The 144179-nt window shown below is 39.9% G+C and overlaps 5 protein-coding genes across 11 annotated transcripts; 2 read left to right on the top strand and 3 right to left on the bottom strand.

Annotated features, from left to right (window-relative positions):
- Positions 1-31858: 31858 nt before the first annotated feature.
- Positions 31859-36034, bottom strand: S1PR1 (sphingosine-1-phosphate receptor 1). The gene is made up of 2 exons (XM_084211001.1): positions 35902-36034; positions 31859-34662 (listed from the first exon to the last, which is right to left on the bottom strand). Exon 2 carries the CDS (start codon positions 34528-34530, stop codon positions 33391-33393), a length of 1140 nt encoding a protein of 379 aa, XP_084067127.1. The 5' UTR covers positions 34531-34662; positions 35902-36034; the 3' UTR covers positions 31859-33390.
- A 4287-nt stretch (positions 36035-40321) lies between these two features.
- On the bottom strand, positions 40322-85032 carry LOC311156777 (putative oxidoreductase ZK1290.5). 4 transcript variants are annotated; one of them, XM_084211005.1, is made up of 9 exons: positions 84944-85032; positions 71930-72178; positions 65378-65479; positions 53376-53467; positions 48788-48922; positions 48108-48290; positions 47517-47576; positions 45240-45341; positions 40322-40444 (listed from the first exon to the last, which is right to left on the bottom strand). In XM_084211005.1, exons 1-8 carry the CDS (start codon positions 85026-85028, stop codon positions 45246-45248), a joined length of 1002 nt encoding a protein of 333 aa, XP_084067131.1. In that variant the 5' UTR covers positions 85029-85032; the 3' UTR covers positions 40322-40444; positions 45240-45245. The 4 variants fall into 4 exon arrangements, with proteins under 4 accessions (XP_084067131.1, XP_084067133.1, XP_084067134.1 ...); XM_084211006.1 differs by lacking the exon at positions 40322-40444 and adding an exon at positions 44534-44567; XM_084211007.1 differs by lacking the exon at positions 48788-48922.
- Positions 85033-85098: 66 nt separating this feature from the next.
- DPH5 (diphthamide biosynthesis 5) lies at positions 85099-104287 on the top strand (the record flags this gene model as incomplete). The annotated part of the gene is made up of 7 exons (XM_084211009.1): positions 85099-85432; positions 88442-88566; positions 91485-91593; positions 100918-101038; positions 101968-102007; positions 103079-103182; positions 104064-104287. Exons 1-7 carry the CDS (start codon positions 85298-85300, stop codon positions 104285-104287), a joined length of 858 nt encoding a protein of 285 aa, XP_084067135.1. The 5' UTR covers positions 85099-85297.
- Positions 104288-105161: 874 nt separating this feature from the next.
- SLC30A7 (solute carrier family 30 member 7) lies at positions 105162-132366 on the bottom strand. Of its 2 annotated transcripts, XR_014616384.1 has the most exons (12): positions 132244-132366; positions 131975-132076; positions 127771-127884; positions 126246-126333; positions 124485-124611; positions 123455-123598; positions 121842-121892; positions 119818-119953; positions 111965-112055; positions 110858-111007; positions 109859-110056; positions 105162-108178 (listed from the first exon to the last, which is right to left on the bottom strand). XR_014616384.1 is itself a non-coding variant. In XM_084211424.1 (11 exons), the coding sequence occupies exons 1-11, from the start codon at positions 132321-132323 to the stop codon at positions 110009-110011; spliced, it is 1131 nt and encodes a 376-aa protein (XP_084067550.1). In that variant the 5' UTR covers positions 132324-132366; the 3' UTR covers positions 105162-110008. The 2 variants fall into 2 exon arrangements, 1 of the variants encoding a protein (XP_084067550.1); XM_084211424.1 differs by having other exon boundaries at positions 105162-110056.
- Positions 132367-132767: 401 nt separating this feature from the next.
- EXTL2 (exostosin like glycosyltransferase 2) lies at positions 132768-141636 on the top strand. Of its 3 annotated transcripts, none has more exons than XM_084211075.1 (5): positions 132768-132957; positions 134636-134707; positions 136639-137066; positions 138375-138445; positions 139022-141636. In XM_084211075.1, the coding sequence occupies exons 2-5, from the start codon at positions 134703-134705 to the stop codon at positions 139511-139513; spliced, it is 996 nt and encodes a 331-aa protein (XP_084067201.1). In that variant the 5' UTR covers positions 132768-132957; positions 134636-134702; the 3' UTR covers positions 139514-141636. The 3 variants fall into 3 exon arrangements, with proteins under 3 accessions (XP_084067201.1, XP_084067200.1, XP_084067199.1); XM_084211074.1 differs by having other exon boundaries at positions 132768-132969; positions 134639-134707; XM_084211073.1 differs by having other exon boundaries at positions 132768-132969.
- Positions 141637-144179: the final 2543 nt, after the last annotated feature.

The following is a 144179-nucleotide window of genomic DNA, read 5'->3' as shown; positions in this document are numbered from 1 at the left end:
CCTTCTCGGTGCCAAGCTCTCCTGAACACACACACAAGCATATGAATGCACAGCGTATAAAGACACAAGGGGCAAAATCTCTTTCAATTACAGGCTGTAAGAGAAGAGGTATTAAAAACCAAAATCTTTAGTCTCAATACTGGAAAAAGGCCAAAGGGGTGGTAGTTCAAATAAAATACTTTTTTCTTAATCTGTGCTGGAAATTGGAAAGAATAACAACCATCTGCTACTTTCAGTTCTCTTGTGGACACTGTATTGAATGATGCAGTGTTTTGCCTTTCAGTGCTTAAAAACTGTGCAAGGATCTGCAGGGGAAGCTGAGAGGAGAGGAAAAATGAGACTGAAGATGGCCCCAATGTCTGAGGTCCAGACAGCTCAGCAAGAGAGCTCGGAGCTGCCAGGAAGGCGGTGAAGCAAAGCAGCAGGACCGACCAGAGCCACAGAGCCAACAGCCTGAGTGCTCAACAGCTCACTGCAGAGAGCCTTCCTCTGAGCCAGGGCTCAGTGGAAAATAACAGCAAGAAGGAGCCCAGGAACAAAAAGAGCACTGAGCTTGAGACTAAGCTGCAGGCAGAGGGACTGTGCTTCTCCAAGAGCAGCTTGCAGCAGCCCCTCAGTGCTGGAAGCAGCTGGCCCCAGCCAGTTCCTGCCCCCACCAGCCCCTGGCACTGCTCAGAGCCCTCCAGTGCCTCCAGCTATGCACTGGTGCCCCTGCCACAGCTGGCCCGCATTCCTGCAGCGGGCCAAGCTGAAGGCAACTTGCACAGCAGAAACCTTTTTCTGCACCTTCTTTTTCCAAGCACTGGTATATTCCTGTACTAACTACCTCAATGTGAACTCCCCTACTATTTTTTTCCAACTTCCAGCATTTTAACTGCTGTTAATTTGACTCAAACATTTGGGCGTGTGCCTCAAAGCAACCACAAAAGTTGTAGTAATTCCATTCAGTAAAGCTAAAGAACAAATGCTAATAACTTTAGTGAATTGTACATATACATATGTATCTGTATTTATGAAGAGGTGCCAATGTTTCATTCATGTTCCAAAACCAGCTGAAGGTATCAAACAAAAAAAAAAAATCCATGTAAGCTTATTAAATAATATTTTAAAATGCCAAAGTATTATTCTTGACACTTCATAAACTAGGTCCAATATTCTGTGGAAACACTGAAGAAAAATGCTCAAATAAATATTAAAACTCACTTTAAAATACTACTAAACAAATAAGTTTGTTTTATTTTAAAATTTCATTAGTTTTTCAAAAAATGTTCATTAAGAACTCACCAGACTACATTCATACCTTTTCAACTTTAGTAATATTTTATTACAATATAAATGGAGCATAAAGAGTCAAAGGCAAAATTCTAGTAAACACACACACAAGCTTTTCATAAAGAAGATATTGTAGAAAATATCTCACATACCAAACACAAAAATACAGTCTTAATCTGCAACAAAACCAATTATGGTTTCATAAAAGTACTCAAGAAATAATACTCCAAAATGCTTTTGTGAAACATTCCTGTTTACATCAGACAGCTTCATAAAGCACTGAAAATTACATACCATAGCCACAACTCCACAAGTCATCAAAATCAGTTCCGTACTCATGGCAAGCGTCCTCAAGGCTATCTCAACATCTTACAGAACCCCTACCCCTCCGGCACTTAAATCCTCTCACAAGCCAAAACCATCCTGCACCCATCACACTACTCTTCTGCAGCTGTTCAGAAACCCACCCAATTTGTTTGTGATTGAAATCAGCTGCAAGCAATTAAGACTAATGATGATCAGGTGATCAGAGTCTCCCAGAATAACAAGGGCCATGACCAACATTCTCACCCATGGCAACTGGGGAAAACAAAAAAAAAAAAAAACCAAGACCATATTGGACCCCAGCATCATAAGCATTTCTTCATGAAGGACTGAGCTTTTGATCATTGAGGACTTTACTTTTGTTGCTCAGAAGTTGAAGCTTCACTGACTTTCACAGGGCAGCATAAACTAGCTCATGAAGCCCCCCCCAGGAGTCCCCAGCCAGATGCTGCACGAGGCAGCAGGGCTCCCACAGGACACTGACCTCAGGGGCTGCCAGCTGTGGGCTGGGCAGGTCCCTGTGCTCCAAGGTGCCCTGTCAGACACCTTAGCTGATTCCATCTGGCTCCTCAACAGCCCCACAGCTGGGCACTTCAGAGCTCTCACAGAAAGCTGATTGTGCCTCTCTGAGGGTGAGGGGGCAGGGAAGGGAAGAAAAAAAATATTATGAAAGGGTAAAACTCCGCCAGGCAGCAAGCAAAAGGTGTAAGAAAAAGGTCTGCAACCACCAAGATTAGAGAAGGAGGGAAACACCAGAAGGTTCTCCAGGCATCTCAAGGGCACAGAGCTCAGAGAGTAGCCCACACTGGAGGTGCCCTGAAGGAAAGCACAGCCTGTAGAGAGCCCATGCAGGAGCAGGGAGGAGTGAGGAGAAAGAAGCAACAGACAGGAGCTGTTGTGAAGTGACCACAACCCCCTATCTCCTCTACATCACTCACTGTTTATTTCATTTCATTCATTTTTGTGACCATCCAAATTTAATTTAATTGGCAATAGATTAATTTCCCCCTACCTGAATCTATTTTTCCCTTGATGGCAGTTGGTAAGTGATCTGTTTTTCATCTCAACCTACAAAATTTTCATTTTGTCCTCTCACCCTGCCCTGTTGACAAGGAGAGTGAGTGGGCAGCTAGGTGGGCATTGCCTGCAGTACACAGTCAACCCACCACACATCCCCAGCCAGCAATCTTGATGGCCTGACCTTCCACAGCCACCACCAGCTCACAGTAGTTCTGCAAAGCTGAACATTTGCTGAAAACCCCTCTAATGCTGTGTGAGGGTTATTTCATGGATCCAGGTGCAACACCATGGTGAGGAGGACAGATGGATTACACTGTCTCTTCCCCCCCATCTGAACCTCCTGCGGGGGCGGTAGGGCAACTAGCGGGGTTGCTGTCAAAATGGTTGTGTAGAGCTAACAAAGGGCTTGCCTTACAAAATCCTGGCCATCTCCCAGTGGAGTTTCAAGTACACATCCACGAGCCTCCGTATGTGCCTGCATTTGCCTCAGTCTTGCATCACATTGTTTCAATCATGCAGAAAGCAGGACCAGTCAGTCAATAAAAATCCCACAGCCATGGTTCAAGGCATAACAAAGGAGAAGTAACATGAATTTGTGAGATTCCAGCATATGCAACAACAACAGCTTGCAGGTGGTTTGGTGGTTTCTAGTGGATGTGGGGAGCAATAACATAATGCACAAATATCAGAAGAGTATGACACCAATTAAGAATACCAAACACTTACTATGGGAAGCCTTACAGTCTAAACAGAAATATTGACTCTAGTATGCCTGGGGTTTGTTTCTTTCTGTCCACATGTATTGTCATCTGTCTCCACAAGCCACAGGAATTCAGCACAAAACAGACTGCCAATTTCCAGGAGCTTTGGAAACCCCCACTTCTCTTTCCTTTTACATGGACAATGCATAGAGCTGCACTCAGGATGCTGAGCCAAATTCAGTGTGGCCAGGGGGCAACTGGTTGAAATGACTACTCAAATTCAAATGTTATCAAAACAAGGATTCTAAAGAAGTTATACATTTAATTAAAAAATGTATCCATAACTCTAACTTCAAATATATCTAGAATCAAAGAGGACATGAAGAAATACTCAACTATACCTTAGTCATTCCTCACAAATACCTGTGTAATCCTAAAAATACTTTCAAGAAAGAAGTTACACCACCTGGGTGATAAGTTTCCTCTCTGCTTAGAAAGAAATGGTGTTTGGATAGAAGAGGTGTGAGTCAATTAGAAAATGATAACAGAAAAACAGTGAACACTCATACTCATTGTACAAGAAAATTATAATGGAGTGTTCACTGAAAACCCTACACAGGGGAAATCATCCTGACACAAAGATACTTTACTACTTAGTGCAACTATGCCTTGAACCCAAATTATACTTACCCTTGTTCCCGTGGTATTTATTGATATTCTGCACACTGACCCTTTCCTGAACTTTAACCTTTCCTTGCAAGTACTAGTAGCTCTTATTCAACCCAGTTATCTCCATCTCAGCCATGGGCAAAGGCAGTTTGCTTCACTTGATGTCATCCTCATTTATCTTTGCATTCCCATCAGCCCTCAGAAAGGCTCATGGGGCAACCCCTGGCAAATTGCTCAATCCTTCCTCTTCCTTATGCCAACATTTTAAAGGTTCCCTTTGATCTTAGCTGTAAGTCTAGGATGAATAAACCTCACCAGACCAGCAGAGGCTACAAAAACAAATCACAAGTTTTATCATTGCTCCATTGTCCTCAAGGACCCTTGGCATTTTGTGGAGTCTATCTTCTCACAAGCACTCTTTCAGCTCCAGTTAGTTTATATTTCTAGACCTGTTCAGTATAACCCTGAATTCTGGCAGAAAGTCACATAAAAGTAGTACACTTGTTAAAAAGAAATATATATTTATGCACACACAACTTGCTCTCATTCTTTAGTTATAAATAACATGTCATGTCTTCCCTGACTAAAGTAACACACCTTTCAATATCTTTATAACAATCCAAATTACAGCCCTGGCCCAAATGCCCTCTTTTTTATAGCCAAATTCTATTTCTGTTGTGAATGTTTGCTTAGGTGAAATTACCTTCAATTTAGCTTGCACTATACTTACAAAGTCATGCAGTGGTATTTTTGCCTTCTGCTTCTCCAGATATTGAAGCAAGGAGATTAGATGGATAAAGGCATATTTCAGCCTCTAGTGATCTGATTTATACTTGGATACATTATTATTTTTAGCTATACAGACTCATAAGTATTCTGAAAAATCAAATTAGAAATAGATACTAGGGTTAGGAGAAACTAGAAGAAACTTAGTGCACCAATATGAGAAATAAAATACCCTAAATCCAACAGAGCTACCAAAGGAGCATAGGCTATTAAAGATGTTGGATATATAGAACTTCTTACTGCTAGCATTTTATGTAAAAAATTTGTAAAATGTAAAAAAATTTGTTTATCTTTGTCATCAATATTCTGCAACTGTCTTCTGCAATTTATATATACTAAATGCTTGTGTTCCTAAATTTAGAAGAGCTTAAGGACAATTTTTCTGAGATCTTGATTTCCAGTATATGTGGGATTATATATAACAAAGCAGAAGAAGATACAAGGTTGGAAGATAGAGGTGTGAGCCCAGACAAGGTGAAGAGGGGAGCGGGGGTGGCAGCAGGGCCCATCCCACAGCACCAGACACAGAGCAGGGCAGCTCTGCTGCTGGCAGCCAGCTTTAACCAGGATATCCATCCATCAGGTGGGTTCAAGGTAATGGGGCGAGTCTGAGGCCAGGCTCGCTGGTCAATGGGTCAGACACAGCCTGGAGATTTGCAGACAGACCCACAGGGACAGGACAGCTCCACCACCAAGCCAGGAACCACGTGCCACAAATGGAAGAACTATAATTTTAGTTGGATGTGTAAATCAGTTTGATTTCTGCAAATTTATAGCATTTGTATAATATATTTAGAAGTTATGCATAGCACTTTTTAATAGACTGCATTTATTAGCAGCACACTTCTGAGTGAAATGGCATTTATTCCTGTTTCAATTTCACACTTCTTTTTTGCCAGTTGTATTTTAGCCTGTCCATACTCATATCTTGAGTTAGCATGATACAACCAAACTGTCTGCATGCAAATTTCAGTGCAATGTTGTCCTAGTTTTAACACGGAGGACAGATATAACAAATGACTCAGGGATATTCTGAGTAGTGGTAAACAGAAGATAACTGCTAGTGCATGAACAAAGCCATTGTTCCCCAATAACTTAAAAATTTAAATTGGATAATTACTATATGAGTCTTTTATCAATGTCATGAGACATGGTGTTACAACAATAGCAGGTATTTCTCAAAAACCATGCTAAGACTATTTTTTTCTTGTCAGTTATGTTCAAAACAACTATATGCTTGAGTTCTCAGTTGTGGAGTTTGTGAATGTCTATGGAACAGTGCTTGTTTCCATGGGTAAAGGGGCCACAAAGCCCATACCTCTGTCTTTTAGAGCATTCCCTGTAAAGTACTTATCCCCTTTAACACCCGTGTGTGAAGAGATGTTGAGGCTCTGTTATAAATGGGTTGGTGAACAATGCAGACCTGTGATATGCCTTAAACAGCCACATCTTTTGAAGGGATTAAAATCACCCTTCAGCAGCAGTCACATAATATTTAGCTGTGAAATGCTGAGTAGCCTCTGAGATGTTGAAAAATGAAGTAGTGGTACTTGTGAGACAGTGGGGTTTGAGTTGCTGTGAGTGTTGCCCAGCCCTAAATTAGGAGCTGATACAACTTTCAAAAAAGGGGTTATGGCCATATTCTACTTTTATTCCCCAAGGCAAGGGTTCTATTGGAACATTTAACTCGCATATTGGAGCAGAGGAGAAAAGATTGTCAGAGCTCTGGGTCTGACCTTCTAGCATGTCAAGTTGAAGAATAGATACAAGAAAACAGGAAAAACACTTAAAAGCAACTGTTAAATGATATAAGTTTTAAAAAATCTTATTGACCTGGATAAAAATGCAGTCTTTGCCCATTAGGCTTGTGCCTTCAGATTAACCTAACAGAGCTAGGGAAGCAAAGTTACAAGGAAGAGATGTGCTAATAGGCGTGGCCCTACAAGAGTAATGATGGATTAAATTCAGCACGTAATTTACCTGGTTTCAAGTTACCATACAAATCCCAAGTGTGAAGGATTTCCCTGGGATATTATCTTGGGCTCACAAACTTTTCAAGAGGCTGGAGGATCTGTTGCCATGGATTGTTACTTCAGCACTCCAGAATTAACTAGCTGTGTGTAATTCTTCCTTTCAAACTGGGCATTACCTCTGCTATTTGGCTCTTTGCTGCTGCCAGAGCCCTAGAAAGCAAGAGCTGGCCACATGGACGAGAGGAGCAGCTTTGGTACCTTTGTTTTCATCACTTTTTTTCTCTTGGTTGCTATGTTAGTGTGTAAGCATAACAGATAAGATTTTGACATGCAATCTCATGGAGAGAGAAGCTTAAAATTCAATTGTAGTTAAAGTCTACCTTTCATTCAGAAGCCCTGAAATTTACATCAGTCTCAATCAATACTTGGAAAAGCACCTGATGAAGAAACTATGACATGTGTCCATTCTCATCAAAACTTAGAGATAAGGCAGGGAGAAAAAAAGACTTTCCTACAAAACTCCACAGAGTAAAAGAGCATCTAAAAGTTTATACAAGTCTTTTGTTCTTTATGTAGCTAGTACTAACCCAAAATTATTCTGAGTCCTAGGAATGACCCAGATAGGCAGTGAGATGTAGTCAGAAAGAGACCAGTCCATCAACCAAAAGAGAAAGCAGAGGTTTGCACAACTACTGAGACTTTCACTTTGTGGCAAATTCTTCCTTTGTCTAAAGAATCAGGGCTCTGTTTATCTTCATCACAGCACGCATTACAGGCCTTTACATTGGACAGAAGGCCCCCATCACTCATTCTTGCTGTTGCTGCAATTCTGTTTCAAAAGGCTCATACCAACAGGAATACAGGGAGCTCATCTCAGGCTTACAGTGCAGCCAAGGCTTGCTTTACTCTGTGTCATATCACAGCAGGCTCTGAGGGATCACTCCACCAGAGACAGGCTGAATGAGTGGGATGCAGTCTTCTCCATGCCCTTCCTCCTCTCTGATCATGAGCTGAGCTGCAAACCCCAAAGGTACTCCTGGAATCTGGCAGTGACTTTGACAAACTGACTCAAATCCTAAGAGGCCAGTGCAGATCTGACTGGGTCATTATTAATTTATTAAGTCATAGAGAATATGTCAAAAGTGTTGGTGGGTGCTGAAGCAGGGCTCCACGTCCTGCTGTTACTGTTGACACCCGCCCTGGCAGTGAAACTCTGACAGAAATTAGCAGCATTTGCCCTGTCCCCACTGACCTGCTGAGTATTTGTGTCATGCACTAGGTATTAGCAGGGAATATTTTTAAAAGGAGAGTTAGATTACTTACATATTAAACAACAACAACTCACATTTTCTCTAGCTGCTAGCAATTTTGTTTAGGAAAAATATCTGACCCTCTTACTCCTTGCATAATTAAAGAATCATGCTGTTCTTCCTGTGGTTTCTCTTGCTTATGATTTTCCATGGCAATTCATTAAGTGGTACAGTATTAACAGGGACCTAAAACACCAAATTTAATCAACACTACTTCTCACATATGAACACTTGTGCTCAGCAAACTGTACATTAAATGGTGGCTCTACTGAATTATCTGACCTTTCCCTCTCAAGTCTGCACCTCCTAATGGCAACTTTCCTTCTTTTGGTATAGAATATTGGCAAGGCCAAACCCTGCCATATCACCTGCAAATCTCCTCAAATGACTCACAGAACTAGCCCATCTACTTGTAAAACCATGACTGCAAATGTGTTTGGATTATCTATATATTTGGTATTCATGAGGTTTACAGTTCTAGCTTGTAGCCAAGAAAATTGCTTTGTTTTTTTTAAGTCTCAGAGCAGAAAGCAAATAAAAATATAGTGTGTTTACTACCATGCACAGTTTGTTAAACTCCCGCTACAATTCCCCTGACAATTCCTTTTTCATCAATCTTCCTGCTCTTGGATATCTCCCTGACATTTTCTGCCATGGCAGCAAAGGACATCTTCTGGTTGACATAATTTAAAATTCCACTAAAGAACATTTGTTTCTTCTCTTACACTTAGAAGCAACTGGACTTTGTTCCTGAGTCTGAGAGAAACAAACAACATTAATAAATCATCTTCATATTCAACACATATTTATTTTGTGGCACAATGGGTAGGTGTGTCTAACTGGAATACCTCCAAGTGCCCATCCCATTCTGCAGCAATTAGAGAATATATAGAAGGTCTGTAACATTGCTGGTTTGCTCCTGGATTTTGCGCATAACTAAAGTCTTTGGAAACAACAACAGCCCTGCCAAGGGATCTGACCAGTCTTCGAGAGTGTAAACAACCACTGGCATCCTCAGCATGTATAAATACTCTTTGTCTCCTTCTCTGAAAATTGTCTGAGAGGCAGAGATAAAAAGCAAACTGCAATCTCATTGACTGGTGCAGTACTCACTGCACCTGACATCTGTGGCATAGCCTGTCCTCATCTGCCCTCTGCAGTCCCAGCCCATGGGGACACTTCTCTCCAGGAAAGTAGCAAAATCTCACTGGAGGTTTTGAAAGTTTTCCTTCTTATACTACATTACGTGTCTCTCATCTCATTTCCAGGTAGTTTGGTTCTGGCTGGACAATGGTTTTTCAAACATAAATTCTACCACAGAAGCCTGTAATACTCCTTTTCTTCCTAAAAAAAGCCCTGCATAGACTGTTTCATCTAGGGGAAGATTCATTTACTTTGATTAGGAATATTGAAATCCCCCTTTTTTTTTTTCTCTCCTTCATTTTCTGCCTTCATACCATATTTTAAATACCTGATCTGAATTTCAGTAGGATGCTGGCATGACTCTGGGGCTCCCTGAGGAACAAGGGGGTATTTCAACCTGGCCCATCACAGCTTCTGGAATACTAATATATTTTGCTGCATGTATTCCAGTCCATTTGGTAATTATATCCACATTATGAGGTGGAAAATGCAGGACATAATGCAGAGTACAGCTGGAAATCTGCACTTAAGAAAATATCATTTATGCTAGAGTCAAACTCACTCCCTGCTGGAATTTTAGCTTTTCCTTCATGAAAGGATTTTTTAAAGCTTTTTTTCTATTGGTTCATTTTGTCTCTCTGGTACATGTGAGTAAAGAAATTATGTTTTAATAAATTAGAGTGCTGGTTTAAAAGACAGTAGGGGAAAGGTGTTGTCTTGATTTAGTTTACAATTTGGAAAGTCTTCAACAAATACAGTACAGCAAATGCAGAAGCAAAACAGATTAAAGAGGAGGTCTTTTCTCCACAGAGCACAGAATGACATTTACAGATGTATGTTCACATCACACAGTACCAACAACTGATACAGGTCTGCTCAGTACCACCCCTGATAAAATTTGATCTCTCTAAATTTAAAAATCTCAACAGTTGATACAGAAGAAAGATTGTCTCCTGTGGACAAGTATCAGTATTTTGGTCAGGTCAGGCAGCAAAGGAAGCTCCTCTGAAGCTGTAAGAACAGATGGGTGAGAAGTGTGTTTGTGCAGGATGCAGAGTGAAAAGTGCAGGTAGATGTAGTCGTGTTCACGCTCTCATTGCCACCAGAGAAGGGAAGCCGAGAGCAGCCTGTGGTTTCTCCTCTAAACAGATTCAAGGAATCTGCATCAGAAAGAGTCACAAAGGTCTGCTACCCTGACAGCTCCAGGAAGCAGACTCAGAGGACATGCCTGGAGGGCAGCAAGCCCATGCTATCAGCACTGCCCCTGCCTGGTGCAAAGGACAGCCAGGAATTCCCCACAAACTGACACAGCTTTGGTATTCTGAGCAGACACAGCCAGAGAAGCGTCTGAGAAGCAGCCGCCAGGGATAAGCTGTATTTTGAAAGTTAAGGGAGAAAGAAACAGTGAGGATCAAGGGTAGGAGAAGGCATTGAAAGGACAACACAACCTGAAACTTGACCATTAAATAAATAATTAATTGTTAAAAGAAGGGAGACTGCAAAAACCTGTTCAGTGAAGATTCAGGAAGAGCAGAGGTATGGGCTGTAAAAAGCATTCCCAGAAATGTGGAAGCAAAAGCATGGGATGACCTGAGAAAAACTTGAAAATTTTTCCTAGTCTGAAGTAATTTCTTTTGATGTGACATGTGACACCACTGAATGCTGAAAGGACAGAGACAATCGAACAGCTTTTTTTAAATAACAGCTCCCTTCTGTACTACAGCTTCCTTGCAGTGGGAAGCATTTGGACAAGACAAACCAACATGCCCAAGTCGCTTCTCAGCAGGGCAGTTGAACTCACAGTGCCCTGCTCACCGCAGGCTGCTGTGAGCACCCGAGCTCCCCAGCCCAGAGCTCACTCAGGCACCTCCCTGCTGCACCGCTTTTTGCTGCTGCAGCATTAGCATAACCCAGCTCTGGGGGATATGAGCCTTTAGAGGTACCTGTACACCTTCAAATCCAGAAGGCTTGTCATCTTCCCACTGATCTGATGTACAGGCTACTAACTGTACTTCGGAGAACTGATCTGGGGGAGCTGAAAAAGCCATTTGTTGTCATAGAAACAGCAGGACTTTGTACTACTGTGCAGGCTGATATGTGAAAGTATTATTGTTTGGCCTTTTTCCAGGTAACCAGATTGAGAATTGCTAAAAAGCTTTTAAAAAAAGCTGCTGAAATTTTGCCAAATAATCAGACCTACAGTTCTCACAAACACATTCAAATATTTACTGATTGTTGTGGGAAAATCTGAAAATTTCTGGGTATGGCAAACACTGTTGAAAAAAATATGTTCTTGACCCCAGAAAACAAACAAGCATTGGTCATCTTGTAAGGCTGCGGGGAAATGTCTAAGAATCTGAAACCAGTTATGAAGAAGCAATTAAAACTGCAGCCATTGTCTTCAGTCCCCCCTACTTGCTGAGGCTGATATTTTGAATATAGTTAGAATGGTAATTTAGGACAATCCTGCAAAAGCAGCTATCCCAAGGGCTTAGCAGCTGCCAGAGAGCATCACTCACTGATCCCACTGACAGGGCAGGTAAGGGGTTTGTGACCTTTCCTTTATTTTCTGCTCTTTGCTGCTGGAGAGTAACAGTGCTAAAATCACTGAATGAATGCTGGGAGTGACCAAACCTCCTGGCACTGCAGGCAAACAGCTGTGTTCCCCTCGTGGCTGCAGAAAAGACAGGTTTACAGCCAACTTACAGCCACAGGAGCATTTAGGTTGGAAAAGACCTCTAAGGCCATCAGATCCAAACCCTGACCAGTGACCAACTTGTCAGCTAAACCATAGCCCTAAGTGTCACATCCAGTGGTTTCTTGAATTCCTCTGGGGACAGTGACTTCCCCACCTCCCTGAGCTCCCTGTTCCAATAATTAACTCACCCTTCCCACAAAGTTCTTCCTAATTCACTGGCCACAGAAATACAAGGCATGTGTCTTAGATATAATTTACTTTTGACAAAGTCCTTTAACCAGAATACCTTTTTTTTTGTTTTCTTGCGTTTTTTCTTAAAACATCTTTATCCTCCACTTGCAGAACAGTACTTCTTGGTTATGACTGAATGGAAAGATAAATAGCAGGGTGCAGCTAGTTCATAGAAAAGGTGGCATTTTTAACTATTTGGCTTGGCAAATGAGTGCATATGACTAGGATACGTAATGCAAATATTTACCTGTATGCTGGGCACAGGTGGGAGATAGAAAAAGCAGTTTAGATTATAAAGGTCTAATCCATCTGCATAGAAACTTCTCATTCTTACCTCAACAGTCCAATGTTCTCTCCATCTGTTACAAATAGTTCAAAACCCTGTTCCATTTAGCACAGAAATCACCACCCCCTTGCTGTAAGCCATAAAAAATGATCCAAATGGCCTTACATGTCCTGTGTGGAAGAAAAAAATAGCCCTGTGACTTGCAAACAGCCTGTCTCTGTCATGCAGGTATGACTTCATCTGACATCTCTGAGCTAACATCCAGCTGGTCTATTGCCCCATAAAAATATTCTCCATTTTTCTTACTGAAGTAATCTGCTGCTATTACAGAATACATCTTACTCTTCTCCCATTGCCACAGAAACAGTCAGAATGCCTTAGGAATTACAAGTATGCAATTACTAAACTTTCAGCTCTCTCAGACTGTGAAAATGGATGGATGCGACACTAAATCGAGCCATGAAAAAAATAAAGGAAAATGGCTGGAGAAGCAATTTGTGTGGGAGTGCTTGCCTTAGATTTAATTTCTAATTTTTTGTTGGACAACAGCCTAGGGCTGCAGCCAGCCAAACAGCCTCCTCCTATGCCAGATCCAGCATCCATCCACTATTCCAGCTTCCTTTTACAGGTTTAGTCCCTTTATATTCAACTCAGTCGCCAGCTACAGGAGCAATCTAACGTGATGCAGAAGGGCATACGCCTTTGGGAACAGACAAGCACGTGAGAGACAAAATTGACAGTAAAGGCCTACTAATTTACACTGTAAACACAAACAGAACAGCAAGGTAAATGAAAAAAACCAACCCTGCTATTTTCTAGATTCTCCATACTTCATTGGCTATTCAGACTGCTGCCACTTGTTAGAGCTCAACAAAAGAGAGGACTGAGAAGCCTGTGGTGAGTCTATTTCTGACCTAACCATGGAAGAGAGAGACTTTTAGCCTAGACTCCTTTTCAACAGCAACCTGCATGACCATCAACTGAGGAAAATCCAGCCCAAGTGCTTTTCCTTTCCCTCCACATGCTGAATAACTACTTGTAAGGGCAAAGTGAGTGTGACCAGATATGTAAGTTTTTTCCAAGAGAGGAGAGGTCATGACTCTCAAAGCCCATGAGTCTGGGTCATATACTTGATCATCAAAATAATCCCCTTGTTGCCAAAGCCTGGGATTATGCAGGCAGAGGAGTGTTGCATGTTCTGCTGCATCTGTATTTACTCACATAGGCTGCAGCTCGTCACTGGGTGGCACCACAGCACAGACGCCTGTCACTGGGATTTGTAGACATTCTGGTGATATAAATAGTAACAACAGCATGCAGACAAACACAGCAAAGTCCACTTGGTTTTGGAATTATCCCTCATTTAGCAATATTTATAACAACAGCTATTAACTGACATGATACACTTTTGCTTACAGAAAGTCACAGAAGTATTTTACTGTGATGAAATATATGTATCTGGAGTGCCTGGACATCACCTGGAGACATGGACTGCAATGAAAATACAACCATACTGCATATAAGCATTTAATAAGCTGCAAGTCAAGTATCTTCTTTTTGTGATACACTTAACTTAGCTAAAACCAATCAGAAAATTCAAGTCTACTTCAAATACAGGAAATAATCACCTGGGCATTCTGATACTAACTTAGGTCCCAGAAATTATAGGACCTGTTCCCTGCAGGACATATGAAGCAAACTAGAATGACATAGTAAAAGTCATAGTGTTCCCATTATATGCATTTGTGCCTCACATGAATATGAGAAAATAGCAAATTTGTGCATATGAACACTACTTCAGAATATTTTCTCAAGGCTAAAAGCAAACTCTTGGCATTTGCATGACAAGAAAATGAAGGTTGTCGGGATAGGAGACATGGAGTCAGAGAGAGACATAAGCACCAGGTATCACTGGCTGAAGTGAACTTCTGAAATTCCTCTGCATGACAATTGCAGGCTTGTGAAATTCCTGCAGCTACAAATTTTCCTTCTGTCATGTCCTTTCCCTAGCTGGGGAATCAGTTTTCTGCAGGAAGCAAATTAATTTCACATCAAGAGTGACATCCTTCCACTCTCCCAGAAGGCACAGGTTCTGTGTGAGAAGACACCAGGGTCACTCTGGTGAGATGTTGAGAAGGCAGGTCAGGTAAGCTGCTTGTAACTCACCAAACTGAACTCTGCAGATCCAGAGATTGCTCAGATTGTGCTTCAGGAAAGAAGTAATGGGTGTCCAAGGGAGAAGCATATGCTGGGTCATGAGATGAGTGCTGCAGTACCAGCTGGGAGAAATCTGGCAGGAAATTTGAGGATAATCAGAATCTGCAGCTAAGGAAAAATAAAGAGTGGACGTTGCACAATAGAGAACACTGACAGTAGATGTAATTTCCCCATCCTTATGTATCATTTATATAATGCTAGAAAATTACTAACCAAAGAGGGGAAAACTGCAAAGAAAAGCTGATGTAATGAGATTAATGTTAAAAAAAGTAAGAAAAATAATTATGCTAAAGCATCAACTGAAAAGCTGATGTTGCAAAATTTTGCTCCTTTGTCCTTACTTTTATATGAAAAGCTTGTTTTGATTTTATTTCATCTTCTTTTCACAGATTCATAGGCTATATCTGCAATATCTAAAACTTGCTGTTCCTGTTTTCAGGGTGGAACTTTCCTTTGCAAACATCAGAGATGCTGGAAAAGGAGTGCCTATGTGCCCTCTGCTGGAAATACAGCACTGACAAAAAAATGGTTCCCTTCCACATAGAGACCAGCCTCATTATGGATTCAGCAGGTACACACCATACAGGCTGGATTTTGTTTAATGAACCAAGTCAAAATAAACTTTGTCTTAGTTATTCAGCATTGACTTACTCTTCTATGTAAATGCTGGGATCCAAAAACTGAAGCAAATAAAAAGTATCTCTTTGGAAATCAAGGAAACTATGATTTAGAAAACTGTTTAAGTGAAAGCTGAATTATACTGTTAGAAATAGAACTAGTGAAATTTGCATTGCTACATTTATAGAGGCACTGTGTATACCAGCCACCCCCAGGACAGTGAGGAAGCAAAGGACTTACCAAAAACACATATCCCGCCCCAGTACTACACTCACTCTTCTTCTGAAGGCATTCCTCCCCATAATTGGCATTACCAGAAAATGTTACTTGTCCTTAAAAACTTACTTCAATCCCTTGACTACAGTCCATAATTTTGGGGTTTTTTTTTTGAGGGAAGACTCCCACAGGGATTCATTGATCTGACTGAAACATATATTTTTCCAGCAGTTTTGCAATAACTTACTAGTTAAAATAAAAGCAGTCATAAGAGAGAAGATTTTCTTGCAGTCTTGCAGCGCTACTATTTTTTTTAACCCAGGTCCAGCTGTGCTATTAGGCCAGCATCTCAACCCAAAATTCTAGCTAGCATAGGAAAAAGCATGATTAGTTAAAGCTGAAAGAAACAACCTGCTAATTAACATACAGATTGTATTCTAAAATCGTGCCACTTCTTTTGCCTGCTCTGCATTTAGTTTATCACTTTCTATAAGCTGATTCAGACCAGCCAAACCTCAAAGATCCCAGATGTTTTTCCAAAAACAATCTTTGGGATTATGAGGCATATATGCAGCATTGCTCTTTGTGCTGCACTCTGTATGCATTGGACATTAATTCACATAGTCTGGGTGGTAATGAATCTTCAGCATTCAGATGGTGTGGCTTGTCATCATGAAAAATGGAGAAATACTGCACTGGCCATAGTGCAGCATTTCTGGGCTTGGCTTCACCTAGTGAGAGACTTCACCCTTTGTGGTTTTTTTCTGACTAAATGAAAACTACATCATATTCAAAACTAACACAACTGTCTCCTAATTATCTTCTCTACATGATGCTTTGATCTTGCTAGTCTTATATCTATAAAAGAAATTTTTTTATCATTTTTTCTCAAAGTAAAATTTCACACACACAACCCCAAAGGAAGCTGTGACTGAATTGCATCCTACGTGCTTCACTTTCACAACAAAATTTATACTGCAGAAACATGGGTTGGTAAAGACATTTAAATAAAACATTAGCCTGCCCTCTTCTACCTTTCATGCTGTTATTGTAAATTAATTTTTAATCAGTTCCTTCCCCAGATACATCCCCCCTTTAAACATACACTTATCACATACTGTAAAAAGCATTTCTAAAATGGCAATTTAAACAGTGTGCCAAAGCTGCCCCTTAGCAGCCCTCCAATTCACATTTATCTCTGGTATCAGCTTCAACCATGATGCTCTTCCTTTTTACAAGGTGCTAGAGGGGTATTTGAGCTGTGCTTTGGATTACAGTCCATCTCTGCCTTCTGAGCTTGCAGAAAGGGATTCTCTGTTAAACAGGAGGCTTACAGAACTGCAAAGAGCAGCTGGGGATCCATCTACTGCACATATATTAGAAAGTTTCTCCCAATATTTTATGTGTATCAAAACATACAAGTATTTTAAAAAGCCAGCTTGCTACACTGCTACAAAGTTGGTTCCTGCTCTGTAAGACTGAAGCTCTCTCTTACAGAAATGGAGAGGAAGAGGTCAATGATTCCTAATACATAAAAAGGACAAAAGAACAGCTAACACTGCTTAGCAACTGTCTTTCCATTCTAAACTCTCCTGTTGCTTCTCATTGCCAGATTTTAGACATTTTGCCTTCATTTAACACTGAGTTGTCTGCATCAGACTAAGGATTTGGCTTTAGGTTTTTGTTAGGGTTTTTTGCAGGGAAGAGGGATGAAGAAAAAAAAAAAAGAAAAACCTAACCAACCAAAAAGACAAAATAAAAAACCACAAGGGATCTCAAAATCACCTTCTCATCTCAGCCAATTTATCTCCTTCACTGGGAAGTTCTAACATCTCTACCTTTGAAATAGGTCCAGCTGAGAAGTATACCTTTGTTGGACCTGGTCACCACCAAAACCTGACTAAATCCTTCCAAAACCTTTACCAGTGCTAATTAATAAAAAATTCAATGGACTTTAGTGGTTGAATTTTTGGAGGAGTCTCTCCCAGACAGCACTTTCTACCAGGCAATGAAACCATAAAAACACCAGCTGCAGACAAGGCTGCAACACCCAGGATGGGACTTCCCAGAAATCACCTGTCAAAGTGAAGGCTCCCCTGGGGTGCCAGGGGTACTCAGGGCTTTCTGACTTCTGCAGTGTTTGGCTTTACAACGTTGACATTACATCCAGGTAGCCTTCATGAAGTGATTGCATGATAACAGTGGAAGATGCATGGAAATCGGAAACATTTTGTATTGTTATTATATTCTCTACCAGCCAACTTCCACTGCAAATCCTCAGAGTCTTGCCATTAAAATGAACACTAACAAAATTAAATATTTCAGGTTCACAGCTGTTTCAAATCATCTAGGGGGAGGCTCAGCAAAGGATTTGGGGTCCAGTGCAGATTTATTCTTTAGAACAAATATGTGAAATACTTACTGTATTTATTATAGCAGTATATTTCTAAGCTACTGCCAAGAATGTCTGGGCCAATGAAATTAAACACGTAGCAACAGGCATCCAATTCTGACCTGATTATTTTTGGACCAAGGTGATCATATGGGTTTTTACATGCTGATTGTGTCCAGGAGGGGACAGAAGAAAAGTGTTAAGTAATTGTAACTGAGGCAGAAGTTGTTCCCTTTCAATTCATGATCAGCTGACAAAAACTGATGGCACAGCACAGAACCAAGCATCATTAATCCCACCTAGTTACTTACCTCCAGTGTATACCCTGTACTTTAACTGTTACTGCTGTTCTAAAAGGAAACAAAATAAGCCCCAGAGGGACATGGATTTCTGTAATGACTTATGCAGCTCCAGTTGACACAAGCTGTGTGCAGGCTATTTCTAGAGACTTAACATCTTACTGACAAAACCATAGAGGTTATGGATGGATGATATCTGCTAAGCCATCTGTTCTGTTTCACTGCCAAGGCAAAACTCTTCCACTGCATATTTATTTGACTTTTACAGTAGTTTTAAATACTCAAGTGAATGGAACTTCCCCTGTTCCCCAGGGGAGGTTGGGTTCACTATAGAATACTTTTCATTGGCAGGATTTTTTTCTGGTGTTAAGCCTAAGCTCCCCTTTTTAATTGCATCCCAAGACCTTCCCTGACCTTCATGCATGTGCCAATCTCCGTGTTACAGCACACAGGGAAGAGAAGCCATGCACATTTGATTGATACATAAAAGTCTTTTTTAAAGACCACAAATGCAGAGGGTCTCAGACAAAATATCATCTACTCTCTTCCCAGAGAATGTCAGGACAGTGGAGCCTCAAATTTCTCAGGTGTGGGCTATAATTATTGCAATTTTATTCAACAGTTCTAGTAGGTGGAGACAGACTACAGTTTCAGGGTACCTCCTTCATCCCTATGAAGGCAGCTGTAGCTTATTTCTAGGCCAGAAGCTCTGCAAATAAAAATTTGGTAACAGCATCCTCTCTTCTGTTCACATCTCCATCTTTTTCTGACTAAATCAGAATAGTCAGAACAACAGAAATGTTAAATACCATTGAGTCTAAAACGTTCTCCTATGAACAACGACATTTCATGACCTACTTCAGATTATTTTAAATCCTTTCCCTGCATACATTTGATTTTGTATCACACTCCTGCCTTTACCAAAACATCGCGCGGGACCACGTCGTTCCTCTGGGTAATTCCTTGCCTGCAGCGCGGGCAGCCCCGGATTCCAGGGAGCGGGAGGAGGAGCAGCGTCCGTCCCGCCGCCAGGTGTCGGTCGCGCCGCGCCCGAGGAGCGATCGGCGGCCCCGGGATCCATCCCGATCCATCCCAACCACTCACAGAGGGCGAGGGCCGCTGGGATGCATCCAGGGACACTTCAGCTCCCGCCCGGGGTCCCTCCACTCCCGCAGCGCGGCTGAAAGCCAAGCTCAGAGTCACGGCGAGGGTTTGTTTGAGCCACTCTGGCTGAAGCACCAAAGGCCTGGAAGCGATATTAGCTCGGAAGTGAACTAATTAAGCACTTGCTACCTGATTACACATTACCCAATCACAGGCTCAACAGCTGACTCCTCTTTTTTGCCTGGGTATGTCAACTGGCATCTCTAAGTAAGGTCAAGGTAAACACTGCTTGTAGACTGAACACAGGAGGAATGGGAGGATAAACCAGGAATGCAACAGAAATGAGGCAAGGTCTGCTGACAGCTGTTTCAGAGCATGGCAAAATGATCAGCTGGGGAAGGACCATTTTCCCCCCTCCAGGACAGCAACACACTTCCCTCTATTTACCCCCAAATCAATGCTGTAAGCATCCCCTCCTGCCAGCTCCCTTCTGCCCTGCAAAGTGAGTGGGTTTTAATGGAAAAGGAGAAGCAGATCAGACTAAAAGAAGTAGGGGGTGAACACAGGCAGGTGGTGAAGGTGGGAGGAACAGGAAGATGCTGGAGCAATGGGATTTCCTGGGCTGTCACTATTGCTGAATCCTGGAGAAGCCCTCTCCAGAGCCAAGCTGCTGCTGGAACACATAAGAGAAGTCAGAAGACTGTAACAAAGATAAGGGTGGTAGAAAGGATTGCATCGGGCAGGCACACAACACACATCCATAGGAAAACACATTCCATTGCCCCCAACAGTCACAGAGGAACCTAGGTTTAAATTAGATTTTGGGGCAGAAAAAAATGAAAATAGTAAAAGCTCCTGTTTGCTAAGTTGTCATAGGCTGAGTTGATTGAAGAAATTCTCTGCAATTTTTACAGATGACAGGCTGCAAGCAAAGTACCAAACAAGAGAGACAATTCATTTCTAGTAGCACAGAATTCTGTCAGTTTTCACTAGCAAGTACCAAGAAGGACCAAGCAATGATTTCAGAGAGCATCTGTAGACAAATCCAAATGCAGGCAGGAACACTTCTCCTGCTTTTATTAGAAAACTAGTAACCAGTCCTACTCATTCATCTGAGCTGACACAATTGCTTTTGGTAGATGACACAATCTGCTTGCAGTTGAAACAGTCCTGTGCACTTGCTTCCCTAGTGTTTGTTAAAAGGGAGCATTTTCATTATTTTTAAAAGACATTTTTAAAACTAGTGATGTGATGTATTCACATAGACATTGTTATCTGCTGTGCATGATGCTTTCTGTTCAAAGCTCTAAGACCATTATAAACATGCTCACATCAACTATTATTCAATTAAAGAGAGTCCAGAGGGAAAAAAATAAAAATCACTGGAGGTATAGAAAAAAAATTACCTTTGAGGAATGATTACCTTCATAAGTTAGTCTAAAGACTAAGAGAATGAGGTGGCAGCCTGCCAGATTTTAAATACATAAAAATTTTCACAGCTGCAAATGGAAGAGTAACTTCTGTTGGCAAAGTAGATTGAATAACATGGGCTTCAACTGTAAAAAGAGAATTATAGGAATTTTAGTGGTAATGATAGCAAAGGTCTAGGACTGATGGCCTAAAGAACTTGCAAATCTTCACCCACAAAGATAATAAATACAAGTTAAAAATGTCTCTAGGATGACCTTCTATACTTATTAAGATTAAAGGTACAAAAACATATTAGATTATTTTTCTATCATTTTTTCTGTTACGTGAATTTATGCAACACTAAGATTTTTGTGATATTGCAAGTCTTATAACTTAAAAGTTTGTAGATCATGTTGACTGATCTCTAATGGAACATACACCAGTGTTTTCCCTGTGTTCAGTCATACTATAACCCATGGGAATGCTCATTTTTCATGGACTTTTGCTATTTCTCCTTCCATGTCTGGCAGAATCAGGAAAGGCAGAGGAAGGTTCCAAAACCTGAAAGAAAAACAGAAGTCAGGTTCCAGGAATCACCTAAGTTTAAGAATGAGCAAAATCACAACAGAAGGGGCTCATCTCCCCACAACCTCAGTTTCAAACAAAGATGCACATTCTGAGAGATTAAAGAAAAATAAAATGTATTTAAGTGGACAATCCTATTGTTCTTATCATGTGTGAAGGCTTGAGATAGAAAAGCTCTATCTGGCATAAATGGGTGCTGACATCCTTGGCCCACAGAAAAACCTTCAACTTCACCTCCCAAACTATTGGTTAACTGTTTAATCTCCCACAGGGTAGCTGTTGTGAGCAACCTGGACTTACCTTTTTTTGTTTTGTGGTTTTTTTTATTTAGTGCAAGTTAACTGAGACAGCAGAGACTGAGCCAGCTCTCAACTCAATTGTTAAGTACCAGCCTTTGAGAGAAACGACCCCACCATTTGCAGTGCTCATTTTTACCTTAAATTGGGACAAATAATATTCCACAAAATACTTCTGTGCCTATGCTGTGAATCCCATTTCATGCAAAGAAACAGACCCTCACACAGCTGCCATTCACTTGTTTTTCTCTATTATGGATTCTCAAGAATGAGTAAAAAACCACTTATTTTCTTGCTGATGCAGGCTGTCTGAGTTTGCTCAACCACATATTCGACTGTGCCTGTCAGGGTGGGGCTGAAGTTTGGTTTTTCTAAACATCTCAGACTGTCATTCTGAAACTCACAGACATGATCAGCTTTCCGGATTCCCTTTCATGCTGAAGAGCAAAAATGCAGACGGCATCCAAGGAGCAGCAGAGGGAAAAGTAATAGCTGCAACAATCATTGATTTTTCACAACACTTCTCTCCAAACACATGGTAAATCTTTCACTGACATCAAGAGTTCACAGTCTGACCCAGAGCCAGTGCCAGTGCAGTCTTGTCAGATGCAGGTCTTGTTTAAGTGGCCTGAACTTTAATCAGCTTTGGTGGAACTTCCACAATTTCCATTTGTTCCAAGAACAAAATCAGTCTGAGTGTAGGATCTACATTAAATGAGTATTGTTCTTGCACTACTCGTGCAGTCTCCTTTTTGCTTTATGATGCTTTCCATTCATAATCCCATTGCTAATTAATTCTTAAATAATGACAAAGACTAAGCAAAAGTGCCTTTTGGAGACCAATCCGCAGAGTCTAGTGACAGACCACTGAACAAGGTGGGGTAACACCTGAGCTGCTTTAAAAAACCAAACCAACAAAATAAAACCCTTATGAAAAGCAAGACAAAAAATGCAAACTTTCATCCTTCTCCAGAAAACACAAGTAAACACTCTAATTTCAACTTCCCTTGAACTTTACATATAAAAGCTTGCTTTTGAAACTCACAGAGAAACCACAAACGGAACTGTAGTAATGCCTCTGCAATCAAAACAGCTTTGGGTACATCTGTATGCCTGGGGGCAGATAAATTAGAATATCTAGGGCTGGAGGGATGAAAGAGAAATCAAGTCCAGACAGCAGCTAGCCATGTTAGTGCTGCTGAAACTTGTAAGCCACACAAAATGTGGTACATTAGTTTAGGTTGCCTTGTGGTTACTCAGCTTTACAGCGTTCAGGCTCAGCTGACCAGGTCAAAGCACAGGAAGACATGTCTGCACTTGATGTACCTTCCATGTGAAAGGTAAATTAAATTCAAACACAAACCTCCAGAAACGTGTAGCTACAAACAGAAAGAAGAAGGGCAGCCTGTTCTTCTGGTCTTCTTTTGCTTTTCATCTAACTTACTCTTCAAACATCACCTTTGCAAGCTAATAAATTCACCAGATACTGCAGCAGCGTTTTAGAGATTGCTGGGACCAAGGCAGACAAAAGTCCAAGCCTCTTTCCTAAATCACTCTCCAGATCAAGCTTGTTGAACTGAAATGCAAAGACACACACAGCCACTCAGAACGAGGAGCCAAAGGCAAATGACAGTGTTTACACTCTCCTCTCATATATCATCAGCGACAGAAACTGCTGTACCTCAACCACAACTAGTCAAACAGGCCAGACATTTCTTTGTAATGGACACAGCAGTAACACACACTCTGTGTGAGAGTGGCTGCACCCCTGAATATCATCCTGACAGCATGGAAATTCATGAACCCCTTATGAATTATGTTTGTGACCATCTCTGTTAGACCAAAATTTTATTTAATTTGCAGGACTTATTTATTTATCCTCCACAACCTCCTCTTTTTGCTAAAATTCCAAGTCTAAGAGCAGGGCTAATGGCAGAGAAATAACCTCTAGAGGCAGTCAATTTACATAGTATTTCCAGGTCAGCACGCCATGAGCATGCAAGACAGTCACAATCAGAACCAAAGCCAGTTCAACAGCCAGCCACACTAGAAGAGAACTAAGCAGAAACCTAAGACATGTTTGTTTCTCTCTTCACGTAAGGAGTTCATTTTTTGACAACCTTTCCACACCTATAATCCAACAAAATGTAAGGATTACAGTGTTGCCTGAATGTGCAAGTTTTTCAAGATTTAAAGGCCATAAAGACTCACAACGTGGTAAAGTCATAACTATATTACTTCCAAAACCCTGGCACGTGCGGACCAGCTTGATGTACCCAAGCAATGCTCACAGGGGACAAGCTTTTTTCAGTTTCCTGACTCCAAATAGGAGGTCTCATGCATGCAATTATATCAGTGAAAATCCTACTTCTGATTTGTGGGAACTCTTCCACTTTCAGTTTCATTAAATTATTGCCAGATTCTGATCACAATGAGGAAACTCAGTTAAGGCTTTCCAGCTGATTGATGGAAGGAGGGGGAACTCACGCTGGTGAGTTCTGACTGCCATTATTTTGAAGTTAATATTGTTTCTTTCCTGACTCATTGTATTATAACAATGACATTCACTTAGAAGGGAAGGAGCAGTTTCATTACGTTGATTTCCCATAACAGAAAGAGAGTAGAGGCCACACAAAAGGCTGAGGCTGCAAGAGGCACATATCAAAATGCCTTTAAATACAGCTAAAAAGCCTTTGCTACTTGTTCAACTTCGCTCTGAAGGCAAGTGAAGATCAGAGCCATATTAGCCTCATTTCATACAGGGACACAGTCAAATAGGACAGAAAGCATGACCTCTAGGAATACTTACACTTTTTCCAGTGTACCTGCGTGACTCTGTGTTTGAAGTCCTTTCTATCCCTACAAATAAATGCTTTGATTAAAGGAACTAGTCCCAAGGAAACTTCTTCAAGAAGGAAGATCAAAACAATGGTTATTTTATCAAGAAACTATCTGCATAAATGCACACAAGATCAACAAAGGCTAGTGTGAAGGTTGCTTGATAACCTTCGTGAGAAATCTGGGTCTTCTCCCCAAGCAAGCATTAATTTGAGTCATAATTCCCAAGGTGTCAGGCTGGGGTGGTGCCAGCCTGTTCCATGTCTTGTGTCTTCAGTAACCTGCTCCCAGAAGGCTGCCCACAGGTGGATTAGAGATAACACTCAGATAAGTTTGAAGGGCCACAGTAAAGGCAAGACTGAAATAAACACTTTGTCTATGAACTGTGCCTCAGCTTTTGCACGTGTGCTCAATGAATTTTTTAATTAAACTCCAGCTACAACGACTTCATTACTCTGGGCGTTAATTTCAAATAGCAGCATCTACTCTGCCTGCACTTCAGCAGGGGCATTGTCTTGTATCCACAAATACACGAGAACACAAACACACCACTACTGCTGTAAATCTACACCGTTCCCATACAAACATCACAGCCCCTGCATAGTGCGAGGAAACAAATCAAGCTAGACCAGAGGTCTTCCTTCCTCTGGGACACAGCGTCCGAGAGACCCTTCCCCGCCTCGCCCAGGCTCCCTGCGCTGGGCCTCAGCCCAGCCCCAGCCGCCCGCGGGTTTCCCCCGGCTGCCCCGTCGGGGAAGGGAGCAGCGCCCACGCGGAGCTGCACCCGAGCTGCCGGGGCTGGGGCCTCCCGGGCACGGCCTCGGCCCCACCACCTCCTACAGCAGGCGGCTGAGCGGGTGCTGCTTCAGCCAAGTGAAAACAAAAACCGAGCTTTCAACAACCAGTCCTAGACCTGCAATGCAAAGAAAAAGAGAAAAAGACGAGTCGAGACTTCTGGTTGTTTTCACATTGCCACAAAGCTGCCCCTGGCCGGCAGGACAGGCTGCCCGTGCTCGGGGCAGGGGCTGCCTCGCTCTGCCTGAGGGGCGCGGGCTCGGCCCGGCCGCTCACCGCCGCCTCCAAGGCTGCTCTGAAGGGGGTGATTTGGTGCTCCTGTGAGACTCTCTGCAGTAAATAAGACTTGTTTAAGGAACTTAACACCAAGGAGAACACTCTCTGTGAAAGCCTGGCCAGCTTTGCACTTGCCACTCTTGGCTTCTCACCTTTTGGGCTCGGGCTTAACACCCGCTGCCTGAGCCGGCCCTGGCGGAGCCGGGCGGCGTTTCACGCTCTCTGGGAGCTGAGAGCTTGCGGGGGCTGCAGCTGCAGCAGCGCCCGCAGCCCGGGACTGCATTTAACTCCTGCCAGACCCTTTGAACTTCTCCCAGTCACAGCACACGCTTTTTTCTGTGTGCTTATCACCAAGAGAAAAGCTATTTTCAGTGCTTTCTCTGTCAGCTCGGGTTGGTTTGTCCTGTCGGTTCGGGGGGGCTGCAGTTCCCCCGCCGTGGCTCGGGGCTCCCCGCGGCCGCGGCCCCAGAGAGCGCCGGGAAGCGCCGGGAAGGGAAAGGCGGCGCAGGAAGCGCCGGGCCGGGCCGGCAGGAAAACCGTGGGGAGCGCAGGGACGGCACGCAGGAAGGGGCCGGGGGCAGGGCAGGGGTGGCCGTCTCGGTGGCCTCGAAAAGGCTCGCAGAGGAAGGGAAGGTCGCGTTCACCTCCAAGCGTGCCCCTGGAGCCGCTGCTGACCCTTCTGAGGGCTGGGAGCCGCCGTTCCCTGCCCGGGCCGTGCGTTCGGAGCTGGGGCCGGCGGGGCTGTGACCGCGGGTGCCGCAGGAAAGAGCCCGTGCTCAAGTGCAGTCGTGCTTCTTAAAAGAAATAAAATAACAATAAAAACCAACCACGCTTAATTATATTCTGAAATACTAAGGTACTTTGAATCTTCAAACATCAAAATACTTTGAAAATACTCTGAAATACTTTACATGTTTTAACTGGTTCTGGTTTATACAGACAGACTCTGCCTTTTGTCTGGAGCTTTAAAACGTTTTCTTTCTGTACCACCCAGCATACTTCCATAGCGTAGCTCCTGGGCTGAGTATTGTGTTTCGCCATTCTCGCCGATGTGGTGGGAAAAGGCTTTGCTCACTGAGCCTTTTATGTTAGTTCATCCTATTAAAGCGCCTTGCTTTGTTGTCCTCTGAACCCTCTTTAATGCCTCTGCATTTTTCAGCAAGTTTGGTGAAAAGAAAAACTTCACCGTGTATCATTAGAGTCCTGACTAGAGCCACATTCACTGATGAACTATTTCAAGTTGAAAGATTCACTGCTCCTTCACCTTAGTTGTGCAGACAAGTTCTCTCTCTCACACTGACGTTATTTATTAGAAGAATAAAATTCAAATATTTTTGCTTGGGAAATGGACAGTGTCTGAGATGAAGGTTAATCTGGAAGGTTTCCTCAAACAATATTTATGATATGACATATAAAAACAGTAAGAGAGCTAATAAAATGCAAAATTTATTGAATTTCTGAGAACAGCAGGGAAAAAAAGTTGTTATACTTTTTGGAATAGAGTTGTAGGCTGCTTTGAAGCAATGTCTCTGTGCCAACATAGAGGATTTGTTCAAAAGGTGCATGGATCATATAACCCAGATGAGAAAGAAACACACACTAGCTACAAACAATTTCTTATCTTGTGCCTAAACCAGCAGTAGAAGTGGGAGTTGTGATGGAAATAAAAAACATGTAAAAGTGCCTGGTGTTTGGGAAATGGCTCACATGGATTCTTTGTGCAACAGGCGTCATAGTGGTCACCAGATTAGCAGAAATCGTTAGACCATAGTTGTGTCTTGCCTGAAAGCAAGAAAGATAACAATGCCGGCTGTGGTGAGTTGTTTTTCAGCACTTCATCCGACCATGTTTTCCAGCTAACATCTTGATCCTTCTTCCAAACATGAGGATAGGGTTGCACATGTTGATAGAATTTTTTTTTTCCTTCCACCTTAGAGTAACTGATACAGCAGCATCCACCTCATCAAAGCACAAGGAAATACTGCAAGTAGCTGGGTAATAATCGACCTGGCAGACTCTCCCCCTTATTCAAAATGACACAGATACCAGCTCTTTGAATAGTACCACAAAATTCAAAGTATTCACTTGTAAACATCCCTGTGTGTTTATTACACATATCTCTGTGTGGGAGGGTTCATGAGACCTTGCCCAGAGCTGCTCAGGAAAGAATTACAGATCTAAGGATAGAGTTCACAAGTGAGAATTCTCAAAATCCTCAGCTTTGTGTCTGCCTTACCACAAAGGATTCCTTCATTTCAAGCGAAAAATATCATGGTGTAGTCCAACTCCCTCCCCCAGCAGTCCAAAATTATCCCTGAAACCTGTTCTCCCATATACTCTCAATCACAATCTTGTGCCAAATACAATTTTTACATCATGAAAATTGTTATTACACATGCTGTGTCACCATATAAATTCTATTTCTGTTGCTTAAAGTAATTCACACCCTCACCTTCACATTATTCAGCTCTGGCTGCTCAGTGTGGGCAAGAATTTGTCTGAGACAGTATTCCAGCAATTTATACCACTATCCTGCTAAGTCAAGAAATCTTGGCTTATGCCAAGTGTTTCTGTGTTTAAGAGAGCAAAACTACCTTTAGCAGACAGCTCAGGACCCATAAATGTCAGCTGTCAGATGTGGTTCACACCAGATTTTCCCCCAGTAGTGAAACAGTTTTCATCCAGGATTTCATAAAGCCCAGCAGATAATTTTAACCCAGTATTTATTTGGTGATTTCCCTCTAGCCTGCGTTTTCCAAATGTCCATTTGTTTTCATAGCTGTGCATTTGGTATTTTTATCCCATTTTTAGCTGAGTAGAGTGAAGTGATTCTGAATAAACACTTCAATTGCTACAGACACATCTTAATATTTAATGGGGTTTGTGTCCCACACGTTTCTGACAGGCTGGTTTTTTGTACCATGCACCTAAAAATGGGTCTTCTCCAAGCGATCGTTCACAAAAGCTCAAAATAAATATTGCCCTTTGTATCAGGCTTCCATGATGCGGCTGCCACCCCAGGCTCGGTGGAAGGTTCACAGAGGGTTGACAGAGCTTTGTCAGCTCTGCTTTATTAGGACTTTTCCAAGCCGGAGCATTGCTGGGTGTGGCTGATGGGATTTCCTGCCTTTTTGTCTTGTGGAGGTAGCACGGAAACTCCAAGTGCAAGGAAACACTTCCCGCTCAGCTGCCGTGCGGGGTTTTTCAGCAGAGGAAGGGCTCGGGCAGTACCGAGGGCTCGGGGAGCTCCCATACAGAGTTGCTTTGTAGATGCACAAGTGTCTTCTGCTGCTGCTTTGATACGTTTCAAACTGTGACACACAAGGATTGAGTCACCCTGGTGCTGCAGGGGATGTGGTCCTTAACATTGTCATTCTCTTCAGTGGATCACCTAAGTCGACAGCTAATTATGTTCCAAACTTACAAAAGAACTCAAACCAAACCAACCAACCAAACCAACAAAGCCCCCCAAACACACCCAAACAATCTTTTGGATAATACTGTAAATTATACAGGCTGCTTGGCTTCCAGATTCCTCTAAATTCTTATTTAATCAGAAAATTTGTACAAGTTACTGTGCCACATGCTCTTATAGCTCATGTGTGCAGAGTGGTTCTAATTAATGTTAATTACCATGGAAAATCCTCTGCACAGAGTAATGGTTGAAGGGAGATTTCGTGGCCCTATGCAATTCTAGCTGACTGTGTAAAATGAAATAAGGTTCTATGAGAATAAATCAGATGATAGCTAATGAGCAAACTCTTTCCATCTGTAAATAGAAAGATTGTATTAGAAAAGTGTGTAAAAGAAAATTATAGGAACTTAATTTAGGTGGATTTTGTTTAGGGTTTCCTTGTTTGTTTCTTAAATCTTGACACTTTTGTTCTATTGAATTAACCTCATTTTCAAAAGACAAAAAAAACCCAAATAAACATATGGGGAATTATTGAAATACAATAGATGTTTTCTGGCAAACTTCAGAAGCCTGGGGAATTTCCAGGTTTCAGAGCTGAACAGGTTACATAACTCTCATTTGCGTACCCATGTTTTTGAATGCTTTGTCAGTTTGACCCTTTTTACAACATCTGATGATGCCTGGTCCCATACAAAATGCAATCAGTATTGAGATCTTCTGGGACAGATTAGGAATTAAGGAATGTTACAGTTGGGCAATTCCTGTATTTCTTAGGTGACAGGATAAAATAAGGATGGATAACAGTATTTTTACACATTTCTGTTCCCTATTTTAGTCCTGGCAGCCTGTGGTGTGCAGCAAGACCAAGGTTAGTTCCAGCTGAGTGGTCCATGGGGCATTCCAGCTGCAGCTCCACTCTTGCTCAAAATGCACCCTTCTATACCTGGCTCTCACACAGGAATACCTGGGCAGGGAGTTGCCAGGGAAGTAACAGACAGATTTTATGATAATTTTCTATCCCTGTTCTATTCCTTGCACTAGAAGAACAGCTAGGAAAAAGAGTAAACATCAAAGGACCAGGTTGCTCTGAATAATTCAGGCTATTCTATTTCATGTAGGTGTTGGGTATAATGCACCTTTTCAGTTCTGAGTTAATTTTCTCTGCCTGTTTGTCACATGGCCATCACCAGGACAAAGCTGCATGCCCTTTCCAGGCACACAGAAGGCAGGCCAGGGCTGGGAAGGGTGCTTTCTACACTGCAGCCTGTGTGGTACCTCTGGCCTAACCTGCTGATGTGTGGGAAGGCATGGCCATGGCTGAGGAGCTGCAGGACAAAATGACCTTTTCATTTTTTTCACCTTACTGTTATTAATGCTATTATTTTATTATAGCTATTATTGCCTGTCCAGATCTTGTCTACTTGTACGTGGAGTGTCTATGGAGGAAGCAGATTTCAGTCACCATGACCAGGAGTGTAGGAAATGCTTCCCATGGCCCAGTGCCACACTCTAGGGTGTGCACATCTTTTACTGCGTGAATTACGTAGGGCTTTGAGCTCACTCCCAGTACTGGGCTCCTATCACACAGTCACCTCCACAGGGGAAACTGTCATTTTCCACAAAGGCCCACAGTGCTTAGATGAGATAAGCAAGGGATACAGAAACACCAGGAAGGGGAGGGAAATGACTCACCTGTGGCTATTAGCTCCTAGTACAGAAATGGGGTGGTAGTCACAAGGGGTCAGTGGCACTGTGCTGTGATGACACAGCTCAGCCCTTGTCACAGGATCTCGGATGTCTGGGACAAACAACCTTAATGCCTGCAAGGCTTCAGGAGCAAAAGAGTCCCAGTCCCTCAGATGAAAACACCCCTACAAATTCAGATGTCCCTGTGCATTGCCTCATCACTGTACATTGCATTTATTTACTCACTAGTAGCACAAGGGTTTAACTTGGACTTCCATGGTTTATACATTTTTGGTGCTCTGCACAGAAGTGACTTTATCGCTGGGACAAAGCAGTGCTTTCCCTCATGACTGTCAGCTCCCAGGGTAAACCATCCTTGCCCAAATGAAGGCCTGAGCCAAGAGACACTTTATCTTATGCACAAATACAGATTTGATGGTTTTTTTCAGCCCTGCTCAGGTCACTATTTAAAAGGCTAGGAAGTGAGCACACATGAAATCATTCCTTCCATACAGGCAGACAGATGGAGAGAAATTCCAGCCTGCTTCCACTCTTTTGTCTTCAGGGCATTTTTGGAATTTCCTTCAGGAAGTGAGGTTATGACCCAGAGCCTTCCTCGGTGAGTAGGCTCTCATTTCCCACAGTAAACCCTGCACAGAGATGACATACAGTACGAGAAGGTGAGGTTTATCTTCACTCTCCAACTGCATCCGGTATGGGCTCCATGGAACTTAAAAGTAATTCTGAGAGGGAACAGCCACGAGAAAGGAAATGGAAGTCAAACCTTTGGGAGAAGTAACGCAGTATCTGTTCAACAACACTGCCACGGTCTTCGCTGGCAGACCCAATGGAGCTGCAGCGCTCGCGCAGCTGAGCCACCATCCTGTGTTTCATAAACTTCCTTGACGTTTGCAATAAGCTAAGAATTGAACTTATGAATTATATTGGTGATACAAGTGAATTACTTCACTTTTCTACTCTAGGCAGTCGTGGCAAAACTAGCAACTGTCTGGTTTCCTTCTGTTTGTAATTCATTGGCTGTCAGAGAAGAATTGCTCTTGTAGAGATTCTTCTAGTGGCATTTCAGCCATACAGCACATGCTGACAAGAAAGTTATAGCTTAAAATTCGTTTTGTATTTCACATGATCCTGTGACATTCCACGTTATGTCCCCACGGAAAGGACTTAATCCCAGCATGTACTAAAATCAAGGAATTCTTTCACTGACTTCTGTGGAAACCACACATGGCATGAAACTACCACAATAGTCCAAAACTGCTAGTAATCTGATAACAGACTCATTTAAAAAATCAGTTTATTAATGTTTAGAAGTCAATAAAGCTATGTGCAAATTGAACAATAAAAGTCAGAAACATTTTAAATACTATTTTTTAAACCAGAAAAAAAAACCCCAACAGTTTAATTGCACTGGAAATTTTACTACAAAGGCAATACATTTTCTTTACAAATACCAGTCCTAGGAGTTGCTGATGACTGTAGATAAGTCAATTGCTCTCAGCTACCCCAGATATACCACATTTGTTATAGTAACACTCTAGGCGCATGAAGACTCCTGTATCTTATTTACATTGTACACATTCAACCCCATTAGCACAGGTTAGAAAAATAGAGAAGTAAAAATGATGCTGTAAAACAAATACATTCAATTTAACAACAGGTACTTCTTCCATGATAAAATACAGACATCTTTGCTGAAATTATAAACATTAATAAAATGTGCCAAAATGTATTGCATTTTGTTATGGAAGTGCATTTATCTATAGTCATTTCACTTCAACTTTCTTTTTATTTTTTCTGAAGCCCAACGTACTCTTATCTGATTTTCCAACTGATTTTCCAACTTTTGGAAAGACTGTGAAACTGACACTGAAATACCCCTTCAGCTTTTAGCTCTTCTTACTTAGGCAAAAATCCCGCTGTTGTCAATAGTATTTTTTTACTATTTTGTAGACTTTCAAGTCATCTTGAAGAGAAATGATATTTAGTTCTTTCTTGCATTTTTCATGATAATGCAGTTTATTTAATGCTATAGAATAAAAAGGCAATCAAAATATGGGGCCAAATGCCCTTCTGAGCTACTCCATTAAATGTGACGCAGCCAATGGAATTGTACAGGCGAAAGTAACTGCAGAATCTAGCTCATGGTCTTCAAATGTAATACAGACTGACAGCAAAAATTCACAGCTATGATCTTGCTAAGTAAAACCCCAAGAGCTTTGGACTCTGCAAACAAAACCTTATGACTTAACTAAAAGCTCTGCAAAATTATGCCAATTATGGTTGCATGTGGTCTAAGTTATATTTGTGTGATCTCCTTCCATGTTATGTACTAAACAAACACACTTCTTACCAACGATACCAGAGCCACCACTAAATTCAGTACAGAAAGATCTTTGTGTCAGTGGTTTGCTGTGAAGAGAAAAAACTTCACATTCTTCTCACAGGGAAAAAAAAAAAAAAGATTCATTCTCCCTTTCCCTCCTCCCCCTCTTTCTTTCTCTCACACACACCAGGCATCATTTCACCAAGGCATCAGTCTTTCAGAGTTACTAAGGAGATTTCAGGATATGAATGCGCCTGACAATCCTGAGCTGCCTCAGCGCAAAGACAAAACATGCTCCAGGGAAAAAGATTTTCAAGCCAGAACAGTGTGTCCCATTTCTTGAACTCCAGCCTCGCAAGTGCACCGTTTGCCTCATTAGAACTAATGCTACTTGCTCACTCAGCCCAACGCTGCTGCTGTGAGCAGGAGGCGTCCCAGCTCCCTGATTTCAGAGGAAAACTCTGAAATACACCCCCATGGTTACTCCTAAGAAGATGAGGTAACATTGCCCGAAGACATGATGGTTTCAGGATGGTCACCGTCCTCCTTCTGTGGGTGTGAGGAGTTGTCAGATTTACTCCGGCTGAACTCCATGCCCCCAATGATCGGCCGTTTGAATTTGGTCCCAGAATCTGCTGGGGGACATGTGCAGCAGCACAAAATCTTGATGAAAGCCCTCCGCATCTCTTTGTTTGTCAAGGTGTAGATGATAGGGTTCGTGGCTGAATTGAGCACAGCCAGTACTAAGAAATACTCTGCTTTATAGAGGATTGGGCAGGCCTTCACTTTGCACCCCACATCCAGTAAAAGGAGGATGAACAGAGGAGCCCAGCAGGCAATGAAGACACTCAGGACTATGATCACTGTCTTGAGCAAGGCTAGTGACTTTTCTGAGCTCCTGGTAGCTTTGGTAATGTTTTTCCGAAATGTCAGCCTGCGGCTCCTAGTCCTCACCATGGAGTAGATCCTGCAGTAGAGGACCACAATAGATAACAAAAGGCCAGTGAAAACAGTTGTGCAAAAGAGAATATAGTGCTTGTGGTAGAGAGGCAGCACAGTGGAGCAGTTGGACAAGAGGTTCTTGCAGTTCCAGCCCATGATCGGGAGCCCCCCAAGGATCGCGGAGATGACCCAGCACGCACTGATCAGCAAGAAGGAGCGGAAGCTGTTGCTGCCATTGTGGAGTTTCATCTTCAGCATGGTGATGTATCTCTCGATGGCAATGGCTAGCAAGCTGAACACAGAAGCTGACAAGGCAACAAACATGGTGCCTTCTCTTACAAACCACTGGTTGGGGGTCAGGCTGTAGGTTTTGTGTCCAGATAGCAGGAGGTTGGCAGTGTAAGCCACACCAGCCAGCAAGTCTGAAAGAGCCAAGTTCCCAATAAAATAGTACATGGGTCTGTGAAACTTCTTGGTTTTCCAGATGGTAAGCAAGACAAAAATGTTCTCTAAGATTATAAAGCAGCAAATGATGATAAAAACCACCGACGTCACTTTAATTCCAGTGTCCACACTCTCATTTAGCTTTCCCGTGTAATTATAATGCTCTTTGATGACATAGTTGACATCAGTGTTGGTGGGGTTGCTGGTGACCTTCTGCGGGGCAGTGGTGCCGGAGTTCATGGTGCCTGGCTGGGGACTGCTCCCCCAGCGGTCACCGGATGGTGACGCGGACTGCAAACCCGGTGGCTGCCCCGCAACTCCTTGGCCCCACAGCCTGCCCGGCACTGCTGCGCGGCCTCACAAACTGCAGCCCTGAGAACGAGAGGCACAAAACCCAGACTTAAAAGAAGGAAGACAAACAGTGTAGCAAATGCTAAAGGGTTTAAGATAATCTGCCGTTTTAACTGTGCATCAGAGTCATAAATGTATTCACACGTGAATCAATTTCATTCAGCTGGTAAAATACATTTAAAAGGTGGTTAGGCATATTCAATAGGTAAAGCTAATAAGACAAAAAAAATTCTGTCATGCAGAACTGAACAAGTTGGAATCAGCAAGGATTGTATTGCTGGACTTCTTCCAACACAAAAGATCTCAAAGCTCCCCAGCAGTTAAGTTCTAGTCTTTTTTCTTCAGTGGGAAATACAACAGCAGAGATTAAAAAAGGGAAAGGGCTTGCTTGATTAGATTTAACTCTAAATATATGAAAGTCAGCACAGAAATTACTTGACAGAAGACCTGCATTCTCCTCCATTAATAAAGTCTGAATACACTTCGGAAGGGGATAGTTATGCAATTTACTGATGCCATCTCAAACAGTGGTAAATTCACTGATGTAAATATAAACAAGAGATCATCCCAAAGCTGTAAACAGGTAAGGGGTAGCCTTGCTAAATACAAGAATATACTTTACAAAGCCCACAACAGTAAAAAGTTTAGAGAAACAAGAAAAATATGGAATTAAACTAGAGAGCAAGCCCATTCCATGGGTCTGAAACAAAGAATGTCAAAAAACCCCCTTGCATTTAAGTAACTAGTATCGCAAGCTTTTGAAATGGGCATAATTAAGGAATACGCATATAGAGGAAACCCTCCTTACATATAAAAGTTTTGTAGTAGACATTTAAACAGAATCAAACACATAATATCACGCAAGGAAAGAACAAGCAGATTTGCTAAATTACAGCCTAAGCCGGGCAACGCAGTGGGTTCGGCTCCCTGCACTATTCCCGGGCTCCAGTCCGCATCGCTCCCGGGCATTAAACTCCCATCGCTCCTGTCCCGCACCGCTCCTGTCCCGCACGGCTCCGGGGCTCAGACTCGCACCGCTCCGGCTCCGCTTCGGTCTCTAGCGCGCGTTGCTCCCGTCCCGCACAGTCTCCGCCGCCTGCGGCACGCAGCCGGGCACGCCGGCGTCCAGGTAGCCTCCTCCCCACCCCTTCTGTTTTGTTCCGCGGCCCCGGGGGTCGCGCCGAGCGGGGACCGCAGCGCTGGGACTGGAGGCGTCCCCGCGGTGCGCGGAGTGCGCGGCCGCGGTTCCCCGAGCCTTACCTCGCTCAAGCGCGGCGCGGAGCCCAGACCGGCCCCGCACATCTTGCGTGCCCGCGGAGCAACTCCGGTGGGCGGGCTGGGGGACTCGGTGGTTTTAATGTTTCTGCAGCTGCTGTTCTCCTCCCCGTTTCCGATTCCCAGTCTCCTGACTGCACGCCCAGCCCGCCCCGGCCCAGTTACCGGCGGCGGGACGCTCCCGCCCGCCGCCCCGGCCCTGCCCCGTCCCGCCCGCCGGGGCGTGAGCAGCGGGCCCCGCAGGAACGCGCAGAACTCCCCCGCGGGACACTCTCCGCTGCCGGCCGGGGGACGCGGACGGGGACGCCGCGGTCGGGCCCCAGCCGTCCCTGACCTGGGAGCCACCGCCTCCCGGCACCGGGCGCACCCGGCATTCCGGGGAAGGAGGTGTTGGCACGGACCGGCCTGCTCCGAGCACGGCTCCTGCGCCTGGCGGGACGCCGGGGGCAGCTTCCCGCCCGCCGGCTTTCTTGCCCCCCGAGTAGGCCCAGAAAGGCAATGGCCAAAGGCAGCATCCAGTATGCTACCTCCGTTCTCCCTCTTAGAGGACTGTGTAAGTCATGTTTAAGGAAACACCTGGAAGAAGCTCTTCCATTTTCTCACTACAACCAAGGTGTGTTTTTGCCGTGGCAGGCCCGGTGGCTGCTACCCGCACTCGTGGCCTTCAGAGTGACTCACCAGCGGCTTCTCCCGGGGAGGCAGCAGCCTGATGGGGCGAGAACGGTGTCCGGCTGCGCTCTGTGGGGCAGAAGCCAGAACTGGCCCATGGGGGACAAACTCAGTTCCTGCCACTGTCAAACGCCAGGTGTTGGTGTTTCCAAATGAAAAAAAAACCCCAAACAAACAAAATCAAAAAACCCAAACCAACACCCCAAAACCCCCCAAAAAACTAAAAACCCCAAAACTAACCTCTGTGTGTTCAGAGGATGCTGTAAAACAACTATGTTTGAAAGGATAAAGAAAAGTTTTTAATGCATTTTTTTCAGAAACCAAATTGGCAATGGCAACTACTTAACACTGTTACCACTGTATTATATCATATATCCTTTTTAAAAGAAAAACCACCTTTGGCATATGTGAAATGCCAGCTCTGGTGTATTCTACTGTTGCACTTACATCAGAAATTTTCCTCATCCTTCTTCCCTCTGCTCTTGTTAGCTCCAAATTGAAATGTAAAAGAATATCACAATAGGCCAAAGCACAGTATATTGGGTCTTTCAGTTTAAAACATTTTGCCCCTCAATTAGCTGTAGCAGTTGTTACAGGGAAGCAGCTTTCCTCTGAAAGACAGTACAGTATTCTACCCCCAGCAAGAGGGTCTCTCTCTTATTTATGCTAATAGTCACGCTTCAAGTGCTCCACACCTCTCCCAGAATGACTCAGATAAATTACACTAGCAAATAGACATTTACTCCTCTACCACAAAGCTAGAAACTTGAAAAGCTATTTAGCCTCCTGAGAGCCTGGAGGAACATGCAGCCGTTAAGTCACAACTGTCAGAAAAGGCACATGAGATAAATCATGCTTGAGGTTGACATATGTATCCCCTGCAACTGCCTAACATACCCCAGATATTTCAAGCTTTCCCCCTTATTTACCTAATATATAGAAAATACTAAATAAAAGTGTATTCATTAGGCATTTTCTTCTAGGAAATAATTCTCACATAATTTTAAGTAAGAGGAACATATGAAAGGAGCATGCTTTAATTAAAGGATAGAATGATTCAGGATTTCATTAGTCAGATGTGCAGGCTTTCATGTCCAGGCTATTGGTTACCAGCTGAGAGGATACCAGCTCAGAGATGTGACATCCAACAAATTAATTGTAAGAGGCTATGTAAAATCACAGAACCATAGAATGGTTTGGGTTGGAATGGACCTTAAAGATCACCCAGTTCCTATTCCATTGCCATGGGCAGTTGCACCTTCCACTAGGCCAGAATGCTCAAAGCCCCATCCAACTTAGCCTTGAACACTTCCAGGGATGGGCACATCCACCCTTTCTTTGGGCAGCCTGTTCCAGGGCCTCACCATCCTCACAGCAGACATTCTTATCAATATTGAAACTAAGCCCACTGTCTTTCAGTTTGAAGCCTTTCTCTTGTCCTGATACCACATGCTCTTGTAAAAAGTCCCTTTCCAGCTTTCCTGTAGGGTCCCCTTTATATACTTAAGCACCACAAGAAAGTAACCCCAGAGCCTTCTCTTCTCCAGACTGAACAAACCCAGCTCTCAGCCTTTCCTCATAAGAGGTGCTCCACCCCTGCCATCATTATTTGCATCTTTCCTCCAGACCTGCTGTGACCATGTCTGGTCCATGTCCTCCCTGTGCTGAGAACCCCAGAGCTGGACACAGCACTGCAGGTGGGGTCTGGCCAGAGCGGAGCAGGGGGGCAGAATCCCCTCCCTTGACCTGCTGCCCACACTCCTTATGGTGCAGCCTAGGATACAATTGGCTTTCTGGGCTGCAAGCTCGCATTGCAGGGTCATGTCCAGCCTCTTATCCACCAGCATGCCCAAGTCCTTCACCTCTGCCTCTCTCAGCCTATAGTGATACAAGGAGTTGCCCCAATCCAGGTGCAGCACCGGGCAAAATATGCAGGCAACTTCAGTTCCATTCCAAAAGGTGGGTACTTGTGTCACAAAAAATATCATTAAACATAGACGACCACACGCATTTACAGCCTTCTTGACATCTTGGCGATGAGGAAACTGAACTATAGCTTCACTCTTCACAGGCAAATGGAGCCAGATCAGCTGGATTTGCACTGAAGGCTGTCTGAACCCTCAGAAAAGATAGGTTAACATAGCTCTACTGCACAGGTTCTAACCTGCTTACAAGGGCTGAAACACAAACACAGGACTCAGGTCGGTCCAGCCAACTCTACCAAAACTGTAGTTGCTGGTAAGTGTTTAGCAAGGGGGTTTACACCAGGGTTACACTCCAGCCTCACCTAGAGAACATGCCACCAAGAGAATGAGAACTCTTTCTCAGTACCTCTCCAACTGCCTCGTCCACTGATAAGGAAGCTTGCACTCCTACTACAGAAATCCACTGTATACATGGCTCCTTTGAGAACTCAGTTCTGGAATTGCCTATGGTAAGAATAAGCAGAAATAACAACACAGTGTTATTCATGCATTTCAGAAATAACCAGAATGCAGGTCTCTGTCAAATGCCAGCAGGAAGTCTGTGCACATCAGGACACCAAACTGACACACAACAGACACCTCACCTGGCTAAACTGGTTTAAAAAAATGTTCTACAACATGTCTACTAGCATAAAGAGACAGACACATTTTTCACAGAGACCCTGAGTATGTAAATGCTCCTAGGTAGTTTTCAGGATGAGCAGAAACTCACATTTTAGGGAATGTCATGAACAAACTAATACTGACTGTGTGTGGCAGCCAAAGTTCTTGTGGAACTTCCAGTGAGAGCTTAGTATGGTAGGGATTGCAGAAACCTGGCTAGTCACAGAGCAATTTCCTTGCAGGAAAATGCTTTGATCTTGTCAGAAAAGCTGTAAGCTGGGGTCCACCCAATGCCTGCATATCAAAAGACTGGTGGCCTCTGACACCACCAGACCGAACTCTCCCAGTGCAGCTGGACAACTCACAATTGCATCAGAGGAGTGTCTGAACGCTATCCATCTTGAAAAGATAGTGACAATCCTTGCAAGAGAGATTAGCAGAGGATTTTTCTCCAACACGTCATTCTTCCGCACTTTTCAAAACTCTTTGTCCATATAAGCAAAAACTACTTTTATTCGTCCTGATGCAACTTAGATCACAAAGGGAGCCATTCCTCTCTGAAGTGCTGGGTCATAACAGGAGATCTGTGAAACAGTACCAGAGTGGAGGTTTGGTCACCAAGAAAATACCAAGAATAGCCTGCAGAATCCCCCAAAATTCTCATGACTAGAAGAAATAAAAAAGTTGGATTCATTATTCTGCTGCAATCCCTGAACAAATATTCCATATTTTGAATCATTTGTCAAGATTTATATGCATTATACCACGCTCTTACATGCCTTCAAGTAATTGATACTTTTCAAAATATGTAAGGAAAAAAATACGCCTAATTAATGTGTTCAAATGGGTTCAAATGACACCTTAGATGAAGTACATGCAGGCAGAAGAAAATGATAATATTGTGAGATAACTCAACCCATACTGGGAGACTATACCAGAAAGTTGTAAGAGAGCAGAGAAGATGCTAAAAAGTATTTCTGTATCTTTAAGAAAGTTACAAAGAGTAAATTAAATTAGTTTATTAATTCATTAACATAACAGTAACCACATTCATACTGATTCCTGAGTATACTGAGTACCTAAGAGAACAATTCAGATTTATTGTTCAGTTTAAAATTAATCAATGTTTCAGTTACATCACTTTTCCAGTTTAGAACAATCTGGTTTTAAATTACTCTTTCCACAGGGAATAGGTTAGATGAATTAATTTTCTGCTGATATTCAGTGTTGAAAAATTCCATATCTTCTTTCCTCAGATTAGCATCAAAAATCTGGTTTGGAGAAAAAAAAAAAGTCATGAGAACATTGCAAAGATTGAAGCACACATATTTTTTCAGTATTATTATTCTATAACTAAGATGGTCTGGTTTTAAGTTCTTGATATTGATAAATAATACTAATTAAATGGCCTTTTTTGTTGAAAAAGGAAATTGTAAAATGTTTACTATATTCATTTTTCTGAGACTCTGCACTTTATTTTCAGCCCACTAAGCTGAATATATTATTAGGAAAAGCTCAAATGTGACAGGAAAGAATTTAAGTAGTTGAGAAAGTGGCATGCAATAGTTTGCATGGATATCATTGTATACCCAAAAGTCTAATGCACTTCAGTATATGGAGCAATCATCAACAGGATGATAAAACTGCTAATATACTCTTGAACTTCCTACTAGTAGTTCAACTACAGAATGCTTCTCAAAGGGCAATGGCTGGCCAAGCCACTCTCAGGATCACACACATTCCACCCGGGCACCGCCACAGAGCTCCGCTGCAGTCGGTCCCTGCCGGGTGCCCTGAGCAGCACATCCCGCAGCTCCGGCCCCACCTACAGCGCCCTGCGGAGGGACACACGCTGCAGCGCCGGGAAACAGGCCAGACACCCAGCACTTTCTCTCGAGTGAATACACGTCAGACTGGAGGCTGCAAAAAGTTTAAAACTAGGTACAGAAAAAGTATCCCAACACAGCAACCAAAAAAATTATCAGAAGGTTGGGTTATCTGTTATTTTTATCCAATGCATAATAGTGAGAGGTGAGCTTCAAAGCTTTGGGAGAGGTGTGGCAATGTGGAAAGAGTTAACTGCCTTGGATTCAATCAGGAGCAGCAAGAGCTACACCACCTTTACCCCCATTTTCAAAAGCATGGGTTAACCACAGAGGTGTGAATATTATGCAGCCGGCTTGGCCTAGTAGATTTGTGAACTTATCAGTATTACGGTTTATTTTCTACACAAGCTACTCAGAAAATAATGACTTGGAAGTCATGTTGGGGGGACAGATGTGATAGAAATACTTCTGCAGCCTGATTAAAAAAAATTCCTAGGAAACATTCTCAGGTACCTTCATCTCCAGTAATATAAGAGATGAAAACCAGAAAGAAACAAGAAAAATAGGAGAGGGAGCTACTCAGAGTCAGGCAGGAAGCTACTTGGCTGCACAGAAAATGGCCTCACCCTTTTCACTGATTTTTAGTTTATATTTTTCTTTTCCTTATTTGTTTCAAGAGTTTCCTTCCATTAGGAGTCACAGAGCTTTTGCAAAGGCATTTAGGCAGATAGCACTGATAAATCACATCTTATTTTAAGTAATGGTTTATCTCAACTGAAAAGGAGTGTCCCAATCAGTCACTGCCATAAATGACATAATGATAGGAAAGAAAATGTGCCTTCAGTTTTCTGGTGTATTCCCTAATCCTATTGGCAAGGTGATGGGTTACAAAGGTGAAATGGATGCATTGATGCATCGTGAAAAGGGTCACTGTAGAAAGGTAAACAAATTTTCTCTCTAGGGGAAATTTGTTTTACAGAAATAGAACAAGAGGAAGGATTTCAACCCTGGGGAAGAATATGCATATAATTCCAAGAATTCACTTGGATAAATTCTGAGTTTAAAACAAAGCAAAATCTTAAAAAATGAGCACCTCTAGGCTAACTCGCCAAAGAAGAAATAAAAAACAGAAATAAACTTTCTGGTTTTGTATGCCCATCACTTTCATACCTTTTTGGTCTTCTGTGTTCTGTGTCTCTTACCATAAATTACTCCTACCTGCTATTCTTAGATCTCGTTAGTGTTCACCTGTCAATTTCTCATTAGTTGTCTCATTTCTTTGACCAGTGTTGGGAGTACTTTAGAAAGGTTCATTTAGATGAGGTGATGTAGACTTACTCTTCAGCAGCCTTTGCTCAAGAAGAAAATTATTACTGCCAGAGTAATCCCAAGGTAGTTGTAGATAGGGGCATAAAATATGAATCTGAGTCTGTCTTTCCTTCTGCAACCTCACCAAAAGTAAAAGAGGACTTGCTCAATGATTCTAAATTAATAAACATGATGTAAAACTTGTGAATACCACAGTCAAAGGAAGAGGCTGCAGTGATCTATCCCAAGGCCACAGGAGATAACAGGGTTTCAGACTCTTGGGCAATTATAGCTTCTAACAGAAAACAATGGCCATTAGTGAGGCACAATGTGCAAAACGGCTCATCACACCTGGGAGAAAGATAGCTTGGGTCAGCTGAGTCGCAGCACTTAAAATCTTGTGTCCTCTCAAATTACACCTCACTTAGTACATAGCTAAAATTAAAGTCTTCTGTTGTTCTAAAAGCACTAATTGGCAGCAATGGAAATTCTAGGAAAGATTACAAAATAATAATGAAAAAAAACCCAGCACAGAAAAAAGTCCTGAACCAAAAACAATTCACCTTGAATGTAATTAGAAAAGTATCAGATTAAAACTGTAACTTGCCACAGCTTAAGAAGAATGCTTTTTTAGTAATACTATTCCTGATTATTCCTCTCATTACTCACTGAACTGCTTCAGATACCATGACCTAGCCTGAAAAAATGGTGTCTTGCCTTCCTTGCAAAAGCAGGTGCAGACACCAACAACATTGAAAAATCTCTTTGACAGAAGAAGACTGAAATATATTACAGAACTCACAGCCATTCTCACACTGGCTTAAGGTCACCAGTGTGGGGCATTGTCAAGAAAATCTGGTTTAATTCCAGTTAGCAGAGAACAGGGAGGTGATCAGTCAGAATCAAGCGCAAAAATCCAGAAGTGTTGTAATGAGCATGGAGCTCTAGCCATGTAGTTTAACTGACACTGTTCTGCTTACACTGGAGCTAGAATTTGCTAGCCTACATAAAGATTTGGTTCCTTTGACACATCATTTATGTTTGAAGCAGTATGTTCATGTGATGTCTGTTTCTGTAGAAAGAACTAGAGGTGAAACTCCAACCTGTGTTTTGTAAATTCTTAGAAAGTCATCACTGCCAAAAGCCTTATTTAGGAAATATCAGGCACATGACTCACTTCTAGTCCTTGTTTCATTAATTCAGATACACTGTGAAGGAAGGAGTCCCTCAACAGCACAGTTCAATTTTTTTCATACTGCTAAGGCATTGTTCTTTTCAAAAGCAGTATTAGCTGATAGCCACTGGTAGAAAGGTTTATTTCTGGACAATTTTTCCAACATTCACTTACTCATTGCCACAGTTTTATGCAAAAGCTAAAAAAAAGCCTAAAAATTACATCTGTTTTATAAATGAGCTTTACTGTCTGTAAGTATTGAACCCCTCATCACACAGCTGAGACAGGTACAGAGCAGTTCTTAGACACCCAGAGTGGCATTCCCAGGTACTGGAGCCCCCCAGACTGCAGGCCCTGCTTGAAACTAGAAAATAACCTTGCTCTGGAGATTGTGTGTATTTCTCAGAATACCACACTTCACAGGTATTAGTGAGCAGCATTTCATAAAATATCTTGTTTTTCATAGAAATTACTCTAGAGGCAAATCTAGAAAAATTTTTGTGGACAAGTTTACCAGAAAAAGCTAGACAATAATTCTGAGGAGCTGTTATCTAAAAGATAAATTTGTCTGGATTTTAGCCAAGCTGTATAGAAGCTCTACACTTTAAGGACAAACAATGCAGGCTAGAATATGTGATTGCTGTAAGCCACTTCTTGATAAAAAGCTAAGGAGCTTTGTTTCACAATATGACTAAAGCAGAACAGCACTGGGAAAACTGCCTCAGGAAGTCCACACACAATATAAATCATAATCAGATTTTCCATACCTTTCTAGACACAGGAACTCCTAAAATATCAAACCAATGCAACTCCAAGTTGAATACTAAGCCAATAGATTCTGCAGGCATATTTCTCAAAACAGATCTGTGAGCTACATTTATCCATATTCATCTCTCTATAGAGATACCTATTTTATAAGAAAATCTGAGGAACAGTATAGTCTCTTAATGGGATTTCCTGAACAAACCCAAAATGAAATTTAAACTAGTTCTCACAAAAAAACTACAAAAAACTCACCCCAATTTCCAGTAAGTAATAATAAAGATGTCTTTTTGGCTCTTGAAGCTTGCTGCTCACCTCTTGGCCCTGCAAATAGTTTATTTGTACCTGGACTTGTCTGGAAAGATTTCTACTTTGGTTTATCTACAGGCTAGTAACTAATATGCATAGAACTCTCTGAGTCAATGCCATAGTAATGCTGTCATATGCATAAAACTTTTTTGGTGATCCTCAGATATTGTGTATTACAATGAAATTCTATTTTTCATGGAGATTTGCAGGATATTGTACAGCATAAATATTGTTATGATAATGGCATTAACTTTTTTTTAATCCACTTTTTTCTTCTTCATACATTGTATCTCTCTAACAAAGTACTTGAAAATTATTTCATACCCAGCACACTAACAGGTAGCACTTTTGCCCTATATTTTTCAAGGAGTATCTCTTCATTTGAATTAAACTCCCTGATGCTGTTTAATATATAAAGGGCCCATGGTATAAATAGGAGTCTTTTCATGGACTTCAATGGACTGAAGAACAGCATTTGAGATGGATATCTAAAATCTCTTTGAGGGTTGTACAAAACTGTTACCCTCGAAAATATCTTTTGTCTGTTGCCAATGTTAAGGATTTCAGATCAGTGATCATTATTAGCACACATCACTATCTTGATTAGACTCTTACTGTAACCTTCTCTGAATTAAAATTACATGGTGCGACTCACTGATCCCTGAGAAAGCAAAGAAAAGCTCAAACCTTGGTTCACACAATAAAACTTGGATCCCAGGAAACATGTCTCCCATCATGCATTCCATTCAGAATTTCAACATCATCTTCTGCTATTGTAAAATCAAACACCTGTGGGAATGCATATGCAGTTAACATCATGAACACTGACAGAATCAACAACCTCAGATATATTCTAGTATTTAACTGACCAAGATTCATTTAAATGTGAGGCCCAATTTTTATATATTTTTCCTTCAGAAAATTCTTATATTTTGTCATAGAAAAATACTCCATCGAGCTGGCAGGCTCCATTGAGTCCTTTGCTCCTTTAGTGACTCATGTTTATTTGCAGACTATGTTAAGATGGTTTTTGTAGCACTCTGGCCTCAGGCAAGGATCCAAGACAAGTGTAGTATCAAAGCTGTTTTTGACAGCACTCTCTATTGTCACTGCCTAGAGGTAGGTATAGGAATACCCTGACAGCAATCTCTTTGGAAGAATGAGTTCAGTATTCCACTTATATCCCAATGTTCAGTTTAGAGTGTTACAGTTCTCTTTCTCAGAACTTTAGAGAAAGAGAATTTTTGGAAGGTATCGGGACATTCACAAAGCTAACAAGCCAAAGGCTTTGTCTGTCTTTTCTGTGACTCTACTTTGACAAAATTCTCACAAATCAGCTAAATACAGACAAAGTGCTACACTGCCTCAGTACTAAAACTTGGAAGCAATCACCTGTCTTCAAACACAGGTTCTTACAGCCACTGCCTTCTCCTGTGGCCACACCTGCAATGTGAACGATGGTGTCAGTGCTTTCTTAGCTGGGTCCTATTGAGACATTATCACCAGGCAGTTGCTTCTGTTCTCTTTGTCAGAGCTCCTCTGTGCTCAATAAAAAGATTCTGTGGAGCCTGAACTGTAGCCAAATGAGCTCCTCCCATCCTGCATTATCCAGCAACCACTGTTTTCTGGAATGATCCTTGTAGTCAAATCTCAGTGCTCTTTCAAGCCTTTTAAGCTTAAACCAGGGACCAGTTCCAGAACTAGAAACCCTACGTATTATGTACTGAGGGTTTAATGAGGACCAACTTGACCAGAAGTGGTAGAGACTCAGGCCAACACAGAAACATGAAGGAAAGAAAAAGAAGGGAGGTGAGATAAACAACACACAATGACTGTGCCAGTTCTTTCCTCTCTCCATCTTAAGTGTTTTAAGTTTTGAGTGTAACACATTCCCTGAGTTGTGTGAAATGAATTGGTGGTGCCATAGAGAAAAATCTGTAAAAAATGAAATTAGTCTGGATTTCAAATATTATTGGGGAAAATAAAAGTATGAGGAAGGATTTTCAAACTGGTTTTGTTCTCTGATCTGGTTCCCAATACAGTACCACAAGCAGCTGTGCTTGTACCACAGAAGGCAGTGTAAATGTCAGAATAAACAGTCAAGGCAGGAGCTGTATAAACAGGCATGGCCACCTGCAGAAATTCTCATTACATGTATATTGATTCACACCTCCACACACTCACACAGAAGGATAAAAACAGCAGATGGAAGATTCCTGTCTCCTTGCAAAGTTTCTTCCAGATTTGCCACAGCAGTTCATACCCCTATGATATTTTTGGAAATAAGTTGTGGTTTTGCCTACCCTAAAGAAAGAACACTTTCAGATTAGAGAAACAGAGAGACAAAGTAATGAATTAAAACTATTTGGTATGAAAAGAAAATTTAGAAGAGGTGGGGGGAGGAATCATACTGCTAATTCTCATTCATTTCCACTTTTCTTTGTCTAGCCCCTTCATGCTGGGACCTTTTCTGCACATTGAGTAGAAGGATAAGGTAAGGGAAGAGTCAGGGCAGGAAGGACTGTGATTTGTGATTTCCTTGGAAGATCTTTATGTTGGAGCTATCCCCAGGTGAGTTTTAAAGCTTTCATAAACTGCTATGCATAGCATCCAAACTCCTTCCATTTGACCTATGTGCCTATCACAAAAAGGATGTAACCATAACCAGATTAGGATGTTCTACAACCAGACAGGTAATAACTAGAACTATTAATTACAAAAATCAACTACAAAAGGTCTTCTATGGTTTTTTCTTTACACACAGTGATTAGCTCTCCAGGTCTTTTCTGATATTTGTGAGTTATAGTTTCTTTCCTACATTATGGTCATTTCATGGTACCCATTTGCCAATTTTGACTGAGTTACCCCAGTATAAAACTGGGAAGGAAAATGAGAAGGCAACCCAAAATATTAAAAACTCTTACTTGGATGTTAACAAGGCTTGAGTGCATAACCAAATCTTACCTTGCAGTTTTCCTCTATTCGTTCTGCCTTTGTTGACTTTGGAATAGTGACAATCCCATTCTGAAAAGAATTATGCTTCTCATCAATAAAATTTGCAGATTTTAAGAAAATTATCTATCTTCAAGCCATCACAATAAATTCCTCACATCTTCTGAGGTTCTAAAATCATTTTCTGGGGACACTGACATTTCTCCATGTCATTTGCAACGACAGTTATATGCACTGTGTTCATTTCCAACACACTACATGGTTTATATCAACTTAATATATTATTTCACTGCTTAGTACTTTATATTCAGTGACAGAAATGGAACGATGAGGAATACTGCTTGTAACATTTACTTTGGAAATATTTCTTAGTGGTGGCTCTTAGTCTCTGCAACCAGATTATTTATAATAATTAATATTTGAAATACTGGCATGATTTGTGTACTACATTCTAAATTTCCAGCGCAGCCACCAGTTCACACAATATCAACATACTGAAAGCAGAAATACCTTCTGTATAAATTCTGGTTTGATGCAAACCTCAAACTATCTGCATTTTTTTCCTGAGAAACGAGACACATTTTTATTACCACTCTCCATTACCTGTATGCTCCAGCGTATGCAAATCTGTGCTGGAGTTCTGCCATACTTCTTTGCCAGCTGAATGACAGTAGGATGGGTGAGTGCTTCACCTTTGGCTAAAGGACAGTAACCTTCAAAAACAATATCTCTGCTCCTACAGTAATCAACCAACTCCTGAGGTCTTTGGAAAGGATGGTATTCAACCTTAGATAAATAGAAATAAACTTTTAGTAAAAGCCCTGAAAATAAATTTAGTAGAAAACTTCAATTAAAATGAAAATAATTTCTCTCCTGTTTTAAAAATAGATCATGAGTGAGGTCTTTGCTTCTGGGAAGCAGATGTAAGGTATTAGTTTTAGAAGATACATGAAGGGTATTAATCACATATTTTACCAGTAATTGGCACAAAAAGTTAACTGCATTTTATGTTTCCCTCAGAAACAAGGTGCTGTTGTGTGTCTGGCTGCAGCTGGACTTTCACTATTGCTCTGCTGTTAAGAAATATATACAAATGAACAGTGGAAGTCAGTATCAGGTCACTTTTATTGGTATTTTGAGACTACTTTCTCTTTCCCAAATCTATGTCCTTTCCTGCTTCTGTAATAATGATTCTTTCTAGTGATCTTTGAGTTGCCCAGGCAAGGGGAGGGGGCTGAGCAGGGGCTGGGTTTGCAAGCGACCAACCAGAACAATTTGCGTACGGTGAGGACTTGACCTTGGAAGCAAAGCCTGCTGGCATGGATTGCACGTGCCAAATCCTGTATTCTGTGTGTGGTGTCACCATCAGCTTGTGCAGGAAAGCAATCACACTGTGGAACTGATGTGTGAAGGAGACCCTTTGAAGGAAGGAAGATCACAAATTGCCAAGAACCAGTTAAAAGAGGAAAAGTAACAAGCTACAAAGACACGGTTGTTGGGAGCAAAAGGAAAAAGAAGTTATTGGACAGTAATGATCTCAGAGGAGAGACATATTCTTGCATGTAGCTAAAACCAGAAAAGAAACTCTGTGATGTTCCTTATTAAGTTATTTAAATAAGTATTTCACAGTCTATTCATTGTAAGAAGCATGCATTACTCTGCATTTAGATGAAAGTGGTTAGTATTTTCTCTAACAAAATACAAAATCATGTGATGTGTTTTTGTGACTGGTCATCAGCATTGTTCCAGGGATTGAACTCTTACGCATTTTGAAGAAAAGTACTCTTCTGAGCAATCACCTCGATACGTGGAATCTGGAAAATTTCTTCTGCTACAAAGAGGACAAATGAACATTTCCTGTTTCTCATCTTTAGTACATGTCGTCTTTTCAGACAACAATAGTCAGGAACAATACGCTGGCAGTCATTCAACATGAGCTAAGAAAAAACTGTGCCCCTGGAAGGCTGGGCTGAGTCAGCCTAAAGCTGCTATGATCTAAATTACTAGGTGGACTCGGGAACAAGGTTCAAGCAGCAGACATCCATGTCTTCAACCTTTGATGTTTCTTGACCTTTGAGTACCCTTTGTATTTCATGTTTGTATGTGTAAGAGCAGTGCTTAGGTCATAGAGTTATTCCCTTGTTTGCACCTGAGCTGGATACGAAATATTGTATCTACACAAGACTACGAGGGGAGAAGTGAAAGAGCAAGCCAGGTGTATTACTGGATTAGTAAAAGATTAATAAGCAATTCTAGCAGACGTTCTTTACAGTAAGTATAGCAAATAATGTAGTTCAGAAAATATTAAATAAAAAATTATGTATTTAGGACCAAATGCTGAAACATCTGCAGTGCCTCTATGGCATCATGTGACTTATTCAGCATTTATTACTAATTAAACTGCAAGCAGAATTTACCTGCTGGTCTCATAAGACTCCAGGCAGCACAGTTTCGGGTTACACCAGAAATGTTTAAATCAAGAGCAGTGTGCTGAGATATCACCTGCATGCTTCACAAGCAGAATACACAGCGACAACTACTTCCCACCTGAAAAGATCATACTTTGTGCCTTTCACTGAAACTAGAGATTCCCAAATTTTGTGAATTGAATTTCTGACATTTTGACACATGCAGTTTTGAATTGGTAGAAGCAAGTATTTTTCTTCTTAAATATACTACTAAAATAATCAAACGCATTAAATAAAATAAGCAATTTTGAATTTTTTTTATTAAAACATTCTCGAAGGTTCTAGCAGCATCTGCAAGGCACTAGGATCCTGAGCTACAAGAGGCATAAGGTGAGTGGTCAACATATGCTTCCCCTCAAAATAACAATTCTTGCTTCCTGTCTTGCCCCACCCTTGCTATTTTTGTCACCAGACTTTTTTCAGGCAAGGGCTGTTCGTCATGTGATGGCAGAGGAAGATCTTGATTTTTTTCTGGCACCTTACCCTGATTGACTAGCATGTAAAAACTGGCATCTGTTTAATAGAACAGTTTGCAGTTCACATTACACAACTTCACAGCTGCTACGTGCCCAGCCACAGCGGACCAACTAAAGCACTGGTTTTTTACAACAGTCAGAGCACATGGGGAAAAGTAATAGTAATAACCCTGACACATGGCCCCACAAAGTCATACCTCAGATGATGATGCACAGAGGCCTTACTCTTTCCACCCTGCTGTGGTCCTTTTCACATGATAAAGTTTCTGCACATCTGTAATTCTGTAATTTTCTCAATGGGAATGCAGTCTTACAATTTTTTCTCTTTATGAAACTGAAATACAAGTCTATGAGTATTTTCTATATAGAAGAACAGTTTAAGTGAGTTTATGTACAAAGGGGTTGTTTTCTAATGTCTCATATGCATTTCTACCTTGTACAAATTTACACAATAGAGCTCAATATTAATGGCAATATCAACAATGTAACCAAATCTCTCTGAGGTCATTACACAGTAATTCACACTTCCCCAGGACTGGAAAAATATTGATGAACATTCCTACATGGAATTCATAGAGGAACAGCTTATATTTGGGTTCAGTGCATCACATTAGTAAATGAAACATATATATTTTTATTAAGTACTTATAAAATATTTTTCCCCATAATAAGTGACATGGCAATGAGCCTTCAGAGAGACTTCAAAGATTTCTTTGAGCATAAATCCAAACTTCCTACTGCCAAATCAATTACAAAATCAATTACTCTGGCACACAAACCTGGAACATCTAGGTTGTAAGTTTCACTCTACATGATGCTAGAATAAAGTACCATCATTTTACAGTGCTTGCCAGTACTTTTAATAGTATATTGAAATTTTAAAAGGTGCTTGCTTATTAATAAATGACTTAGCAATACCATATTCTTGAAAAGACAAGCCTTGCCTGCTTTTTTAAAAGACATGACAATACTGGTTTTTTCCCAGGAACTGAAAAGAAAGGCAGTACTTAAAACTTTGTTTGTAAAACAGAAGTATTACTTATTTCTCCTGCCTTCCTACTTTCTCCCCTACACAGAAAAAAAATTCCCAACTTTCAATTTAAACATCATAAGGGGACTGTTGTAATTGTAAAAACACCCTGAACTCTAGAAGGGAAGCATTTTTCCTCCACTTGTTTCTTCAATATTTAGATATGTATCCAATGACAATTTGCGTATGTTTTATATTTAGTACATCCATTGAAACAGTATTTTATGCATATTTTATGCATAAATATGGTGGAAAAACTGTATTATAAATTGTGGACAGTGAAATAAGACCTCAGTAAAGCATTCCCAGTTTGAATTTAGAAATTTATTATTTATTTGATGGTACTTAAGTAATCTTATCATCAGACTCAGCAACTCTCCAGCACTAAGCAAGAAAAAGAATACATACTTTTTTGAGGATAAGCTGAAGTATGGTTTATAAAATTCCTTTAACTCTAAAAAAAATATAAATTAATGCTATAACAAAACTGTTTTAGGTGGAGCACTTGGCAATGGTATGTGTAATTCTTTGTTGTTTTTTGCTTTCAATTCACAACTGCTGTGTAGCATTTCAAAGAAATTACTAGCAGGGGCCCTCTCCCACCCCTCAGTATCACCACCGCCTCAACTTTTTGTATCCTCTTTTTGGCCTCGGAAAATGAGTTTTGTCAAATAGCACCAAGAAACAGCTTGTCTCAATGAGCACCACTGAAAAAGTAAGACTGGTAACATTTTGACGCTGTGGGTAAGAGGAAATTTCAAAACAAAATCACTATTTTTCCTTGCGGTGATTTTGTAGAAAACTGAAAAGCTACTGTTATTTAACAGGCAGTAACAATTCATGCCAAACTCTAGTAAGTCTTTGTAGATGTGTATTTCTTCACCTTGGTAAAGTCACCAATTATTAAACAGTCACCTGCCCATCTTAACATATATTTCAATGGTTTATTTTGAATAACTGGATTTAAATATTTTATATGGGTTTGTGCTTATTTAACATTAATTAATTGCCCTTTAGTAACCTTTAGTATAGTGGCCAGCTAAAATCAGAGTTGTTTGGTTCTGACACTCACACTCTGAGCAACGTTTTTATGGCTGTTAATGCCATTAAACCATAAACAGCTGCCAGAAATCCTGACCACCTGTACAAAGGGGAAAAACATGTGCCTGCACTCCATCCATTCCAGTTCCCACATCCATGTCAGCATACATACACACACTGTCTGGCAGGAGGTGGAAGGAATGGGAGCACGAACTTCCAGCACAGCTGTAGGCAGAAACCTGCAACAAGGGAACATTTGTCGAGTGTCCTGGCAGCCTGCCGGTACGTAGGTGGCCATCCTCGATCTGCCTAGGGCAGCAAAAAAAATTCTGCCAGGGCTGTCATAGCACCTGCCTAAACCAGGAATTCACTGAATTGATGTGAACTAGGAAATGAGGGGGGAGCAAGGGAAGGGCACACTTACATGGGCATGTAATTAACTGACTCTTTCAGTGTTGCTTACAGGAAGCACAAAAGTATTCGAACACAGGCTTTCCAAAAACTGGTTCACTCTGAAGATGCTAAATGTTCTGTGATTCTTCCATTTTATTTCTAAAGTGTTTTATCACCAAAAAGCTGTCACAGGGACCATTTGTTTCTGTCTGTGTACCCAGACACAAACAAGTAGCCTGGGAGAAACTAGGTGGGGGAAATTTGAGGAAGGACTTCCCTACCCTTCAGGTCATCTTCCTGAATGGTTTTCAGTACACAAATAGAAATGTAAAAAGAAATTGTATGACTAAGGCAATAGTTTGGGTGTAGCCTTTCATGCATAGGAGTGGGGAGGAGGTTGCTAACCAAAAAAACCAAAGTAAAAATTCAAACCCAGGTACTTTAAATACATGTATCCACTCACCTGATTAACATGTGGAGTAATCACAGAGTCCTCCTTTAGTTGCTCAAGATGACTGATAAGAAAATTGCTTACACCAATTGATTTACACAAACCTAAAGAAAAACAGAACAAGAAAAAAAATTTAGGACAATCCTATTTGGGTGGATGATTTGAAAAATAGCACTTTCAAGAGACAAAATTATTTTTTACTTCATTTCTGTAGAGCAAAATACCACAAAGGAACACAGAAAAACTGCACTGAAATCTAGTTTGACAGTGTTATCTGAAAACGTGGTTCTGTCACAGTCACATTAGGAAATCATTTTATAATCTAAACACACTGGAAACTCCCCAGTGTATAAAAACTCCAGGCTAAATTCTGGGAAAGGCTAATGTAGTATAAGCAAAGAACAATTGGACTCCAGCAGAATGAAAAGAAGGAAATGGTGTTCCAAGCAGCTTGCCAAAACTAAAGGAAAGTGGAACATTTGCTGAAGACTAATAAGGTGTGAGCAATACAACCCAAGGACATGCAGCCCAAATGAACCATGTCACGCTGCCTATTTTCTATCAGATCATTACAAGAGGCTATGTAAAACTCAGTGTAAAATCTTCAAGTTAATAAGCAGTGCCTAGCAAGAACCATGAAGGTTAAAAATGTAGCTAGATTTCTCAGCTCCTGTTGACTAGCAAATGAAGTCAAATGGGACCTAGGTGATATGAAGGCTACTTTTTAAACAAACCAAGTGTGCATGCATGTGTACAAACTAAGAGCTGACAGGCCAGAAATCAGATGTCTTCTTCAAACCTCAAATATGATAAAAGCCAACTCCCAGTCCTGGCCTGCCACCACCCTTCAGCCCTGACCTGTCTGGGATAGTTTGGTCCTTCTGCTTTGCTAAGCCCAGCTGGCAAGGAAGGCAGCTGGGGCTAGGCTAGGAGGGGTCTTCTTAGGCTGTGCACTCTGTGGACCATGGCTCAGGCTAATTTCTTCAGTATGTGAACTTTGTCTGCATTGACTTGAGCTGCATTTCAGTGTGTAATGCTACAGATGGAAAGTCTGTCTCTGTGTGAACACAGAAGTCTGATCACTGTTGTTAATCCAGTATTTATTTGAGCAGACCAATTGTATTAAAATGCATAGACACGTGTGTATCTATATACAAAAAAAAGAAAGACTTTTTTTTAGTCCTCTGTGAAATTCTGTAAGTGAAGTTACAGCTTACTGTTAATTTGTATAAACAGATTGTTGACATCCAAAAAAAATAAAATCAGCTTTCACATATTTTAGCAGCATAAGCTGTAGCAAAAAAACCTGCACACATACTATCACTTTTTGATGTGCTTCTTTCGTAGAATACCAAAAGAAGAAAAAATACATTAACAACAAAAATTCCAGATGTCTTTCCCTTATAGAAATTACCATTGTTCAAGATGTATAACTTAATTAGGTTAAAAACCAGCACTATAGTGATTTACATAATTTGCATGTAATCTGCCAGAAGGAGCAAAAGCTGAGCTTTTGACAAACAACCCTAGAGTGTCAACACTAATAAATCATTATGCCACAGCAGTCAGAAAAACAAGAGTTTTAACACAATGGTGAACCAAATATTATACACTATTGTTGAAAGCTAAGGAGTTACAAAAACATGCCATTATTGCCCTTGAAGAATAAAGCTTTCATTTCAGGTTGAAATAAAACAAAATTAAGTCACAGACATTTCTACAAAAAGCTTCCATTTTTTTCCTCTACAGCATACTCGAAGATGTTTTGCCTCTAGCATATTTCTCACAGGAGTCTGCTCCATCGTGTTAGATTTCCTATCAAGAAATTTCAGGTCATTTATGTTTTGCATTAAAAGTCATCTAAGTCATTCCTACTAAAATCACTATTATAGCATTCATGTGTTCAGAGTGATGTCCCACAGAGGCTTAAATCAAAACTGCCAAGAAAATACACATTCTCTCAGAAAACAGAGAAATAATTAGAATTTCAATGTTTTTATAAAACCAGTATTTTCTTAAGGGAAATTTTTTTAAGGGAATACACTTAAAACATTTTACTTTCATTAAATACACATACTTGTTTGGGTGAAGCTACAACCCTTCATTTCAACTCCATTGCTTTGGTGTTAGTTACAGTTTACTATAACAGTTAAAGTGTTTTGACTTTTGCATTAAATTACAATATAAAATACAAATAGTAATTAAACAATTACTTGGTCTAACTGTATTAAAAAATCTTATTTCAATGCATGATGGAAACATGAATTCAAAACACTGGAAAGCAGAGTTTAAATTTGAAAAATCAGTCAATGGATTCTACTCTAAAGAATTGCTTCCATTTGCCTGATGGAAGATTAACACAGATGCTCTGCATTGTCCACATCTCAGAAAGACTGCCTTTAAAAAGAGGATTATACAGAATTATTTCCATATTTACATCTTCTGGATTAATTCAGAAGAATGAAGATTTAAGAAAAGATGGATAAGAAACAGAAGGTCTGGTTTGTCGCTGTAGGACACGAAAGAACGCACACACGCACCGCTCTCTAGGTGAGAAGGAAAAGAGGGCGTTTATTCTCTGACTCTATAATTTATAGTTTTACAAAGGTGACAGTGGATTGGAGGGTGACAGTGCCACCTCTCCACAGACACTGGCTTAACCAGCAGTCTATCAACAATGTCTGTTTTCACAAGAATGTAAACTATAAGTTGTTTACAGAAAAGTGTGTGGGAAAGTTCTTTACAAAAATGTCAATATCAGAAGGCCTTTCTAGAAATCTCAAAAGCTCAGAGTGACATTGGTTAGCTCCTTATCTGACAGATTGACACTTGTGCCTATGTCTATCAAACAAGATCCATGGAATTATATCAACAGCAGAAATAAAAAACATGCATATTGAGAAACTTGTGAAAGATGGTCCTGACTCATTGCCTTGAAACAACCTGGGAGATGCAGGTGACACATTTCCTTTTATTTCCTCTCTCACGGGGCACCAACAGAGGTAAACTCTCCAGCACTCCTGCTGTAGGTCTCAAAAACACCACAATGCTCTTGCAAATGGGGGCAGGCTTTATTCATTTTTTTTTCCAATTTAATGCCTGTTTAGAATGCTTAAAAATCTCATTTCAGACAATTCAGGCACAATGCGTGTTGTTAAAGCTGTTGTGATTGTAGGTGGTTTTGAAGTCCATACTTCTTTTTAACTTAAACATTTTAACTAGTCCTGCAGTTCAGGTTTCCTGAGATAAAAGTTTCCAATATATCAGCTATAATCCCTCTAGAAAGTACTCTTAAAATATACAATTTTACTGTGTTATTTACAAACTTACAGGGCTTTGACTCAGAGAGAGAAAGCACCCTCCTTATCTGTTTGAGGAAATGATTGGTCTGGCCCCTATGAAGCAGGTTTTGAGAAAGTGCCAGGTGCAATAAACAAAGAGTTTGCAATTCCCCATTAGCTCCCAAAGGCTCCTGTTATATCTTCTGAGGCTTTGTTCTATTCCTTGCGACTCTGACTTCACAGGCTCAAAGAAAAACGTAGGAACACTGGTCCCTTTATGCATGCTAAAAACTGACCACAATGCTGGAACAGAAAATTTCATCCAGCTTTGAAAACCTATCATGAAACTCTGCAAGACACATCAGAAAACATGCGGGCAAAATAACAGTTGATTATAACGGGGAAAAAAGTAAGGATCTTTTTTATTCTCCACAAAAAACATCTTGGCCCCCACCACATTGGTACTTTCACCACACTGTATTTCTCCCAGCTACTGTGAAGCACTATATCATGCTAATGGACTGGTTTGCAATATTGTTGAGTATTAAGCTTAAGGTATTTTGTATTGCAACTTAGACAATGATTGAGTATTTTTATCTTTATTCTACATAATACCGAATTATACGAAGTTTGATGGGCACTGTTAGTCTTGCAACAGAAAAGCATAAATATACTGTCTTGGCACCACAACCCTGTTTTAGTACAATAGTGAGCCTTATCTTTCTCTAGCACTACTACAGACTTTTATCAAACTTCTAAATACCCTCCGGAATATTAACTGTACAAAGTTCAGATCAAAAAGATTTTGTAAATTACAAAACTGGATACCAGGTTTGTGGAGCCCCTTTTCCTCCCCCTCCCTGCTGCTCTACATGAGTCAGAGCAAGGGAGAATTCCCACGTCGAGTGAACAGTGCCCATTCTGTTATATCTTCTATTCAGGCCACAGAATAAAAACACAAATGGATCTACTTTTCACAAGAGGTCAACTGCAGTCACTGTATCTTTATTAACGAAGGTTGCACAGGTTGAAAAAGTCCACATCCTCTCTGATATGCACACTGGGTGTAAATTGCACTACTCATAGAAACCCTACAAGATTTCATTTCAGCACAACTTGCTAAATCGAAGCTGTAGGCTTAGTGTGCCCAACATGCAGACTAAAAGCCAAAGCCTTGATAAATAAAGCAGACTACTCGTAGATAGAATCAATGAGGAATTAACTTCTAAATCTGTGAAATAACACAGGCTAAAGCACACAGCACAGGCTAAAGCACACAGACACCAGAAGGCTGAGGGCTATACCCCTCTCTGAGACACACAGGAAGGCTGTGGCAAAACCGCAAATACAGAAATCGTACTTCCTCCTCCAAAGGATTTCTTTTTAGTCCGTTCACTGCCACAGTACAGTTGCTTGTCTGCAATTCTGTGACCATCACTCCTCCTACCCATCACCTGTGAACCATGATAAACTATGAGGACAACAGGAGAGCAGGCATGAGTAGAAGCCCAATTGTTAACTTCCTGACTGAAAAGTGATGGCATGGTTTCCTGAACTGGAATACTTTTTTGACTTCTGTATCTGAGAGGATAATGATTCCCTAGTGCTATGAATAACAGCAACCTAACTGATGCTAATAATCAATACTGATTTTAAATAGTTAAGAATCTAAGGTTTTTCTTCAACATATACAAAACAGATAAATTATGTCTTTTTCACAATCATATACATTATTTATTGAGAAAAAAGGTTATTTTGGAAAAGGACTTTCCTTTGTAAGACACTTCACATTGCCTTCTTCACAAGAGTTCTTGTATTCACACTGGGACCTCTTGGCACATCTGTATGGAAACACAACTCTGAACATTTGGTTTAAATCTTTTTGCTTAGCTTGCTTATTTTCAGTTTTGACAAAAAGGATTCACTTGCTAGCAGAAATGGCATAAACCATACACTACAATAAGTCAAAAAACAAAGTCTTCTGAAGGTTTATTTTTACTCTTAGAATTATCTATTAAGTCCTTGACATTAAGAAAGAAAAATGAGCAAAACATGAGCACAGATGTTAATGCAAGTTTAGATTCATTCTCACTTTTCTATCTGCACCAAAAGAACTTTTTCTATGGTAATTTCTTATTTTTAAATAAGATACCAAAATGATGAAGGCTTCTTTATGATCTTTAACATAAATATGTGTAACATTTTTTTCCGTGTCTTTATTGCTGTCTTATCTGATAAAGAGGGTGTGGTGCAAAACCAAAATCCTCCCCAATCTGCAACCATCTCCCCATGAAAACACACTTCTGAACTGTGCTTCTCACAAAAACAACCCACATGAGATCGTCTTGCAGACAGAATATTGTCGACATGAAAAAAAACCGTTTCTAGGCAAGTCAGTTGCTTTTGCTTATTAAAACTTCAGTGCAACTTCTGAACACACATTTATATATGATTTCTACCACCATAAAGACACTTGAGGCAAATGTTTTGTGGAGTTGTAACACAACAGTTTAAATTGTCAGGTGTTCATCACATAGATTTAAATCAGAATACGTCACCCAGCAAAGGATGTGCTGGAAATTTGTGCTATTCACTGAACCTTTTTCCCTCCTACTTTTAAAAACAGCTAGAAAATGGAGGAAGAAAATATAATGACTGAACTGGTCTACACCCAGCAATGAAGATGGTAAGAATATTAAGGTTGACTAGATATCTTCGCTCACTTGGAATTAAAAGAAACGAACTTTTTTCCAAGAACAAAGTTACATGGCTTTAATTACTGGGCTAAACAATTTCTGTTACTTTATGAGACTCTCTTCAAATCACACACATAATCATAACAAAAACATATGTCAAGACACATCAAGGAATTTCTGATGCAAGTAAGAATATTTCATGTCAGCAGAAGCTGTACTACTAAACATTGAAAAGATAAGCAAACCATTTTAGTTAAAATGGCAGTGAGTTCCAGTGGGATGTGAACCCACAACAACCACCACAGTACTACTCTTGCCAAGTTCAGGCAAAAGCCCTGGCTGGAAGCCCTCGTTCTTCCCAGCAATTTTAGACAGAGGGCCGAGTAATGATGCGCATGTGTGTTGGAAAAGCTTGCTGAGATGATGGGTTAGCCACAATGCCAAAATCAAGGTCATCAGAGACACTGCTTATGGAAAGGGTCACTTTGCTAGGAACAGCCCAATTACCAGTGAGCACATGCAGTGACTATTCCCCATGTCAGAGCAGTTTGCCATCCTGCTTTCATCTGCCAGCCGACAAATGCCTACACAGGAATGTTGCAGCTGTCAAGGGAATATATGACTCAATGTATGTATCTTGGAATGGATTCTGTAGGCAGCCTGGCTTCTGTTCTGAGGTACTGGAGAAGATAATTCCACAAAAGGACAATTTTGAGACCACAAAAATTTAAACCATAGCCTTGATATTACAAGTACTCTATTGATTTCAGCTGTTACAACAGAAATAACCAGTTATTATGCACAAATGTCTCACTGACCAAGTTTTAGAATTTTTTCCTCCCTTTTCCCTCAGCAGTGTTTATCCCATAACTATTTAAAGGAAAACACAAATGCATGCTATTGAACAAAGACACAGGTCTAGAATTTTCTGCCTCTCAGCACTGCAGCACAGATAGAGTCTTCTTCCCTCTGACTGCGACCTGAGTCATCTGGCTCCTGTGAAACAGCTCCAATCAAACTGCAGAAGATTAACAAGTCAGAGAAGACAACAATAATAATAATAATAAAAATTAACAGCATTTGAATAAACTAATTATTAAAACTATGTTTTCCTGAGCTAGTAGAAGTCAGCTTAGCAACAAGATCTTTTCTGCTATGAAAAGAGAGCTATCAGTTTGGTCTATCAGAAGTCACACAGGACTTTTTAATGGCAGTTTTTAGTGTAGGTAAACACTATCCTAAATTCCATTCCAAATCCTTTATTTTATACTTTCAGGTACCTATTAAAATTCTAAAACCAGTAAAGAAAATAATTCTCCTTTGCCATTCATTTGTTCTTAACTCAACATTAAGAAGTTGCAATGGCTTATCAGTAGAAGCTCCTCAGGAGGTTGTACATTAAAAAATCTTCTGATCACTGGGGCTGAATACCAAGACCAGGTGCAGAATTCTGATCCCCACGCTACAGAACTACTGTAAGAGTTGGCACAATTCCCTCTGGAAGCAAGGTCAGGCCTAAGTGCATGCAAATCCCACGTCTGAAGACATGGAAGACCCAGACTGTAAGACAAAACAGAAATCTCTGAACTGAATTCTTTCTTCATCAGCAGATGAAGGTCTCATGAATAAAGCAGTGTTGTAATTCATCAGCATGAGAAGGAAGCATTCTAATACTTTCTGTATGATTTGGGGAAATACACATAAAATTTGTCTGTTTGATTCATGGTATGGAATGATGCAACTGACATAGGTTTAGATACCACCATAAATATCTATCTACCTTTGCTGACTAGAACTCTATCACAATTTTCCCTGGAAAGATATTAATGAAAACCAGCAACTTTAATGACTTGGCTCTGTCTATACAATAGGAATACTACAAAAACAAACTAAAAGTATAATCTTTCCTTTGTAGCAAAGAGAAGATAGAGGGTATAGATATACAAATTTCAGGTTAAAGAGGGAAAGATGCTAGTAGAACATTTAATGGACTCTAAGAAACTACTGAAGGATTTAGCCAGGAGAAAAGATGAGCATATTTAGCCAAAGACTCTCTAGCTCAAGGGCAAACAAGAAAGACGCAGGACCGTGTTCCTGATGCAATTCAGAGGGATTAAAACAACTGAAGAAGGTATAACTTCCAGGGTGTGTTATTTCAACACAGATAATTAATGTAGTATGTCATACTGTTACAGTAAAAGACAACAATGGCTTTAGAATCCCTAGGAGTATTTTTGGGCATGCTCTCATATCTGTTCTGGTACTCCTCAGGATTCTGGGAAACTGTTTTTAACCTGAAGTGTGATCTTGAGATAGCTGCTCAGTTGCCTGAGGCAGCTGAACAGGGGATTCAAGCCCAGGAAAGAGTGCCAGAACATGAAACCTTCTTTCAAGTGTTCCTGAGACTCCAGCCTTGGGGCAGTAACCACATTCCCTTCAGTTTCCAAAGTACTTGGATCCAAGCAGTGCAGCCCAAAACTTCAGTATGGTGAGAATCAACTGGAGAGGGGAACCAGATCCCCAACAAACACTACTCAGATTCTCATTTTAAATCATTCATAATTCCAGTTCACATCATATCAGGACAAAAGAGTCTTTCACAAAATACTAACCTTAAATCCCTTTTGATGAAATACAAAAACAGTGGTAAACCTGAGAAGGGATTATTCAGTGAGAACAGAGGATCTCTCTCATCACTTGAACCTACCACTTTCTATTTATGATAATATTCTGATGTTACAGCTCAACTCCAAACCTGCATTAGCAGTACATATATGAAGCATTACTAAGCAGCTACAGATTAAGAAACAGTAAACAAGGATGCTCACAAATCTCAGTGAAAGCACATCTACCAATTCCACACCAAGGTCATTGGCACCTGCTGCCTTCAAATAGCAATAAACCTGCAACAATAAAATCCTCTACAGCCAGAGGTACTTGGGAGTTTATGAAAATCAGACTCAAGAGGATATGAGTTTTATTTAATTCTTCATGCAAGTTTTCTGCTTCCTAAAATATTTATTTTAATAATTCTGACAAATACTGATTTTTTAAATTTTGTTGCACAAAGTTTATATTACTTAAGGACATATCTTTTAAATTAGTGCACACTAACCTAGACTGGGCACAGACCCAGCAGCTCTGTCTCCCCTCAGGTAGCTGGGTGGGAAGACACTTGAGGCCAGAGCCCTGCAAGCCGTGTTACAGCAGCCCTGTGTCTGTCCCAGTAGCTCTGTGGGGGCTCTCAGCTGAACATGAATGAATCTTTGTAGGCATAACTTTTAAAAAATTCTCTCAGAGCTATGAATATAGATAGAGTTGGTATTTTGCTTGTGTCAACTTTTGACCAATGTGACCTATCTAAAAGTTAATATAATATTAAAAAAAAAATCTCCATTACAGACCTTTTACAGACTGGAGTACTAATAGTATATTTACTCTCCTTCTAGTGTAATTGATGATGGTGATGATGATGATGATGATAATAATAATAATAACTATTTACATTACTTTAAAATACTGTTTCCTGTCCCAGGGAGGTGGAATTTTGCAGAATAAATGCTAACCTGGATTTAAATTGAAGAATGAGATTTACAAATACCTGCATTCAAACTATCTGTAAATACAGAGAAATTATTAAAGAAATTCTTGGTAACTTCAGACAGATCAAAGACTTAGGTCAATATTGACAACTTTTAACCATCTTGCACCACCTTTGCAGACAGTTCCACAATACCAATTTGCTTTCTACAGAGGACAGTGGATATTGCCTCTCCACTTTCAGATGCACTTCAGGATGGACACAGATAGCTACTAAACCCACTACCAAGTTGAATATTTTCAATATTAGCTTTGTGAATTGACTGCAGAAGCAAATTATTTAAATTTTCAATCTTGAATGTGAAGCATTTAATTTATAATTTTTTCCAGAATAAACATTAAAAAAAAAAACAACAAAAAACCAGAAACAGAATTCCAAACATTGAACCAATGACTATGTGAACTAGTGTCAAGTTCAGAGAAGACAAAGAACTCCCTTGTTCATAGAACTTTCAATTTCTTCCCCTAATCAATGAAGATTTTATTCTTCTCCTCCAGTAAGGATTTTGACCAAATCCTACATTCAATTCAAACCATGTTGCTCACATAACACATAGCAAGTCACAAAGATATGCAGCAAGTGTTTAATCTTCAGTGGAAAATCTAGTGGTTAACCATGCAAACAAATTATTTAACTTTCTGCTCAGGAATCATTGCATTTCCAACTCCAGAGTGGTTAACATCTGCGTGTCATTTCAGGAACACATAGTTATGGTCAGGACATCCAGAGTCTGTATCCCCTAAAGCAAAAGTGTGGAAGTTGAGGTTCTAAGGCACTTGACTCAACCAGACCATTAAATTTTCCTTCCCCTGTAAATGATCTGAGGTAATTTTGACAACCAGAGCTGGAAAATTTATTCTCAGCTAAATGATTCATGAGTCTACAGAATGCTTAAATTCAGAAAAAGACTGAAAGTAGCAACATGGAAATTGAAAAAAAAAATGAAGAAATGCAACCACAGAAAAAAAAAATCTAGCATGAGATGTCTTTAAAGAGGTATCATGCATAGGGACAAAGACAAAAAGTAATTTTCCCCTGTGTTTGTGAAAAGAGCAAGAGTATTTCCAGTGAATTTTATTAGACGACCACTGAATTGCTCATAGACTTTTCCATTAGGAAGATACAGACAAAGAAGGATCCTGTAAGACAGAAGAGATCACAAAGATGCACGCAAAAGCAGAATAGATCCCATAGGATAGGAATAATAATAGAATGTGGAATATTCAACCTGTTTGCAGCAAATTAGGATGGCATATCTAGGCACAAATGGCATGCAGTAACTTAAATACTCATCAGAAAAAACCTTCACAGTGGAAAAGATGAAATGCGTGGTGGAATAATCCATCTTTGGATGTGACTGCTACCCATACTTTGAAATACTAGGTCAGTGAAGCACTTCTTTGAAAACTGAATGTTGTAATGTCTTACGTGACACAAAACACTTTGAGCAACTTCCCTTATGCTCAATATAAAAAGAAGAAAAGATATATCAAAGATCATTCACTTCTGTGTTTGCAGATGCACAGCAAATTAAAGGAAGGGCTGAAGTGTAAGAGGCTCTGGTAAAGCTGGTAGTGACACACAGCCTGAAACTGCCTTTGTACAACTCCCCTGCTGCAATCACTATTTCAGTAGCTCTGGGTCAGTGGATAGATTACTTCACCCAAGAAGTCTCCTCCCCACCTGTGGAACTTCTCTGAAGCTGTAAACAGAGTGGTCCACATGGCCCAAGAACGGCATGACAGAACGACACGATCTTCTCTCACATAATTTCTAATAATTCTGCATACTTCAGGAGCAAAATCTCCTTTTTAATCTACAGTCTACTCTTCCTATAGCTATGAACATAAACAGAAGTTTGCTGTGCACTGAAAATCAAAGTGAATTATCCAAACCTGAGAGAGTAGCTCCATTCTTTCAAAATTCTTCCCAAAAGTTAGTACCAAAGAATCTGCAGTTGAGTATCTCTTTCTCATCTAGACATTTTATTTTGTTAACTTTCAAAACACAAATGCAGTTATAAAATACCACAACATATGACAGATTGGAAAACGGCATCATACAGTTACAAAAGAAAACCTAAAGGAGACAAAACTTGGCCTGATTTACAGGAGGTTACTACGAAGACATTCTGTAGTGTTCAATGGTGTTCTGAGGTGGCCTAGAGATTTCAATGAATCAGTATATTTCCTCAAAAAAGTATGCACAGCATTAATAATCTGATGGACAGAATCTAACAACATATTATTTTCAAGCAGGACCAAACTGCTAATGCTGCAACATGCAAAGAGATTTTTGAAACTTACACACCCAAATTCCACCAAAATATGAGCATCTAATTCAAATTAAGTTTTTGAACATCTCTCATTATGAGTTTCCCAATCCCAAAGCACACTATAATTCCTTTTTCTAAGGTAGGCTTTGTTATTAGATCACCTTTCTCATAGAGCTCTTCCATCGCTCTCCAGGTTTCAGCTCGGACCTCTCGATTGCTTTTACCTGGAACCTGTGCATCAGGCCAGTGAATCAAATAAAGATCTAAAAAAGAAACAGAACCAGACTGCTTATTAAAGTGTCCAAAAACAAATAACCGAACCACATGAGACAGCATTTTCCCTCTAGTGGCCCCTAACACATTATCATAATAATAGTTCCAATCACTACTCAGTGATCATTAGTGGATGTATCCAGTTAGTTGTAATAAATGAATTCTGTAACATCACATTAACAGCTAAGGGTAGCAGAACTTGCACATGTTCCACATGCTTAGGTCATTGTAATCAGAATTTCATGGTCACATATGCACTTAATAAACTTTCCACACATAACAAGCCCTATTTAAATCAAAAGGATTTTGGTCACTGGAATGGTAAGTGGATTACTGCTCATTAAGTGCTGCAAGTCTTCCATTTCACAGAAGATAAATATATTTGACAGTTCTGCAGATATTTTCTATTACCTCAGCAGTGGGTCTGTCTTTTTCCTTTCTAAAGAATGCTTCCACTTCTGAATTTCTGTTGAAAACTATAGCACATTCTTTATGCAGATTTTTTGTCTAAGTTTTTTTTATCTAAGTTTCATGTCAGCCTTTGTGATTTTTTAAAAGAAACTTTAAAAAAATAATATTTTAAGGGAACAAAACTATGCTTTATTACATTTTTTTGGAATGTTAGCACAATTTCAAACACAATTAAGATTTACTGCTGATGAAATTATCATAGAATCATAGAACCTTTTGCTAAGATCCAAGCTAAACCTTCCCTGACACTGCTCCATGCCATCCTTGGGTCCCTGGTCACCAGAGAGAAAGTGCTGCCCCTCCTTGTGAGGAGGCTCTTTGTGTACTGTTCCTGCAAGACTGTGCCTCAATTGGAAAAGGAAGCACTTCCAACATACATTGAGAAATGTACATGTACTGGACTCAGTTCCAAATCAGACTTAAATTTAAAAAATGACAGATCTAGAATTCTTTTACAAGTTTGGAGACACTGCTAGACATTCTGAAGGAGAAATGTAGAGATACTTGGAAAACAATTACATTTCTATTCAAATTCGAACTGCAGATTAAACAGGTAACTGCAGGTATCCCAGTCAAACAGGTTTTGGCCTTTGCTGCATATATTAGTCTGATGAAAAACAGGAAAAGAAAATAAATAGATGACTGAGATGTGTACCATTTTCTTTGTGCTTCATAATATCCCTTTTCTGGCAGTTCAAATAGAGTTAAGAAATAAAAAAACCTGACTTGTTTTCAATGAGAAGAGTGTTTTGTTCTTTGGATACATCAATCCATTCATTTACAGTACTTCTTTGTGAAAATACAAATCCTCTGCTTTGGGAATCATGAAAAAAAGGGGAAAAAAAAGGGAAAAAAAAGCCTTTTCTTCCCAATTTAAGGGCTACACTAAAAATTACTGTATCAGTGGGCTGATATATTAGCTTTCCCCCTCTAAAAATGCAAATTAAACCTTGATTTAAGATGAAAATGTACCATGAAATTTGCTACAATACAGCAGCTCCAATTTTGGCACATCATTGCAACGAGCACGTGCTTTACTTACCTTAAAAATCTAATCAGAACAGTACAGAATTATGTACAGCAAAATACACTAGAGATGTAGGAAGAAAAACATTCTTTTGAATGTGTCACAAAATCCACAAGCTACATTTGCACTTTCTGATACCAATAATCCATTTAAATACAATTTTAAACTCTTAGACTTTTTAAATACAATAGCTTAGACAAGCCAACAATCACTCATCTATAATCATCTGCAGTGTCTGGTTTTGTATCACATTTAAGGAGAAAGTTGCTTGCTCTTTATCCTTTTATTCATAAAATCCACTTCCAATTCCACATGCAGTCTTATTGATCACCAATCTATCATAATTACTTCTTTACTAATTTCTCTGAGAAAAGAAGTTGTATTTATTAAAAGTGAAAACCAATACATGGTATTGGAATAAATATCAATTTTGTACTTTTAACTGAAAACTAGTATTGGGATATTGATTTGGTGAGGTTACATGCTAAACTCAGGACTACTCACATTCTGTTGCCAATAAAATTTCCACTCATTTATATCAGACATAAATCCAAAGGATTAGCATTAGGAATTGCTAATGTCAAGTGTTCATTTTGATCCAAAGTTATATATGCTACTGGAGCTTCTTACTGCATAGATACTGACATGTTTGTATTGAAACTTTTTTGCTTATATAAAGCAACTGTCATGTATAAGTAGGTGTAAATTACTGAGATCTGATGCCTACCTCCCAGAAAAATGGAAGAATTACATATTTTTAATTGCTGCTTGCTATGTTCTCCAAACCAGACTAATAAGAACTGCTTAACTATGCAAAATAAAGTCATTTTGCAAAAAGAATCAAACTTCAGCAGAATTTCACCAGTTACTTCTCCAAAAGCCTGACTGTTCAGTTAGACACCACAGTGTGGAAATGCTCACAGAAATAGTTACATCATGGATTTCCACAGACACAGATGCATTGTACTCTGCTCAGGAAACTGAAACATTCTCCAAAGAAAGACTTCTAAAAGATTTGATAACTGAAAGATCTCTGGCCTCAGACATCCAAAAAAAATGCAACACATCCCCCTTCTCTGTAGTAGTGTCTGAGGCCTCTGATGCAAACAAGATTAGCTGTTGGTCCTTCATTTTAGAAAGGTTTTGTTACCAGGTACACCATGACCATATCTTCCCATTATGTTTCTTTCAATTTAGGCTTTTTCACTGAAATAAAAATTACTTCAAATTCCAAAATATTGGCATTTCGAGCTAGAAAGCATCTACTGGATCACCAAGTACAGTCTTCCTGACTGCAAGAAGTGCTCATGAAAGGTGTGGGGCAAAGGTGCCTTATCTCATAGACAAAGAATAGAACAGTCCTTCTGCCAGTCATGCGTGAAGCACCCCAGCACAGTCAGGACCTTACTTCTACTGCAGCTGTTAGAAAACTTTCCATCATATCTGCAGGCCAATAAAAACAACAAGTACCTCACAAACTAAGGTCTGTGATTTCATCTTTATTTGTACACACATTCACACCCTACACCCACACACACATTTTCTTTTGCTTAAAATATTTTCCCTCCTGGGGTACTGTGAGAACACAAATGCTCTTAAATTCTTTCTGGAGGCAAGAAATTAGCTTTAAATCATTGATGGAAATAGCTTAAAGTTTAGTAATCAAGAAATATATAACTTTATCACTGGAGGTTTTTAAGAACAGATTACATTTTTATTGGGAACACGAGGCTGTTGTCGCGTGGGAAAAAATAATCAATATCTTGAGATGTCTTCCAACAATATATTTTTAAAAAATAATCGCAAATCAAAAAATCCACCTTGATTCACAGTATCAGGATGCACTTGAGAAAGAAGGAAAAAAACCTCCAAACATTCACAATCTGGTTTCATATTTAATAGTTTTTTAAAACATCCTTTGCACACAGTCAGGCTGTAATGGTGCAGCAGTGAGCAGAGGCCTGAAGGTCATTAAATGTCAATGCACAGTACAGGAAAACTAAAACTAACACCTGAGTTGCTTTCACACAGACATTTAAAATATAATGGCTTATAGCTTCTTAGTGGTTGCAGCACCTACAATCAACACACTTCCTCTTAACTGAAAAGTGCAGGCTATTTTACACATTTAAAAGCCAACATGATGTTTTTGTGGAAATAAAAGTTTGTGTTTCTATGCAAAATCCCTAATATAATATTTTTTTAAAAGTTAGATTTGACTAAAGCAAACCTAGTAGTATGAAAAACAAGCCCAGCCTTCTATTAGCCCTAAAAGCAGAAGTAAATTCTGCAATGTTTCCCAGATGTCTTAATGCTGGGAATCATATTTCCTTGCTTTTCTCAACAGTCACCTAATATTGATAGGATGTATTTTTCTTTCTCACTCAATCCTTTTTTGTTCTTTTTTGTGTTTCCTTCTATTGAACAAGGATCAATGTGAAACAAAATACAAAGTGTTTTGAAGCAATACAGAAGCTGAATTATGATAATACACTAATTTCATGTGGTTCATCTATTACAGTGAAGCTGCTGATAGAGCATTTGTCCAGTTCCAGTTGGGGATTTGTGATAGGCCAGATTTGCCTGAATGGGACAAACTCAGAACAGTCAAAAGGAAAATAAAATTGTTTATGAATTCGGTAACCCACAAATCAGCATTCAAGAAGTTACTTTAGAGGTTGGATCTAAATCCCAAGGAATGTATTCTGCTACTGCCAAACCTGTAAAATCTTCTGCCATTTCATATTGGTTTACTGTTACTGCTAGTTGAGGATCACATTTAGAAAATGCAAGGAGGAGAGTATCTGTTACAACCACTGCCCACAAATAATACAAATTTCCATCATGTCATGGATATATAATCTACCAGCTCAAAAAAAAAAATAAATCCTGGAACACTGCTCTCCTAGTACCACTTGTCTGAAAAGTGTTCACTGAAAAAGCTTCACAACAAGTATTTGACATGGAGTATTTTACATTTTCTCTTAAAAAGCCAAGCTCTTTCAACAGCTCACACTCATTATACTGAAAATGCAAAGACTTATTAATTGCTGTTAGATTATTTTTCAGGTTTCTAATACAGTCTTTATGGATTGATCGGGGAACTCCTAAGGACCCTCCAGAAAATAAACCTGAACAAAGACCTTAGCTGCACATTCAGCCAGGGCTCCTCTAGCTTTTTCTTTTTGCACACTTCTTAATTACTAACTTTCCCTCCAACATAAAGATCTAACATCACAGATATATTATTTAGGATCTTTCCATTTTCTTTATAAACTATGTATCTTTATAGAACATGTGAACCCCCACATACTTGGTTAATACCATAGAATAAAATCAGGGAATTCTGATTTATTCTGGTCACCATGGCAGACTAAGTGGTTCAGGAACAGCTGTATGAATTTTTTAGACATCTCCACATCAGAGGAAGAAAGGTAAAGAAGGCGGGAATATAGCTGAGGGTATTAAAGACCCAAAACAAAAATTTAAAGAATGAGGAAAAATCTAGTATGGAGACTAATTGTGCAGGCAGCTGTTACTTTCCTAAATTGGTTTTAGTAATATGTGCACAAGAAGTTTCAGCTCTTAAAACATCTGGCAAACAAGTTCTGTTGATGCTATTCCAAGGATTCACTCACATAGTGACAGCATTAGCATATTTCTTGCTCTCAGATATTCTTTTTCTTCTTTTAGACATTTCTTCTTAGGAGAAACTCAGTATTTGTGTGAGCATCTACTCTAATCTACTACCTGTGAAAAAAAGAACAACTTACAGTATTAGAAGGAATCACTGCAAATGACTTCTTGGAAGTGTGTCAAATTTTCCTCTCATCAACATTCAGCACCAGTGCCAGAGCAAGTAGACGAAAAAAGAAAGCAAACAAAATATAACAAGCAGAAAACAGGGAGGAGGAATAATGTTATTTCTCAGTTTAAAAGAGAAAGTCAGGGCTCAAAACTTTGTTTATTAAAGTCTCATTGCAGTGACCTGTATTTGCACAGGACAAACAAAAAGGAATTTTCATTCATTTTATATTATTCTGTACCTGTGGAGAAGTTAAGGGATACATTTCCAGAAGGAATGGAGCCAAAGATGTGCATATAGGTATCTTGGTCTTTAACAGATACAGGTTTTTCCCTGGTCACCTTGTAAAGTACTCAAGAAAAAAGGCAGTGAATACAGCACACAGCTGCCATTAATATACATTATTAATTCAGCAAAATTAACTTCCTCATTGAAGTCTGTTTATTGCTAAAATATGCAAATATCATGTTTATTTACAGGTGCCTCCACTCCTATGACCTGTTGCAAAGAACTAATTGGCATCATTACTGTAACTCTGCCTGCCAAGTAAGGGAGTAACAATGTCACATCTTTGTCAACAAGTAGTTTACGATCAGGGTAAATTTACAAATGCAGTGTTAAGCTTTAATTTTAGTTTTCTAAATTCTTTTAGATACTCCATCAAACAGACCAAACCAAAGGTAGTACTCAGGATTTTAAAATGTTAAAAGGCCTACAAAGTAAGTTTTAGAAAGGATCCCCATTCCTTGTGAAAAATAAAACAGATTACAGAAGAAACCAGGCATCTGTGTCACCTTGTTGCCAATATATTATTGTAAAGTTTATGAATCCTTGTTTCATAAGTTTTGGGTGATTTTAGCAAAATATAAAAAACTGATGTAGTTTTTCCTCAAGTAATTTAATAATAAAAATTACCTTTACAAAACATTTCCAACAAGAAAAAGCTCTGTACTCCTAATTGTACACGTGAACTTCTTAGAGAACAAACAGAACAAGAAACCTGCAAATGTGTAAATAAAGGCAGAATTTGGTTTCTGTGACTCATCTGTTCTACATGAATTTTTTTCAGAATTCATTCATCTTTGCAAGTACTCCCATAGAAAGCACAACAAATGAGCTATATGTAAAGATCCATACCAAGATATTCAACACCAAGTTTTTCACATGACTCCAAGCAGGCCTTTTTTGTGTTTTCATAGCCATAATCACTATGCCACAGCTTGGTAGTTATCCAGAGGTCCTCTCTCTTCACACCACTCTCTCTGATGGCCCTTTGGAGGAGGGGCTCACAGCCGTATCTCTTTGCTGTGTCAATGTGACGAATGCCACATTTCTGCAGGGCATGGACCACTGCGGCATGGGAATAGCCACCCTGGTGGGAAGTACCTAAACACACAAAAGCAGAAGTGAATTGTCAGCAGTGAATTATGAGGGGCATATTTTATCATTGTTTTCAATTTTTTTTTTCTTTAAATATTGTCACAAAACCTTCTTATTCAATTTTCATTTCCTCATAGTAAATAAATGGGAACTGACTGATCTTTAGGCTTGGAAAATACATGAAGTAGGAGAAGTTGGTGCTGATCAGAAGCAACTCCATCAAAATCAAATATCAACAGCATTTAACTGTAAAGAAGTGATTCAAGGAGCTAGGTAGAAAACCATTAAAGAGAAAACACACATTTTATGGGAAATAAGTATACATAGCTTAATTTTCATACAGAAGCATAACATTTACAGATTAAAATATTTTTAAAAACCCAAAAACCTGAACAACTTTCAAAACCATTTACTTTGCAAAAAGCATATCCTGAAACCTTTACTTTGTGGAACTCCTGGTAGCTTAAAATCATTACTGCATTGTACAATCCCAGGCTGGGCCACAATGCAGGTGCCAGTCACATAATGTCACATTCAGCAGTAACCAAAACAATGGAATCCTACAAAAGAATTACAGAATGGGCATGCAGGGAGTTTCAGAAACAAAATCCTGTTACTGTCATTGTGTGGGGATTCACTGGATCTGTATTTTGCATGTCAAGGGGACGGAAGGAGGAGGAGACTCCGCAGGAAAAGCAACCACCAGGAGGACTTCAGATAAAGAACTGGTTGAGAGCAAGGAGGATGATGTTTCTACTTACCCTTTCCTGTTAGTTGCTTTTCCTGCCCTGAGCCCCTCACCCATTCACCCTCAGTCCACACACTTCCCACAAACAGTATTTTCTACAGTTTGTTGAAGGAAATGCTCAGTCAGTTCCAGACAGTTCCCAAAGTCACCTCCTTCCAAGCTGATGATTAGTACTTAAAGGCCCTCATGCTGTAAACAACAGGCAGCATAAAACAGCTCCATCACCAACCTGAGACACAGCCCTGCACAGTCCTGAACAGCAGCAGGGCTTCAGCCACCGCTAAATCGAAAGAAATTAATAAAGGACTCCAAAGTATTATTTAAAGTGAAATTTGTACCTGCTCTTACCCTTCTCTTTCCATCCCAAAAGCACCTGCACATTATGGAAGTACCCCTGCCAATGGCCACCCAGGCTGGGAGGAAGAGGCCACCACTGAAAGCACCACAGGTATTCCCCCGCAGAGCCCCCGACCTCAGCGGGGCAGCAACGCCCAGGGGAGGCTGCAGGACGTTCTCACACACTTTTAACAACCAGCAGCAATGAGGAGGACTTAGAATAGCCAGACTTGAATGGAAGGGAAACCAGGTTTTCCTAAATGCTTATCATTTGTGCTCATTCCTGATCTTAGAAGGAAAGCCAGTGAGTCTTGCTCAACACTCAAAGTCATTTAAACTAAGATATAATATGGTCTGATCTCCCACCCATACACATCAGGATCATGACATCCTGATAAACACAAAAGAACAATTTCCACTTTACATTTGAGGCCAACAAAATGTGGAGTCATAAACAAAACTCTTGACTTCATGGATTTGATGAAACTATAATACTACATGCCTACGATTTTGACATGCATTCATAAGTAATTTACTTTCCAAACATAAACAAAGTTTCAATGGTCTAAAAGACAAAACTTTACATATTTTTTTTCATAGCCCCTAATTATGATGACTAATTGGCTTAATTTCTGAGCCAACAAGAAATAAATGTCTCTACAACTTGTTTTACATCAAAATAAGCTAAGTCAAGCTACATTCAGCTAAGCCAAGTTGGTTTTCAAAACAGCTATTTCAAAATCCTCATGAATGTTTAAGAATTTTAGATGACTGCAATGCTACTACATTATACTTATGGGCAAAGAATATATATGGAATTTTACAATATTGAAATCCTAAAGGAATTTTATTACAGAATTATATAACTGGCACAGGAAAATTACTACGTTTCTTCACAACAAACCCTTCACTTTTAATATGCTGGTACTGGTGCAAAATAAATGAGGTTGTAACAATTGTGTCTGTTTCTGGCTGAATGGACATTTCTAAGCACAGAATGAATGGAGTTCATTTAGAGGTCTTGCAAATGGACTCAGACTCTTTTCATGCATAATGGATTTCAGTAAGAACATTTAGGACAAACAACTTTTTTTTTTTTTTTAATTTTAACCCTTTAATTTAAAGGGAGGGAGTGGTTAAGAAGGAAAAATCAGAATAATTTTGTTACTGTTCCCCATTGAGTGATGGCATGGACTCTCGTTACACAAGAAATAAAGACAGCAAGATCAATCTGGAGGAAATTATCTCAATTTCTATGCCTAAAACTGACCTACAACAGTCCTGGTGCACTACACAGTAATCAAAAAGAAATCAACAACTACTTAATATTACCACTTTGCAAGCCAACTTAATCATGAACAATAGGTTGATAAGTTAATTATGCTACTAATATAACACTTCTGGACTTTAGAAACCACAGTTTTCTTGTGTTTACACATGTAATTAAAGAAGTTACAAGTCATAGATGCAGAAGGATAACAAAAGTGAAGGGATTGAACCTTCTAATTCTTTTTCCATTCGAAATTTACACAATGCTATTTGAACACATTAACATTCTCACGTTTGGGATTCCCCTTTGCTCATAGAGATGTAATTCACACTGTACATATGTATTTAAAGACAGAATCCAATCATGCATTTAAAACTACTATGAACCTGCACCCTTTTCATCCCCTTCCAGTTTCTAAAAATATTTAATACATTTTTCCCTAAAATTTGCTGATAAAAAATAGGAGCTCCTTTCAAGAAACCATGTCAAATATCAGTAAGTTTGAAAAAGCTTCCTTTTTTTTATCTAATATTTTAACTTCTTTCCTAGGGAAATAGCACTGTTACCTCACTGACTGAACTAAGCCAAATTTGATAGATTGGAAGACATGAAAGACAATTACATTCCTACAGATTTTGTGAAAAACTGGTGGTTGTAAGGGACAAGGATACTGCAGTGAAAATATGGATAGGTCAGAGGACACAAATCCAGGGAAAGCAGGCTTAACTGGTTACATTGTTATTTTGTCACAGTTACTCATCACTTTCTCGGTACCCTGAAGAACACTGGCATCACAACTGGAGTGAGAAAATGCTCTGACAACCCATAAAATAATACAAGATTATTAGAAAGGCAGATTCCTGCCCACAATGCAGTTGTTACCGGGGAAAAAGCCCCAACATGCCAATCAGCAACACCACCCCCAACCCTTCAAAACCAGAAAATCAGCAACATCTCCACCCCTGACCCCACCAAATATGTAAAACAAATAACAAACCACCCACTATCCCCCCTCCCAGATTTATGCCAATCTCAGCTCTCAGACTCATTAAACTTTCTGTTCTCACTCACAAAGCTGTAGAACTACAGAGAGAGATCCAAAGCACCAACAGTTTTTCAAAACAAAACCAGGATCTGCTTTCTCTCCCTGCTTTCTCCCTCCCTTTGTGGCAAAGTGTCTATGTGATTTGTGAAATGTGAAACAATTATTCATTTGAATATATAAAAATGACCAGTGATACGAATAACTTTGGCTACTCAAATTCAGTGGAATAACATTAGGAAAGTTTAGAGATCACATCAGAGACTAATGATCTTCTGACAAGAGTACTAAATTTAAAGAGTTGACAAAGAAAACATCTGTAAAAATACCATTCCTTGCTGATTTTTTTATCTCCAAGTAATCACTTAAAAACTCTCAAAAGCAAAAGCTCAAACATTCTTTTCTCAACTTTTAGACACTCATCGTGCATCTATTTTATACCATATCAGGCTTGAAATACCTGATTCTATTAGTTTTAGTTCTACTATTTCAATATTACATCAATATAACACATCTTATGAATATACTGAATTTTTTGGTGCTCATACAGTTTGATTTCCTAATTACCTTATGAGCAAATGTGATGATAAAACATGAAATGGCCATATGTAATGCAAATGAACACATAACATGTTTCCAGGTTAACTGCTCAGGCATTCATAAAACCACATGCTTCTTCTTTGGAAAGGCTCAAAGACAGACAATCCTTACTTGCTGCCCTTGCTGTCTGTCTTATATCCTTCTTCTGATTTTGTATTCATATGATCCTCTGACAAGCTGACTCAGACTGTTAAATGGCCAAAACAAGAGAGTACAGTTTCAGAATTATTCAAAACCTAAATAATTCCTCAAGAGAGGAAAACCCACTGAATTTCATGCAAGGGATGGAGCAAAACAAGTCCCCCTTTAGCAGCACCAGTTAAATAATTTGATTTCATAAGTGCTTTTATTTAAACTAAAAAAATAAAAGCACAGTTGTGTCCTAGCCAACCAACAAAAGATCAGAATGACCTTCCCCATGAACTTTTCTCCTGAAGCTCTTCTTTCTATTATATTCCCCAACACCATCCCTACAGCTGCTGTCAGCCAAGCCAATAATGTCACAATAACTTTCTACTACCACAGCACTAGAACCCAAGTAAACTTGGCATAGTAAACTATTTGACATAGTTTAACCTTAACAGTGTCAGTTACTCTGAAAATCCTATGCAGCATCTGATGACAAAATATTCAAGGATCCTCGGTCTAGATTTCCAGAGTTTAGGGTTTCCTTCTGCAGCAGGTGAAACCAAAGTCAACCTTGCTATGAAGTTACTGCACTCCACAATTTTCATGAGGCAACTAGAGACTATTTCAAGGTAAGAGATCCAAATTTAATAAAAATTACTTTTAGAAAATAACTTGGATATTTTATTCAGAGTACAAGACTGGCACCCAATGTGTATATAAAATAGGGCAGATACTCCTGAGGGAATGGAGCCTATGGAGACAATGGGCTTCTGGAAAAACTGGTAGGACACCATCAAAAACTGAAAGACACTGAGCAGACTCCCATTATAAAATCAATGGTTTATAATTGGTCAGAACAAAAGCAGCACACAGGTTTATCTAAAACTCAGTCATTTAAGGCAAGTTTCTCTTGCCTCTGTAAAAGTTATTTGGATTATGAATGATTTAAGCTTTTTAGTACGTAAGTTTTACTTCACTTCTCTTTCTTATTCTTCTGTTTGCTTGTTTGTCTGCTAAATACGATCCATTGCTTAATAGGGGACTGTTTTTCCCTGGTGCGACTCAGAACACACTAACAGAATTCAGTAACATGAGTAAAAAAAGTAAGCAAGCATGATTTAAAACTCTGCAGTTCTACTCAGGCAAGTCTACACAGGCAATGAAACAAAATGCAGGAATACAGCCTTGCCTCAAGGCAAGAGGGTAGGAGAGAGCCATTACATGTTTATTATGTATCCAGGGAAAGGGAAGCCAGAATTGCTGGTTTTCTCTCTTCCTGAGAGGAAGGAAGAAATGGCAACGAGCCATTGTTGACAGAAGCACTCTATTCCCTCCATCCCAAAGAGGCTCTGACGACAGAGGATATTCAGATCATCTACTGTAAAATGACCACACATTTCTGTTCACTGATCCACCATTTATCTCCTCAGAACGTTAGACAGAGACTAGGTGCAAGAGTAACTCCTCAGAATGTGTCTCACGGCAATCCCAGGAAGTCTGCAAGCAGCATCTGATATCAGCAGGATGCTATTGCTCTGATATGGCACCAACTCACTGACGGATTTCTGGCAGCAGAAATAACGATAACCCGAAAAATGCAAATTTTTCTTTCAGCAACAGTAAAGAGATTTCCACTGGAAAAGTGCCAGCTATTTAAATTATTCATCTGTAGTAGTCAAGTATTTTAATCATGCAGAATCTACCAATAAAATCTGGAAGGAGACCTGTACATTTGGAAGGCGCTTATGAATGTGTAAGTCGTGTAAAAATTTCATAAGCAGAGCAGCAGCACACATTCATTTAAATGCCTTTACAGACAGACTGCCAAATCTTAAAGCTTTTCTTTCACTCCACACTTTCCCACCACCGTGAGAACTATTTCTCATTAACAACCAAATTGGTTTCAGATGCTCTGCTATAAGATGTTACCTTAGAAACCATTTGGTAAAAGACTGTGGCTTCCTTCCATAGAAATCTCAAGCAGTGAAAAGGCAGATTTTCTGGCATAAATCAAATCCAATTTCTAGGGTTCACTAAACCTTTTCTCCTCAGAATAATGTTTTGTGACTAGATCTTAGCAGTTAATAGTGCACGAAGAATTGCTGGTGTGAACCAGTTTTAAATTATTTTCATTCTATTCCCTTCTTAACTCAACTGAAACTACTTTCAATACTTACAATAACTTGATAGAACCTTTAACTTCATAACTATAAGGATATTGACTATGTGCAGCAAATAAAAAGATTGAACAAAAATATTATTTTCCTTCCTTTTTAAAACATGTCCTTAGACTACTCTATCTGATAAGGATGATATTAATTAATTAACATTAGACATTTGGAGATACTTTACAAATGAGACAAATACTACAAATGAGACAAACCCATGACAAATTGTTTCACTTCTGTAAAACCTCCACAAAAAAGAATAATCAAAAGAAAATAAAATACTAAACCCATATTCTGTACTTAATTAGAACATTATCAAAATAATTTCTGCTGTGAAAGGCTGACTTAAAAATAAATTATATAAATTATTTATGGTAACGCATAGCAACATCCAATTATGTAGAGGGACAGCAAATTTAAGATGTAGTTGAATGTGAGACCAATAATTCAAAGCCACTTAAAATACTGTAAAGATTATATTATAGGAAAAATTATAAAGAGAACTGTGATTTGTAGTGACTCACAGCTTTACACAGTGAAAAGCTATGTACACTATTACCATTGTGACATCCTAATTCAAGCTGATGGGTCATTTCTGACATCATACCAGCGCTCTTCACTCGCAAAGTGCAATTGTGAATGATGACAGATCCTCCTCCTGGAGGATGACCACGTGACACTATAAGGGCTGAGACTCCATGTCCCACTGGTAACTAACTGTGCTCGTGAGCTCCAAGGACAGCAACAACCCAGCTCCGTTCACTGCCAACTAAACTGAACAACAAATGACACCTCTGGTTAAACGCTTCTTTTTCCCCAAATCATCTTAAGAATTTAAAATGCATTTTCTATGAGTTGCTGAGACAAATAACATCTCCTCTAGCCGCTCCTCTCACACTGCATATTCAGCCTTAGAACTGTACGCATTAGAATGCAAAGCACCTCCATTGAGGCACTAAGAATGACAAACAGACCTTCGAGTTATGAAACCGCTGCAAAGCCACAAAGAGAGCTTTCCCTTTTCTCTCCCTCCTTCCCCTTTAACAAGGATCTTGTATTGCTCTCTGTGCTATACTTTGCATAAACATTAGAACTGAAGAGAGTTCAGGAATTAGTACCTCCCTTCTCATCAGGCATGAGGAACTACTGCAATTCAGGTTACAGCAGCATGTGACATCACCATCCAATGCTGCCAAAACTATGCTAGCAAGCTCTGGCAAAGTAGGATGACTAAAATCTGCTGGATGAAGGTTGAAAGATAAAGCTTAGTTTTCTTCCCCCCCACCCCTCCCAAAGTTTGGGATTTTTTTTTCACTAAAGAAACACATTGAAATACAAAAATTATATATACTGGAGCTCGCTTCTCTCTTAATTTCAAACTGCTTACAAATCATTTGTTCTTCTCTTGGGCAATTAGGCTTGTAACATTTAAAAGTCTTAATGGCAAAGAAAAGTTAAAAGCATACACATGAAGTGCTTCTGCTTACACTGGTAGAAGTTTTAATTATTAAACAGTGGTAGAAACCTAAATTGATTTATTACTTAAACTTAGTGAAGGCTATTCTAAATTCACCTGTATCACATCAGCAATACAGTGATTACCAAAAGAATCCAGTGTGAGAAAGGAAGCTATTTTTCTGCTATTAAATCACAGTTCATATGTCATAATATAAGGAAAAATCCCCAGCAAACATATAAAAAGCTGACCTCATAGATTTGTAGGTGTACAAGAGAGCAGAGACAAAGCAGCAACTTCCCTCAGAAAAAAAAGAATATTTCTGTACTGTCTAGACTGTGATGAGAGCAAAAGTTGGCCCAGCATTTTGCCCCAGATGCATTAATTAGTACCCCTTAAAACAACACTTGTATAGTATTCAGTCCTTTTTAAGAAGTAAAACAGCACCAGGCTGGAAGGAGGTGAAGCTGGAAGAAAGCAAGGAAGGCAGGAGCTCACAAGCTTCAGTCAGGTTGGGAGAGGACACTGCTCTGTTCCACTGCCTACAAGCACCCAGCTGCCTGGGATATGGCCACAGTCCATACAGGAGAGAAGTAAATATCTGGAGGCCCCCAAAGATCAAGTACAACTTCTCAAGGTCAGATCTACTGAAACAGTGGATGAATTGAGACAGAAAGATTTATAGAGGCAGCATTTTGTTCATCACAAGAGGCTATTAAGGCAACTTGGTAACCATGAGTGAGAAGCAGAGCCTCAAGAGAAAAAAAAAAAGGTTGAGACATTAAAAAAAAAAAAAAAAAAAAAAAAAAAAGGAAGGAAGAAATAAACAGCCAATTTTTATTACAGGATAAGATTAATAGCAGGGAGTGCCATAGGTCTTGCTATCAGGACCACTGTTCCATAAATTTCCTTAAAAACCAGAGCCATGAAGAAGCAGGAGCCATGAATTAAAAAAAAGACAGTAACAGTAGAAAATGAAAAAAAGCGAAAGCTTGGCTCTACTGCCATTGAATTGAAAAGCAAAATCTCATCTTATTCCAGTCCAGCAGGACTGGGTCTTTTTTTGACCACAGCTAAGCTTAAGAATGAGAATAAGCAACTCTAGGATAATAATTAAGTAGTCAACTGGATTACTAATACATAATGGAACGTCCATTCAGCATTAAGATTTAAATTTATGTAGCATTTTGATGAAAAAATCCCAACACAACCTGATGCAATTAAAGTGGAGCAATCTGATTCTGTGCTTTTTGCCAGGAGGTCTATTTGTTGTGAAAAGAACTGGGAACAACACAAGAAGTACTGAGTGGTTGCAATGCAAATGATGCAATGTCTTAATGCAATCAGTAAAAATCAGCCAAAACTTACTTTTACGATTTATTTACTTAGACATGGGTACAGCAGAGTATCAGGAACGTTATCTATGAAAGACCCTGAAATGAGGACAGAGATATTTTAATGGTTTCCCTTGAGTCTGGAAGGATTGTGTGTGTATGACTTTCCTGCAGGCTTTGGCTGTTTGACCAGAAGCTGCTCAGAGCAGTACCTGACTGCTTTCCCAACTACAGCACCTACAATAATGATGCTGGGCAGTCCTGAATGACCTTCTTTAAAGAACATTATTACTACTGATAAAATACTCACTCTGTATGACCTCAGTAAGGCACAATGAGTATAAGGACTTGATTATTTTGTTTAGTAATTGTGTGTCCTGATGCCCCTTCCCAAACAAATATGCAATTCATTTTATTCTTTAATAAGAGGGTATAATTAGAGACTTTTTTTTATCTCATCAAGTTGTTATTAATTCTAGCTGCCCCAAGGATTACATAGAAAACAACAAAAAGATTCTATGTACTTTTGGTATCACCAGCCCATCTTTTCAAGATATCACTGGCTACTTGGCCAAGCCACCAAAATTTAATTATTATCATCCCTAAAAAAACCCAAACAAAACAACAAGCACAAATTAACAACAACAAAAAAAACCCACACAGAAACCCCTGTTCTAATGGGAATATAACTACCATATAAAGGGGATCAAGAGAGTTTCAATAGAAAGTACCAAAACAATTCTGAAGAGATGTCAACCATTCTCACATGACCTTGACAAAGGTCCTAATATTTTAGATACAGGAAGAAAAGCCCTTGTGCTACTCAATTATAATCAAATGCTATATAGAGTGGCATTTTCACTCCTCAGACTTAAAAAAAAAGGAAGTGACAACTGTCTAAGTGAGAGCTTCCTACTGAAGAGAAGTAAGCAGGAACAGTTCAAATTATGCATTTTCTTCCAAAACTTCATGAGGATGATACCGTGTATGCCATTTTGACATGTGATAATTTTTTGAAGATGCTGCTTTAGGTAAGCACAAAGTATTCTGTAGTTAAGAAACTATAAGAATATCATTTTCTATCACAGTACAAAGTCTCACCAATAGATTCTCAGACACATGTAGCTCCTATGTAAAAGTGTAACTACATCTGTAACTCCTAAACAGTGTCAGGTTTTATACCAGTTATTTGCCATGCAATTCTAAAACTAATCTTATGAGCAAGATAGTGCATGTATCCTTTTTCTAATGCAATCTACAGCCACTGTGAGGTAATGTACTCTCTGGGGCACAGATTTACACTTGAGACAAGTATTAGGGCCAAAATGCCAATTCATTTTAGACTTAAGCCTACTCCAGTAGAAAGCAGCCTTTGTAATGAAAATTGACCCTAAACACGCCTGACCCTCTGCACGTGAATAATGCTGGCTAACACAACAGTTAGCATTAAACCATCTGAAACATGAAGTCACCAGCAGTTCTCATAATCATACAATAAACAAGGTGCAGATTATTTTAATCTGTAATTAAAACTTTAGCCATACAACATATTTCTAACATAAAGGTGAGCTGCCTTAGAATATAATTGCTTGGTGTCTCAGGCAAGTAATCTTGTTTTACCATTGCTAGTAGACTGGTCTTCTTGCCAGACACAAGACACTAAGAATACGCATCTAAGTAGATAGGAAATTTTGGATGTACACAATTTGGAATGTTATTCCAAGTAACCCTTCAGACTGAACACAAATTTTGCATACTCCATGGCCTTCTCTGGTGTAAAAATTCGTCCTCCTCACAAGAGATTTTAATGGAAATGGATCCTTCTCACTAAGAATGGTCTAAACCAGAGCACAAAGCCCCAGAAAGTGAATTACCCATCTCCTAATTCAGCTCTCAGATACTACAAAAGGGGTTTCATCACCTCAAAATAACATGCAAAGCTATCTGAGCTGCCTTCCAGGTGGCACAACTGGACAATTGAAACCACCTTTATGCATATTTATCTCTTTTATTTATCCCTCTGAAGCTTTTAGAAAGATTATCTAGCAACAGATGCAACATCCGTATCTATTAAAGTTGTCTTTGAGGCACCAGACAATTAGGTCTGTTCAGAGGGATAAAAAATGGTAAACAAATCTTAAATCCTGCAGAAAATGGCCTTGCAGAAAATGCATTCTCATTTAAGAAAGTTTGCCTCTACTTCATAGCCCAGTAAATTTTTTTGCACTGCAAATATTAGTTAATGCTGTAAGACTGTAACAAAAATAAACCAATAATGTGGAAAAAAGAAGTTAAGTGAGAACAGCTACCATAAAGATCCCATTGTGTTGGGCTGCATACTGTGGTATTTATAGCTTGGCCACAAATGCAAGCGTGGCAAGTCTTCACCTTTTTTTTTTCCTCCCTTCTTTTTTTAAATTCTCAGCATTTTGCAGCTCATATCAACAATTTCTTAAAATTACTTGACTGGTTCCTGTCTTTTACACAATCCTCAAAGATCTGCAGACCGTATAAAGCAGTATGTAAAGTGTCACTCTAGCAAGTGAAGTGTTACTCTAGCAAGTGAAATCAAAGAACCAAATCCTGCTCATGACAACACCACCACTCTAAGTCAAGAGAAGTTCCTTGAAAGCCAAGAGAAGCTCCTGGAAAGCCATACCTGGCAGAAGCTACAGGGCCAGAAAACTTCAAACTTGATTTTCTTGTATGCCACTATCCATTTACTGTGGAATGAGTTCAGGCATAACAATAAACTACTCAGAACTTTCCAACACAGCAAAAGGACAGGGAACAGCTATTGGGTGGAGAGTACAAAGGAGTCTTTCTGCATGTCTGCTTTCTAGTCAGTTTGTTCTACCCATAACCCAAGAAATATATTACAGCTTCTAATAAAAAGGTGGTTCTGTAGACTGAAGCACAGTTCAGCATATACTGAAACAATGGGTATAAGACAATCAAGTCCATTCTTTAAAATAGACTATTTACATTATTTTTTTCCTAATTTTATAAAATATCTCCAAAAAAAGTAAATTGGTAATAAATGTTACAGGTTAAAATAATCAACCAAAAAACAGCAAAAGAAAAAACCCAGTAATTCTTGATCAACATAAGCCATTTTGCTCACTGCACAGTGACTGTGTAAGAGACAGCTGCATTAAATATTCATCATTATCATCAACAACCTTGTGCCTCACAGATGCTGAGATTCCTACAGAGGATCTCAGTTCAATAGGTGGAGTAAGGTTCATTCTATCATGAGAGTCTGCCCTGAACAGAAGCCTTCTCCCAGGCTTCCGAAGAAGACACACCCGAGTCACTAGAACATAGAACACCGCACATGGCGGCGGGTCAGGTGGGAGGGGAGCGGTGCTGCCGTGCTGCGAGCACAGCGCTCCCCAGCACGCCTAGGCGGCCGCACGTGGCAGGAGCACGAAGCTTCACCCGGCAGCACAGGGGCTTTCTCTCGGAGGAACACACGGGCTCTCGGGAGAGCACCGGGCCTGCCCGGCTCAGCGCGGGCAGCTCGGCAGGAGGCTCCGGTCCGGGCTGCCCTGAGGCGAGTCCGGCTGCGGGCCAAGGGCAGCGCCGAACCTGCCGAGCCGGCCAGGCCGGACCCCGGGGTGACCCCCGCCCTCTCACAACGCCTCTGGCAGGGAGGCGGGCTCTGGGCGGGCCCGCCGCCACTTACCGAGCCCCAGCACCGGGATGCTGTGGCCGCTGGCGACCGGCACCGTGGGGACACCGCCCGGACCGGGCTTGCCCGCCGCTGCCATAACCCGGCTGCGGCCCGAGACTACAACTCCCGGCGGCCCCTGCGCCCCAACGGCGGCGCGGGCAGCCGGGAGCCGGGCGAGAGGAGCCGGGAAATGGAGAGCTAGGGGCCGGGAAACGAGCGGCCGGGAGCCGGGAAAGGAGCAGCTGGGAGCCAGGCTGTCCCCGGACTGGAACCGGGTCCCAGCGAGCGGTGGGGCGTGCGGCGCCCCTGCTGAAGCCGCTTCCCTTTCCCTCGTGAGGCAGGTGGCAGCTGGCGCGCTCCCCGAGCATGCTGTACCTGGTGGGGCTGGGCCTGGGCGATGCCAAGGACATCACGGTGAAGGGGCTGGAGGCGGTGCGGCGCTGCCGCAGGGTGTACCTGGAGGCCTACACGTCCGTGCTCACCGTGGGCAAGGAAGCGCTGGTAGGTCCGCCACAGGGCCCGAGGCCTCTGGTGCCGCGGAGCCGGGGGTGTGCTGGGGCTGGTGGGCCCGTGGGAGAAACGAGCGGTGCCCGCTCTCGGGAGAAATGTGTACGTGACCTTCACATACCGTGTTTTCTCGGAGAAATTGTTCTGCTACCTTGCAAGGAGACTGCAGCAAAAATAAAGTGTTCCTACAACCGTTGGCATTAGTTTTCATCTCAAAACCTACCAATACGTGCAAACCCTGAGATACTGGAGGACTTGGTCAGAAAGTGTCTAATCTGTTTAAAAACAAAACCAAAAAAAGCCCTGCCCAAAAGTCATATACAAGAACACATGTTCTGAAGCCCTGCGCCTCTGTATCAGCCTGAGGTGTTAGGGCATGCCTGCTTGGAATAGCAATATTTAACTGTGTCACATTTCCTCGTGGGCCAAGCCGCCTCACCAGGTGGGATTCCCAGAACAGGCACAGTTCAGTCAGAGATGGGCTGTTGGACAACGTGGAGATAAAGTTTTTGTTAGTAAACACACCTCGTGGAAGACAAGGGTAGTAAAAATGTGCAAATTGTAACTCTGAGGAGGTCACAGATGGTCACAGAAAGATGAAGTTTAATGCAGAAATAATACAAAAAATAGCATAGCTGCCCACAGACCAGAGATCTTGCTTCTGAATAAGCTCATGCTGCCTTGGTGCTGTATGGCCATGATGTACCTGTATGCAGAGCTGCAGATACATAGAGCATGTGAGACCTATAGCTTGTAATCAGCATTACATGGTTTCCATATTCAAGGTAGGCTAGAATATTTGGAGCATCTCTAGTTTATCTGCAGTATGAAGATATGCTCTGTGGTTTATGTTTCTTTTCAGTACACTGAAGCAGTCTAAATTGTAGTCAGTCCATTCAAAACAAAATGTTCTTTGTGGTTGTTTGATAGTTGGAAAACTGCTAAATGGAAAGGATTACTTGGAGATTTTTACTTTTCAAAATGAGCATTTGCTATCAATAGAAAAATTAATGGATTCCTATCCATCTGAAAATAAAACACTTAACAGGAAAATGCTGACAAGTAAAAATGTTGTCTTACCTTAAACACCTGAGAGGGAATATAGGACTTAATAACCAAGTGTTTATAATACAGCCTGGTAAACATACAAGTGACAATGCTGAATAGTTTATTTACTAATCTGATGGTCATTCTTTCCTAAGCAGCATGAAAAGTTAGAGGAAAACTCTCAAGAAGTAAAGAGCAGATCTTTGCTTGCAGAGAGTTCCCAGAAATCCTTCTCTGTTGATGGTATTAAAATGAGGTCATAAAATTGAAATGACAAGATTTGCTTGTTTATTGGGATGGCCTAAAATGTATATTGAAAGTTATTTGATTTTGACCATCCAAATTGGTCCTAAGTTTAGCAAAAGAACTGTTTGGACCCAGTGACCTCCCAGTGAGTCTACATTTTACTTTTTATATATTCTCTACTTAGCATGCTTTGATTAGCATTGTGGAGCAGTCTCAAAGCATGCAAATAGATTCCCTTGGATGAAGCCAAACAGGAAGGTGTGTTCCTGGGACTGACCCAATCTGTTCTGGAGCGTGCATTTGCTCACAGTGTTGGGCCCAAGCCAGGCTGGTGCAGTGGCAGCCCACAGGAAGGGATCTGTGGTGTTATGGAGTGCTCTGCTTTACAGCCCAGCTCCCCTTGTCCTGATGTGCATCTGAGCTGATGAAAACCAGTGGGGTGTCAAAATTTGCTGCAGTTGGTTCAGTACAGATCTCAGCATTACTCCAGGGTGACTTTCAATGGTTCAGAATCACAGATGGAAGATTTGCTTACGCATTTATTTGGTCCCCTCTCTGTTGAATCTGTACAGATTGCAGGCTGTTTCACAAGGAAAATAATATCCTGATTTTATACAGTTAGGAAAACCTACTCAAAAATGGGCAGGAACTCATATTCAGGGAAGGGCATGTAGCCTGGTAGCAGAGGTCCCATACCTATTACTGTCACTATGGGATGGATTTTTTTATGGAAGCACCACTCCACTTCTATACAGGTGTTACAGTTCTCTCATCAATTCACTGTTCTTTGTGGGCAAAGAAGTCACAAAAGTCAGAGGAAAAACTTTCTGGGTGATAACTGACTTCAACGGTTTTATCAATTTATTAGTGTTTGTAATACCACACAAATTTGCTGATTACTACTTAGAACAAAAACACCTTGCTTGGTCTTTGCACTGGAAAAAAACTTTATTCATGTAAATATTGTGTAAAATGCATGGTGACACAACATGGCAGATGTTTTCAGTATGATCAGAAAACATGTTCTAGAACTAACTGAAGTTTCATTTACATGTGTGAAGTTGATTCTGGAAATAAAGGCATTTAAAATGTACAAAAAGACACAATGATTACTGAGCTGCTGAAGAAAAATAAAGGACAGGATCAAATACATGTTTACCTGTATACTTGGTAAAGTACTTCTTAAAGAGAACTCAAGATGAATGATTAATATGAAGCCATTCCTTAGATGTGGTTAGCTAAAATGTACTAAGGAAAAATCTGAGAGAGCAGGTTGTGGTGTAGGTAGTGTGGTATTTGTACCTGGTTTGGTGCCAGTACTGTAAGTAGCCTAAGAACTAGTCTCAGGCTGGGAAAGGGGATGCCTTACAACAGCAAGTTAATTTAACTTTGCCTGGAGTCCACCCAGGTACCTTCAGTGCAGGTGGGACTGAGCTGCTCAACTGACACAGAAACCATGGAACACCAAGTCAGTGTCAGAATAAAGTTCACATTCACTAATTTTTCTCAGCTCAGGAGCTGCTTTATGGAAAGTTCAGGTGCTCTTGCAAGCAGAGGTGAGGTTCTCCAAGACATGGGGCAGGCTGCTGGGGAGAATAATGAAGTTACCTATTCCAGTGTCCATTGGCTGTGTTCCTGAGTGAGCACCCAGAGACATACAAAAACCTTCCTAAGTGTCTTATTTTGATGTTTGTTAATTTCAATTTCTAGGAAGACTTTTATGGAAAAGAATTGATTTTGGCTGACCGAGAAATGGTGGAACAAGAAGCAGATAGCCTTTTAAAAGAAGCTGATGTTTGTGATGTTGCATTTCTTGTGGTTGGTGATCCTTTTGGGTAAGACAGAGCAACATTTTACTTATAGCTTCATCACTCTTTTTTTTTAATAGGAAGAAGCCAACTCTGTAACTGTAGTTATTTTTGAGGGAACTGATTTTCAGACCAGAAACACTTCTATGTCTGTATATTCCTTATTGTATTAAAAATATACAGTTGTCTACACATTATCTTGCTTTGGAGTTTCCTTGCCCAGATGTCTATTATAGAATGGAATGTGGACGCTCCAGAATGTATGAATCTTTCCTTCAGCAGATACTTACAATTTCATTTGTTATCATTTTATTCTCTGTGCTACCTTTTATAACAAATGCTTTGCCTCATGATTTGTCTGCTAACAGAAGAAATTCTATGCTATTACATAAATAAGAAATGTGCTGTTTTGGAAGAATATTCTTTTAGTTACTGTTTGCACTTATAAGCTGCAGCTTTTATAGTCAGTTGTTTTAGAATCAATACAGATTATTGGTTGTATAATCTGCTTTAATAAATCACTTATGTCATTATAAATGTCTTCTCCTGTTGGTTTATTAGGCCTTTTGTTTCCACTTTTATTCCTGCTGGAAAGTATAGGCTTTTTCTATGACCAGAAGGATCTCCTTCTGTCTCTTTGGTCAGGCATCATCAATCTGTAATGTCAAGCCATGCAGAAGAGTTTTTCATCTCCAGCTGGTGATGCAAGATTTATACCACGGTGTTAAGGGGCACAAGAAAAATGAAATCTGGGTACCTTATTTCTGAGAGAAAAAATGGAGTTTATGAAAAAAGGAGCAATGGGCACATTTGTCAAAAGCTGATAATTTATGTAAATACAGGTTGAAGGCAATTGGCAAGAGAATATTATATTAAACTAATTATGGGCAGATGACTCTGTATTTCAGAAATATTGATTCTACTTGCAGTCCATGTTTGCATTCAAACTAGAATTCGTGCAGAGTGTAGAGCCATGTTACCTGTACCCTTGTGCTCTGATCCAGTGACTGATACAAGTACACAAGATGAAAAAAGCAAATTACATGGATTGAAATGTAGCTGTTACTTGTAAGCAGTATTCTGATCTGCCTCAGTTATCATAAGTTTCAATGTCAAAATACTTCAGGTCTGGTTAACATACTATGTTATTGTTAAAAACGACCCTTTTTTTTGAAGGAGTTGCTTCTCTCTAAATGTTTATGTTCTTAGCTCTTAGTAGTACAATGGAAAGTCCACCACTCTAGGCTGGTGTTAACATCTATATTATTACTGCACTAACTATAAAACTTAACCTCGGTATCAGTGATAGAAAATACTGCTGTAGTTTTGGTTGTGGAGGGATGACTCCATGAAACGTTTCCTGGTATTAGCTGAGTGCCCATAAGGGCACTTCTGCCTTTAGCTACAGTCATTATAGACAGATCTGTTGGGAGAAAAAAATACTGGCTGGAGCAAATTTCAGTGAATAAAGCCAGCTGATGCCTTGGTTGGTATTAGCATAACCACAAAATCCTCCAGTGCTCCTTGTCCTTTATATGTGCAGGGAATAACACAAGGCTGTAAAACCAGTCTCCTCAGAGCAGACATTCTTAAATCCCCTTTGCTTCTGGAAGTCAGGAGCAATGTTTGTATAGTAACTAAAGTATTGGTTCAGATCACTTTACTGCCTTCTACTGGGTCTGGGAGCCTGTTTGTATAGGGGTGTCAGATTTCCCAAATTCTCATTCCTCATTTTTTTTCTGCCACTGAAATTGATTTCTTTTTTAAAATATTGATTTTTACAGCTTTGCCAGCTGCTGCCACATTTGTGTTCCAGTCTGAAGCACCTGATCTGCTGACTGGTTGCTAGTCAGACACACAGCACTGAAATTATCAGGCTAGAACCAGGGGAATTCTGTTAGGGTAACTGAACGAGGCTAGGGTGAAAGCAATTTTCCTAGTTCATTGTTCTGATGGCCATATGTTATTTCTTTCCTTCCTTCTTTGGAATGGCTACACAGAAGTGTGTGGTCTCATCTTGGGAATGAGATGTCTAAAGTCATTGATCAGGTCTGACAAATTTAGGCAAGAAGTAGGTGAATTTTCATTTTTCACATGCATATAAGCATACATACAAGCAAAATACGTATGTAAACAGTGTTGCAGTTCAAAGATTGGCTTAATCTGTATGTACTGACCATTTTAGAAAGGCTCTAATCTCAACTGCTTAACTACAAACCGAGTAATTCTTGCAGCAGTCAATCACTGCAATGTGTTTATTCAGCCTTTGACCTGGAGCTGAACTTAACTCTGTTTGAAACTTTAATATTCTTAACTCTTTCAGAATAAACTTTATCACTCATTTTTAGGCATTGTTAATTTGAGTAATCTGGATTAAACATTAGAAAAATTGATTTAGTCTAAGGATGTTTTTTCTAAGTAAACGTGCAGTTCACTTCTGTCTGTTCAGAGTTCTTGTCTGAGCATGGGGCTTTCCTGGTGCACACTGGTGCAGATGGGAGAGGGCCTGGCTGTGCAGCCAGTAACAAAATCCTGGAGTTTTGTGGAAGTTTGTACCAAACACAGTTGACCCTTACAGTTCAATGCACCTTCAACAGACACCTTCAGAAGACAAAGGATACATGGAACTTCCCTTTTCAAGTACTTGCCAAGGCTACTTTATAAAGTAACATTGTAATAGTGTTACAGTTCTAATGATGCCAGAAAGCTGCAAAGGGCTGTACCATACTAAGCATGCATGGCATTTTAGCTGGGGAAGATGACATGTGGAAGCCTTACTGGAGTTTTTATTTTCCTGTAACCTCTAGGATATTGTTGCCATTTTTCCGCCTCTACATTGTCCTTGTTGTGAAGGATTTAATTTTATTCCAAAACAAACTATAGTGATAGTAATACTTGGTAACACCATGTTTTCAATGTTTAATTCCTTCCTTTTCTTACCACAGGGCCACAACACACAGTGATTTAGTGCTACGTGCAGTAAAATTGGGGATTCCTTACAAGGTCATTCATAATGCTTCAATAATGAATGCAGTGGGCTGCTGTGGTTTACAGGTAAGATTTTTGTGTATGCATATATGTTGTTTTACAACTGCTAAGTTTAGAATTGGTGAGCTCTTCTACTGCTGTGGCAGTGCATGTTGCAATCCCATCTTTGAAGATCTGTACCAACTGTACACATAATCTTAGAATTTTTTAACACTTCCTTTTAGCATGCCACATGTCAGCAAAAGCCCCTTTTGATGAACTCATATGAAAATGAATAGTAACACTTCTGTTCTTTTCTGCTTTCTAACTTCCTTCTGCCCCAGGAGCCTTTGGTATTTAAAGTTATTTTACAGATGAAGCTTTGTTCATGTTGGCTTCCTTCTACTACTGATGGTAAAATCAGGAATCAGGTAATACCTGATAGCTTTATGCTTGAGTAAGGTTGTTATCCTGTAGAGAACTATGCTGATCTTGTCATATAAGAAGTACATGCACAAGCCTGTATATATGTCCAACTCAGATTATAATTCCAAGGTCCTGAGTATGATGCACTCTTTCTCTTATAAATTTGATCTGTCTTCACTTTCTGCCAATCTGATGAGGGAGGAGGGATTTGCTTAGCCAAGGACTAATAAAACAAATGACAGTTTTTGTGCACCTTGAATGGCTAAAGTAGAAAAGATCTAATGTTCCCCAAGAGAACATTTCCTTTTACACATATATAGGTTCATGAAAGATACTGTGGCAGTGTATAAATCATAACTAATCACATACAAAATAGATGAGGCTTCCCCCTCTTGTTTGCATTCATCACTTTAACATAGAACCTGCCTCTCAAGGTTCAGAATGGTTCCCTGTGTAGGGGACCTGAAACCAAGTTCCCACTTTACAAAAGACAAAAGCAAGGACAGGAGTGTAAATGTACTACAGACGAGTTGGGGGTTTGAACAATAACTTTCCATCACTGAAGGAGGAATTCCTTCCTAGCAGTACACAAAAGAATATACTTTTTTTTTTAATTTCAGCAAACTCTTGGTACATTCAAATTTCCACTGACTACCTCAAATACTCCAAACTCCATTCAAATAGTAATGCTGGCCAACAGCAGAAAATCTGTTGCAATGAGTTTGGGTTATCTTTCGTTTTGATTAGAAATCTGAGCACCCTGTTCAAATCCAAATTCAGTGACACCTGTCCCGTTAGCTAAAGGGAATGTTGCACAGCATTCACACTCTTTATAATTCTCTTGTGAGCACCTTCTTAGTGATACCTGCCTATTGCTGCAAGAGTTGGGCAAAATTATCTTTCAGAAAGGAAATAGGCTTCTTGGTGTCTAAAATCTACATGTAAAATAACAGCTGTCGCATCACTGCACTTAGCAGGGTGGGTAAAACAAGAGTTGTGGCTGGGGCTCACCCTTCCCCTTTTGGCTTGATGGTGGTGCAAAGTTTGCTTCTGCTGTCAGGTTGTTGACAAGTAGTTTCTACTACTTGCTCTTTTTTTTACTGTTCTCTTACGTTCATTAGGAAGGAAGATACAAGGCCCAAAGAGATTTTTAAGTTTTCTGAAGGTTTGCTTCCCCCACAGTTCAGCCAGGCATAGGAAGGAGCAGTATACAGCTTTTAGGTTAACTAAAACAGATGGCCAAAAACCTAACATGAGTATACTATAAACAGTGCATAAGGTTATTCACATATGCAGAGTTTTGGAGATTAGATTGCTATTTCCTTATCCCTTGCTGGAGGGAGCAGACCATAAAGGAAATGTGATGTTATTCACTCTGGCATTAGTCCCCTTTTCCATTCTGGCTTGGGAGGGGCTGCCTTCTCCTGAGTCCACATTCCTGTTGTCGTATAAGGCATTTTAGGAAATAGTGATTGCATTACCGGGCTGAATAGAACCAGCTGTACATTAAAGTCTTGATTACTCATTACTGGCATAAACAGCAAGTGAGGTGTATCTTACAAAAAAGTAGCCTTTGATTAACTAGAGTTGTGTTGGAAGTTTATCATTTTTTTCAAAAGCCTTTACGTTCCATGGCTGTCTCCTGCCATCAATTTAATTTTGGGGTTATTGTGTCTCAAATTTTAAAGTTCCTGTCAGGTATAGGAGGGATTCCTCTTTTGCTTCACCACAGAAAAGGCTTTGCTTTTTTTCTTGTTTTAATCTGATTGTGATACAAACTCTCTCTTTCTTAGCAGAGAAAAACAGGAAACACCTTTATATGCCGTTCAGAGAGCCATGTGCGTAGCGAGCTGTAACTGCTGATTAGGCTGTCAGTGAAATGCAGCTACAGCACAGTCTGGTCACAAAAGAATGTCTGGTCATCAGAGCAATGTTTCTGTGCAGCCAACAACATTCTGGTACTGTGCAGTTTTCCTGTACAGTGATTTAGGGAAGGTGGTACAGCATCAGTGATGGTTTGTTACCTTCATTCCATAGTTGTAGTTCTTGCCAAATAATAAAGAGTGGTGCATATCTATTTTCAAATACTTTTTTTTTATCTGTCCTCCTCATGTAACAGAATTAGTGAAGCTCTTTTGGAATACTGAAAAAACAAGTGGGGTTTTAATTTTGAAAATTAAACTTCTTGGAAGCTCTCACAGTCTGATAAGTTGTGCTGGTATAGTATAACTTAGCAAAGTGGTAGTCTGACTGTGCATAAGGCTCTGTGATTTGCTGTGCCTCTCTCTTTTACACTGTTTTTGCTGTGCATCACTGGAACAGATTCTTTCTTTCTAAGGCTGAAAAAGCTGTTTTCCCTTAAAAACAAATGAATACATTTATAGGAGAGAAGCCAAGAAACATGCTTCTAAGTCAGTGCCTCTTAGCATGTTCTCTGCAAGTTCACGTCCTTTGTCTGGAGTCTGCCACGCGAGTGTGTTTCTCACTCTGACTCCTGTTGTAGTGGGGAGCAACCACCAGTGAGGACAGTCAGGCACTTTGGTGTCTGCAGACACTGCCAGGGAAGCACAGGCTGTACCTGTGCCCACTCTGTTTTTCAGAATAGGGCTGATTGCTAAGGCTATTAGCCCTAGAATAAAGAGGCAGGAAAATGAGGATCTCTAATTTGCATATTTCTCCTTCATTTCTGATATGCATGACATCTGGGTTGGTTTGGGAAAGTGACTGGCCAGAGTGGTGCTCTCAGGACAGAATTCTCTCTGACCCAGTGCTGGTAATGTGTCCTTGGAGTAGAACTGCGCGTGGTCAAACACATCTGGAAGATTCTGCATTACGCTGGCCTGTGGTGCATATGAAGGAATGATGCAACTTGAAATGGCTTGAGATCATGGCATTAATATAAAGAAAGAAGATTGAGAACTGAAGTGCAAAGCTGGAGGCAAGTCACAGGATGCGATAAAAGGCTAAAATGAGATGCTCATTTCTGAATGGTGTTGCTTGTTCTGAAAGCATTTGGTTGGGTAGCTAGGAAAAACATGTTACAGCAAAGACCTGCCTTTCTTTTGAGATGTACCCACTTTCCAGCTGAATAGCTTCAGAACAAACATCTGCATGTGCCCTTGTTTCTTTCAGTGACGCAGCTCAGGTTTTTTGTTTGCAGTCCATTTAATTCTTGTAAGACAATTACAGTAATAAAATAGAAAATAGAAAATAGCCTTTTTGCTAGCAGCTGGTCACTTGTAAAACCATGACACACTCAAATGCAAAAGCAATGATTACTGTGTTATTTTTGAGTTTTTACTGAACAGGTGAGTACATTTCCAGTGTCAAAGATGAAGAAGCTGAAGGATGCTATCATAATTACTGTGCTCATAGTCAAATAGAAACCCTGTAGTAGCTGCAGGAGTGGAGCCTCTGAGTCCCACCCTGTCTGTGTGCCCTAATCTTAAAAACACTCTGCTCTAATGGGAGGGACTTTACACAAAATTACTGACTGTTAAACTGTTTTCCATCACTGTTTTTTTCAGTTACTAACAGCTTCTGAGCCTTTAAGAAGTTGGCATTTGTTTCTTAAGCCAATTAAAGGTTAAATCAGTGCTAGTCACACTATTTCATTATTCACAATTGCTGTCCAGCTTAGTGCTATTTGTCACCAGCAAACATGACCCAGAAATATCTATTTAATCAGGTTTGGGTTTTTTTTTCTTTTAGATATCTTCATTTCATATTAGTAGCCCAAGTCACCTTCAGGGCAGGAAGGAAACATTGCTTAATATTGACAGAAAGAATCTTAGAAGGTTTTTAAAGATAAGGTGACATTACCTTGGGGGGTGAATCCTCTCCTATGCAAGTTTGCTTTTTCAGTATTTTGATAGCTGAATTTTGTTCTGCTTGTGGAGTGGCTATTTCCTAAGCAGATCCAAGAGGCGGCCAAAGCAAAACGTGCTTGTCCCTTCAACTGATTTTATGTGATTTGTCTCAGCTGCCTTCTGAAGACTGCAATTATATGGAGTGGGTTTCCCTCAGCCAAATGGGTTTTCTTCACAGTTCCTTTCTCTCTGGATGTAGTAAGGGGACTGGAAGTTTTTGGGACTGCTAGGGCAATCTCTTAGCTTGCAGTACAGAAAGGAGTCAAAGCCACATATAGGTGAATGGTAAAACATTTCAGTTTCATTCGAAGGCTCTCATGAGAGGCATTTTAAGTTGCTAAAGGTGTGTGATACTAAATAAGGTCATGTAAAGGGGTAGAGCTAGGCTTGTGGTTGTTTCATATGGCCAATACCAAGCAAAAACAAAGATTGAGTGATTCTTGCTACCTCTTTGTTGATAATTGCACTACTTTTTAAGCTATCAAGCAACAATATATAACACAAAGAACAGCAGGAGCCCTTTACTTTGATGTGTGTGGTCTGAAGGGTTGTTAACTGGTTAGGGAGAATAAAGGGAAAAGCCTGACTCAGGTTCCTTATCTTTGAGGATGAACATTGCATAGCATCACAGGGCATCTCAGAACCCCTATGGCAAAGACAAAGAAAATATATCTTAGCTTTTCTGGGTAGGCTCATTGAGATCTATCAGGAAGAAACCTGGGATAATGCAAGGTGCTCTGCAGTCTCTAAATCCATTGAGGAATAGTCTTGGGATAAAAAGCCTCTTAGTTCCTACCAGTGGGTTGTGGTTAGGCTGAGAAGAGTGAATTTCCATAATTCACTTTGCTGTGAGAACTATCTGCAGTGTAACCTCTGACCAGAACATAGCTCTGTAGCATTTCAGCCCTATGAGGTCTCAGGTGTTTGGTTGTGTATGGTGGCAGGTCTGAAGAATGCAGTAACTCTTTTTTTTTGGGAAGAACCAGACATGTGACTAGTTCTGAAGCTATTTGAAATGTTAGGAAAGGAGATAAGTTCAAAAGTGAAAAATTGCTGTGTCACTGTTGAAGCTGATACAGCAATAATTCTGGGAAAGATGCTGTAAAAATAGATGTCTGTGTTTTGAAATGTTTACTTCTTGATTTCTCTGCAGCTGTTGGCCAACTGACCTTTAATATTATTTTGCATCTTCTCTCCTGCTTGCTTTAGTACTTTTTAGAGGGGATGATGGATCTTCCTTTTTTAATTTCCCTATTTAGTCTCAGCTTGTTCCGTCTTTTATGCCCTAAATTTTTGTGGTGATTGACCACACCATGATTTCAAGTGAGGACAATTGATCAGGACAGTTTCAGGTATCTGATATCAGATACCTGAAACTGGTCTTTAACGAAGTGGCTCAGCAGTTTCATTGAAATTCCACTTGCTTGGAGGCTTTGCAAGGTGAGATCATGGTACTTTCTCTTACAGTTCATTCTGGCCTCTCAATTTTCAATCAATTCTGCTTGTATAAACAAGAAGGAAAATAAGAAATAGCATTAATAGAAAGGTTAAAATACTAACAGAAAACAAACACCAAAAGTTGTCAATCATTCTTTCATATCATGTGTGTAAATAAAATAGGAAGTTATATCTTGTTCTGAGGTGATGTAACTGTGAGTTGAAGAACAGCTTTCTGCAGTATTTTGTGAGGCAGAAAACTCCAGCAGCGGGGCATTGCCTCATAGTAGAGTGCTGGCTTCCTTTGCTGACCTGAGCTATTATTGCATTGCAAAATTTGAGCGCACAGAGTTTTGCTTAAGCCAGTTACTGCATGGGGGGAGGGTGCGGAGAAAGGGATATTTCCAAAGACTGAGGTCTTTCAAAAGGACCTTTTGAAACTTTTCTGTGATGTTTTTGAGCATTGAGGAGAAGGTAAGAAGTTTGGTTTCCAAGCTGAAAACACGAAATATCTGTCCAACCATTTCGCTGCACCCCTTTGAAATTCTGGCACTTTTGTGCCTGAGCAGAATGTAGGCACTCTAACAAATCTGCTCATCAGTGAAAGTGTGATGCCTGAGGTGTTGGGGCTTGTACAGACCACACGTTGCTCACTCCTAAACCCCACATGCTTCATGTAGAATGCAGCACACACTGCTGTGTTGGCTGTGAAATTTCATTTGCTGCTCTCTCCCTTTAGAGCTGTGCCAGCCACTGTACAGCTGCACTGATCTCTGGAAATACACACAGCTCATCATCCTACCAAAATCCTGAACAGTCTCAAAGCATGGCAGTAATCCTTAGTTGTGTTGTAACACTCCATGGTTAACAAACGTGTCAGACAGCTCTATTTCAGTGAGAGGCGTGATTCCTGGAATTTTGGGACCTCTGCAGCCTTTTATGGTTGGTGGAAAGAATGCACTTTAATTTCAGTGGGTTTTGTATTTAGTGGACCTGCTGTCTTCTGTAACTCATGAATCCTTAGGATAGTACTGCAATTTTTGGCATTTACTGTTCTCTCTGCTGCAAGGCTTTTCTTGAAAGTCAGATACTTCATTCACAAGTTCAAAAGGTGAAAATTGGAGCAGAGCAGAGGAAATTAAATTAGGAACAAATTGAATTCTGCATGAGGTACAGGGAGAGCATTTAAAGTTCTCATACAGTCATGTCCTTCTTAATGCAGGCTTGCCCTGGTGAAGAGCAGTTCCTATGTTTGCTTAAATGTCACACATCTGCAGAGATCAAATACTGGATGAGAAAGAAATATTGCTTTGTGTCTGTAGAAGTGTTTATAAGGTAATTGGTTATAAGTATTCAAGCACAATAGAGGTGTTTCACTTACTACTTTAGTTTCTCAGCATTCAGATTGATGGTGTACCAGGGACTTCCCAAAGGAGTAATCCTCCCTCTGTAATTTAAAGTAAGAATATGTGCACATTAATCCTAGGATGTCTGTTCTTCACAAGTTTAGTTAGTAGAGGGGTATAAACTGCAAAAGCATTTCCAGGAGGTTAATAAAATATGTCCTACTCTATCTTATTGGTGTAGAAACTACTTCTCTACTTTCCAGCTGCTGAGAAATCAGGTGTATTTTTTTTGAGACTAAGTACAGTTTTCTGTGGTATCAATGCTTTATGAAGGTGTTCTGAAGGTATTTCTACTGAATAGACAGGCCATTTCTGACAAAAATATTTTACTCTTTTTTGACATCCAGGCTTCAGTATTAATGCAAAACCGTGTAAACAAAGGACAGATTAGGGAATGATTGGCAGGGAAAAGGATAATTTGCTTAACTTCTTGTTGGCAAAGAGGATGCAGAATTTTTGTAATGAGTAATGGAAAAGAGAATGATAACAATCAGAATTAGCACTGTATGGTGTAAAGTTGAATGTCCAACTCATTCTTAACATATGGCAGAGTGGTTTAGGAGTTCTGATTCCCAACAAAATACCTCACAGATAATATTTTTCCCATTTCTGCATATCCTTTCCTAAAGGGCAGAGGTGGAAGTTTTTCTTCCTTGGTTTATGAAAATGTCCAAGGGGCAAGGAAGATTTAAGGTTAATTGAGGCCCCTTTCTGTCCTGAGCAAGGACGGCTGCTTTGGGGAAGTGGCTGCAGGTGGTTTCAGGTGCTGATGGGGAGCACTTAGATTGGTATCAGACATTGCAGCACTTCTGGAAGATTGCAGGAATGCTACCAGGTACATTAAAGGTATCTTGTTCCCAGATGCTCTAACAGTGAAGGGGAGAAAGAGAAATTTCTTGTACTAATAGTTTTTCTACAGATTTGGTACGAAATGGGAATGAGTTCTAGGCAGCCACATGAAAAATAGGCAAAGCATAGTTTGATTTTTCTTTTCATTTTCTTGAACACAGCCTTGAAATAGCTAACATCAGGAAAGTTACATCAGGAGCAATTTATTTGGTTCAACCTGTATTTACTTTACTGGAAGAGCCTTTAGGTTGTGAAATGTACTCTGTGTGTTCTTGTCGTTGTGCTAGAATGAAATACTTAAAAGAGGAAATGTTTTCAGTTACTTCCAGGAATCTTTGAATAAATTTTATCAGCATGAATGGTTAAAATTTGAGCTTTTGAAAAGAAGCTCAAATAAGTTTAAAAATAAACATGTTTCTGCTGTGATTCAAGTTCTGCTCTACCAGCATAAAGGAGTTAAAGCCACAGCCTAATGCCACAGTAACAGAAGTGTGTGTAGGGGAATCCCCACATGGCACAGGGCTGCCAGAGCTGCTTCTATACAGGGTCCTCTGCCAAAGCACACACAGTGCCTTTGTCTCCTTTCATGGGCTTGGGAAAGCAGCTTTTCCTTCCAGGAGTACAGAGAAAGTGAAAAGGATAGTTCATGTAGCTGTTGTTTCTCTGGTGTGCTTGAGCAGACAGAATATTAGCAAGCTGTAAAATCCATCTGGGGTAGCTCCAGTCCAGAGCTAAATAGACCAAAATTGATGCATGGCATTGCCCTATTTCAGGGCAAAAACTACTTCCAAGCCAAATACTGCCTTAAGTTACATATGACTTTCCCTTTTGCATCACCAGAGATGATTGGCAAGACTATTGCTTCAAATGTCTTCACCAAGATGAGGGACTTACAGTAATAAATGTGTTAAGGCTGAGAATAGAATCAGTGAGTATGCTTGACATAGAATCTGCTTTCCATAGCAACATTCTTTCCATATGTGCATAAACAATGTTGTACCTCTCTGCTTCCTGCACAATCAGATCTTCATATCCACTATCTCCTTAGACTGTAACTCCTTTTGCCTGCTAGAGCTTCCATCCTCAGCAAAATGCCATTTAATTCAGTAGAATCAAAACATTAAATTACAGCATTATTCCAAGCTGTCTAACCTTAACCAAAGTAAGAAATAAAAAACCCTTAGCCAAAGTAAGAAATAACAAATAATAATTTTGGTGCTAATCTTACAAAGTTTTTGCTTTTTAAAGGACTTCAGAATTGAGTAACAATAGAAAGTAGAAATAGAAAGTTGCTAATTATGCATTGGAAAGGTGAATGCAGTAAAAACTTTACGGGTAGTTCATTACTTGGCCTTTAACATTATTGAATGCTCTTATTTTTTCTTATTGCTCATGTGTGTTACTGCATTTGCTCTGTTTTACAGTTGTACAATTTTGGAGAAACTGTTTCCATAGTGTTCTGGACAGATACATGGAAGCCAGAGAGCTTCTTTGACAAGATTGAGAAGAACAGACAGAATGGAATGCACACCCTCTGCTTACTTGGTGAGCAGCAGCCACTCTCCTGCCTTGTAGTTTATGTATTGAATGTTTACCCAACTGACTAGATCACCAGATAAGCAAATGTGGCATTAAAAAGGTTAGTGCTGATAAACTTCTAAACTGAAGGTGATTTCATGGATATAGAAGCAATTTGGTAAACTGGGCACTTACAATCTTGGAGTTTTGCATTTTAATCCCTTTCATCTGAGTCACTTTGGTTTAGAAGTTGATTATGTAACAAGGTATACTTATTCAAGGTTAAAAATGTATCTAGCTTTCTCTATGACAGTTTGGGGGGGAAGAGGAGTGTTTGAGTACAGGTAACATTTGGATTCCTCTAGGAAAGATTATGGTCAATTTGTTTCATAAAATTGCAGCTGTGAAGAGTCTTACCTACCTGACCCCTTCTCTATGTCAGTTTTGTCCAAATCCTTTTATTTTCCAATAAGAGAAGCTTGTTCTAAATTTTGATTGGGACGGGAAGGAAGTGCTAATGAAAGTCAGGTTCCTGCATGGCAGTGATGTAATCACTGTCGAGCAGTCAGACTGCTTTACATTCTGTGACATAATGTGTTCATCATTTAAGAGTAGTCCCAATTTAAGAGTAGTCTAGTGTGCTCAAATGTGCTAGTATTTAACTTTCTTATGGTAAATATGCCTATTTGTATATTTACCAGGATTTTTATTTGGCTGTGTTGCTCTGAAATCTGTGAAATTTGCCCTATTGTTGGGTAAAAACACATGCATAAAGTCACAGGATTTTGAGATTAACTAACAGATGAAACAGTAGAGTGTGATCCATATTCTAATAGCTAAATATAATAATGTAATAATATTAATAATATCTAAAATGTTGTTAAAGCTTCACCTACATAGAAAACTAAATCAGAAGCTTGTAGGAAAGTTGTGTTTTAATGTGTTTTGTTCTACAGATATTAAAGTGAAGGAGCAGTCTCTGGAGAATCTCATGAAGTGAGTCACCATTTTGAAAATACATAGAAACACATAGTGCCCCTACAAAGGGTTTTTTTTGTACAAGGAACAAAGGTTCTTTGCCCATAGTCTGATACTGAACTTACCTGCCTTCTTCTCTCCTGCTTCTTGGTGGCCACTGTCTTTTGTTTCTTACAAGGAGTGAAACTCATTTGTTCCTTGCAATAGGGCCTGGCTTTATTTACAGTAACTGAATGGAGTTGCAGCAGAACATGATCTTTTTGTAACTGGTCCTATGAGAAGCACTTAGTCAGAAAGGGATAGGCTTTCCTCTTGGTGAATGAAGTGTTATTTCTCTACTGTTCTGTCACCTCCTGAAACAGATTAATATCTGAAACAGTGTTCTAAGTTTATTCTTTGTACACTGGCTGGAACAGTGCAAAGTACAGAATACATAACACCCTTCTTAAAGAGTTAAATAAGAAATATACAGAAAATGCTCTTACGCTCGTTTAACTGTAGTCAAAAAGCTTTTGCCACATCTTACTCATCTCTGCAATCTGTATGTTTTCACAGTGGTGAATATAAATGGCTCCTCTGTGCATGCTGTAACTGGTCTAAATTAACATTTGTGAAGTCTCACAGTATCATTGAGGTTTGTTTATTCTGGAGCTTCAAAATAAAATCTGTTTGACTGAATCCACAGTTGGCAAAGAAAGCAGCATTTCATTTAAGAATATATTTCTAGTCTGTAATCATCTGTCTACAGGGCATTTAACAGAAAAGCAGTTGTATGCCCTTGGATTTAAGTCTAATACATCCTTCAAGAGTAGCTGCAAAACCTGCATCTTGCTTCTAGCAACTGAATTTGCTTTTAGGATCTAAATGATCTGGCAGCTGGAGCCCAGCTGTTTCACAGGTGTGGTGAGAGCAAAACAGATTTCTGTATTCTTTAAAAATTCCACTCTTGTCTAAAAGACCCAGCCTGAGAGACTGGGCCTGTTTAAGTTCAACCTGCAGGTCTAGATGTCTCTTGAAATAAGCTGCAAGATTGCTGGGGATAACAAAATAGGTTATATGTAAAATTTCTCTGCTTTTCCTTCCCTGCAGAGGAAGAAAGATTTATGAGCCACCACGTTACATGAGTGTGAATCAAGCTGCAGAACAGCTTCTTGCCATTATTCAAAACAGAAGACTCCAAGGAGAAAAGCCAGGTATGATTGGACTGCTTCTGTCTGCTACCACCCCTCTCCAGTGACACCTCTTGATGAGCCTCTGAACTCCACTCCCCTCCCCTGACTCCCAGAATTCTGCTCTGCAGCGGATTTGGGCTGCCTTAAATCCTAATCACGAGATGGATTTAGCCAAGCTTGAGCCCAGCACAGTTCAGTGAGCATCAATGAAGCTGCACTGGTGGCTCCTGGAGCTACAGTCAAAGCCTCAGTCTGGAAACCCTGCACTGTTTCTATCCATGTGGAACTGTGAGCTCTTTGAGCCATTAGAGTTGCAGGAGGCAGAAGGATTCTGAGCATTTTAGATCAGTCAAGCTTCAAAAAACAATCTCAGCTCTCTTTTGCTTAGACTGGTCACACTCTGCTCTATGTGAACACCAGCAGGAATCTCGGTTAACCCAAAGATGCAGAACTGTGATTTTCACCTTGATTTTTTAACACTAGTCAGGAGCAAACTGTGAAACGTTTATTGAGACCAAGGGTAAAAGCACAGGAGCTAACAAAGCTGATGCAGTTGTGTCACAGAATTTTTTTCTAACAAATTCATCTAGGTCTACTCCTCATTTAAAAAGCTTATTCCTTCAGTGCTGTTAAACTGAAAATCCCTTATTTTATCCTTTACACAGAATGAATCAGAAGCAGCAGTTTCCTCAAAGTGAACACAATTCCTGAATGAATTCTTCCTTATCAACATCCTTAAGTTTTATTTTCTTTGAAGAGCAAATTTCTTTCTAGGCCGCTCCAATAATTTAATAACTGGAGGTTTAAGAAAGCAGTGTTAAGGTTTAAGCATTTTGAGTACTTTTTCCCTTATTATAGGATCATTAGTCAATAAATTAAACATTTCATCTTCTTTCTTACAGAAATTACTGAAAACACAATTTGTGTTGGCCTCGCTCGTGTTGGTGCTCTGGATGAGAAGATTGCTTCAGGCACTCTACAGCAGATGTCCACTGTGGAATTGGGTGCTCCACTACATTCCTTAATTGTTACAGGCACTATGCATCCTCTGGAATTGGAAATGCTTAAACTGTTCTCTGTAGATAGTTCCAGTTTTGAAAATAATGCATGTCAACGGACTACTTAAATAAAAAACAGGCATTTGCATTTTTATTCCATCTTTAATTGCATAACAGCATAAAGATATTGCTGTGACTATTTAAGACTTGTTTAACTGTAGTTAGACTCGATATTGCTTCAGAGAACAACACTGCAGGAACATGGACCTGCTTTTACCTGAGGCTGCAAACTGCACCTGCTGGTATCAGCTTCTACCCTGCAGACACCTCCAGAAACTCCTAAGCCTTTGATTCAGATCACTGACATCCACACCAGTCTTGGGCTGCTGACTAGGATAAGAAGAATACCAGATATCTGTGTGGCATCACTTGCTGTAGTGCATTAACTAAACCTACTGCATACATTGTTGTAAGTGCATTAGATGTTAAATTTTGCCTTTCAACTTTGCAGAAACTTAGGAGTTCTCTTACCAATAGAAAACTTTAGTGTGTAAAACCTGTTAGGTCTGTGTCCATCTTTGCCTTGGGAGAATAAATACAGGCAGGTGAGAAAGCTCTAAACCAAAGAAAACCAAGAACTTTCCCTGGTGAAAGAGTGGGAGAAGCTGCACAGAATTTCTTAGTTCAGAAGACTGCAACTAAAAATCAAACTGGATTTCTTCATATGTTAATGCTAGCATTTATGAAGAGCTAGACACAACTGCAGCAACCACAATTAACCTCAAGCCAAGTCTCAGCAAACAGACTGCAAGACAGTCTTTAAAAACAGCTTGTAGATGATGGTGGTTGCTATTTCAACTATTCTTCACAGTTATGATGAAAACAAAGCAGACCTGTATGCATATTTTTTTTAAACTGAAGATTTATTGGAAAGAAATTTGATCCCATATCTTTTCAGCAATATAGGATATTTAACATTTTATATAGACTGTATTCAAGTAGAAAAGATTACATTAAAAATTTCTTAATATTGCACTTGGGACAAGCCGTGGCTAAGCTACTAACATTAGCATTCCAGAACAAAATCATACATAGTCTTCAGAATTTTAGTGAGCTGCCTTGTGTTACCTGGCATATTTCTTCACAGGTACTTTGACACACTTTGCTATTGAACTGAAGCTCACTGCTAAGAGTAATACCTGTAATTCAAAGGTAAAGGCAAGCAATATGCTGTATGCTACCAGGAATGATTTTGGCAATTGCTTCATTCACATTATGTCACACTTCAGCCAAGATACTGTAGTGATTCACTTAACTCTTGTACAAGATCCCAGCATACATGTGAGAGGCTCTAATGCACATGGAAAGTGAAATACCCAGCTCTTTTTACACATCATTTCAGCCAAATTACCACACAGGCAGGAACCTTTTGTGGCTCACTGAAACAGACAAGTAGGTTGAGCAGTATTTGCACACAGCAAGACTCACTTTGCATGCCAGGCCCAGCATGGCTGGCATCTCTTCACATTATAGCAGTGTCTGGCCAAGGAAGTGCCCACAGGGATGGGCATTGCAACAAAGCCTGAATGGGGGACAAATCCAAAAGGGAGCCTCAGCAACCTGCAGGTAAGGATTTTCACAGAAGTGTAAAAGAGGATTTAACTACTGAGTCAGTATTGAGGATCAGAGAGATTATTTTAAAAAAAAAAATTCTGCTTAAAGGAGTGGAATAATCAAGAATCATAGCAATCTAATGGCTACTGGAGAAAACAGGACAGGGTTTAATTATTAACTAAAATTGTGGCTTTGAACTGGTATTTAAAGACTTTGTGTCATGAAGAAACAGTCTCGTAAGAGTTTGCATTTTATAAAAGTATGCAACTGAAAATCTGCACTATGCAACTGCAATCTGCACTGTGAAAGAAAAGCCATGGACTTTACAATTTGTTTGCACACTATGGGCAGAAGATGGAAAACTGCAGTTCACCAGCAGATTCTTTCCTCTTGTATCTTGTTTACACTCCCAGAGCAGGTTCACTTACAACAGTTGAAAAGCAAAACCATTAATTTTCCTTCACCTTTAAACCCAGCTTTACATCTTTAAAAAAAAAGTAAATTAAGAATGGTAAGTCACTAAGATCCATTGTATTAGTAGTAGCAGCTTCAATTTTTGTGTAAAAGTAGTGTCAGCAGTTTTTACTAATGATGCAACTGAAATTTTTGCTTTAGTAGGAATTATTACATAAAAAGCAAAGTAGTTTATTTATTTCCATCCTAGCTTAGCAAATCACACCAGTAACTCAGCTCTCTGTAGGGGCCCTCCTGATGAAAGGAGCCAGTCTATCCAGAGCTGTATACTTACCAGATTAGCCTTTAAAGGACCAGTCCTTACTGTGCATATTCATAAGAGAAGTTTTCTTCCACAGTTGTTTAGCCCAAAAAACATTGAGACATTTTAATACAGACACTCTGTAACATTTGTTTTATCTTCTTTTTTTTTGCTGTAGGTGTGGTAAAAATCATACAGTCTGCAGGCTTGGTCTTTGGAACAATAGGGTTTTAAGTTACCGGTTTCAGTCACAGAAAAAAATAACCCACAAAGACCATAGTAAATATCAGCTTCATGAAAACATGAGAAAACCACACTTTGAAAACGATTCAAAATTCAGAAGTGGATACCAGGAAGCTGAGTTTTAGCACGTGATCTGCAGCCATTCACCCATCTCTGGAGGCCAGTCATTCACACAAGTCTTTGTTTAAATCCTGCCTTTCATCTCCAATAAAGTGTCAATAGCAAAGTGTTACATAAGCAACCAGTGTTAAGTAATTAGCAAAACACAAATAATGGTGCTTTGGCTCTCAGGGTCAAGAAAGCTGAGCTTTTGCTTTCAACTGCCTGGTTTATACTCTTCTAAAACCTGAGCAAGTATCCCCTTAGGTGAAAAAAAATCAGATGTCCCTTGTTTACTGACATACTACATGTGACTGCAGTTACTGACTGAACGTGTCATACACTGTGTTTGTAGAATTTTGTGATGCTTATCCTTTTTCAGAAAGCCTAAAAAGGCTAAAGTCTGTTTTGAATCTGACTTCCCTACACTATCCCCAATTACATTTGACAAACAAATGATATATTTCTTACTATAAATAATGAAGTGCTGTCTTGCTTGGCTAGAAAACTCAGACTTGAACATATGCTTCCAACAATCAGCTAAATCATAATAAGCAGAAACAATTATCAAAAGTTATTAAAATCGTTGTGTAATTTTAACAGGTTTATAGGCTTTTTCATTCCATGTCCCATATTAGAAATTTGGTAGATGTACCTTTAAGAGAACACCATCAAACAAACAGCCACTCTGCCAGGTTTTCACTTGGAAACAAATAGTAGCAGTTGTCTTTTCATTAAGAAGCTAAAATAGTGGCCAAGCTCAGCAACTTGGGCAGCACTACAGCATTTCAACAAGTCCGGGAACAGTCAGTCCTGAAACATGCTGGTGTAAAGATGACTTCAACCAAAGCCTGCTCTTGGATCACGACACAGTTGCAATGAACCTGTCTGGTGCTTGCCTTTAAAGTGATATCAGTTGATCTTCTCTAGCCTCAAATAGCAGTAATAGTAACTCTTAAAAAATGAGGAAGTCCTGCTGGCAGCCAGCAAGCAGTAGTCTATATGTGCCAAACTACAAAACAGTACCTCCACCCTATAATCACAACTGGATTTTCACCACCTTCTCTGTGAACATACATGCACAGAGGATCTTAAACTGCAGCACTCCAACCTGCTCAACAGATTCCTACACCCCACCCTGCGCTGTGTAACTTCCATCTTCCAGTCAGGAACTCTGGGCCTGGCACAGCATCTGCCAGGTGGGACAGGGAGAGAGCCTGACAGACAGAGTGCCAGGCAGGAGGCCAGGAAAGAGATGTGGAACTTGCAGCCTGCTGGGAGGGCACTCTGCGCCTGCGTCCCCAGGGAGAGCAAAAGGATCACAGATGGCAATGGAAGGATCTGAAGACTGGAAGAGACAGCAAAGATTAAAACAAATATAATAGGTGGCTTTGTACTGCCATTTTTTTACACCCAGTTTCCAGTTCTAAGCACAAGAGTACACCCCCAGGATCTGGACAAAGTCAACATTCATGTTTCAGTATCTCAACTGGAAAATTCAGGAACCACCATCAAATTTAGCAAGTGTTGTGTTTTCACATAAAAAGAAATCAGCTGCTATATAGGAAAAACAGAATGAATGCAAGAAACTTCATATCTGTGATGGATTCAACAATATCAGTGGCAAGCAAGCCATTTCTGCAAGTCAATCTTCAGTAATTTCATAGTGCCTAGTACTTACTACACAGACATTGTAAGCTTCTCAGGGCCTTGATTTTAGTATTACCTCTGACAGGCACCCAAATAAAATCCATACCAAGCAGTGGCAGCTATGATTTCTCAGAAAAATGCCTGTATTGCTTTTTACTTCACCATGTTCTGTTTGTAAAATGTCCTCTTAAAAAGTCTTCCATTATTAAGTGAATTACTACAGCACAGTGGAACTATCATCTGTAATACCAAACATAGCAGATTGCTTTTGAAAGTGACACTCAGATATCTGAGTAAAATGATTACAAATGCTAGAAAATCTATGACAGAAGAATGTTTCTTGGAAAGAAAAACCCAATCTAACAACCCTTACTGCGCTGAGAATTTTCTCCCCTATGAAAACATACAAGGCTGCAGTAAAATAACCAAAGATGTAGGATTTGTCAGCCTGGGAAAAGCATAAGCTAAAACAGCATGAAAAGTGGTCCTTATTTCCATTTTCTGTATAACTGCCAGAAACAATTATTCTCCATATTTGGAAAGGCAAAATTTGAACTTCATCACTTTAATAAAATTATAACAACCTATTAAAATCAAGGAGACTACAGCTTCCACAATTTCAGGATTTAGTTTTTTTCCACCACATGATCTGGAAAATAAAAAACTTCAAGCATTGCTTCCATCACCAGCATCTTCCTTCAACTGCCCATTGTTTAAATGACTGAACATGAGCAACATCATATAATGTCTCATTACTCTCAACAGCATGAAGAGACTAAGAATTGGAGTTAAATCTAATATTTGGCCTAAAATAATTTTCACAAGACATGCAACAAAATACCCAGCTTGTCTCAGAAGCAAGTCTCTTCACAACAGCTTTGTCTTTTACATTTAGAATTTTTCTGTCTGGTAAGATGCAAATATAATGGAAGTCTAACAACTACAGTTAGGTAAGTACACAACCCCCCCGCATACATCACTAGTAAATAATCAGACTGCATACAAGATTATTTGTAAAAGTAGTAAAACCCTTTGATGCTCCATATTTATGCTGGCAAATAGCTCTCCTGATATAAAAGGCACTTTGAAAACCCAATATGGTTTGGTTCATTAAGTTTGCAAAGTACAAACAATTGTACAAACATACAATTATATTGAAGCATGTCAGCCATTGTGACATTGTCTACAAAACAAGTTTCCAATTGCCGATAACACTGGTTTTATGGGAATGAGCAGTGGTTTCAGCAGCTTTACTGAAGACATGACAGGGTTTCCAGTACCACAATCTTATTAAGTAAAAAAACCCTCAAAAACTTACGAGTTTAGGGGCCCCAAAAAAAACAAGACCCAAAGTCCATAACATTCATTCCATATTTACTCCTTAGAAGTGAACTTCCTCCGTAGCCCAAGGGCAGAAATCTATTCAGTCAATTCCAGACGTGGTGGAGGCAGGCTCTGTCTCTAGAAGTGTTGCTACACCAGTACAGTACTGAAAACTTTGGTCCAACAGCACCATTCCAGAAACTGACTACATGGCTGCAACATCAATCTGTATGTAAAGCTGCCTTACTCCTGCCTGTGGAAAAGGGAAGAAGGGTTAAAAATGCTGTAAAGCCAAAGCAGTTTCCTGTCCTGAACATCAGCCCACATCAGTAATTGACTTAGCAAAAAACCTAAACAACTTATTTTTCTGTAATTCACCTCCACATTTAGCACATCACTCAGAGAACACCAGATGAGTAAGGAGTTCTTCCCACAGTCAAGTGCACACACATAATGATGTATTAACATTAGCTTTGCTGCATTACCTCTTCTGATTCATCCTAAATAACTGCCACATGTGAAGCTGCACAAAAGCAATTCTTACTTTCTTTTGTGCCAGTTTAACTTCCTGAAAAGCAAACTGCTTGAAGAACTGTCAGTTTAAAATGGAGCTAAGCACAAGAGCATAACATGGGACTTGTTGTTCAAACCATTTCTACATTATGAACATATCCAGAAAGCCATCACATGTACAAGCTGCCAATGCAGTGAAAACCCTGGGAGTAGGTCCAGTTGTGGTGAGAAACTCTATCTTAAGAGAAGCCTCATCTGTTTTCTCAGTTCCTTATAGGTCAAGATAGATCAATCCCATTTGATACACCTGAGACAATTATATCTGTTATTTCCATAAAGTGGCATGAAAAACTAATGCAGAGAGGTACACAAATTCCATCTATACAACTGAGTATTTTGAAATTGTTCTATACAGCTGGAGCAGGGAGGCTTTTCAAAACAGATACCAAACTCAGAAATATTTAACCTTTCTTGATAAGAATTACAATGTCACATCAAGCTATTTATACTTTGAGATGTGATTTCCACTGATAAGACATACCTGAGTAAAAATATTGTGAGTCTGGCTTAGAATCCACCTCCCATCAGCATCAGGAGCTACTAGTAACTTCAAAGTCCCTATGTAAACATCAGTACAGAGGGTCCAGAAATGTGGATCATGTAAACTGTAGACTCCTTGCAACTGCTGCACCTAAAACAAGAGGCAAATTTTAGAAAGTGTATTTCAGAAAAATATTTTCTATACTATGGTTTTTTACAGAAAGTATTATAAAAGCCAATGCATTCTTTTAGCTCAAGTTCACTGTGCATTTTGTCATCTTTTACCAAAATTTTTTATTACTATCTCAGTTATTGTAAGGAAGTTGAAACATATGGGTTTGTGTCTGTGTGGTGATTTTCTGTATGTGTTGTGATTTTGTACCCTGCTGCATTTACATTGTACATGTATGCATATTGAAACCATTTCTGAAAACAGAGGTGTTCATGAGAGAAAAGTCAGTTACTGGATTTGAGATGGCATCCAGTTAAAACTGCCCTTTTTGCAAATGTGGAAATTTTTCCATGAAACAATTTGTAAGATTCTAACTCTAATAGAAATATATTAATATATAATTTACAATTTTGTGAGGGCTTAGATGTGTTCTGCCAATGCCTTTGTTTTTTCCTCTTTCCACTTTCAGCAAACCCTCCATGTGATGATTGCAGCCTGTAACTCTGAGGAAAGGCAGCACTCCTTCAAGTGCTTTATATTAACTTTGCAAAGGCACTTCATGGCATACTAATAGAAAAGTTAAGTAGGAGAACAGGTCAAATGCAGAGTAATCTTTGTATTCTTATAAATACACTTCCAATGTTACGTATAAGCACAAAGCACTTTGGGAAAGAATAGCTTCAGGATCTGTTTTTCTAACATAGGAGATTTTTAAAACACAAACTGAGGTGAAGCTACATGCAATTTAGGACTCTGGGAAACTATTAATTAAACTGGTACCTCCATTTGTGTATTCTAGGGTAGCTTTGACTGGCAAAACATCATAAAATCATTCTTTTTAGTGGAAAAGCATCATAAATTATCCTCATACACACAGCTGAGGCTCAGTCAGTCAGCAGCTTGATCAGTCAGAGCAAAAACAGCTTAAGAGCTCACCCTCTGGTAGCACTGAGGCAGGGCATTTTCCAGGGAAGGAGGAGTTCGCTGCATCAAAATCCCAATGGACTCTTTTAAAAGTGGAACAATACTACAAAGAAAAAATGAAATTACCTGTTATTACATTTTCAAAAGGTGCAGGGAGAAACCTAAGATTCCTTAATGCTGAGAAATTTTTCTCTAGTTCTTCCCTCAGAAGCTGAGGAAGTGGCCATGAAAACCCGGTACAGAAAAAAAAAAAGGACTGACAAAATTGCTATGGGTGTCCAATCAAAGGCAAGATTATTTCTCCCCCACGGTTTCCAGAGTCAACTGGTGGCCAGTCACAAAAGATTAATGGTTTAATCATGGCATTTGAGATGAAATCTCTTGGTGTCTTGGAAGTTATACAACAAAGCAGCTGTATAGTTCAAAACCAACTTCAATGGCAAATCATTCACAAGCAACCATAAAAATACTCAACCGAAATTGGATTTGCTTTTGTGTTTGGTTTAAGGCATATTTTTCTTATGAACTAAGATAATAATGGGGTAATCATAAAGCAAAATTAGTGTGGAACAGTCCAGCTACAACAGTGTCATTTAGTCAGAAACAGACAACTTGGCATATTCTGGAAGTGAACTTAGTGTAGGGTCTCATCCAAGCTCAAGGGTTAAACATTTGGAAGCAATTAGAGGTTCCCTCCTGGCCAAATGGTCTTTAATCAGCAAACTAGGAAGACATTTAATACCCTTTTTTATTATTATTACTTTTTGTTTTTTAATAAAACCAGGAGAGCAGTAAGCCTATGCCCTGAAGCTACCACTAATAGCTTATACTCTTACTAAGTATTCAACATGGTGATTTTTTTGTTTAGGAGTAGTGCACCATGTCTGGTTCAGTAGAGCATTCTAAAATTTTCAAGTAGATGACAAATATCTATAGCCCAACAGTAAAATTTAAAGAGCAATTTAATTTCAAGAGCATGCAAGTCACCTAACATTCTGGACTGAAAGTGTTATATATTGCAGAAACTGTAAGCTTTAGTTCAGAGTGCAGCACTGGCATCACAGCTGCAGTACATGGAGTTATGGGGTTAAAGGCACACCTGAAACATTTGTAAGAGATTAACTGGACCAGTCGTTAAAGGACACTGCAGAACCTTTGTTTAAAATCTCACGAAGTGATGTGGAAAGCATGGCACAGACCGGCTGTGTGTTTGCAGATGTGAACAGATGACCTAATCATTTTTAGAAGTGTTTCCATTTGAACATGGGGCAGTGCTGGCTGATGGACTGCTCAGCTCACTCCCTGGCTAAACCTTGGCCAGGGTGGGAGGGAGGGAGAGGCTGCGTGACTCTTGTCTAATGAACCCCTGGAAAAACACCCCCTAAAATGAAGCCTTCTTGCAGGCACAGTGGTTGTTCTAGCCAAATTCACTGCCTGGTGCCCTCCAGCACATGGCCTCCCACGTTTGCCCTGCCACCAAGGCATCAGTTCAGAAATTGGAAGAAGCAATTAGGGGCAAGCAGGAGTTGCCTAAACTAGACCTGTCACCAAGACAAACATTTAGCAATGCACTAACTGTCAATCTGTCTAAAGGAAGCTTAATTGGAGTGTCACATTCTACAGTGGATTACAGAAGTTTAGGAGAAAAGGGTTCTCTTATTAATGGACCCATCTCACTAAATAATGTCCATGTCACAAGCATTACATCAAAGGGAGCTGGAGCTGCCAACACACTCCACTGATGAATTGATTTCAGTTTAACTCCCTATTTAAAATGCAGGTTTGTTTCTTAATAAAAACCTTGAAAGACCAATAGACAGGTTCAGGATGCAAAGTGAATGCAAGTGAACACGATTCCATTCCCATAAATTTAACAAGGCCTGTCTAGCATATGTATCCAAAGGTTTCAAAAACCACACACATACAGGCTGAATATTTTTGCCCAGGGAAACAACTAAAGGATTAGAGAATATAGTAGTCTACCTTTTAATTGAAACGTACCACTAGGCGTAAGAATAACCATAAAAGAAAGCTAACAAAAATGTCTAATTTGTACAACTTATTTACACTAATAAAACTCATGTACATTATCTGATGGAAGAGAAATTAATTGTAAAGTAGATCTGAAGTGGCTATGAAACAAAAACATCTTAAAAGTCCAAAGAATAGAGTAAATCAGAATGTGGCTTGATACTGTTAGTGAAAGTTGAGGCATATCCTGGGTCACACCTTCTTTCTGTATCTTAGAGCCACTGTTCAGATACAAAGTTTCCCTTTTGCAAAGCTGAAAAGCCAAAAAAACAGCTGCAGTGATGTGACAGGCCCTCACAAATGCTGTTCAGAGCACGGGCAGTCTGTGGATGCCTTGCATCTGCATCCAAAGGGGTACTAGCTCACATGGTATCTTACTGTAAGCCCAACTAATACACCAAACAACAGAATCCAGTTTTATGATGCCTGATGTTTTCCATTGTTTCATGCATACTACTGAATACAAAACCTTTAATTTAAAAACCAGAACTCCACGGAATATGCTCTTTTCTCAAACATTAACTAAAACCAGTATTACTTAATCACTAGGAGGCCCTAGAAATATCAGTTCCACTTCATGTGACTGAAGAAAAATAAGGGAAGATGACAAAACCAAGCTGGCTGAAAATACAGTTAGAGATTTTTACCAAGCTTTCTCTTTTCTTTGGCTTAGTCATTAGTGAAAAAAAAAACCAAACAACAGTGTGGCTGCCTCCACAGCAACTATTACACTGTGCTTTCCCCCATGTTTGATTTACTCTACAAGACTATTGAGGAAAACAAATAATGCTGAATTCTCACCAAGTGGAAAATATTCTCGTGCATTAGCAGTCTGTAAGCTTTGCTATTAAAGCAGACAATTCCACAAGCCTTAAAAGTAAAATATTACACTCTTTTATAAGACAATAAAATTTGAAAGAGGAACTAACCCACAGCAAGATTTGGAATAAAAACATATCCTCTAAAAAAGCCAGAAAAGCAAAGGCAGCTATAGTTACAGCTGCCATATCACATTTGCACATACACTGTTACAGAAGTGAAAGGTGTTCAAATAAATCAAAATTAACTAACTATTGACATGAATCTGATAAATACAGCCTGCCACTACTACACATGGATTGATTAAAAATTAAGAGTGAAAGCATCAGACTTTTATTTAACTTGCATCGCTTTCAGATAACACTCATGCCCATTCCAGTGCCATCCTGTTTATGCCACTGTTTCTGTAGACATAGCCAGCAAGACCCCAGCATTGTCATGACTTTGGACTACAAAGCTGAAAACAACTCCAGGTAAAGAACCCTTTAGACAGACACTCAGAGCACAGCAGGAAATTCATTCAGTGCTCTCAGCACTACAGAAAATAGGGGGTATTTGTGACAGGTTTTGTGGAAGATCACAAACATTGCTAAGGATCAAGACCAGCCAGGATTCTTCAAATACTAAGGCTCAAAATCTACAGCCATTTTCCCAAATTCTGTTTTTTTTTTTTTTTCCCAGCCACCATTCATTTCTGCAGTGTGAAGACTGTTGGCCTGTTTCAGAACTTTAATGAATTTTTTTATTAGGCAATGGCAATTCTAATCAGACTGCAAGCTTTGCTCAAGACAAGGACCACAGGTTTAACATTTGCTTTACAGATTTTGAATTCTTTGTTCTCACAACAATGTAGTATCTTGATTTTCAAGCAAGGTTGGCAGGTACCATTACCCTGTAAATAAAGGTAGTGCTTGACATTTAGCAATAATGGCTTAAAATAATACTAACAACAAACATGCTAGTTTGGAGGAGTTTTGCTATAGAAAATTCCTTCTGAATATTAAGGAATGCAGCACTTCATTTAGAAAAGGTAATTTTTTTATACTGCTATGCCCCAAACATGAAAGGCCTTAAATGTTACTGGCACACCCTCCCCCAAAGCTCTTTCATATTATATCCTGTTCAAGCAGCTCAAGATTTTATGCAAAAAATTATGTAACCCATGGAAACAACTTCACTAAATGACTGAAGTAAATTGCCTCATTTCTTTGACCACTTAATATGCAGTCTGCATGCTCTGTGCAATCTAGTATCAGATTTAGTCTACTGTGCCTTTCTAGAAACATGTGGGTCCAATAGTGGTTTAGGACAAACTTGATTTATAGCAGAGTTGTGGCTTTTGCGTGGCGACTAGTTTCACATAGCTGACTGAAATACTAAAATTGCTTCAGCATTTCAGAATAAGGCTTAGAATACTAATGTTGAAACAAAATGAGTACTTAGTTTTAAATATTAAAAGCAGTTCAGAGACTTGGGAAATTGTTTATTGATTCAATGCACATATAATTATGTGGACAACACTTTTGAAAAAACTTGAACAGTGTCAGCCTAAACTACAGTGAAACAGTCAAGCTTTTGTTAAAAAAAAAATTAAAATGCTGGTAAAACAGACTCATCTATTTTAAGCATGTCCTATTTATGCTTTACTTGCATGAGATAGTACAGAGTAATCGAAGAGTCATCAGATATGAGTGGTTGCATCCAGGAAAATTCAGATCCCACATGGGATTTTCACTGTGCAGTCAGAATGTTCTGAGCTAACTCATGAGGAGTTAGGCAGAGAATGTCACCCTAGAGCACCCTTAGCCAAGGATCACAGGAGCAACAGAGCAACTGTGTCAGCAGCTGACAATTTGCACTAATTAGAGATGTTGTCTACAAGAAGGCTCAACCGCATGATTTAAAAGCCCTGCCTGACTTCTCAGAAGAAGCACTGCTAAACCCTTCTGCACATGCACAAGGCAAAACAGGTTATCAAGGGGAGTCTGTACAGCTTTACACTGCACCAGTGAGATGTTTAGTCATCTTATGCTGGTGTATTGTTGTGATTTCTTTGCCAAGTGTGGTCATCATTTCAGAAACCTGAACAGAGAAAACCCACTAATAGCAGCAGGCAAGGCTTGAATAAACCAGAGAGAGCTGCCCAACACTGAAGCAAGCAAACACTCAATATAAAACCAGTGAACAGTTATTTCACAAAGACACAAGCAATCCTGCATTAAGAGCAATGATTTTCCTCTGCATTCTCATGCAATAGCTTTGATATTCTACTGGCTCACCAGACATAGTTCCATAAAAGGCAATAAGGATTTCTTTTCTGCCTTTATTCCTCCTTTGTATACAAAAGTATCACAGAAAGAATACAGATTTAAAAACAAAAACAAAACCCCAAACAGAGCCGAACTAAAACAAACTAAAAAAAACCCCAGAACAACAAAACACCCTAACAAAACAACAGAGAAACAGAAGTCCTGGATCTAACCTACTCCCTACTCATACCCTGCAGACTCTCTAAGTCAAACTCAGACCATTAAGCAATAACTTGGAGGATATGGTTCCAATCAGGGCAAATTCCCTAAACACCATTAAAACTTTTGAATGACTTTTGAAAACTTTATCAGAATGGCTGTTGCATATCTGGCTCAAAACTATGTTTCTTTTATTACAGCCACAAAGATCCTGATTACAAAACAGATCCTGATTTTTAAACACACGTGAATGGGGTCTGCTTGTTGGGGCACACACATACTCTTACTCCACTTTACCTTATCGAAGTTGGTTTAACAGTAAAAGGAACACAAACAAAAAAAAAAAAATTCATTTGAAACAGAATGCAATTATTTAATCTGAAGCCAAATTTACCCCAAAAATTATTTATTAAAGTTTCAAATAGGCCCACAGAAATTGACAGCAACTCCTGAACTACAAATTGAACATCCCAGTCCTTCCCACCTCAAACCCACAAGTATCCCATGAGGAAACGGACAATTAAAAAACCCAAACAAACCCCAAAACCCAAATATCCGTCCCCCCATACCCCAAAGTAGACATACCTCTTGCCATTACCAATTTAAAGTATTTTTGCAATGTTATTCCCCTCAAATTGTAAGTTTCACAGAACTTCAGCAGTTTTTCTCCTCTGGGTTAGATTAAGGTGACTTTAAAAGATTAAGTACAAAACTATTATAATATCCTAGCAAGCATGACCTGGGCTCCCATACTACTGTTACAGAAGACCACCTTACGGGAAAATCTGAAAACCCTTTTGCACTAATTCTTAAAGGACACTTCAAACACAACACAGTGAAGAATAAGGCAAAATTAACAGTGGTTTTATGTCCAGAACTCTCAATGAAGAGTACTAAAATCAAACACAACAAAAAGGGACTCAAGTTCTCAACAGGCATCTGAAACTGATAGTAATCTTCTTTATGATCCTAAAGTGCATTTCAAGCAAAACCATCAATAGTTCAGTCCGTTGGACTGCTTAGAAAACAAATAAAATACCATCACAAAACCACCCAACCCTGCAATTAGTGTTTGCTCCACTGATGTGCCAGGATGTGTCAGATGGCAAGAAATGCAGACTTGCTTCTATCAGCTATGATGCAGCTGACTGCACTGATAGCAGAATTATTCTACTAACAGTTTATAACATTGTGGACCAACAAAATAATGTTACAGGCTGAAGTCTGGCCTAAGATCAAAAGACACATCAAATAGTGAACTTTTCCAGCATTTTTAGCATAGAACATAGGTCTCAAATGTTCCTTCTTTCTGTGCTAGAAAACTATTTATAAACGACATTATTATGACACCTCTGTTATGGAATTCAGTGTAATTTTAACTACTGTATGAATGGAATAAAAGAATTGAATTGTCATTCATGTGGTATTTCCTGCTGTACAAAAAGCTGGACCCTTAAAAAACAAAGTGTATGAAACCTTTTACTCAGCTATTACCTCTACCTCGGCAATAGTTTCTCCCCCCTTGGAAACTTGCACATTTTCTTTCCCATTTTTTGAGATTTCAGTACTAGAAGTAGTTTGTAATAATTTGTCATTTATGAAATTACAGAATGTTGAAGTCAAAATCTCTGAAGTTCCTATTAAAGTGGTGATTTAATAGTGATTTCTAGCACAAACATTTCTGTGGGCGTTGTGTCTGAAGCCTGCTGCCCTACTTTGACTAGCAGGGAGATTCACATCAATAATCCTGTGAATGCTGCCATGCACAAGCCATAAACATGCCATACATGGTATGAGCAGAAGTAGCTGCAGTTCATCAGATGACACTCACCACTGCTGAACAGACAAAGATGTTGAGTTATTAGGTTGTAACTGGAGTTGTGGCACACTGCCCTATGGCACCATTGAAACTGCTGCCAAAAAAGCCTCATAACATCACTCAATGAAATATTTGCTTGACCAGTCTAATCCAAATAGCTTCACAGTCACAGTGATCGTGGTAAGAAACAACTGTGAAATCCAGAAGTCCGTGAAGCATTTCCATCAGATCTTAAAAGAAATAAGGATATCTCATAGTGCAAATGCAAAGTAAAAGACAGTTCTTGATGATATAAGAAAACTAAAACCTAGCAGACTTGTTTTGGGAGGGACCAGGGCACATCCTGTGCCAGCAGTCTCAACTCTGCTGCCCTGAAACCATTCTGCTCCATTTACTGGAGTACATTGGTTTATATAAGCATGTACTAAATACAGAGATGAAGCTTTCTACAGTTTGAACCTGAAAGACATTTTTGTAGTATTATGCAAAGAAGGACAAAATATGCAGATTTAAGAGGGAAAGTTGTAGCTGTAGAAAAAGGAAAAGAAAGATAGCTCATGTAAGAGCTCACCAGAATGGCTGTACAGAAGAGGTAACACAACACTCTTGGAAGAAAAGCAAATGTTGTAAGCCATTAGCATAACAAAACCCTTTTCCCTTCTGAGCTGCAATTTCTGCTGTAACTAGCATCCAAAATTCTACCAAATACTAGTGATAACAACACTTACCTTACACCTATAAGCAGTGCTATCAGCATTGAACAAATAGGATCTGCTATCATTAGACCATAGTTCTGCATCAGTATAGCAGATATGATTACACCAATACTTCCCAGCGTGTCTGCCACAATGTGCAGAAATACACCTGTAAGAGACCAAGTGACACCATTACAACTTGCTATTCTTAAAGCTAATGGAGCATTTCAGAGATGTTTTACAAAAAGAAGTTTCAAGAACTAGATAATATGATCTATACTTTTTAAATTGGTCAGTTTTGGGTCAAATACACAAAGACTTTAATGTATTTGTAGAATATGGGCCATTTGAAGAATTAACATTCTGTTATCCACTTAGCAGTATTGGGCATTTCATAGCAAGGCTATTAACTTGAACAGTGATTAGCAGCTGCACTTAGACTTTCTTCATTCAGTACTCACCCTTATTATAGTACAGAAACTCATGTTCCCTGATACCTACAGTAGTGAGGTCTGCATAAGATGGACAGACTGTTAACAGAAACAGTTCTGCAAAGCTTTGACATGTGCTAATGTTTATTTGGCAACACCTTCTAGAAGTTATTTGGCAAAGAAATCCAAGACAAATAGCTTTGAAAACTAAACAATACTGCAAACATGAGAAGCCTTGCTCTTATTCTGAAGAATAACACTTCCTTCAAGTACAAAGGAACACATACTTTGCAGCTAGTCAAAGTTTAGCCTTTGGAGCTCTCTGCTGGCAGTGACTGGAAGTCATTCAGAAACAGCTTTTTGAATGCAATTCTCCAGACAGGTAATTCCCTCTTGTAAAAACAACACACCACTATAAAGCAGCTCTTTGGGGATTTCTCCAAGTGTGCATTTGTACTGGCTCTGGCTGGGACAAAGCTGAGTTTCTCCACAGCAGCCTGCATCAGGGCCTTCTGTTTCTCAAGACCCCACAGCAGGAAGGCTGGGGTGGGCAAGATGCTGGGAGGGCACACAGCCAGGCCAGCTGATCCAAATGGACCAGAGGGACTTTTCATACCCTCCAACACCATGCTCCCCACTATCACCAGTGTTCTCTTTCCCAAACAGCTGACGCTCAGTCTTCCCTAGGCACTGATCTGCGGGCGGGATGTGATTGCTTGTGAGTGATTGTCTTGATAGTGACTGTCTTTGCATCACCTGGTGGGGTTTTTCCCTCACTATTGAAAAACTAAAATAAAATCAGGTCTTTTTAATATGCTTCAATTAAAATGAGTGTTTCACAAAAAGACTGACTTTGAAATATCTTCAACTGAAATACTGAGTATACATAATACAGTGTACTGTAAATTCTGGAAGAACTGGCAAATGCTCCTTCTCAAGGACTACAAACAAGGCAGAAGATCATCCAATAAGGGAAAACCCTACATACATTTGGGTATGCCAAATAATTACTACCTCCTACATCTCATAATTGTCTCCCTTTAACTTCTGAACATTAAAATAAGCAAAATAAAACCAACAAACAGCCAACCAAAGTTCAAAACCAACATCTAAATTATCCATAACTAATCCTCAGGAGATCAGGGACTCCAATAGTACTTCAAGAAATTTAGATACATTACCATCTGCTCTAAACCAACTCTAAGAGCCTGATGAAATGCAAGTTTTAAGCTCAGGTACTCTTTAACAATTATATCAATCTGCATCTTCATGTTACAGAACATATACTGCAATTAGGCTCCTTAGGTTTCTGCTTTTAACCACTCTTTCCTAGTTTTTCATTGATTTTTCAGCACCAATAACAGAAGCTGAATCCTAGCTTTTGGGATGCATCTTTTAAACTGTGTTGACAGTGCACTACATTTAGACTTCTGTCAATGTCTCAACACCTAGTCATGCACAGGACACAGCAGAGCCATTTACAGGGGAAATGGAACTTCGTTAAATAGCTCCTTTAAGAAAAACATGGCATTTATCCAGAGGAACCCTCTAAAACAGAGGTGTGACAGACCCAGGCAGGTAGACTGTGATAAAACCAATAAAACATCATACTTATTCTCATCATACCTTGTAAAATCTGTTTGCTGGATCCAGCCATTACTTCAAGGGAATGGTCATCTGTGGAGGCAATTATTGACACGTTAACCAAGACAAAGGGTCTCTCTAGTGGCCTTTCTGCTACACTCTCCCTTTCAGAAATGTCTTGGACAGACAGGCTGCTCCCAATGACCAGCTTTTACTCAAGCTATTGCTTTTTAATGAAGCAATTAAGTCTTAAAATGCATTTTTTAAAATACAACATCCCTTTGCATAATAGATTTCTACATAGCTATATATGAAAATAAAATATCTACATTTGTTCTTAATTAAAACAAATGGAGAGGTAAGACCTTGCTAGTATATAGCAAAATAAGACTCCTCAAGAACACAAGCCATGAACAGAAGTGAGAAGAGTAGGTTTAAATAAATTTGCTAACCAACCAGAAATCCTTCACTTAAGCAAGCATTTACACGTAATGTTAAAAAAACAAGAATAAGACTTGGAGAAGGAACAAGTAACTAAAAAATCTTCTCATCCAAGCAGATTAATGCCTCTGTAGCATTAATCTGAAAGATATTTTAAGAAAAACTTGTTGAAGGATAGTAAAAGGCTTCTAGTGAAGATACACAATAATTTACACAAGAGCTGCTTTGAATATCAAACTGCACAAGACAGATAGCTACATTCACTGGTCTGCAAGGGTGGGGGCCAGGTGGAAGGCAAGGAAGAGGCAGAAGGAGGGAGCTCCTGCTTTCCAACCAAATTCCAGAACTACTGGAAGACAAACACTGATTTTCTAAGAATAGCAAGGAAGGGACAAGTAAATATTTTTATACTCTTTGTCACCTCCTGTCTGCCAGTTCCCACCCTATTCCCTGCTCTGAATGTGCACATTTTGAGTCACGTCAGATCTAATTTTGTTGCTTAGGCAGGAAGGACTGACAACCCTGCATTACCACAAGGCTTTCATTTCCATTGTTTCAAATAGGAGCTACCTACACAACCTCTTCTCCCATAGTGAAGGCTACTGACCACATTTAACATGAAAGTCTCTTCTCAGATTGTTTGCCTTAATAGAAAAGATTTAAGCATAGCTAACATAACAAGTATCTTTTCCATAACCATCTTAAAACAGATTACAACTACACAAAATGGGGAAAGTCTTATGTGAGATCACAAACCAAGTAAAATGAACAATCCATAAGTACCCAAAGTTCACTGGTTGATTTTTCCTAATACCTTGAGCTGTAAAATTATACAAATGGAGAACAATAGCAAAACAGCTCAACTTTGTCAATTGATTTTAATGAAAAAACTGAAACAGAGCACCTGATAACTAATTTCACTATTGCAATAGCATACAGCTGTCCATCTTTTGACAACACACAACATTACAGCACACACTCAAAAACCAGAGGTAAAGCAAAATCTTTAAAAACTAACATTGAAATTACTGCAAGTGAAACACAAAATGGTCACAAAACTCATGATGGTGGCAGAGCATACTAGACATTTAATGAAGCTACTTCCATGTATGATCACAACAAGCTGACAACACACTCCTTTTATTTTTCAGTAAGTTATTAATTGCAGATTTAGATTGAGTCACGATAGTCTATGTCATCAGCTCAGTACTTACCATGACAATACTCCTGACCATGAGAGTGGCCATGGCCATGACTGTGTCCATGGGAATGTTTATGTTCATGGCTGTGTCCATGATCTCTGTGACTGTGCCCATGGCTGAGACCACCGTTAAACAGAGAATGGCTGTGCTCATGCCCTGTAAACAAATATCACCATCAGAGTGAATTTATGAATACATAAATGATGAGTACTCTTATATTTGTTTCTTAGCTACTCAAAACCTATTAATCTTTTAGATCAACTTAAGGTATGGCTTTAAATAAGAAACTTAACACAAGGTGTTTGTCATCTACAGCTCTGCTGTGCAGACATATTTTTTATTTATATATAGAGATACACAAAATATACCAGGTTTGAAAAGTCAAGCACTTTTATACATTCCCACTTCTGAGACTTGTGCTAGACTTCTAGTACAATTTGAAAAATGTACACTTCATTAGATACAAGAACTTTAAAAATAGTTGTTTTAAGAAAGCAGAAATTGATTGTCATTTGCAGATTAAAAACTCAAGCTTAGATTGCTGCTTAAAGCCCAAGAGAGGCCCACAGGCTTTGCAGAAAAAAAACCCAGAGTGTTTACCACATATATTTAGGCAAATAAATTCTGCATTTCAACTCAAAAGGTTAAGTTGAGAAACATCTGAAGCAGAATCATCTCATGCTTAAAATTTGGTTCAAATACTGTTTCTAAATTTTCCAGCCAGAACCTTGCTCAAGCCCAGCTTAAATTTGTCCAAAAAGACGCACTGCAAATCTCTTTCAATAAAGTGCAGGAGAGTGCATGAACTCCAGAAAGGAGTTTCTGAACTCCTAGGTGCTCCACTTAATGGATATTAATATGAGAAGTACAACAGTGGCATGCCAAGGCTGGTAATAAAACACCAAAGTCAACAAAGCAATAGGTCACATACAGACTTTGCTAGGATTGCCATTAAGAAGACATCAAATGTAATACTGGGACATAATAAGGCCCTGGAACACAGGCTGCCAAGAAAGGAAACAGTACTGAAGTTACATCCTACCAGAGCTGTGTGAATGCCCATGACCTCCATGCTGAAAAACAAATATTCCTATCAGATTTACAATGAATCCTAGTATAGAAACAGGAAGAAGTCTCTCATGATGCACATCGGGAGGCTCAAGGGCTCTCTAAAAAAAAATGAAACAAACCAAAAAGCAAATGTAGAGTTTTACAATCCCTTTACATTATTACAAGGCACCACAAAACTACTTAGATACAGGAGCATTCTCATACATAACATATATATAGACATAATTAAAAATAACTCAGGACTTCCACTTTTTGGGATGATGCACAGACCAACTCTCAGTGTCTGAAAATAAAGTTCTATTATTAAAGCTGTGAAAGTACAGAAGAATATTCTGAGAGCCTAGCTCAGATTTGGTTATGCTGTGGGATGTGGCTCAACACCATCTGAAAACATTCAGGTTTGTTGCAGTATGTAGATTGCTTAAATCACCTATAAGACTTCTTCGAGTCTGGAATGCCATTTCTTCCTTTCTCCTTCAAGAGGTGAGGCAATGAGGGGAATGAGATGAAGACTCAGAACAAATTATGACAGTTTTTTAGAAATTCTCAAATCTAGATTGATTTTTTTCCAATTCTTTTTTACCCTACTTCCTCTGGAATATTTTTCTCAATGAGACATCATAGACCTAATACAATTTGCATCTGAAGCTAAGTGCTGATGAGTGTAAATTACTACAGACAGAGGAGAAAAACATTTACCATCTCTCCACAAGGATGAAAGGTACAGGCAGTAAACAGCAAGACAATAAAACATTTAGCACAGTAAAATTTTAAAGTAACTCAGAGAGAGTGACCACCACAAGCAAAGGAGAATACTTAGCATGGGAGCTGAGATCAGCAGGAAGAGGATGATGTTTCAGTGTTACCCTTGACCCTGTCACAGTTTTTAATTTTTCTAGTAAGTTTTCCTCCTGCTTCTAGATTTGAAGTTTTCCCAGGCTTATAGGCAATTTCAGCCCAGTTTTAACTGGTTTTGAAATATTTACAAGCCTATCAATGTAGAAAAAACTCTTTCCTATTCTCTGTTAGTAAAAGAAAAACTCGATAGACTTTCTCTGAACTAGAAGTCTAAACAAATTTATAGTGTATTTCCCATTAAAAAGTAGAAGCATTAATTCAAGCTGATTAGAGATAGTTATCAGTTTTACTCTTAATCTTTGATGTTGCCCTTAATGTCTAAATTTCAATCTTGAAATTATTACCTGAACTATCATGTAAAAAAAATGCAAGAAAAGAGCCCTTGTAAATTTTTAAGCTATTATTACTTGCCATTTATATCAGACTTCAGGATTTGGAGACCAGACTTCTTTTTTTAACAAGCTGGTCAAACTTCTCAGCATGTTACTTATGTTTAACTTCTCTCCTCGGAATTACTAGTTTGGGCCTTTCTTTCTTGGACTCATTTTTTCTTTAACAAAGAGAAGTGAAGATCTTTCTAAGACATCCTTAACTGGCTGAAAAAAAGGACAGGCTCCACCTCACAGAATCTTTACACATAAGCAAAATACACTATTTAAGAAGCTAGTACAGAAACTGAAAAAGCTGGGTTTCTCTGTCATTAAACTGCAACTTCAGATGGCCCTAGTCTCTGTTCAAATCAGATTTCTAATCAATTATGAACATAATTTAAATTTTCAATTCATTAATTTCAACAATTTATTCCTATTAAAATCAGAAATGTTTATCCATATTAATTATAGAATGTAAGGATGCAATTGATTTCATCCCATACCTCAACACCTTCAGAGAAAATGAAGAATGCTGTAAAGATGAGAAACAAGCCATTTACGAAACCAGCAAGTACTTCTGCTCGAACATAACTGCAAGAAACAAAAAAAAGTAATTACAGAAATTACCCCTTTCATTTAAATGCTGAAAATTAGAACTTAAGAGACTGGAGTGCAATCTTCTAGTTCTCAAACAGTTATATTACACAAATTTGCTAAATGGAAGATGGCATATAAATTATGGATTAGTATATAAAACTGACCATGTTGTCTTTGACAGAAATTGCCTGATCCAGATCAGCCATTCTCTGATCTAGATGAAAGAAATCTTTCAGTATGTCAAAATTGTTCCATTTGAGATTATGTCTACTCAAAGTTATGGTATAAATGTAATTTAGAAGCCACAAACTAAGATAAGCACATGAAACCTAATCACAGTTTTCTGGTGTTATGTTCAATATCAAACAGACATGTATTAATTTGCTTCCCCTCTAGAAGGTGGATTTTCAGTAAAAGTTTCAAGCAGAAATTAATTATTTCAAAGATCAAATTTTGACAATAATAAACTGCCAGATTAGAATAATAAGTAATTTCAATGTAGCAAACATCAGACTTAATAAAGTGTGGCTGTTCTCTGATAAAGGGAACACCAGCTGTTTAAATGCTCAGCAGTAATTAATACAGAACGTGCTTTCACTGCAATTAGTTCATGGTATGATTCTCTCCAAATTGATTTCTATGCACACTGGAGCTTCCACCTAAATTAAACAGTGCTCTAAGTTTCAAACTATATGATTCACACTTAAGCAAGGCAGCTGAAGCTATATGCTGACAGGTCAATAATGCTATGGGGAATGCCCATGTAACAAGTAATTTGCTGTTAATCAGTATTACAATTAATAATATGGTACCACCAGTATTGTTTTATAGGGCACAGCTGCCATGTTCAGTGGAACCAAGTGCCTGCCAAATGCCAGCTGCAGCAGACAAATCCACCAAGGGCAGTACGGGATGACACACCTCAGCCTTGTGGATCTATGTAAATGGCAGCCACAGCTCCTGAATCCTGCTGCTTCCCAGAGTCATGGCTTCTAATCTCCAAAGCAGCACCACTGAGACTCGGCTTCTTTCAGTTTTAACTTTCTGTTCCAAAGGAGCAGTGGGACACCAGCAGCCTGGGAATCCCCGTAACGCTCCTCACTGCACTGTGAGGACAAACCCAGGATGTGGCTGCTTGTTCTTCACTGGTGTCATTAATACATGGCAATGCAGGGCAACTTTCTGCTCTCTAACTTGTTTCCACTAGTATGATCAGAGAGATCTTGGAAGTGATAAACCTTCTCCCCAAAAGCAATGCCTTCATATTTTTATTATTTCTATTAACTTAGATGTTTACATAGCTCACCTTAAAAAACCCTCACTTTCAACATAGTTTTCCCATGTTCAGCAAAAAGCTTTTGTTTGTAAGTGAAAAATAACTGCCTAAGCATTTACTATAATACATTAAGGTAACAGCATGAAGTTTCTTACCCATATGAGAAAGCATCATTTGATCTCCATTTTGAAATAACTGAAGCTGCTAATCCAGCCAATAGAGCAGTACAGTCAAAAAACATATGGAAAGAATCTGATATCAGACCTAAACTGAAAGAGAAAAGGAAAAAAGGGTTATGTTTCATATGCTACATGTTGAATATGAAAAAAACTCCACAGACATTAATCTTTTACACACTAGCAGAATACACTGTGTTTCTAAGCTTCAGGCACGGTTTTGCTAGCACGGAGGAGAAATCCATGCTTCATCACAGAAATATGATGCCAAAACTGCTTTTTTCAGCTTTAGAGAAGGCACTTTGGAAAAGTGCTTGGCAAAAAATTCCTCCTAGCTATGATTTTGGTGACAGTGAAAGGTGGTTTCCACAGACACAAACCAAAATCCCTGGAATAGATGTACCCACAGCCACATCTCTCATCAACATATTTCAACTTTGAATCTTTGCCTTAGCAGTGGCAAGGCACTGACTAGGAGATACACACCTCTCAGATCTAGAGGCTGAAGGAATCAGAGGCTGAGACACCACATCTTCAGTGGCTAATTTCAAAGACCAGTGCACAACTGTTTGTCAGTCTTGATTGAGAAACACAGTTAAAGTGAACCAGTATGCTAAGAGGTTCAAAGCTAAATTAGTTCATGAGTTAGCCAGTCAGTAGAACTTGTGTCAGTTTGTGGGCTATAGGTAAACTGGGGTTAACACCACACACAAGTGCTGCCAAAGTTTACCAAATTACTCATGAACAGGTTCTGTAAGTCTGCAGGGAACTGCGTGCATTGAAACCAAAAAACAATGCTTCATATTTTAAAAGACATTTGACAGAGAAGTACTGTTGAGCATTTGTTAATCAACAGTCCAAAAAGTTCCATTTTTCCAGTTCTTCGGTTATCTAAGAATAACTACATGTACAATTCAGTTCGTGGAAATTCAAGCACAAGAAGCAATTACTGGTTTAACAAGTTCTAGAAGATAGACATACTGACATTGAAGTCAAATACAAAGTTTCATTAGCCAAAGCGGTTTCATTCCAACCACTTCATATTACAAAGCTAAACTATTTCGGCCTTACTGAAAACAATTACAAGATTAAGATTAAGTGTTTCAGATGAAACACTCAACAGCGGAAGAAGTGGGTTTAAAGGAGAGGAAAGACGAAGTGTCTTGTTCTATATATTTATATATATACTTTATGGACACATCCAGAGTTATACATACACACAACTATAACATTTAAGGCAGAAGGATGACGGCATGGTATATATTGTCCTCAGGTGCTGTAGCCACCAAAGCAGGAGAGATGAAGCTGTTCTGAACAAACCTTAAAACAAGACCCATAGGCTGGATGCCTATGAAGCAGCAAAATAGAATCTGCCATCGAATTCTTGAAGAGTTTTGGCAACATCTCCCTCCTCCCCAAAATCAGGCGACATCTTTATGGAAACAGCTCATTTTAGGTTAGGTTCTGAGCAGTTAGGAAGATCCAGTAAGGCAAAAACCCCACCATAAAGTACATCAAATATTCAGGTAGAAGGTAATTAGCAACAGTAACCCTAAGTTGTACTGACTGTGAAGTGGAAGGAATAAGCATCGCTAAGCAGAGAGAGCTACTGCTTTCTGAGATGATGGGGTTTTGGTGGTTTTTTGTTCTTTTGTTTTTCTGTAGAACCTTCAGAGAAAGAGAATTGTATAAGGACTGCTACTCTAACAAAATCCCATACATGTTCTAGAACCAGAAATAATGCAGCAAGTTACCCTGGCACTGGGCTCACACCTGCAAATCTCACTAAAGCAAGGCTTACCTTAAGTGCAACACCAATACAGCTATGCTGCTTTCAAGACCTAAGCTAACAATTCCAGGTGGCACGTGGATTTATCAGCAAACTGCATCTGCCGTGCAATTCACCTCGTAGCATAACCACGCTCTGTACCATAGGTACAGCTACAAGTCATTGAGCTGCACAAATGGCAGGAAGCCTGGTAAGAGATCAATCTCAGTACATCTGAGGCTTTTTTAAAGTGACCTGTAAAGTAACAAGACCTTAGAAAAAATGGGTGCAAAGCAATTACTAAAGTGATTGAGTGTTTCAGTCAACGACCACCAATACAGTGAACCACCAGCAACATGGCATACATGCAAGAACTCCTGTAGAGCCAAACACATCATCCAGAACAAAAACTAGTAGAAACCCTGTACTCAAACACACTGTGTCTAAATAAAGACATTTCCACAGCTGATTTAGTTTAACATCAAATTAAACAAATGTGCACATGTAGCAAATTTCAACCTTAAACAAGCAAACAAGCTCTCAGCCAGCAAACTCGTGACCAGTGACAGAACTCCAGGAAACGGCATGAAGCTGAGTCGGGGAGGTTTAGATTAGACATTAGGAAAAGGTGTTTCACCCAGAGGGCGGCTGAGCACTGCAGCAAGCTCCCCAGGGAAGTAGTCACATCACCAAGCCTGAAAGAGCTCAAGAAGCGTTTAGACAACACTCTCTTCTGAGTTGAGAAAACAATCTATTTGGCAAAAAGAAGCTCAGGAGAATTTCTCATGTGAGGAGCAATGGAACTGTGTCTTCAAAATGACAAAATTATTCTCCCTATATGGTTCCTTGTTTGCTTGTTACATGTTCACTTTCCAAGGCATGACCCGTCTGCTTTGACTGAAGACATTCTCTGATCACATTCTCTGCTACCCCTCTCTATTAAAGATGTAATTGCTAAGACCCTGTTTTGCTCTAGACCAAAATCTAGACTTAGATACCCAAAACTACTTGAAATAAAAACAAAAGAATAATTTAATTGGCTATGCAGTAAATCCTGATTCTTAATCTAAAGTATGAACAAAAATAAGTGTCTTCTGAATTCCAATATGCCATATTCTTCAGTGACAAAGTTCTGTGAGTGTCATTAAAGTTTCTCAGTTTAGTTATCTCATATACAGGACTTTTTAAGGTCACACTACCAAAAAAGATTGTTATGTTTAAAAGACAGACATCAGAACAAAGTCACATGAACACAAAGTTCTTTATATCAGAACAGCTAAGAAAAATATTTACATCTGCTGAGTTATTAGGAAAAAAAATCCATACTCAAACAGACAGTCTATGCATTCCATAACCCTCAAACTGCGAAGTGAATCAACATCAAAGCCAAAACCAAACACATTCAAAATGGGCTGGATGCTGCCAAGACAGACTGTGCCCATGACAGCACTGCATGCTCTCTGGTGCCACAGCAGCAATTACTGTAATCAAAGTTGAGGATTTTAGAGTGTAATTTGAGAGATTCAGAACAACATTGCAAATATTAGGATGCAACCATTTCCAAACCCACACCACTGCATTCACTCAGGACTTTTAAGAGTTCCAGTAATTTATGCTCATACGACAACTTTTGGTAAGGAGGACACTGCTGGACTTAGATGACACTTCCACACCAGTCCACTCCAAACTGAACTATTAAAAGAGACTGAAATCTCATCATAAAACAACCACTCTACCACCAATGAAGCATGACAGCACTGCTAGCACCATTGCCTGTTCTCTACCTTTATACCGTACACCAGTGCTGAAGTTATTCTGCATTTCTTTTATTTCGCTACAGATTTTTCAGTAGCAGTTTAATCAAGTCTCTTCCATTTTTTTCATTCTTGTGAATTTTTGTGCTATGTAAAGTACCACTCAGCTATACCAGGATATGTCAAATCCTGTTTCTCCCTCGAGACAAGGATGTTCGAGGCAGCGATATCCAGGTTATTAACCTACGGATGAAGCCACACTCGCCAACAGAGGACCTCTGTGGCAAGCAGCAACTACAGCCCCGGAGTCCCGTAAATCGGGCCAAGGCCAAGCTTCCTCCTCAGCGAAGCACCGAGCATAACAGCAACTCCAAACAGCATTCCTCCGCAACGCGCCGAGTCGCGCCCCCCCGCCGGAGCGCCTCCGCCGCGTCGCCGGGACCCGGCAGAGGGGACGGCGGCGCCGGTCGCTGCCCACGAGAGCGGCCCCGGTCGGGGGAAGCTCTCCAGCGGCCCCCAAGGCTCTGCCGAGCGGCCCCTCCAGACGGCGGGCCAGGAGGCCCGGCCCTGCCGAAAGGAGACGTGGCACTGGCCGGGCGGGACGCGCCGCTTCCTGCGCGCTGCAGCCGCGCTCGCCCCGCCGCGCCCCCGCCCCGGTTACCTGTTACTCCAGATGCCGTAGAGCAGCTCCACGAAGGCGAAGGAGAGGTTGAGGCAGAGGAAGGAGAAGAGGTTGCGGGAAGTCTTGTCCGCCAGGATAGACCTGCGTACGGAGCACACCGCGGGTCACCGGCCGCCAGGACAGTGCCAGGAGGCCGGACCCGCTCGCCGGGCGGCCAGGGTGCCTCGGCACCAGCCAGCAGAGCCCCTCCACGGGGCCTCGGCCGCGGCGCCAGCCGCGCCCAGCCCGGCCGGCCCTGGGCTACTCACCTGAACCAGCCCGACACCTTCCTGAGCAGGTTGAGCCTGGGTGGCTTGTACTCATCGTCTTTGATAGAGAGGGGCAGCATCTTTCCGGCGGCGGGGCCGCGGCGCGCCGGGCCGGCAGGACGGGCAGGCGGAGCGGGAGCGCTGCCCGGCCGGCCCACACGCCGCTTCCGGCCGCCACCGCGCCTGCGCCGCCGGGCACCGGGGCTGAGGGGGCGCGCCGGGGGCCGGGCTGGGGCTGAGGGGGCGCGCCGGGATCAGGGCTGTGCCGCCCGCTAATGAAACACAGCACGCCCCAAACGTGAACCCTTCTCCGTCCCGTGCCAGCCGCTCGCTCGCGTCCCGCTTATGATGCCGGCTGCTCCCGGTGCGGCTGTTGTGGCAGCGCTTGGCACGGGGCGGGGGCGGCGGAGCAGCGCGCTCGGTGTGTGACAGCCAGAGCCGCCGGAGCGCTCCGCCCGCCGCAGGACCCTGGACTACAAACCGGAGCCTGCCGGGAGGAAGCGCAGGGACGCACGGCAGGAAACGGGCACGGCGCCGCCACCGCAGCGCTGCCGCGGTCCCGCACGGCCGCCCCTGAGTCACCGGAGCGGCTTGTGCGGGGCCGAGCGGCGGGGCTGGGCCGGTACCTCCTCCGCCCTGCCCTGCTGTGCTGCCGGTGACCCCTGGGAAGAACAACCCGGCCGGACGAAGCGGCGATAGCGGCGCCTGCGGAACGTGAGCGAAGCTGTGAGCGAGGGGCGACGAGCGGGGCGTGCGGTGCCGGGCGGTGCTGAGCCAGGCGGTGCTGAGCCGTGCTTCGCGGTGCCGAGCCGTGCTGCGCGGTGCCGGGCGGTGCCGAGCCGTGCTGCGCGGTACCGGGCGGTGCTGCGTGGTGCTGCTGCCTGGCTGCACCCAACTACTCCGGGGTGCTGTTAAGCGATGTTGCCCGCCAGAGCAGGGGACCCCGTTCGAGAACTCTTTTTCTTGGAACGAGGATTAAAATACTGGTGTTTGATGTAGCGATTTTATTTTCGTCAATTTTGTGTTATCTGCAGGTAGTATTGTAGGATTTTTAAAAGGACATCAATCTGGCATTGAAATTTCCTAACTTAATTGGCAAAATTTAACTGCATTTGCTTGTTGGAAAGTGCCGTGATGCTAATTCTAAAACACCTAAACAGACGTTTATTATGAGAATATATACTAATATCATCATTACCTATCACTACACCTATTGTAAGCACTAGAAGGTATGGCAAGCAAAGTCTCATAAACAGCCAGCAGTATTTATGTTTTCGTTTTAAGTATGCTTTTAAAGTTTAATTAGTCGTTACAATGGCACTGGTAAATGTTTCAAATAGGTTGCAAACTGCTGAAAGAGGATCTGAAGTTCACTTCTTCAAAAGCATATTTGATGGGAATACAGTGGACCTCATAAATGCTGTGTTGCCACTGCTGCTAATAATTTTCAGAAGTCAGGCATGATTCCCTATAAAATGAAGCAACCAGAACAAGCAGTTAGCTTCTGGAAATAGTTTCAGTGACCTCTTGTCACAAAATAATAGTAAGATTTGATCTCAGATTTGGGGAGACCTGTATATGTGGACCTATTCAGATCGGTGTACACACAAATAACAAATCTATAGTTTTAAGAAGCAAATTTATATAGTCCAAACAAATTACTCTTATGGAATTTCACAGAGGTTCAATTATTCAACAAATTAAACAAATTAATGTGCTCTAAGCTTTCAGCGTACCATTCTCAAATCAAAATTAATGACTCTTTGGTTGTTCGGCAAGTTTTAATGGAACAAAAATCTCTCCAACAACCTAGGAGCACAGCTTTCCTATATTGCTGTCCTGAGTCCTGTATATCCTTCTTTTATGTGCTTGGACTCATATTTTCCAAGCTGCCAAACCTCATGGGAAGACCAAAATGCTGTGCCTTAAACCTCTGATACAACTGATAATCTTAGTGAGAATGTAAAGGGGATGACCCAGAAAATAAAATATTATTGGGATAAAATTTGGTTTGCTTGACTGTGGTAGCCACATATTTTTAGTGGTGCCTGGTGAGCACAGGAACACCTGTCATGTTCTGAAGACCTACTTGTATCTCCATAGCTGAACTTAGGGATGGAACACACAGACATTGCACTGGCACAAAGCAATTTTACAAGCAGAGAAACAGACTGTTCTTTTCTTTTTAACCATCTGGTGTAATGACTTCTTTCAGGAGTGTTCATTGAAAGGCAGAGATAATTATTTAACTGAGCATTAGAAAAAGGAATGGGATAATTGCCATGAATGCATATATCAGTCAATAACTAGAGGACCTTTTACTTGTACAAGAATGCTGGGTAGCATGTGGATAACTGTTGATCTCCAGTTATAGACTCCCTTTAATTTCCAGCAGATTCAAAGATCACAAACAACTGCCCTGCAAAAACAAGCCAGGAAAACAATCCTACGTGGCAAAAATGAGGTAAGTTGCGAGGCATTTTAGTCTTAAATAATTTACTTTCATATTTTCAAGCAGGTTATTTGCACTTTGGAAAGAAATGATTGAAAATTCTGTGAAAAAACCCACACAGATACTCTTTCAAAAACTGTACTTGTTTGCCTGTCGTGGATCACTGAATTTGATCAGAATTCCCTGCTGAAAACCTAGAAATTACAGAGTAAAATGAATACATGAGTAATGGTATTAAAATAATATATATATATATATATGAGTTAGTAGCAAGCTTAGAATGTTCATCTTCTATTCAGTTTGCACTAATCTTGCAAGTAAAGAAGGAGAAAAGGAAAACCGTAGGAAGTGCAACAAAGACAAGTGCCAAATTCTGCAGCTAGAATGGGACAACCCTGAATGCACAGACAGCCTGGGGAACAGAGGCTGGAGAGCAGTGCCACGGAAAGGGCCCTTGGGGTCCTGGTCAATGACAAGGGACAGGAGCCAGCAGTGCCCTGGCAGCCAGGAGGGACATCCCTGTCCTGGGGGCACCAGGGACAGCACAGCCAGCCGGGCAAGGGAGGGGATTGTCCCACTGTGCCTTGATGCAGCCTCACCTCATGGTTGTTATGTGCAGTTTCATAGAATACAATGTAAAGATGTAAAGCTGTTAGAGACTGTCCAAAGAAGAGCTACAAAGATAGTGAAGGGCCTTGAGGGGAAGCCATATGAGGAGCAGCTGAGGTCACTTGCTCTGTTCAGCCTGGAGAAGAAGTGTCTGTGAGGTCTCCCAGCTGTCTACAGCTTCCTAGCTAGGGGAAGTGGAGGGACAAAGCACTGATCTCTTGGCTCTGGTGGCCAGTGACAGGACTTAGAGGAATGCCACATGAAGCTGTTGTGGCAGTGGGTTTAGGCTGGGCAGTAGGAAATATTTAGCTATCTTAGCCAGAGGGTGGTTGGGCACTGGAACAGGCTCCTCAGGGAAATCCTGACAGCACCAAGTCTGATGTGTTTGGACGATGCCCTCAGGCACATGGTGGAATTTTGGGGCCTTTCCTGTGCAGAATCAGGAGCTAAACTTCAATGATCCTCATGAGTCCCTTCCAACTCAGGCTATCCTATCACTGTGTGAAAAACATTTGAGGGACTATCTTTCTAGAAGCTACTTTTTAAGAGCTTTTGTTTAGTTCCAAGATCACGATCCAGAAACCTCTGCCTTAAACTAAATCTACATTCACAGTTAGCTGATAAGTAGCACCTAGCATCTGACATTGCCATTTTCTCACAAGTTCTAATCTATCAGCTCAGCTGTTGCTGAGATTGTTGCATTCCTGCATTACTCCATTTGGCATGTTTCTTTTGCTCCACCTGTGTGTTATAACCTTAGTATGATCAGCATCACATTTTCTGTACTGATTACCATTATCAAGGAGATATTGACAAAATGTCCAGTAATCAGTTACAAAAATTATTCCTTCTGTGTGGTGCTTGAGCAACAGAAAAAGCGAGCATTTTATTTCCTCCTTCCTGCCAGAGCTTTTGAGAAGGCACCTTTTTTGCTTCCCAGTTAAGGTAAAGCTCCTGCAATGCTGAAAACACTGAATCTCTGTACAAATTTGCTTTCTACTTTCAGCTGGATAGACTGGGTGAGGTATGTAAACGTTCAATCAAAAATGTAGTACTGAAAAAACAGGAAACAATGAACACTCTTAAGAACTACTTTAGATTTATTTCACAAAATAATGAAATCCAGAGTTAACCAAAAAGAGTGAAAAGCAAGTAAGCACAGAAACTGGGTAACAGAAACACCTGTCTTGATAGCTGAAAGTAATATGCCAAAGTGCTAATGTCCTCCTTATTTACTTAAATTAAAATGTACCTAATATTTTGGGAGTTTTGATCAAGAGAGAAAACTGTACATGGGTTTATAATGACTTCCTTTCCTGTTACGTGTTTTAAAGGTGTTTTCACCTCTGTAAGCTTCCAGGAAGAGTTATGGGAATCCGCCTACTGCGCTTCACCTCTGTGGTGATCATCGTCTTGCTTCTTGTGGCAGGTGCTTTAACAGCTTTGCTTCCCACTATCAAAGATGACAAACTGCCCAACTCGAGAAGGGAACCAAAAACCCAGACTCAGTCTGCCCTGGATTCATTCACTCTTATTATGCAGACATACAATAGAACTGACTTACTGCTAAAGCTTTTAAATCATTATCAAGCAATCCCCCACCTACATAAAGTAATTGTTGTGTGGAACAACATTGGTGAGAAGACACCAGAGGAAATGTGGAATTCCTTGGGGCCTCATCCAGTCCCTGTTGTCTTTAAAGTTCAAACTGTAAATCGTATGAGAAACAGACTGCAGAATTTTCCTGACCTGGAAACAAAAGGTAATCAGCAGTTCATATCACTATTACTGATAATATTTTCATGCTTGAAATCTGAACACTAAAAGAGAGATGAAATCTGAATGCTAAAAGAGCTATACTGTGGAGTAAATCAATAGATCTTTTGGACCACTTCATAGAGTATGGGTAGTATAGAGGAACCCTGTGTTATGATACCAAGTGCACACCACCACCAGGCTGAAGAGTAAAGGAAAGAGGAATGTCAAATGCATTTCAAGGTCTTTTGCAACAGTTCTTAATTTCCTTTGTGAGGCAGACATAGGTAGTTATGCTGCTCTTCTTTCTGTACCATAAACTGAAATTCAAAATGCATGTTATTTGTTGAGTGTCCGCACTAATCTGGACTTAAGTCACCTGGTAGACTTGATTTAGCCCATTCCTCTTAAATTCTCAAGCATGTTCTGCTCTTCTGAGAAACTTCCCTCCCCTGTCTGGCTTTCTATCTCGAATTACACACCCTTTTATTTAAGAGTACTTTCCCTAGTCTCCCGGGTATTCATCTAAATATTCTTCCCAAGCTCTTTCTAGGACGTGTACAACAATAAATCCTGTTTGTTTCAAGTGGAAAAACCCCCCATATGTTGCATTACAGACCTGACCTTACTCATGATTAGTAAAGGTAATTGTATTTATTGCCCCCTTCCTATCATGCTGCTAGTCCAAACACATGATTTCCAGGAAGACACTGGAAACTTCAACTTCCCAAGTGTTTTCTTACTGTAGTAAGATCTGTGCTAACTGTAAACTTTAAAAGTTTTAATGCATCTGCAGTTCAGATCTAAGAATATCCTTCCCTTTCCACTTCCTGGTAGTCTTTTGTCTAAAACTAAAGGCAAAGAGTCTTCCTTCTGTAATTATTAGTACTGAATGTTGTCTGGGCAATTTAACTTGCTTACTTAGTGTATGTGCTAAAGAAAAGTATCTAACTGTATTCTAGTTGTATCTTTACACAAGATTAGTAGAATTTTAAGTTGCTTTGCCAAACACTCCCAGGTTTTCTAACACATATTTCTCCAGCTGTACTACAGATGATCAAAGGTTGCTGAGTTTTGTAACAGCCTGGCAAATAATCTAGAACTTAGGTTTGCTTCCAGTTACCACAAAGCTGTGACCTTGCTTTAGCTTTGAAATCTAATTATGTTTTATCAATCTACTTTTAAGGAATTGCAATTCAGCTTAATAGTTGTTGAAATTTTGTATTTCATTTATCAAATATTGTGCTGCATACTGTGCTCATGTGTTTATTCTTTTGATCAATTAAAAGTTTTTCTCTCATTTTCCTCCCTTCAGCTGTTTTAATGATGGATGATGACACGCTAGTCAGCGCTCATGACCTTGCTTTTGCCTTTTCCGTTTGGCAGGTAATCTTTTGCATCTTGGCAGGCTGTATTTGTGAGTTGCACTTGAGATTAATAGTTTTAGTTAGAGCAATACTGTATCATACTGTTTTACCACTGGTTTTCTAGCTTTGAAGTTAGATTTTAGGAAGTTTGAAGTGTTGAATAGTAGAAATTGCAAAATTTCTAAAATTTGTTCTTTTGTAGTATCTGTAACTTTAAAATTTTAATTCTTACTTTACAAAACCATGAAGTTGCTAACTGCTGAATTTATTTAAATGCCTAGTACTCTGTTTTGTTTTGCAAAACATGAGAAATTGGCTGTAAAGTTATTTTCAGTGCCAAATACACAGCTGCCAGTTGTGGGTAGATGTTTTGTTGGCACTATGTGATGTGGAATGAGGCAGACTATCAGTTTTGTGAAACTGTATTTAATTACAACATTTATGCAGATCGAAGGACCGTATGCCGACAATTTAATTCTTTCCTGTAATGATGTTGTCTTCCTTTCATTTAAAAAATCCGTAAATCTCTCTTATGAACGCAAGTAAGTGAACCCCACACTGTGAAATATGTGTTGAGTTTCTTTTTTTCTTTCAGCAATTTCCAGAGCATATAGTGGGATTTGTTCCTAGAAAGCACATTTCTACTCCTTCAGGCGTATACAGTTATGGCAGCTTTGAACTGCAGAACCCTGGATTTGGGAATGGAGATCAGTATTCTATGGTGCTTATCGGTGCAGCATTTTTTCACAGTGGGTATTTAGAAGATTTTCAACAGCAGCCAGAAGCAGTTTATGCCTTAATAGATGAAACTCAAAACTGTGATGATATTGCCATGAATTTTCTGGTAGCCAAGCATACTGGAAAGCCTTCAGGAGTGTTTGTGAAGCCTGTTGACATAAGAAATTTAGAAAAAGACACTAACAGTGGCTATTCTGGAATGTGGCACCGAGCAGAGCATTTGTTACAGAGATCCTACTGTGTAAATAAACTCGTTAATATTTATGATGGCATGCCTTTAAAATATTCTAATATCATGATTTCTCAGTTTGGTTTTCCTAATTATGCCAATCACAAAAATAAAATGTAAGCCAATGAATTTAAGGTGTTAAATGTTAAACAATACTCAGTGAATTGTACTGAGTTCAAGGAGAGAAGAAGGTGTAATTACTGCATCTTGGCCATCCCTCTTTGTAGCCTCTGATTTTGTCTCCACTAAGCTTTTTATGTATTTTCTTTCCTTTCTAATTCACAAAGGTAAGTTTTGAGAAAATCTAAAGAATATATAATCATGCTTAGCTGTGATAAAATCATCCTCTTTCCTTAAAACCTGAAAAGCTACTCTAATTAATTAGGTCAGTTCTTCAGAAACATGCAGACAAAAATGCACTCCTGCACTCCTATTCTTCAGATCTTAACATTTGGGGTTTTTTTCCCTTGAATATACATATCCAGTCAAATGAGGTCTAGGCATATTTGTGACAGTTATATTTTGAGATGCTTCCTTGCCTTCCCACTCCTCACCTGCTCCTACCCAGTTTCCAGTGAAGCTGTAGAAGAGCTACAGTGAACTGCTGGCCAGACTTCTGGCCTCCTGTACAAACCCTCTTGAAGTTTGTATATAAGCTACTTGGTGTTCTGAGATTTCTTGAAGCTGCTATGAAAGCCAGAAGAGTACGTCACCTTAATCTGAGACAGTCCTTAAACCATTGCCTACAATATCTACTCCTGCTCAGTTAATGGAAAATGATCTCTGATGTGGCTTTTTTTTCTATTATTGATTTGCCTGGAGTTGCTGAAACACTGCAAGCAGCTGAAAGGAAAATCCTATAGGTTGGAAATATAAGAAACATGAATACATGAAATATGAAACTTATGTAAGCAGCCAGAAGAAGAGGATGGAATGTTGCTTATTAATATTCTCTTTAGTAGTTAGTTTTATTTTGATACTTTGCATATACAAACATGTTACAAACATGCACCCAGGAAAATCCTCAATTAGTTAAAAATTTCTTATTTACAGTTCCTAGTAAGAGCAGGGTGTTCAACATTTATTACAGTGTACTTTTTGTAATTTTACAGGTCTACTGTTTTTTAGCTACTCTTTCAATGAGTATTTACTTTTTAGTTCCTTTTTTCCTCTGTTTTTGGTGACTATGACAACAGAGTTAAAATATACAATAATGGGTAAAGCATTATGAAGAAAAGTATTTTAAGGTATAGTGATATTTGACAGGGATGGACTGTTATCAGTCTGAATTCCTTGACTTTATTTCTAGCAAGAAACAGAGCTGCTGTTAATGGCTTTTGTTGGATTGGGACTCTGTAATTCTGGAAACTTTCTATTGACATAAACAGGGCAAACCTTTTCCAGTGAAGTTGCAGAAGGGTAGGGCTTTTGGGGTTTTTTTTGGGGGTTTTTTTGTGTTTTTTTTGTTGTTGTTGTTGTTGTTGTTGTTGTTATTGTTTGGTTTTTTTGTTTTGTTTTGGTTTTGGGGTTTTTTTTGTGTATGGAGGAGAGAATAAAAGACAGTGATTTTCCTGGTCACAAAATCAGATTTGGCATCCAAAGCAGATTTAGTTTCATCTGCATCAGCTTTTAATTGATTCTTAGAATCAGTTCAAAGGTAGCTGTAGGCAACCAGTTACAGCTAATACCTAGTACATAAATAGCATCTGCACAAATGGTATATAATTCTATCTTTTTTTTGTAATAAGTTAGCTGAAAAAAGAGTGAAAATATTACAAGTTCTTTACAGCAGGGTGTGAGTCTTTGGGGGGAATGAAGGAATCTTTTGCCTTGTTCTATCAGTATTAAAGGATTTGATTTCTGTTCAGTGAAGTCTTCCTAGTACTTTTGTAAGATTTAAAGGGCAGAATCTTAACATGGCAATGTAAAGTCTGCTTAATTTTGTTGTAATAGTGAAAAGTAGTTTTTAATTATTGTGCTGTAGTGCTAAGTAGTATACAGACAGGCCTATGATCTTTCCAGAAATGCAAATTTCCATGATTTCTGTTCTGTGCAGTATCAACTAGAGTTGTGAAGACTCACAGTTGTTGTTAACCTTACTATTTTTGAAATGTGAAATGAACTGTCAACTCAGCCAAACCTTAGTATTGGGCTCTGTTGGAGTGAAGGAGTTGTTTTGGTTTCTTCTGTATCAGTGAAAGAATTAATAGAACAAGCTTTTAATGATACTGTTAAAATTTTATTTGCACCATTGTAAAATAAAATACAGAAAGCAGATTTGTGATGTATTTATTTTCAGAATATTGACCAAAATTTTAGTATTAAGATGTCTAAAGTAAGCTCACAGTTTGCATACTCGCGAGAAGCACCAAGGTTTCTTTTTTTTAAAAAAAGTGTACTTGTTGGCACATACATTCAATTTAGGTAAGGCCTACTTATGAAGGAAGGAAAGGCATAAAATAACCAACAGCCTTAATCATTTAGTGTTAGCAAAGAAACTACAAAGATAAGACTTAAGCTTAAGCTCCAGCCATAATTCACTGTACTTTGGAACCAAAAGGGGTTGTTTGCTTATTTTTTAAAAGTGGAATTTTTTATCCCTTGGTAGTTTTAAAAATGTCTTAAGCTTCTTTACTGAAAATACATTACCAAAAATTATATTTAAAAAAATATGCATGTGATTATTTCTTTGAGAGATTATCTATGTCATTTGGTAATATTTTGGAGTCTAAACAGAATCATCACCACCTGTGAATGGTCTGTTGAAATTACAGTTAATGCAACACAGGATTTTAAACATGGTATCTAAAATAGGTATTTAAAAAATCTGTGATAAAAAATCAGGATATAGTGCTAAAATGCACAAGAAAATTGCTCCTTTACAAAAAAATGCCACAAGATGTCACTGCAGCCTTGATATTTGATCTCAAATGTTAAAACGAGTACATAGTATTGATTAGAATAACTAAGTTGTACTAGTTTCAACTATTCTTAAAGCTAGCATTTTACAAAGTGAAATTCATTAAATAATTATACTAATAGCTATGACACACTACTGGAATTGAAAAAATATAAAGGTTATTTTGCACTAATTTTTACAGGGAAGAAAAAAAATGTTAGTTTATTTCTCATGCTTACAAAGGCTGCAGCTAATTGCCACAAATGAGAATTCTTCTACAATGAAAACTGAAATTTTAACTTTGCAGAAGACATATAAGCAGTATATAAGAATTTGACAGCTGAGCTTCAGTATCTAGTAATATCTGCCTCCTAGATTCACCAGTCTAGCTGGATGGGTTTACATATCTTAGGCTTTAACACCAATTCTGTTTCTACAGATTCTAGATCGTGGATAGGCTGTAGACTGCTCCATCTTTCCTTCTGTTGCCCAAGAGTGTTGCTAAAGCTATTTCAAGTATGCTCATTCAAACTCCCCTGAAGCAGAGTGCAGCACTGACTTAGAAATGTGTTACATTGAACTGTAGTGAAAGTCTGAGTAAAAAAGGGCATAAAAAACCTGTGGTTCTGGGCAACGTACCTCAATACGCTCTTTTACACAGGATACAGTACCCCTCAGAGAATTGCTTGTAAATAAAAAGACACTAGTGAAATACTTGATTTTGTTATGGGTTACACACAAGTTGTAAAGAACAATCTAAAGAAAAATAAACACTGGTTTCCATGAAAAGGAGCAACCCTGCAACAACCTTTATTTAATTTGCTGGTACATAAGACTGCAGTCTCCTTCTTGTGAACATCTTGTATGGAATAGTACTTACTACTGAAAATGAGGTTTTCTCACGTTTCAGAATCAGGCACAAACAGGGTCATATTTAGCACATTCGTTTTGGAGCTTTTCCCCAAAAAAAGCAGTGTAGAAACACTGGTACAAAGTATTAGAATCAACACAAAAACAAACGAATACAAAACAGCTGTGGTGTCTTCTGTAGTCCTTCACCTTATTTGTAAAGCTTTAAAGATTATCCAGTGCTTATGACACCAGATTAAAAACTGAAGAGTCAGAAGTGTTTCACACTCATGTTTAGCCTCATTAGCAGACACACCAGGATTAATTATATGCACTGGTGGTTACAGTAAGTTATTTCTAGTGTTGCGGAAAGCTGGTGATACAAATGTGAACCTCAGGGCTGCATATGGCTTCGTATTACAGCATCTTTTAAAGATGTTTCAAGAGTGGATTTTTTTGCTTGTTCGGGGGAAGAGTGACTTTTTTTACCCCCCTTTTTTATCTCCTCAAGGAACCTCTCCATTGTAACCTTTGCTTTAGTTGTAAAACTGAGACGGACGGTCTGTCCTCTTTGGCACTTACCAATTCCTTCTAAAGGGGAGAGGCGGAAGAACGCGCCCAGAACTCGAACCAGCGCGTTAGGAGAGCTCCGCGCCTCAGGCGTGCGCGGCTTCTCCCGCTGCTCGCAATCGGCTCCCGGCCCCTCCAGCCCCGCGCCCGACGGCGGCCGGCACCGCCCGCGCGGGAAGCGGGGGGCCTGGGGCGGGGCGCTCCCGGGGCGCCGCCAGCTCATTGGCTGCAGGCGTAGCAGGGCGGCCTCTGATTGGTCAACTGACCTGTCTGTCACGACTAAGGGTGTCCCAGGTAGCGCAATGGGCGCTCCGCCGGTTCCCCCGCGCCTGAGGCGGCCCCGCCGCTCCGCCTGCCCCCGTCCGGAGCCCGCTCACACTGCTGAGGCAGCACTCCGGCTCAGCCCCGCTCCGAGCTGTACGCGACTCCCGCCCCGTGCCCGTGGGGTGCTCTGCCACGGGCCGCCCC

The sequence above is a fragment of the Fringilla coelebs genome (genome assembly GCF_963513975.1).
Source record: "Fringilla coelebs genome assembly, chromosome: 9".
Lineage (NCBI taxonomy): Eukaryota > Metazoa > Chordata > Aves > Passeriformes > Fringillidae > Fringilla > Fringilla coelebs.
This window is presented reverse-complemented; position numbering and strand designations above follow the sequence as displayed.

What these genes read in the sequence shown, in the direction of transcription:
- S1PR1 (XM_084211001.1), bottom strand. Translation starts at nt 34,530, where the DNA reads ATGAACTCCGGCACCACTGCCCCGCAGAAGGTCACCAGCAACCCCACC.
- LOC311156777 (XM_084211005.1), bottom strand. Translation starts at nt 85,028, where the DNA reads ATGGCAGCGGCGGGCAAGCCCGGTCCGGGCGGTGTCCCCACGGTGCCG. An exon ending in CATCCCGGTGCTGGGGCTCG is followed by an intron (nt 72,179 to 84,943) that starts GTAAGTGGCGGC and finishes TTGTGTGTTTAG; the next exon opens with GTACTTCCCACCAGGGTGGC. An exon ending in GCATACGCTGGAGCATACAG is followed by an intron (nt 47,577 to 48,107) that starts GTAATGGAGAGT and finishes AATTCTTTTCAG; the next exon opens with AATGGGATTGTCACTATTCC.
- SLC30A7 (XM_084211424.1), bottom strand. Translation starts at nt 132,323, where the DNA reads ATGCTGCCCCTCTCTATCAAAGACGATGAGTACAAGCCACCCAGGCTC. An exon ending in TACGGCATCTGGAGTAACAG is followed by an intron (nt 127,885 to 131,974) that starts GTAACCGGGGCG and finishes TTTCTCTTTCAG; the next exon opens with TTTAGGTCTGATATCAGATT. An exon ending in TTTTCTCTGAAGGTGTTGAG is followed by an intron (nt 124,612 to 126,245) that starts GTATGGGATGAA and finishes ATTTTTTTTTAG; the next exon opens with AGAGCCCTTGAGCCTCCCGA.
- EXTL2 (XM_084211075.1), top strand. An exon ending in TCCTGACCTGGAAACAAAAG is followed by an intron (nt 137,067 to 138,374) that starts GTAATCAGCAGT and finishes TCCTCCCTTCAG; the next exon opens with CTGTTTTAATGATGGATGAT. An exon ending in TTGCCTTTTCCGTTTGGCAG is followed by an intron (nt 138,446 to 139,021) that starts GTAATCTTTTGC and finishes TTTTTCTTTCAG; the next exon opens with CAATTTCCAGAGCATATAGT.